The sequence below is a fragment of the Patagioenas fasciata genome, chromosome 12 (assembly GCF_037038585.1).
Source record: "Patagioenas fasciata isolate bPatFas1 chromosome 12, bPatFas1.hap1, whole genome shotgun sequence".
Taxonomy (NCBI): Eukaryota; Metazoa; Chordata; class Aves; order Columbiformes; family Columbidae; genus Patagioenas; species Patagioenas fasciata.
In genome coordinates, this window is record NC_092531.1 from 9,301,728 (window position 1) to 9,445,906 (window position 144,179).

At 37.7% G+C, this 144,179-nt stretch overlaps 1 protein-coding gene and 1 long non-coding RNA gene across 11 annotated transcripts; one reads left to right on the forward strand and one right to left on the reverse strand.

Moving 5' to 3' along the window:
* Positions 1 to 8,837: 8,837 nt before the first annotated feature.
* On the reverse strand, positions 8,838 to 15,583 carry LOC136106830 (uncharacterized). 2 transcript variants are annotated; one of them, XR_011741001.1, is made up of 4 exons: positions 15,344 to 15,583; positions 15,106 to 15,253; positions 12,321 to 12,415; positions 8,838 to 10,681 (listed from the first exon to the last, which is right to left on the reverse strand). It is a non-coding gene; the product is annotated as an uncharacterized lncRNA (long non-coding RNA). The 2 variants fall into 2 exon arrangements; XR_010652193.2 differs by lacking the exon at positions 15,106 to 15,253 and having other exon boundaries at positions 15,344 to 15,579.
* VPS13C (vacuolar protein sorting 13 homolog C) lies at positions 15,167 to 104,169 on the forward strand. Of its 9 annotated transcripts, none has more exons than XM_071813809.1 (86): positions 15,167 to 15,290; positions 16,802 to 16,845; positions 17,940 to 17,982; positions 18,727 to 18,822; positions 19,666 to 19,767; positions 22,296 to 22,358; positions 24,440 to 24,505; positions 26,337 to 26,446; positions 27,296 to 27,355; positions 27,916 to 27,975; positions 28,776 to 28,856; positions 30,970 to 31,027; positions 31,358 to 31,485; positions 32,363 to 32,469; positions 33,185 to 33,356; positions 33,783 to 33,845; positions 34,977 to 35,112; positions 35,680 to 35,774; positions 37,285 to 37,427; positions 38,159 to 38,351; positions 38,494 to 38,608; positions 38,930 to 39,066; positions 39,712 to 39,838; positions 40,479 to 40,596; positions 40,982 to 41,111; positions 41,478 to 41,556; positions 42,552 to 42,691; positions 43,287 to 43,440; positions 43,865 to 43,941; positions 44,110 to 44,169; positions 45,848 to 45,998; positions 47,350 to 47,466; positions 48,768 to 48,871; positions 49,179 to 49,346; positions 50,114 to 50,418; positions 50,729 to 50,876; positions 51,649 to 51,757; positions 52,178 to 52,311; positions 53,276 to 53,432; positions 54,171 to 54,250; positions 55,065 to 55,124; positions 56,244 to 56,409; positions 57,269 to 57,385; positions 57,924 to 58,027; positions 58,477 to 58,644; positions 59,073 to 59,377; positions 59,764 to 59,908; positions 60,988 to 61,144; positions 62,026 to 62,156; positions 62,802 to 62,971; positions 63,533 to 63,768; positions 64,979 to 65,208; positions 65,861 to 65,953; positions 66,343 to 66,708; positions 67,965 to 68,054; positions 68,480 to 68,635; positions 69,644 to 69,908; positions 70,737 to 70,897; positions 71,436 to 71,557; positions 71,803 to 72,097; positions 73,455 to 73,844; positions 74,849 to 74,953; positions 75,674 to 75,838; positions 76,222 to 76,350; positions 77,341 to 77,474; positions 77,852 to 77,978; positions 79,406 to 79,641; positions 79,965 to 80,115; positions 80,345 to 80,485; positions 81,540 to 81,621; positions 81,725 to 81,794; positions 82,551 to 82,662; positions 83,568 to 83,681; positions 85,193 to 85,329; positions 85,530 to 85,611; positions 86,048 to 86,161; positions 86,411 to 86,486; positions 87,109 to 87,272; positions 88,569 to 88,614; positions 89,589 to 89,712; positions 90,424 to 90,538; positions 95,051 to 95,142; positions 96,381 to 96,504; positions 96,764 to 96,847; positions 99,488 to 99,620; positions 103,858 to 104,169. In XM_071813809.1, the coding sequence occupies exons 1-85, from the start codon at positions 15,191 to 15,193 to the stop codon at positions 99,587 to 99,589; spliced, it is 11,283 nt and encodes a 3,760-aa protein (XP_071669910.1). In that variant the 5' UTR covers positions 15,167 to 15,190; the 3' UTR covers positions 99,590 to 99,620; positions 103,858 to 104,169. The 9 variants fall into 9 exon arrangements, with proteins under 9 accessions (XP_071669910.1, XP_065703548.1, XP_065703547.1 ...); XM_065847476.2 differs by lacking the exon at positions 103,858 to 104,169 and adding an exon at positions 101,580 to 103,053; XM_065847475.2 differs by lacking the exon at positions 103,858 to 104,169 and having other exon boundaries at positions 99,488 to 101,081.
* Positions 104,170 to 144,179: the final 40,010 nt, after the last annotated feature.

The following is a 144,179-nucleotide window of genomic DNA, read 5'->3' on the forward strand; positions in this document are numbered from 1 at the left end:
GCTCATTTGCCATTTCCTCACGCCATGAAAAGCTAAAACTAATTTACTGAGACATTACAGAGTAGGTAGTTTATGTTGGTTTAGGCAGTGATTCAGATTCTGTCTGACATTAAAGATCAATCTCTACTTCCTTTTGGCTTGTGGATAAATGTGACAAACTTTCCACAGCCACACAGGTAGGTTAAGGAGCCTTACAGACAAAGAAGGCAAATAAGAGTGCTACTCTTTAAAAAGCTGTATCACAATTCAAAAGAGCAGCTGTCAGTCTAACCTTGTGACTGCTGAGCATCTGTAGGATTCCTGGGTTGTGCTTTCATGTCCTGTGCTGCCAGCTATGAGGATGGGGTGTCTCCCTGGCAGTGCCCCTAACAAACTGCCCATAAAGCTTGATACTCAGATAAAAATAGGCGTGAATGGTGATCAGATGCTGGTGCGGGGGCAGGGAGGAGGCAAGTGTGTGTGGTTTCCTTTTTCCCCCCAGCACTTGCTACAAGTGAACAGATTTTGCTTTTCACATCGTGTGGCGATTTGTCTGCATGTAACAAAGCAACATGTTTATTTTCCTTGCTTGTATGTAGAGTATGAGCCATCATTCAGAGAAGGACATCTCATCAGGCAGCCTCTTCATGCTGGTGGTTTTGGCATATTGATTGTGCCCTCTTTCTTCTCTGTCACTTGGCTTTGGGAACTCTGAGCGCACGCAGAGAGATGTTGCAAGCAGGACGTACACACCTTCGAGGTACAAAGCAATTATTTGTTGTCTTATGAACACAGTTGATAGCTGGGAATCACAAGTTCCCAGGCTAAGGTGAGCTGTCAGGGACCTGGCAGCGAGGGGTGGACAACTGTGGGCCTCCCTTATTCCTGGGACAGGGTCACACTCAGAGTTGCTGAGTTCCCATCCTTGATTCCCTGTTTTCTATTTTTTTTTTTTCCTTAGGGCTTTATGCCTTTGGAAGAAATGACCTTCCCTGTCTCAACTATCTTGCCTCTGCCTGTGGCTTTTCTCCTTTGTATTTTGCCTGGCTCTAGCCGGCATATTGTCTCACAGCTCTTTCTCACAACTTAGCTGTTTGCTCAGAGGCCTGAGTGAGGATTTTGCTGCTGTGCTGTGCAAAACAGAGCCTGAGATTACAGAGAACTGAGCCAAAAGGAGGAGGGTAACAGTGGAGACAGCACCACGAAGTCTGCATTTCCGTGGCTGTGTCCTGAGCAGGTCAGTCTGGGAAATTTGATGCATTGTTGTACTGGCACAGAGCTGAGAAATAAGAGCCCATAGCTTGGGTTAGGTATGACTGCACAGAAAACATTTTAGAGCATCATTAGCAAAGGCCAAAATCAATTTTCTCCATTGTGTAATATTGAGACAGCCTTATTTATCAGCGTCTTAAAAAACCCTGGTACTGCACAGTTTCTCTTTGCATTAGCAAGAATTATTTATAAGTATCTTTCAGGAAAGTGCACATTTAGCATTCCTAATGGAGCAGAGAACTAAGTTTTCATGACTAAGCACTGCAACTTAGGGACCAACCTGGGCTCACAGTGAAGGAAAGGCAATCAGAGGGTGTCACAAACCTCTTAGGAATTGATGAGTATGTAAGAAGAATCTGTGTCACATACTTCAAACTCTAATTTTATGCTATACAAACTGGTAAGTCTTGTGGGCTTCTTTTTTCTTGTGTGTGTGTGGCTTGTGGTTTCTGGCTTTTTTTTTTTTTTTAACTGCTAAGTACGTCAGCATGAAATTCTACGAATTGAAATGCTGTGCTTGACATGAGGGGGGTTGAGGTAACATCATCTGCCATAAAATCTGAATGGTGAACATGAAACGATACCAGATGTGAGACTGAGAAACTCGGACTGCCTGGACATGTTAAGTTAATGCCATGCTGGGACACAGGGCAGAGTAATTGCTTCATTCTTCAACTTGCCAGAGATACACAGCATGAGAATTTAGTCCTGCCATACTCCTGACCAGTGTGCAAGATGTGTACCAGTGAATGAATAGTTGTGATTTGCAGTAGATAACATCATGTGCTCAAATATTAACCTCATAGGAGGAAAAAACAAATTCACTATAGTAATACGTGACAGCAGACAAATGCTTTCCAAAGGAGAGAAGGTGGTGTGGCCAAACAGGAAAAGGGAGCCTTGTTGAAGTGAACAGACATATTCCAGAAAAAATCACATCCAAATCATAAGAAAAGAGAAGAGCAGAGGGTTTGCATTTAGAATTGACTTCCCCAAAAAAGAGTACTCGCATAAAACCTGCCAGTGTATCTAAAGTAAAAAATCTGGCAGAGGGTCATTGAGGAGATGGTGTATACAAGATGTCTGATGAAACCTTTACAAATGGGTCGGGCTGTAGAGTGGAGGAGGAGGTCAAGGAGAGTCTTTCTTTCTAGGGACTTGGTCAGAGGATCTGTCTCAAATGGTAGTGTCTGGAGGCACTGACTTTTGAAAGGTGTCTATAAACTAACTACGTGAAATTGTCAGGATCACACAATGCTCAGTGCTCAGCTGAAGACTGGGCAGCAGATAGCATGCAATTATCATGTTCCATTCTCTGTCATGCCTCATGGCTGTTCTGTGCCTGTGCTCTTTGGCCAAAAATGATTAGACAGCACATCTGGCACTTGTGGTCCTCCTTCTGTATTGAAAACATTTAAAAATATCTTACTTTTAAGATGTGTCATACCACTTAAAAATCTTACTCACTGGTTAGTCTAAACACTGCCTCTTTTTAAACGAACTGGTTCCATTCATAGTAGTTGCACATTTCTTACCAATTTCCAGTGAAGTACAGTTCCTGCCAACCTTCAGGATGAGAGGAATGTTCATAACTTGCACTTACATTATGAATTACATCACGTTGCTATGCACTTGAACCATTCAGGAAATATTCCCTTTCTTTCATAAACAGCTTTGATTTGCTTCCTGTGAAAAGAAACAGTTTTTAATCTTTCTTGGTCACAGAGCAAGGCATTTAAGTTTTTAATTCAAGTTAATTAAAAAGCATGGCAATTCATCTGGTATTTCCAGGGGAATTTGTGGCTGTGAAAATTGCAAATCAGATTACCAGATGTACAACACAGACACGATCAATAGAGGAAAAATACATTGCTAAGGAGAAACTGTTCTTCAGAAACACCAGAAGTATAAACATTAGGAACTGGGTTGTTGAGCACTCCCATGTTTGCAGGTTTCTAGGTCTTGTCCTATTATAAAGCTTGTCCAGAGCTTCACTCTTCAGCTGAGTCTGTTCCTAATCTTCAGCCAGGGTCAATCTCTGCCAGCATTGGCCTCGCTAGTTCTTTTCCCTTCGCAATATTTGTGACAGATGCAAAAGAAATATGTATTCCTCTCATCCTTCAATTTGCCAGGTTAATAAAATCAAGCTCTTCCATTCCTCTCCTGTAAAATAAGCTCACCCGTCCTCTGATCATGCTAGTGGATGCATTTTAATTCATCTTTCTTGACAAAGGGTGACCTACTCTGATAAAGTCTTTTGCTTTTAGAAATCTTGTGTTACGAGAGACCCAGGAGGGGCTATTAAATAGGAAAGCATAATCTAGTTCTGTGTGCTTTTTCTTATTTTATTATTTTAAATGCGAAAGGTAAATATTAACATCACAGAAGCACATCGCAGAGGCTCGACTCCTGTAAACCTGAAATGAACTAAACTAAAACGACAGTTGAGATGAGATCATGTGTGACCAATTACATTGGCTTAGTTCACCAGTTTATGAAGTCATAAAGTTAGTACGGTATGTAAGCAAAGTGTGTGCCTGACAAAGACAAGAATTGCTATTTGTTAGTTTTACATCAGATGTGTTTGAAAGGGGAGTTGTTTCCTTTCAGTAAAGGCCTATCTGTGACAGAGGGCTTGAGCAACCCGGGGATTGCTGGGGTCACCGAACATGGGACGTTTCCCGGAGGACAGGATGGAACCTGTTCAGCTGCTCCTGGGGACGACAGACATCTCAGCAGCCCCTTCGCTGTTTTCTGCCTCAACACTTCCTCCTGAAAACTTTATTGCAGTTGCAGAGCTATTGTTTACCCTCCTTATTTATTACTCACCTTTACCCACATGAGTACAAAGCTTGCCAAGGGTTTTGCAACAAGGTTAATTTCTGGACCAGACTTAGGACTAGCCTTAGGTCAATATGGCCTACTTTCAGATGGCTCTTTTTTGATCTCAATTTAAACAACAGGATTATGAGCTGGGGTTTGCTTTTCAGCTAATTATGGAGTTTCCCTTCAAACCAGTGCTGCCTGGTCTTCGGCACTGGCTGACAGTCAAGTTGGCTGAGCACCTTGGATACAACCTCTTTGGTCCTGTCCTCTTCAAGCAGGAAACCTTTAAACTTCAGTCCTGCTCAGAGCTGATTTTCATCACTCTATGCTAAAGAACATCTCAGAAAGGATCCATTTGTCCTTTTTTTAGGTTAGGTACCAAGAATCATACAACCAGAAATATTTTTTCAATTTTTCTTTATTTTTAATTCATCTGAGAACATAATAGCTTATGTGCCAAATGTATTTTTCAACGTAATTCTTTTGCATCCACTGAAGTTTTCTGGTTTCTGAGTAACCTGAATATTCATTTTCTTTCATAAGAAAAAAAATTATAATATGTCGGAAGTGTCTCTTTCTAAGTGCCATCTCTTGTCTTTATAGTACATAAATGGGTTGTATTTTGGAGTTTGACTTATTTTATACCCTAGTCTAACATTGTGTGGTCATGTATCATTAGTGCTGTTTAAATATTCAGAAAAAAAAAAAGTGATTTTCAAAATATTTTGTCAGTTAAAAACATATTTTTACACAACTTAATAACATTAACTATAAAAGACAAAAACTTGAAAAAAATCATTTTTCCAATCATAGCCTGAAAAGCTGATTTCTGATTGAGCTGACTGACGCCATTATTAATTATAATATGCTTTTATCCTTTCGTGACTACACCAATTCCCAGAAACACTGTAAGTGGTGCTTCTGCACACAGTTTAACTCCCCAGTAAACATACCCATCTGCTCAGTGTTTTCCTTCCTGCATAACTTTTACCTCAGTGGTAAAAGCAGCTGACTGAGGGCATTAGGCAAGAAATACATCTGTTCCTACAGACTGTCTTGTCATAATGAAATCGGAAATCAGGTGATGTCACTTCTATCAGACAAGTGCTGACTATAGTTCAAGGATTTGGATGACAGGAAGCTTCAGTGCCTGCTACCTTAAAGAACATTTGTGTTTGCTTCTGGATAGCTCTACCCTGGAGAGTGTTTCAATTTAAAATAGCCTTTCTCAAAACTGTATATTCTCAAAGTAGGTTAAATCTGATGTGGTTATGGGCCAAACCGTTGTCATGGAAATGGTTATGACTCCTCTGATTTCAAATATTGTTCTCAAGAGAACTAACTTCATTTTCAGATTTGAGGATGTTAATAGCAGAGGTATACATAGAGTGTTCATATGAAATCTAGGATAGTGGAAGGATCTTTCTAAACCCTGTTAGAAACTGGAGGTGGGTTCCCTTTCATGCTGTTGACAAGTTTCAGAAGTAGGACGCTATCAAAATTGAGCTCATCAAAGCTGCACATACTCACAGGCTCTGTATGCAAAAATCTCAAGATCCCCGTTTTCACCTTGGGAATTATCTGATAGCAAGTATTAATTTCACAGGCCCCATAGCCTGTAGAGAGAAGAATTTTCATCGCAGATCAGACAATTTCAAGACCACAATCATGGTTTGCATGTTACTCTTGTGCTATTACACTAAAATGCTGGATATGGGAGGACCTGATCTGCTAGTTCCTGTAACAGCAAGTATTTGTTGTGCCTATATCATCTCTCTTCTCATAAAGTGAAAAAGGACGAACGACAGAGAACATGTGTTACATGGGCAATAGTGCCCAACTACCCTGTGCTCAGCTGCCGTGATCCCCACTGGACAGCACAGTCTCACCAGGGAGGTCACCAGCTCACAAGCTGGTTGTACTGGGAGGCTGCTGCTTCCATGTTGACTCCAGCTTCTCCAGGAGGGACCACAAGATATTTTTCTTCAGTTCAGAGGACCAGGAGCTATCTTCCATGTTAGTCAGTCCTCGGTTTTTACAGTGAGGACTCGCTGTTCTATTCTTACTAATCACTGCCCATTTAATGGGGAATATGCTTTTGAAAGAGATGAGTGTCTAGTTTAAACCCAGTGTAGATCTTATCTGGTGCATTTTAGAGGAGAGAAATTTGTTTTAAAAAATTCAAATGACAAGGATTGTCTGTTTCTCAGAGTTGTAGAAGAAACATTTAACAGCAGGACAAAATACTTTGGTATCTAACCAGAACAGAATTTGGTATTATATAAAGGTGAATGAGATCAATTAGGGCAACATGGGCAGGCAAGCTGTAAGATGTGCTGGAGTTTACCATTTAGAGACTTCAGCTGGAGCAAACACATTTACTTCAGTATTTCAAATGATTTTTAAACTGAGATTAAAAGAGAGAAATGTTTGAACATGAGAGGTTTTTGATCTAGCAGTGGAACTGAAAGGGATCCTGTGCCCAGGCAGTTAACCCACTGATGTGTGTCTGTAGTTCAGGATTGCTACTTTGAATTGTTCAAATGCATAAACCAAGAGACTCATCATTCAGGTATTCTGATTTGCACAGGCTCCAGCAGCACAGCATGTGAATGCTTAATTCATGTGCATGCTTAATATTTAACAGAGTGCTTCTTTGTTATAGTAACAACAGGGAAAAAAAGTACATATGGCTCACTGCTGTCAAAAACAAAGACACAGAAGCACAGTAAGCAGAGGCTCTTACTTTTTCTTATCTGTCAAGTGCAACCTTTCACCTAAAAAACCAAATCACCTGTAAAAGGTAGCTATTATGCTATTACTTTTATTAGGAATTATTAAACAGCTTTTACTTCCTTTTGATAAGGGACAGCTTACAATATGTACAACTACTCAAAATACAATTTGTATCTGTAAGCATCAGCCTTTCCAAGTCACGTATGCTGACTATTCAGAGGGTTAATGTTTCATGAGAAAGGCAAGCTTGTGAAATGAGGCTAAATCTATAAATAGCTTTATTATTGAATGCTGGTGTTTAGGGTTGTGGGATATGCTGAAAATGAAGGGTTTGTGTTTCACAATTTTTTCTACAAATAGTTAACAAATTATGTGGTCTGGGCCAGGTTGCCTTTATTGCTTCCTAAGCGGGTTGCAAGAGGCTGTAGGGGCAATTCCCTCCTTACCGAAGAGAACAGGAATACAGCTAGAACTGCCAAAAAATCCACCTGAATTGGATGTTGCCAAAGAATTTGATTCTTTGGGGTTTATTTCTCTTTTTATGAAAAGCTTTTTATTCATATCGTGACGTTGGACAAGGAGAAGGATGCGGCACTAATCTGTAGGAGAGATGTAGCAAATCAGGCGCCCCTCTGCTGCTGACGATGAAGGAAGGGAGCAGAGCAGCAGAGATGGTTTCCTGGGTTTTCTCTGGCCAGAGTGATGTAGTGTGGTGCTGAAGGCACGTAACAAAGATGGAACGTGAAGGCTGACTCTGTCCCACACCTGGGGACTGACTCCAGTAGTTAATGGAAGGAAGGCAGCTGTGTGCATGGTCTTTCTGGAATCACTGAGGCAGAGCTCAGGATGCTGCTGTCATTTGGCATGCTCTTCCTTCCCAGTACAACCACTGGGATCAATGATGAACACCCAGGTTAGCACTGGTATATTTGATAAATAGATTCTGTACAGACAGGACATAAATCAATCAATTAAATAATACCTAACTAGGGAAATAAATTATGATGGAACAAAGTGAAGTTCCAAGTGGATATAAGGAGAACTTTGACAGTGAAAGTAGTCAAGCACCGGAACAGCTCCGAGGCACTGAGCAACCTCTGACCTGACTGAACCTGACAAGGCCTGAAGAAACCATATTGCACTTGGAAGTTGGTCCTGCACTGAGCAAGAAGTAAGACTAGATGTTTCTAGAGATACTTTCCAACCCATAATCTTTCTGTGATTCTAAGTTTCCTTTGAATCAGTAAACTGAAATGGCAAGGGGCATTTGAGAGGTTTATCTTGGAACGTGAAAGAAAATCTCTAGGTTTTTCTTGTGACACCAGTCTGATTGTTGCTATCAAAACATTGTGACAGTAACTTAATGTCTCTTGATTGCCACGCAGATTTTTAAAAATACTTTTAACATGAAATAAAACATATAATTATTTTCTTTTATCAATGGACAATTCTTGTTCTTCTGGAGTCTGCTTCTGGAAGGAGAGCATTTTCCAACTTCTGTCATTTGGAAGGAACACTGAGGTAAGCATCCAGGTAGTTTTACTGTGAGAGCCTAATTTTGTGTTGCAGTGACGGACAACTCTCTAACTCTGCTGCAGCTCTCCAGAAAATAAGAAGATAACGTGTTTTCCTGACAGCTCACAGCCTCAATTGCTTCCCTGCAGAAAGCGCTGCCTGCCGCAGGAACATGCTGCAAGTCCCACCTTAGCCTTGGTTCCAATAATTCATCACGTCTGGTAGTTCTAAGCCAGGGCTTGCCACTTGCCACGGATTTTATTAATGGTTTGTTGTTATGTGTCTGGGTTGTTTTTTTTTCCCTCGGACTTTATAAAACCGTATTGATATATCTATGCAAATGTAGAGTGAAACAATTAGAGCCTTGTGGTGGGACTGCTCTTTTTTAGGCGAAGTTACTATCAAGCACTTTGACCTAGCAGCCTGTTATGTTTAACTGAATACTGCACATAGATTTTTGTGTGATAAATACAATTTGTACCATGCCACAAAGTATGAAAAAGTCAGAATTTCAGAAGCTGGACATTCTTATACATTTATTTTATGATGAGATATGTACAAAAATAAATGTCAGAAGATGGACTTGGGCGCTTCAGTGAAAGGAACAGAGACTCAAAAGGCAATAATTTCAGACTATGATACAGTTTATGAAAAATTGAGACCCTTGAACTTTTTTTAGGTACAGTGAACATTCTGTATTTCCTGTTCCTTAGATTTTTTTTGTTAACTAAAGCAACACTGTGTGGTTCAGCACTGTCTGGAGGAATGGTGACTTCTGTGAGATGAAAGGAACTCTTGTGATTCTTTTTTTTTGAGTCCATAGCAAGTGGGACATTTGAAATTTTTGTTTATCATGTTATTTGAAGGCTGACCTCCACATCTGGGAATTCACTAACTCTGTTAGCGGGCAGGAACTGTGCAACGTCCTGCAGTGCTGAACTGTTTCCAAATCAAATTTGGCTGATAATGAATAAGTGATTGTTCTACCATTCAGCATCCCATTTCTTCTTCAATATCAGTCAGTACTTTTTCAGAAAAGCTACTCAGAAAATTTATCTCGAACAATTCTGCCGTGTGTGACTTAGTGGGTTTTGCTGGAGGACTGTTCCGATCTCCAAGTGAATGTGCAAATGACTGAAATTTCTAAGAAGTGAAATGGCTTGGCTTTGGATGAATAGATATTTACATGTGCTTTCACAATGAATAAGTTCAAGTTCTTATCAAGTGAATGAAATTACACTAATAATTTAAAAGCAAATGTGTTTTGTCCAGTCTAGACTATTATTGCTTCCTTCCTCACTCAAAGGCAACATATTCATTAAGACAAGTGCATTTTTATTTCAACCAATTTTCTTACATAGCTAGCGGCTTTTTCATCTTCAGAGCACATCACTGAAGAAAAAAGCTACGATTCTCAGAAATACCATCAAATAAAGCCCTCATGAAAAATTAAGTTAGATTCCTCTTATGATAGAACTTAGCTAGCTTTTGAAGATTTCCTGGCTCAGGATAAAAGATAGCAACGTAATTTATGTTTCAAATCTCAGCTGGTATGACATGCATGTGATCAATACTGATCAGACAGACTAAGCCTCTTGGCTTAGAAATATCATGCAGAAATGCAGATTCTAATTAATACATTTCTCAGATGCAGATAAGGTTCAGTAGATAAAGGAAATGATCCTTCAAACTCCTTTGAAAACCACCTGTCATAGATTGTCTATGGAGCTATCCCCATTTGTGGATATAACATTATTTCTTACCTTGTGGTATCTACACTATGCTGTCCTTTGTTGTACTCACATGAAAGCTATGAAAAGCTTTGGGTGTAGGCTTTTAACAAGGAACAGTCAGTGGGAATGTCATTTTTTTTACTAGATTTCTCTGAAAACTCGTTCACAGTAGCCAGTGAGGATCATTTTATGCAAGGTTTGTCTTTGAGGATAATGGGTAAGGGTGCATGTTTATTTACTTAGAAACAGATGTGGTATTTTTTTATAGGGAAAAAAAAATAATTGTGTCAGAATTTAGACAACATATCTGGTTTAAAATCATCCTGAGAAACAAAAATAGGGTTTCTCCAGATGATTGAAGTTATTTTTATGAATAAAGATCAACTTTGTCCTTTTGTAATATGACTGTGCCTTGGTGTTAGTAGCTGAAGTTAAGACTGACTTCATATACTGACGCGTCTCTGTTTGTATATCACTTAGTTCTTACATATTGGTGCCTGGCAAGTCTTTTATATTTTATTATTCCATCATAGAGAGAGGGACACACACTGAAACGACATCATGTTTTTTTGCAGATGTGAGTTCTTCATGTTTCCCCACTGAGAACTGCGAGACTCCAGCTGTCACAGGGGAAAGAAGAAAGAAGATTGCTGTGTGTTGTGTATGTTCTTAGTGCTTCACACATCTTAATATATCTTAGTCTATTAGCTTTGTTTCTGGCTAATGTAACTGAGATAAGCATTGCAAAAAATTCTAAGAATGATGGTAATAATTACTACTTGCAGTTTTCTAACTGCTAAGTAATAGCAGTTATTCAAGCTACTCTGCTATTCTAGTTCTTGCAATGTAATTTAGGTGGTTATTTTACTATCTGATGTAATTGTTGAGACACCTTTTGTTTTCCCTTGTTTTCTGCAAATGCATTCAGCATTAATGAAATCTTCTGGTAACTACTTAGAAAAAACTTTAAAACAGTGAAAAATGAAGTTACTATATAAAAAAACCAAAAAGTAAAAAAAACAAATATCAAACACTATTATTTCTACAGAATACTGAACTTTTCTTTAGAAAAGGCAATATGGCAAAATCATCGATACTGATCTCTTTCATCTGTTAAGTCCAAAAATATGATTCCACTCATATTTATCAAACCAGTCCTCTCTATTCAATGTTGATATTTAGAAAAAAATGGGCAGAATGGATGGGTTTTTCCCTGAGGTGAATGAACATTACATGAGTATTCAACGAATGGTAAGTAAATACCAAAATGTGTTTGTTCTGTATCTATTCTTCTAGGTACAGAATTTGTACGTCATGCAACTGTGTATGAGGTGTTTTTTGGGGAGTTGTTTTTTTCCCCCTCCTTGCCCCTTATTTTTGTCTTTTCACCTTTTTCATTGAGAATGCAAAAGGAATGGTACCTACCAACAGACAGAGCTGCATTCATGTCATGTTTAAGTAGCATCCTATTGGCAAGGGAGGCTCAGGAAGGCTAACAAAGGATTATTTTCTAACAGAGGTGCAAAAATACGTATCTTTATTTCCAAGTAATATCTCAGTACTTAAAGTAACCACACATATTGTTGATAAAATATGTATTAAAACTGCTGCCTTCACAGATTTTCCTTTGATTCCATTCCATTTTCCTTTCATTTTTAAAACAATCTGTGTAGGTTTTACTGGAACAGGATATATGACATAGATGTGGCTTGCTGGGGTTTTTTTCATGTGAAATCACGTTACTTCAGGAGTGTTGTTTGTTTGTTTTTATCCACTAGGACATTTATTTATGTTTGTTAGGAAGGCATGCCTGCAGAGACCAGTACAAATTTAGTTTACTCAAATATATGCTATAACAAGATGATTTTAAAAATTCATGGAATTCTTCAAGTTTTTTAGGTAAACACTTGAGAAATAATTTAACCACATACAAGCTTTTTTCTTATGTTTTTCAACACCTTTTTTAGTTGTGATTAATTTTTTCTGTGCAGATATTTTTATGACCATTATGAAAAGTGAAGTAACAAAAGGCTATATAATCCTGATTATATTGTATAATTTTTGTAGAGAACATTTAATGCCATTGATTTGCATGATAGTTGTTACATTCACATATATCAAGAGCAAGAGCTGCCACTGATTAGCCAGTACTTTTGCTCAAACTTTAGTTATTCAGCTGTGGTTTGTATATACATAAGCATAATAAGCTGAAGTCTTTTACAACTTCCCAAAAAAAAATCACAAATGAAAGTTTGTTACCTAATAGAATGGCAGCAGGAGCTCCATCCACAATTTCCTGTCGTTTTCTTGCATTGCTACTTCCTTATGACAGGAATGGCATTGAACAGCCAACACTGCACAAAAGAAGCAAACAAATAAAATATAAATTGCCATTGTCCATAGTTTACCTTATTAGGTAATTCCTGTCTGAAGATACCTAGACCATAAAATGAGATTTCAGTAATTTTTGACTATTTTGAACACTAAGATATGCAGAAATCAATTATGTGGTGAAGAACTTCTAAGGCATTATGAAAGCTAAGTTGTACTAACATACTACTTAAGGTTAAAAAATTGTGAAAGAATGAATTTGACTTGGCAACACAAGAAAAAATGGCACAAAAGCACTCGTTCAATAAAATTAATATTGCTCAGGTATTGCAGGAAACACTTTATTCTAGGAATCAGTGCAACTTCTTATGGAAAGAAATTTAAGTTTGAATCTGTGACAAACATTACTGTGAAGTCACTAGCTAGAATACATATAGGATACAGGTAGATATATAGAGACCTTGGCTGTAGGGATAGACACAACTGCACTGATCTTTAGAGGCTTATCAGGAGATGAGAAATAAGAGGGTTTGGGGTTGATTTTGGTTTTTAGCTCTGCTTTTCATAATACCTGGTCCCTTCTCATTCCATTATTCCCATTTACTGGGGCAAAACTGTGCTCTGTTGGCAATAAATAAAAACTTCTGTCTTGCAGGAAACAACCTGTCATTACTCCTTAGTGTGCTGAATTCTGCAGCCACGCAGAAGTTGTGTGGGTTGGTATCTGGCACTCACAATTCCCTTCTACCCCTTTCTCTGTAATTACTTATTAGAGAGGCTTTAGTCCTCGAATTTGCCCCTGGGTTGCCACAGCTACAGTTCTCATGAAGAACAAAACCAGCACTAACAACTCCACAGAAAACTCGTTTATCCACGTTCAGCCACAGACCAGTTTTGCAGAAGGGCTAGAATGCAGCACGCTTGGATGATTCTGAGTACACTGTGACTAGTGATAACGCATCTGACAGTGCTTGCGCAAGAACTGCCACACTATGTGGGAGAGAAAAGGCTTCCAGTGGGCACTGATGTATCGTAGTAATTGCTTGTGGTGCTTATGGAAGAATGGCATCCTACGGAAGAGCATTGTGAAACTCCCCAGCATTCCAGCATTCCTGTGCTTTTCCAGCAGCCAATAATGTGATTTCCCCAATGAAACCTGCATCCCGACCATCGTGTTTAACAACCACTGCAGGCCTGAACTTTGGTCTTTGTGGTACAAGGCTCTGACTTATCCATGCAACCTGCGATAATGTAAATGTCTGCAGGAAATGTAGGCTTATATGTATCGTAATGGGGTACAGGTGTGGCATTTGTACCTTACATTGTGAAAAAAGGTGCTAAATGATCTTCTTGTGCTGCTTGCATGCTCTGGAGTGGAGTCTGTGGTTTATCACATATTTAACAAACTGAAAATGCATTTGACACATTGTTATTTGGATGAGTGTGATCTTAGGTATGTGTCCTCTCTTTAATGAAAGTCAAAAGATACCCAAGCAGAGCTCTTTGGATTTAGCTCAACTACAGCAAGAGGGAGCTTGCAAGCCTGAAAAACAGGCCCCAGGAGAACCAGAAATGTAACAGTCACTGATGGACCTTTCCTTTATCAGTTTACTTAATGTTTTTCCTTAAAGTACTTGTGGTTCTGTAACACCATCTTGCTCTAAGCTCCACAATGTATTTGTGCACTGTTTAAAGCAATATTTGTCTTATCCCTGATCACATTCATGTGGTCTTGATGTATTTTTGCGATTAAATGCAGTTGCTAATATTAATTTCCTTTCTCTGTAACATATTTTTGAACTGTATGTGTCATTTTGAGCTTCAAAATGCTGTTCTTCCATGAATAACAGAGCTTCCATGAGTTCAGAACAACTTTACATAACCGGTTCGAGATTAGTCCCTTTGATATTTGAGATGTTGCCGTTGCTACCGGCAGGTTCACCACACAAAACAGCATGAGCTTCTGCTGCAGTGCTATTAACTCTGAAAAATCTGAGTTTTACCACCGACATTCTTGTGTCCCCTTTGTCTGTGCGTTCTCCTGTCACTTGAACGGCTGGATTAACAGAAATCAGTTTTCTTAAGAACCATTAGCACAAGCCAGGTTGTTTAATTCCAGCTGAACCGGTGCAAACACCCTGGAGGCTGCGTTCAGCATGTACATACATCTTAAATGAAGAGGCGAACAGGAAAGCGGGCACACCCGCATTGCAGCCCAGCCCTTGCACACTCGAGCTCTCGGGCTGCACCTCGGGTGCAAACGCAGCTTTCGGCGGGAAAGCCCGGGGGGGGCGCGTGGGGGGCAGCAGGCCGCGCGCCGCCCGCCCGTTCGCTCTGCAGCCCGCCCGCCGTGCCCGGGCTGTGCGGCGGCACCGGGTGCTGCTGAGGGACCGGGAGGTTGTGGCGGCTGCGCTCAGCGCGCGGCGGCCGCTCCCAGCGCGAGGAGCCCCGGGATCCCCGTCCCGCGTGGGGCGCCCCCTGCCACAGCGCCCGCCTCTCCCCGCACCGCCACACGCCCGTCTGCCGCCGCGGCTCTGAGGCGCCCCCGGCCTCTCCTCCACCTGGGTCCCCGGCCTCGGGAATCGCGCCCACGGGCCCGCCTGCGCCCGGGGACGCCCACGCAGCCGCTCCGAGACGTTCCCCTCCCGCCCCCCGCGCGAGCCCGCCGCCAGGAGGCGCGCGGCTCCGTTACGCACTGCCCCCGCCCCGTCACCTGACTGGCGGGGACGCGCCCGGCGCCGGTTGATCCCCGCGCCCCGGCGCTGCTGCCCCTCCCTGGCAGCGGGGGCTTCTCCGCCATGGTGCTGGAGTCGGTGGTGGCGGATCTGCTGAACCGCTTCCTGGGCGACTATGTGGAGAACCTGAACAAGTCTCAGCTCAAGCTGGGCATATGGGGGGGTAAGGAGCCCCTTCCCTTTCTCGCCCCATCTCCGCGGCGCTGCGGGTCTCACCGGGGCCGAACGCTTCCTCGCGGCGCGGAGCGGGTCTCGTTGGTTGCGGTTCCCCCGTGCGGGGTCTCCGGGCGGTGGGGCCGCTGTCTCCTCTGAGGGGTGGGCGGGCTGTGGGGCTGCGGCCCCTGTGAGGAGAGCGCGAGCCACGGAGCCGCGCGCAGACCGGCCCTCCCTTCCCCACCGAGAGGGGCGGTCAGTCCGTCAGTGGCTGCGGACCCGCCTCCCCCGTGACTGTGCCCGTGGCCTGTGACCCCCTCACGTTCCCTGCCACCATTCCCGCCCCCCTCCCCGGGAGGGGCGGGCGGTCGGTCGGTGTGCGGAGCTGCGGCTCCCCGCGGCGGCGGGCGGAGGCTCCAGCTGTTGCCGCCGTGCGGCGGGGGCTTGTTTGTGAGGTCCCCGCGCGGTGACGGGGCCGCGGGTTGTGGGGGCAGAAGGAGCAAAGTGAGGGTCTGTTCCACGCGAGATGCGGGCACCTGTGTATTCCCAGCTGTGGCAGCTGCTCCGCGGGGCTGATGCTCTTCTTGTTGAGAGAATACGGATGGAAGCACGAGTGTGTTGTCGGGTCTGCCTGTGGGGTTGTGGCCCATGCCCCAGGAGGAGGGGAAGCCTTGGTTGTGGAGCACTTGATGGGCTGTGTCTGTCACCTGCTAGTTTATTGGTGTAAATCATATGCATTAAACAAGTGATAGCCCAACAATGTGGAGTAGCTATTCTCAGTGAATATATTAATATATACCCTGTAGGCATGTAAAAAATAGTTGAAGTACTGTCTAAAGAAGGCTAGCTTTTTTTGAAGGCTGTCTCTTTATCCCACACATAAGGGATGAAACTCTTTTCTAAATGTTGCTTTTGCCATGGTAGTAATATTTTAATACGTTATAAATACCTATATTAAAAATATAATGTTGCTGTAGCAAATCTGTTATTGAAGTATGAAGAGGTATATGTGCTTTCCTGAGGTATAATGCTGTGTACCAGCATTCCCTTTGGAAATCCTATTATGTTGTCTGTGTCATGAAAAGTTAATGTGTTTGTGCAAATACACAAGTTTTTTTATGGCTCTATGATTCACAATTTTTTTTTGTTATGTAAAGTCATTAGAAACATGATAGAATTTTCGTAGTCTACCCTACCTTGATAGAAGTATAATCATGGTTCACAACAAAATGAATAATAAGAAAGATTTCCTGTTACTGTAGGTGTATTTAATAGAGTAGAAATAGGTAGATGTCCAAGTTAGTGATATTTCTGTAATCTCTTATACCTTTAAATCTTGTCTGAATAATCAGTGTTTAATGCCTTTTAAAAATTAGACATCTCTTGTGCTATTTTGTAACTGGAGTAAGGTTTTTAGATCTCATCCATCTGTACTGGGAAGGGTTGTAGTTGTGTTCTGTGTTCCAGCTTCCATAGTAGTTGAAGTAACTTGTTCTGTACTTCTCCTTTTCTTCTAAATAGGTGATGTGGCACTTGACAATTTACAGATAAAGGAGAATGCATTAGTAAGTATTCTAATACTTTTAAAATTGTTTTTATGGGTCTAAAGCCTCAGTCATAGGATAAAATATTACTATAGTCTCGCGTTACACAGTATGCCTTCTTTACTGGTTATTGGAAGTAAGTCCTTCATTAACTACTTTCAATTTTCCTCATGTTACTGGAACAGAAAGAAAATAAGCTATGGGTGAAAAGGTAAGTGTACTCCTTCAGAAGAGAAGAATAACTTTTGAGAAGTTATCAGTAAGGTTTTAAGTAAGTGTCCTAATGTTTTATGCGTACATGGATTCTGTTACTATTTTGGTCATCCAATACAAATTAGGATTTAGTTTCTGCTGTGGCTACTGCTGTATAATCATACTTTAGTTAAGTCATAGGGTTTTTATATCACTTTTATGTCCATGGAGTAGATGTTTTCATGTTTCTGAATGATGTGCTAGCTCTAATAGATTTGCGTAGACCTACTTTTTCTTTTTTCAGCTTTGGCTGAATAAATGTTTTTTTTTTCCAAGGCCTGAGACCTGCAAATTGATTGATCTAATTGAAATCTTCTGAAAGACAGTGGTTCATTTCTCAGTTGTTGGTGTGGGGATAAATGGGGACGAAGTTCATCCTCCTGCATTGGTTGATGGGATTGAAACTTGTGTTTAGGATTTTCTGTGCATATTTAAAACTGGCAGGGAAGACTTGTTTCAGATGTGTACTCTCTGAGTGTAGATATGGTTATTCAAATGCTGGACTGAAGGAAAACCAAGAAAAAGCTTACATTAAGTACTCATATTATTATCTAGAAATTCTAAATTCTTGTATATAGATAAATGTTACTTTTTAGTAACCTTTGGAGGGAATTACCAGAAATGTGTAAATGCTTTGTTTTAAGGCTTTCTAAAAGCCTAACCGTATTTATGGATTCCTGAGTTCATGGGAGTATTGCTAAATAATTCAATCACTGTTGTGTGAAGAACTGTTTCTGTTCTGGAACTTCAGTTCTGGAAAAATAGTTTTGACAGAAGTAAAGATGATTTTGCTGTATAAACCAGCTTATCTTTGAAATACATGAATATGTTTAATACTTCTTTTTTTTCTTTTTAATTTACAGAGTGAACTGGATGTACCTTTTAGAATAAGAGTTGGTCAGATAGGTAAGTTTTTGGTTTAGTGTAAGTACTGAAATGGGAATTTTAGTACAGGCTTTAAGGTCAGTCTTGTCTCTGAATTTTTTTTTTGTCAAGCTTTCTTAAGTGATCTAATTGTATTTGCTGTTAAAACTAGCAGAGGAATCTAATGTGACTGCCCTGGATGACCATACATACAAGCTTGTATGAAAAAACATGTCTGAGAGATTCTTCCCAGACACATGGATGATCAAGGAAGCTGTTTAGTGTAGGCAGAATGTGTGTGGCTCTTTAAAGGACAGATTTGGTATAGGAAGAGTTTGAGTAGAATCCCTGAAACTTGCAAACATGCCAAGGGTTTAAGAGCTGCAAGATAGATAGATATTTTAATTCCTTTCCCTAGTGGCCAAAATTGCTTCTTCACATGAAACATTTGTTGGAGAGGAATGTGTGTTGTATTTCTTCTTCTACTTCAACTAGGAAAATTGCATTCATCCCAGTGAATTGAATTCCAGTCATGATCTCAGGTTTAGAGCTGAAATCTTTTGACTCAAATTGCGTCTTCTTGCCTAGATCTATGGCTTATATTTTCTCTGCATTTATTTTGTGACTTCAAAGGCTTTGTAAAAATGTTTAGACCCGTACAATTTTTTTCTTCATATGTGTTTAGGCCATGAAGATACTAATGCTTTTTGATGCCTAAGGCATTGTTTAAACTAAGCACAGTGCAGTTTTTTTTGTTTTGACGTAACTGTATCTGTTTTGTTTTAGATAAACTTACTCTAAAGATTCCTTGGAAGAATCTCTATGGCGAGGCAGTTGTTGCAACCCTAGAAGGCTTGTATCTTCTAATAGTTCCTGGAGCAAGTACGTAAACTCTTCAACAACACTTCATTAAATAATGAAGAGAAGAATATCTAAGGATACCATGTAACTGAGTATATGATAACAAGTAGTTAATGTAAGTTGCCATTTTTACATTGTGTACCCTGAGGGAGACTTCTAGACAAATGCTGACAAGGTAGTGGAAGAAGGGTGGGAGAAAACGCCTGTTGCTTTTATGGAAATCCTTGCTTCTATCCATTCCAAGTTCAGTTCAACAGCAAAGTTTGTTCTGAAGCGAGCCTATGCTGAATCCACTATTCTGGCATGGTTTGGATCTTTTAGCATTTGCATGATATATTTCATCTGCTTCTAACTGACAACAACTGAAAGTATTAATTCCATTAGAGCTGCTTTTAGAGAGAGAAAAGAGGATTCTATGGTTTCAGAGAAATCCAGTCGGATTCTCTGATCATTTTGATTGGGAGAGACCCTCAAGATCATTGAGTCCAACCATAACCTAACTCTGGCACTAAAATCAGAATCTCTGGTATATTGAAAAAACTTGCAAGTTTCTAGAGAATCAAATATATGTGTAGTAGAATTTACAAACCTGCATTATATTGCACAGACCACACTTAAGGGTATGGATTTTCATGGAAAGGTTCTCCTGTGAAGAAGTACTTAAATGTTGGTATGATTGTTTTGCATTTTACTGTGTAAAAATATCAAGTTCAGAACCTGGATGCAACTTTTGGCAATTAAACCTAGAACAGCCTTTATCTCAAGGTGTTTAGCAATATAATATTGAATATGGTGTGCACTACTTGGTTATGCACTTATGTAACTTGAAATTTAGGATTAAAGCTGTTCCAACTTTGCTTACAGGCATTAAATATGATGCAGAGAAGGAAGAAAAATACTTGCAGGATAATAAACAAAAGGAACTGGTGAGAATTGAAGAAGCCTTGCGGAAAGCAGCAGAAAAAGGTACCGAGTTAATAATACAAATTTCCTTTGGAATTGGAGGATTTAGACTATGCTATGAAAGAAAAGTCCTGTTTTGTGATTGACTTAATAAATGTTGTTGTTTTCAAGTGTCTGCAGTTCTTTGAAAAGCCTTTTTCCTGTAATGCTTGAAAGAAACATTCTTTGTTTTGTTTACTATTCATTTATCCAGTCAGCTTCCATTGGAAATGGGAATTTGATTATCTGGTGTGTCTTTTTTTTCCTTTTTTTTCCCTTAATGCTCTGGGGGAACAGGACCAAAGGTAGAACCTGCATTGTGTGAGACTAATGTTATCTTGATTTTAGAGCTTCGCTAGTGGGTATTTAATAATGTGTTTTAGAGGTGCATGTGACAGGTTGAAGGAAACTTTAAGGAGAGAGGTATGTTTGTAAATTTTTACTTCAGCAATAATGCTTTCATTTCAGTTTCTGCTGTCCTTTTATGGTATATACTGCATTTTGACTAGTTTGAGAAATGAGAATCTCTTGAGCAGGAAATAATTCATGTTCCAAGGAAGCAATTGAACATGAACTTGGGAAACTTAAACTTTTGATCTAGGTCATTAAAATTTTATAAGCTTTCAGTTATAGTTTAAAACAGTTGATTTCAGTGCAGTTAGCCTGATTCATGTATGGTGTGTGGTGGTGGTTTTTTTGTTTTGTTTTGTTCTGTTTTTTTATTGTAACAAACTTATGGTGTAAATTAGGCTTGTTTGGACAGAAGCCAAGCTCAGAACCAATGACAGGTGACTATGTATGGTGGAGGAAAAACTTCTTTTTGAAGGTTTTGTCTGAAGTGAGAATTGTTTACTGGGCTGTATAATGGTTCTTAAGATGCATCTCTAGGATACCTGTAGTGCTGCAGGTCATTTGCCTTGGAAAAGTTACTGAAAATTAAATGATGCTTAGAACACATGGAAAAAGAAAGTTTGATTGTCATCTCTTTGCTTATTTAGTTTTCCCGTTACAGGATTCTCTGCTGCCTTGTTCCTGTTTTGCTTGTTTGAGATGTACATTTGCAGTTTCCTTCAAATAGCTATCTGGCAATGGATTTCCAGTGAAGAAATAAGCCTTGCTTCATTTCTTGTCTTTCATGTGCCAGAAGCTGTATAAGGGCTAAGACAGCTTCAGTGAATGAATTCTGCAGCCATGACTTCATACTGGGGCAAAGGGATGTTAACCTTGGTTGTGGACTTGGTTGTGTAGTACTGTAAAGCAGCAGTGTAGTGTTTCAGCCATTATTCTTTGCACCAGTAGCAATGGGAGGAAGGGGTAATATAACAGTAAATCAACCTAATGGGCACTGCTTTTGAAATTCTCATTCTGGACCTTAATATAATTAAGAGCACCTGTGACAGTCATCTTATTTTGTTTTCAAAGAAACCACATCCAGCATTTCTAAGGCTTTTAAACAAACAAACCCCCACATATAAAAATCATAACTCAGTATAACTTCATTTTACTCTATTAAAAACACAAAGGATGACTGGGGGGGGGGGGGGGGGGGTGGGCGGAAGATTTTTTTTTAATCCCGCCTGCATTCCTTCCCCCGTTTCTTATATAAATAACTAGAATTGGATTTGGTAATGTTTTGCAGTTTTAAACTTTCAGCCTTGTGAAGGAAAAGCAACAGGAACATTCAAATTGAATTTTTTTTTTTTTTTTTTTTTACCGTAGTTGTTGTCTCAGTCTCACTGCAGCATGATCCTTATGGGTCTCTTCCAACTTGAGATATTCTAAGATTCTATGATCATATCTCAGTAGTAGCTGTTTGTGTTTCTGGTGTTTTACTAGAATGCTCAAGAGGACTTGTGTAACTCTTGCATGAGCAAGATCACTTGCTTTTGCATGGTACAGAAGTCTCAGGGCCCAAGTTGCTTGACTGCACCATAAACCTCTAAGAAATTCAGCTCTTTCTGTAGGATTTTAAGAGCACACAATAAATGGTGAAAAACTAGGAAATATATTGAATAGAAAATTATCAGGGTCTATGAATTCTCAGCTGTATTTGCTTTTCTCATTAGTACTCACCTTAATGTGTTTAGAATCTTGATTCAGCACTTGCATTTATTGAAGAGGGTCTTAGCGTAAACAGTCCTGGGGATATTTTCTTTAGACATATTATTTAAATATTGAGCAAAATGGTTATCACCATGTGGTTAGCGTAGTGTGGTGGGGAAGTGATAGCAAGTCCTGCTGACACAAGCTGGGAGACATTATGTTCTGTTTTCTGAGCTATTAAAATCTATCAGTATCAAAACTTATATATGGGAACTAAAACTTGCAGCTCTTGTCTTTTGCCGGTTATATGTAAAATGAAAATTGCATAATTTACCTATGTAGATAATCTTGGAAAACAGATATTCTGAAGTGACCCTGGCTGTGAGATACTGTAATGGCAGTAGTAATGTGTCATATGAGTTTTATAAACTTAACATAAAATGAGCAGCTGATTTCTGTGTTATAAACAAAATGCATTTTTTTGGTTATTTGCTGCCATGTGGACCAAGGCACTCATTTACAAGATTCCTTGTATGGGTTGGAGAGTCTGATTTACAAGGACATCAAGCCTGGTGGGTATGCATGGTTACATTTTGCACGTGCATGATGGATATGCAGCTTACATTTTTTAAAACAACCCTGGCAAAGCAGCCCAACATAGACATCAGAAAACAGTACTTGTTTGGTAAGCATCCACATATTGGTGGTTCTAGAAATAAGATTTTAATGACCGTGGAATCAATTGGAAACTTGCAGTGACCAGTCCTGTCTTAACTGAGTGGCTGTTCAAGAAGATTAAGAGACCATTTAGAAAGATTTCTATCAGCTATTATGAGCTCAGGAATGTTATAAGATACTGAGAAACATTCTACTGTAGTTTTAAAACGTTGTCTTTAGTTGTTTTCAGAATAGAGGGTAACTTCCCTTGCTTGAAGTGTCTGGGCTTAAGATACTGGATACTCAGGCTGTCTTGAAACTGTGGACAGGTGAAATGACCCTTAGCAGATGGAAGGCACTTAGCATGCTTTCCCCTGCTTCTGTTTATTTGGACTGCTCTCAAGTTATGAAGGGAAACAGTTTCCTTTGAAATTGGGAGGAACTGCTATTGTGTTTTACCTGCTGTATTTTTATCTTCTTGAACCAGATTTGCAGAAATTTATTCTTAGCCAAAATTACTTAGTTGGCTTTTAAGTGAGTGCAAATTTAGAATGAGCTTGAAGTCATACATTTAGTTTCTCCATAGTAATGGATGCAGGTAATCAAGAGACAAATCATGTTGTCTTAGTTATGTCATGCATGGGAGTGAACTACACATTCAGTAGTAAGTGAAAGAAGAAGCTGTCTTGTAAAAAAATATAATTTATAAAGGATTACTTGTATTGTTAAAAGGAACTATCCAAAAGAGAACATTGTATTTGGCAGTTTTTCCTCTTGTAATTTGTAGGGTGATCACCTTACCTGCAAGACAGGTTGAAATCTTGGCAGGTGCTTTTTTCCTCCTTTGTTTGAACATGTATGGAAAGTTCTTCCCCAAAGTTAAATACAATTTTGCACTTGTTTCCTTCTCATGCTACAACATCTTAAAGTTAAGCACGAGCAGTCTTATTGTTCTTTCCCCCCATATGGCCAGAGAGGGGAAAGAAACAGAGCAACTTACCAAACAGTTTTTCTTGAGAAATGTGGAAAAAATTGAGCATTATTTTAGTTCACGAAATGGTTGTGAATGTATGGGTCATAACTAGTGTGTAAATAATAGAATTTAATTTCATGTAAAGCTTTTAAAGAGTCATCATTTTTGTATGCCTTTTCTACAGTTACTGGTACAGTTCTTTCAGATCACTTCCATACCATATTGCTGATTAGCATGAGAATCATATTGAAAAGTGCTCTTTGGGTTTATGTGTACATCTTAGAACAGGAAGTTCTGCCCTCATATGGTAGAAACCTCTTCTGAATTTTAACTTCCACTTTTTTCCCCCATGTGTATGTTATTAACTGTTCACTTAAAACTGTTATGCCTTTGCCTGAAGTCATTAAAAAAGAAACAAACACTTGCATTACATAAAAACTGATTCACTGCGGTTTCTAGTAAGCTGTCATGGCTCTGTTTTGAGCTCTCCTTTGTGTGTAAGTCATCTGGAATTATGCAATGCACTCATTAAGAAGTCTGGGTGTGTATTTGCTAAGAAACCTGGTGATGTTTTGTAATTTCTTTAACTCTTAAGATGTTACAGAAGGAATATATGGAAGTTGAGTTAATTGCCTTGACTTTAAAATTGGCAGGACGATTGATCCAGTAGAAATTTGGGTACTTAATCTGAAGTGTTTAGTAGCTGCCTAGTTTACTTGGGCTTTGAACTTGAATGGCTTTTTCCCAAAAATAATAAAAAAAAGGCAAATGTTCAGTTTGTTCTGTGAAAGTGAATTTAGGTGTACATAAATTATGAAAAATAAGGCTCTGTGGTATGAGAAGTAACTGATTGCTTCCTTAACAGATCTAAACTTCTTTAAAAGCTTTTGATGAGCCCTTATTAAAGCATTCAGCTCTAAGGCAAACTAAACTTTCTTCCATCTCTTCTTATGCTTTCTTATATTTCTACTTTACTAACTTGATTTTTATCCTTTCCCCAAAAAATTGCTTGCACTGAGAAAGGACGTAAGCGTAAAAAGTATAAAAAGCATTTTAAAAGACCCTTTAAAGGTCGTGATCGCTCAAAAGGTGGGTAAAAGTTATGGCTTTTAACTAATTCTTAAAGACTTTTTTTTTTTTCTTTGTTTGGGTTAGTTTTTCTCAATCTTGGATATACATATGCTGATACCTTTCTCTCCTGTTTGAAAGAGAGGATTTAAATTGGAGAGAGGTCTGTTTCACCGCTTATCCATTCTCTGAATCCAGTAAGATGAAAGAGAGTCCTTGTTTCTCTCTCTGTGGATAGCCATGCCTGTTTCTTCAACTTGAACTCTCTGTAGTATTTCCAACCAAAATGTATGCGTTTGATAGGCTGATTAGTGGCACTTCACTATGACTGTTGGAAAAACTGATGCTATCCTGATGATATTGCAGTAAACAGTCTTTTTCAGCCCTTTTCAACTTCTGCTCTAAATAGCAAGCATGGTGTTATGACAGTTATTTTGGCAGCAGTGGAATTTATTATTTTCCTCGAGAGGATAATCATGATTGTCCTTAAGTACCAAACCATGCAGGTGGTTAGTATTAGCATGTGAGTCAGAATGGGTTGCCATATCCCATGTGTAGTTATTGTTACGTATTTGATCCTGGAGGACACTGCAGCATAGGCTTGTAATTGGAGTGAAAACTTTGTGGGGGCCCTAGATAAATGTTGTTAGTTATCAAACTGTCATTGCTGCTGGTAGTTGTGTCTGACTGGAGAAATGTTACTGGGTTGCCTGCTCGCACTTGAAGGTCATGAAGCTTTGATAAGCACTTTTGCCTTTCTTTTTTTTTTTTATCAGTATTGTGTTGGTTTCTGTTAATAGAGAGTGGGAATTGTGAAGAAATTATTAATAGGGGGAAGTGTGAGTTACATGTAATCGGTTTCTTCTGAGCTCCTGACTATTTACTTGAAATCCAATGCTCTTTTGACTAAAATAGTGTTATATCACATTCAATGATGAAATCTTTTCATATTTAGTGGGCTATTCTGAACCTCTCTTAGGGCTTAAAAAACAAAATCCTAAGTTTAATAACAAGATGTACAAAGTTATATCTCTGGTGTTCAGCATGCTTTGTATATTTAAAAAGTTACAGTTAAAGTAAGCTGAGAAGTCAAACTGGGAGTGCAACCTGTAGGCAAAACCTGTAGTCCTGTCTGCTTGGATAACCATGACTGTTCCTTCAGCTTGAGCCATGTGTAGCATTTCCAACAAAAATGTACAAGTTTAAGTAGGCTGGTCAGAGGCATTCACTGGAATAGCCACCTTGTAAGGTGGATCATGAAGAAGACAAGGTAACCTATAAAAATAGCTAGAGAACAAGCAGATTAGCTAGTCGTATTTTGTGCAAAACGTTAAGACAGCCTGAGATGATAATTTTAGTAATTGAATAGTTCACTGAATGATTGTTTTCACTTATGGTCTGCCAGCTTCTTAACTTTCTTAAGCAGTGTTCTAAAGGTTTTAATGATCTGACCTCTTGTGCAAGTATCATCTTCACCTTGTTATTCAAGGGTATTTTGTGCTAAATTACACCATCTTACCTATTTGCTTGTTTAAACCCCTAGTTAGTTGCTGAGGGGCTCTTAAGAGAGAACCTTTTACCTTAGAAGGAGTGGGGAGAAGTACATTAAACAAGAACTTGCTGTAAGCTTAACTATTGTGGTTGTGTTGTGCACACAGCTAAAATCACATCTTCAGAATATGGATGGACAGAAAAAGACAAAAATGCAAATATGTAATCCAAAGAAGTGAAAACTTAAATTATAAGTATTTGTGTTACAGTAAACGCTTATGTTAGTGTAGCTGTTGGTGTGCTTAAACTCAAGATGCAACTACTACATGGAATGCTGACTTTTTACAAAATATTGTTTCAGACAAACCAAAGGAGGAGAAGAAAGACACTTTCTTAGAAAAGCTTGCAACTCAAGTTATAAAAAATGTGCAAGTCAAAATCACAGGCATTCATGTTAAATATGAAGATGATGTAAGTATCTGAAACGTATTATCTTCATTTTAAATTGGACTCCAGTGCGGTCATGATTGTGTAGTCCATAGAGAGAAACTTATCTGCCACCTTGAAGAGATTACTGTGGTTTCTTTTGCACCTCTTCAAGTAAAGTACCCCAGATATAACTGAAAGCTGGGAATATTTTGGCTATGTGAAATAGGGATTCTTCTCTTGCCTTGTCCAGTGGTGCCTTGCTCACTAAATGTGGATGGTGGCTGTTGGTTACATGTTAGTGTGTGCAGTTGATGTACAGAATTTTTAAGCATTCTAGGTGAAGAACATAATGACAGAAGCTGTTAGGGTTACAGATGAGTTCAAAGATGAATAGTTAAAACAATCAATGAAAATGTTTATTTGAACCAAACTGGTATTATTCTAGCCTGTTTCCAGCTTCCTTTAGGAAAATGATAAAGTAGTTTGTGATGGGATAATTGGATGTAAAATAACAGCATTGAGTATAGAGGATTTCTCAACCCTATTTTGAGAATATTTTCAGGGACGTTAAATTTAAAAAGGTGGGAGGAATGGAAGTCATAAAATGATATAGCTGACTGAGATGTGGTACTCTGTTGGTCTTGGTTCTTTCCCGTATGAGGATTTTGGAAGCCAAAATGAAATTTTCAGCCTGAAGTCCTAAGTTTTTACACTAGAGCCATATTAGTTTTGGCTTAAGTTAGAGGGTTCCAAGAATGCTTGAGCTAGAATGATTAAGCAAAGGAAGATCCTCAGTACAGCTCAGGATTTCAATAAACTTGAATTAAATGACGTGTCTCTGATTGCAGCAAGATAAATAAATAGTACTTATTTCTCTCTCTTTTTTTGTAGATCACAAATCCACAGTGCCCTATTTCCTTGGGAATGACATTGGGCGAGCTTAGTTTACAGGTAATGTGTGTGTGCATGCATGTTATGGTTGTGATTTACTTGTCTTTGGAGTAACAGAAAGGAATATAGTGGCAGTATGCATATTTTTCATGCAAATAGTACTTTAAGTTTGTGCAAGTAGATGGGAAGATGCCTGAGGAACATCGCACTTTCTGAGACAAGTGATTTATTCTTATGATCCAAGTGATCTTTAAAACTGAATACGTTTCGTTTCAGAGGGCAGGTGATTTCCAGGCCTAATCAATAAATTAGGGCAAACATTACATCATGATGATAAAGAATGTGATATTTTGCCAGGCCTTTTGAGAAACAGGGGGAGAAAATTTCTGTTAGCCTGTTTTCCTTAGACGTTGAGGATTCTATGGGTAGGATAAGGAGCTGAAAAACACACTGACAGATTTTGTATTGCATTTTGACTTGTGCTTATGCAGTGCAGAAAAACTGGCTTCTGTAATTGGGTAGTACTAAACTTATCCATCCTGGACTTGAAAAATTAGGATAAAATTGCAAGTATGTTAAATAAGATGCACAGGATGACTTTTATCACTTTGAACTTCTAGACAACAAATGAGAACTGGACACCTTCTATTCTGAATGAAGCTGCAAAGATAATATACAAGGTAAAGTGTGTTTTGGTATTTTTTTATTTTTTTTTCCTGAACAAGTGAAGAGAGGAAGTGATCTTGGGGAGAAATAATCTGGGGTTCTAAATAAAAAGTGGAAAAATTGTTTTGTGAATTCTCCTGGGTTTGGTTGGGGTGTGTTTTCTTTTTCTGTAGTGGTTGGTTGGTTGGTTTGTTTGTTTGTTTTTAAATTTTACTGTGTGTTTAAACCAAAGTAGAGTCAAAATAACTGGCTTTACATAAGACATACCTTTCAGCTCCATGGCTTAAGTAATTTCCCTTAAGTGCAAGCACTGATCCCCTCATGAAATGCATTATACAGCAAGTCTACATGGTAGCTGTGATTTCGAATGGATTGTCAAATTGCCATTTCCTACCTCAGTTTATATGCCTAATGTAGTTTGCATTCAGGTAGCTAAACAGTGTCTCTCTTCTCTCTGTCCCCCTGCCCCATGCTGGAAGGCGTATGTAAAGATCTAAGAAATTATAGGAATGAAATCCGAAGGGTTTAATAGTCCTGGCTTCTTTATTAGGCCAAATGTTGGTTTTGTGCCCCTGTAATTCAGAGTCGTATTTAACAGATGTACACGAACTGGTGTGGTTTAAGAACTTGCTTTTTAGCAATTCAATTTTCACTTTAAAAGTAGTGTTGGAAGATTAAATACATCTTAATGCTAATGGTGGATTTGCTGTCTAGTCTGCTTTTGTTTTCTGCTTTCACAAATGGAAAGCCTAAGTTCATGGAATGGGTTGAATACTGAGTATAGAATCTGTTGAATGTTTTCTTTCCTGCGCAGCTTTTGTGCCTGGACAGCCTCAGTGCTTATTGGAACATACACAGCAAAATGTATTACCATGGATCCCGTGAACAAATACTGGTAACGTAGAAGAAAATGGATTGAACACTACTATATTCTACAGCTGTTGTAGTATGCAAAACTATACCATGAGAATTTCCACCTCACTTGACATACTTACAGTCAACTGTATTCTGATACCAGGGTTGTATGTTGATCTGTTGCACCATACGCGGTTAATATTTTTTTTGTGAACTTCATATGTTATCAGCCTCCATAGGTTTTAGAAACAATCAGAAACTGTATCTGAAGTCCTGTTCTATTGGCATATTCATCTGGACTTCATGCTGTTTACCCACTACTTTTTACTAACCGTTCGGGCTGTATGAGTTGTTAGGTAGCTACTGTAATGAAAAAGGCAATGTTGAGATAATAAATGAGCATAGAATTATTAAAAAAATCAGACTATTAGGTCTTTATCAGAACAGGAAGTTATATAATGTTATCCAGATTACCTAAACTGCATGGCTGAAATTAGCGAATAGAGTGAAGCCAAATAGAAGAACAGGATGTTGAAAGAAATTTTTAAAATTATTTTATTTTTTTTAACTTTTATTTTTAACAAACCAAAAGCTCAGGTAGGTAGGTATCCATTGTCAGACCTGAACAAAGAAACAAAAATTTGCAAAGGTGCTACTATAATAGTTCTTCAAGACAGCAACTCTTACTATGGGAAGTACCTTTGGCAAAACTTTGAGGAGCTTTAGTAGAATAAGCTATGTGGATGGATGAATGAGTATGATATGCTTGACAGACAGAAGAGGGTCACAGCTTTAAATGTGGAATGCACAGTAGGACTGAATCATAAAAACTTTTGAAAATAAGGTTAGGTCAAACATAAATAAGGTAGACTGTATGGAAAAGATTATGCTGGAAATGTGTTTTTTTCCAGCTTGATGAAACTGACTTGGTGTAGAGGCCAGAGAAGTAGATGACAGTGCTCCAGTGCAGATGAGAGGCAGCATGAGGGCAGTGAGGGTAAATTAAGACAGAATGAGAGGCAGATATCTTAAAATGATAATTACAGGGAAGGAATAAAATGAAGTTTGTGTGGGGGGGCTTCTGAAGGCTATGTCTAGATTTTACTAATTTGTATTTTTTTTTATTTTTGGTGTGAAAAAGTGGTCTCTGTGCAAAATTTTTTGATCCATTATGTTTATGAAGGTTTTACAGGTGTTCTGTGTGTCCTTGTGATCAGCAGACAGGAAATGGGTTGAAATACAGATATTTTTGATCAGAAAGTCTACGTTTTAGAAAATGCAAACCAGTTTTTAAATAAGGAACTGGGAAAAACATTACATTGAAGAAATTGATAGTTACAAAATAGTTTCCTTGTGAAAACGGCTCTTAATATTGGTAGTCTTTATAAAAGATAGTGCAAACACGCACTTTGTCTACCTTCATGTAATAGCTAGTATACATGTTTTCCAAACAGCAGGCCTCCTGCTTTAACTGTTTGTGCCATTGCAAGTCTGAAACTAGACAAAATGTTTGGGTGTGAATATAACATTCTCAATAAATTGCCAAACACTGATATCAGCAGACAGACCTCACTTTGAATTAAGAATCTGTTCTACTGTGGCATTTCTCAGGCCTCTCAGGCTGCGCTGTTATTTTACTGATTTCTTTCTGTCTTTAATTCCTCTCGTACCTGTGGAATACCAGAAGGCTCAAGCGGCCTCCTTATGTGCTAAAAATGAGGAAGAGTAGAATGTGAATTGGTACTCCTTGACCTTCAAGGAGGTTAAAAACAAATTCTTGATCTATTATGCTATGTGTTTGAGTGTACATATGAGCTACATGTTTCTAAATTAACATACTGTAGTTGTTATTGCAAGATATAGACAAGTTGAACCAACTTTGTAAAAACTACTAATATTCCAGTTGATATGAGCAATTTAGAATTCTTTTTAATCTAGTGTATTTAAACCATTCTCTCTAAGGTACTTGTGTTATTTTAGCTTTCCCATTTAGGGGAGGGAGGCTCTTATGTCAAGGTTTAATGTTAAGGTTATCAAAACCAGGGCACCTAGCAAAATACATGTGAACTTAATTTGGTCTACTCAAAGTTTAGAGAACTGTAAACAAGTAATGCTCTTCAGCAGTTGCTAGACAGTATTGTATTCCTTTACAGGATCAGCTGAAAAGAGGAATTTCTTGGCGTGGTAGCCAGCCTCAAGACTACCAGTACAGTAAGTGAACTAGCAATGACTGGATATAAACTGTTCTGAGCATGTTATTAGTGCTATACAACAGCCTCGCCTGATCATGCAGGCATGCCCGTACTGACTTTATTTTACAAAAACCTAAATGTAAGACATGTTAGACCTTGTGTGCTTTTTGACTGCTGCCGGGCTATCTTAATTTTACTAGGAGTTGCATCCTTGTGCTGTGGGTCTTGAGTATACGCATGGTAAGTACAAAGTGGTTGGTATATCAGGCAGTGGAAATAAGTACTTTGATTGCTTCCCATACTCTAATAGTAAAAATAAAATTAATCTCAGTTTTTTTTTCTCTCGAAGTTTTTAGACCAATATCAGCCTCTGCAAGACTGTATATCAACACATGTGCAGAAGTAGAACTAAAAACTCCCAAGCTTGATTGTAACGTAGAAGTACAGAGAATTGTCATCGAATTCACTAAGCCACAGGTAAGCTGGCTTGATATCCCATGTCACCTGTTTTAGAGTTTGCGATGAACTGTAGGATTTTTTGTTGTTGTTGTTGTTGGAGAATATTGTTCTTTGGGAATTTTCTGCTTATATGCAAGTTGACTGTCGAAATTGTTTAGCAGTAGCTGTGGGAAGAGTGTAGGATCATTTTTCCCTTTGTGCGACTGTCAGATCCTGGTGCTAGATCTGGACACTCTGACCCTGTTTTCTGTGGATCCTCTGCTCAGTATCCCACCCTTCCAATAGCATTCCTTTCATATAGACAATGAAATAATTCTTATGAGTAACCCTTATTTTATAAAGCTATAAGACAACATTATAATTACAGAGGTGGCAGGATACAAGCAAAGGTGAGAATGAGTGGAGTGTGTTGACAGAAGTATCAAGGAACTCATTTAGATAGCTCCCCAGCAATGCTGGTGTTTTCATTTATTCAGCGATAATTTACAGTTAGTTTGCTAGATAGTTTTTTAGCTCTCATTGATGTCAGAGTGTAAGCTGAGTTCAGAACAGTACCAACAAGGTTAACTAAAGCAAAGGCAGTTCTGAAACTGGGGAAACTGTATTGACAAATGAAGACAATATGGTTGGTTTGAGAAAGCCTGAGACTTAGTGCTGAGCAGGCTAACAGAAATACAAGTCGGTTTTGGTCTTCAAGGAAACCGAAAGTTCATGTGGTGATGTCTTTCGAGAGCAATGGGTATAGTCGGTCCACTTTTGCATACTAACGAAAATGCATAGGCTTAAATTTCTGTATAGTTTGTGGAACACTGAAGACTGTGGTATGCATATACTTCAAGCGCTGCATACAACAAAATCTGAACCTCTGCTAAGAAATTTGGTTTTCTGTGTTTAGTACCTCAGCATGATAGACCTTCTGGAGTCCATAGATTACATGGTTCGCAACACACCATACAGAAGATTTAGGCCAAATGTATCTGTCCATAAAAATGCCAGCCAATGGTAAGCTGTGTACTTTCATGCATTCTTTGGAAGATGCTGGAGTCCTCTCCAGTCTCTTCATTCTCTTTTGTGATTTAACATAGTCTTAAAACTAGGTCACATATATCACTATGACTTTCACAGAACTTTGCTTAGCCAGGTAGAAAAGGCTTGCAGAAGAGAATACGTGAAAGAACGAAGTGATGAAAAGCTGTCTTGCAAAGCTAACACAGGTCCCCAAAATCTCTGATCAAAATGTTGGTGTTCTCTCTAGAGATTAGAATTTAATTTTAGAAAAACTAAAGAAAAAAATAGCAAATGTATTACAAGGGAATCATGTATGTCAACTGTTTGTTTTGTTTGTGGTTTTTGTTTGTTTTATTTTGTTTTTGTTTTGTTGTTTTTTCAGGTTTGAACTTTTTGTGGATTTTTTCTAAGTACTAACTGGTGCCGATTATTGAAGTGCTTAAGCATATTTAGTGCTGTTACAGCCCAAATTTGCAAACATGCAGAAGTCAATAGAGAATTCAGATTTATAGTTCTTCAGGCATTAAATAAAAGCCCTCAGTCCATTTCTCAAAAGTGATGTTGGAAGTGTTAACATTTTTATAAATGGAGTTACTCAAATGAAAAGTGGTAAACAAAGTGTTTGCATCTTAATAAACTCCCTCTTCAGCTTCTAAATTGTAATGCACAAATGAAATGGAAATTGCTCACAAGCGCGTAATTATTGCAGGTGGAAATATGCAGGTAACAGTGTTCTTGAAGTTCACATCAAAAGATATACCCGAATGTGGTCATGGAGTAACATAAAACAACACAGGCAGCTTCTGAAGAGTTACAAAAATGTGTACAAGAACAAGCTGACACAGAGTAAACTCTCAGAAGATACACAGAGGCAAATTCAGGTATGTGTTTTCTGTCTTTGGAGGAAGTACATTTTGTTTCCTTTATTAAATAATTCTTCAAATATGCATGACAGGAATCAAGGTCGGTGGTTTTACAAGAGCACAAAAGTTCTTTGGAAATACCGTTTAAATCTGAAGTTCAGTGTAACCTGTTGTGGATAGAAAGAAAATACTAGTAAAGTGGCACTTAAATAAACCCTTTTTGGTTGCAGATTAATGAACTTCGATGCATTTAAGGAAGTGCAAGATGAATCTACTAAAAAAAAAAATAAACTGCCTAATATCAGGTTTCATATTCTAGTGAACTTCTGGCCGGGGGAGTGTAATTGCAGTGTAAATACAAAGGAGCTGGTAGAGGATCTGTAGTGGTGAGCTATTCCTAAATGTGTTTTAGAGGCAAATGATTTCATTTATTCATTTTTACAGGACCTGGAAAGGAAACTTGATGTCTTCAATATAATCTTAGCAAGACAACAAGCACAAGTTGAGGTAATAAAAAAGTTTTGTTCAATAATATTGTAACACTTCAAATAGAATGGCTTTGTCATGATAGTATCTTCGAAAAATTTGTGCTGATGAGTATGATAGGATAGGGAGGTGGGAAGAAAAATTTCCAGTCTTTCCAGGACAAGAGTAAATGAATTTCCAGACTGGAAACCAGTTCTAAAAATCTACCAGGATGTATGCACAGTGTCATTGCTACACACTCTGTGCCATTCAGGCAATTGTCTAAGGGTGATGATTTAATGATTCTTTTCTTCCTTTGACTTGTGTTATTTCAAAACTGGTTCTGCAGCTGTTCAAGATAAAACAAGTACAGCTGTTCCCATCCTCCATACATCTTTTTAGGGGACAACCAATCTAACTAAAACACAAATCTGAGAGGATTGTTGAAAGTTAGATAAAGTCTCTAGCTGCATTTTATTTTGGAAATCACATGTGACACTTAACAAGGAATTGCATGTTATAACATTATAAAAAGTGTTGTATCTGCAGTTAAGATCCAAAACACCTAGTGTGCTGAGGGCAAGCTCAGAAAAGTCGCGAGAGTCATGCTACTAGTTACTCTTTTCCTAACGTGAAAATGAACCTCTGTAGTTGCATTGTATAGTTAGTATTCATGCCAATGTAACCTCAGTGTTTGTCTACACATCTGGAATGTATGTAAAATGAAGGTGAAAAACAAGGAATGATGATTGTTTTTGAGATGGTTGTGGTCAGACCTTGATTTTTAAAATGGAAAGTGAAAACTTGAGTACAAATTAAGTTTTAAGTACATGTAATGGTACAGGATCAGTCTTGAGGTTTGTTACTACTGGATTTAAAGAATGAAGCCTTTTTGTAGTCTAAATGCTAGTGAAATGTGTAGAAAAAGGCCATGCAAAGTAAAAGTAACATATACTTGTTTCACATGCACGTGTGCACACACATGCCCCCTGCCCTGACCCTCACTGTGTTTCTGTCTGGTGAGTCAAAGTGCTCTTAATCCCTTGCTGGGGGGTGTTGCTGTCCATCAGTGAAATGTCTGTTTAACACACGTACATACATATGTGCATTATTTACAGAAAAACAAAGTATATAATGATTTTATTAATTACCTATTTTAATGTCTGTTTGTAGACAATAAGATCAGGACAAAAGCTACCGAAGAAGAAAACCACTGATGTAGAAAAAAAAAGTGGAGGATGGTTTAGTGGTTTCTGGAGTAGAAGAGAATCTGCGAAAAGGGAAGATGAAGAATCACTTGTTCCTGAAAGTAGGTGAAGACCGTAATGCACTGACTACTATGGAGAGTTTAAGTTTTTATATAAAGAAGAAGGTTATATGTTTCGCTTCTTACTATGCACAGAGAGTATGGCATAAGCTGTGCAATGTAGTATTGACCCATGTTACAGTGTTACTTACTGTCAGTTAATATTGAGCTGGCAAATAAGGTGTGCTTCATAAATGGTCATAAGCATTTCAGAACCTTGGTAAGGAGAAGAGTATTGAGCTTATTGCTGTAGTGTGATAGGCAACGCATGGAATACTATATTCTGGTGACTTGCTGCCTGGACCAGAGGTGTGCTCTAATAGTACTCCTCAAAGCTATTTTCATTATTGAGGACTATGGCTACTCTTGTAATATAACTTATATTGATCTCTGTGCTACGTCTGTAATGCCACATACAAAGGCTGCTTCTGTGTGAACTATTTTACAATGTGGAACTTAGTGCAATAGGAAGAATCAAATAAATGTGTCAGCAGAACTTAAGTACAGTAGAAAACAAATTGGAGGAAAAATGCTTATCGTTAATTATTAAAGTGGCTTTTTGGTTTTTAGCTATTGATGAACTAATGACACCAGAAGAGAAAGCTAAGCTTTTTACTGCTATTGGATATAGTGAAGGCTCCCATCACCTTTCCTTGCCGAAGCAGGTAAGCAAAATTTTTGGGAATGGTTCAAAAAAACCCCAAACAAAACCAACCAAACAAAAAAACCTTTCTGATGCATGTAAGCCTTAAGATCAACAGTAGAATGTGTGTCAGTGCAAGTCAAATCTATGTTGATTGTGCAAAGGTTAAAAAAGTTCAGAAAACACAACGGCTTGTGTTTTCTTTGGTGTTCTTCTGCCTCGTGCACAACCCTGATCTAGAGTGATTTATAAGTAGCAAACTGGGTGATAGATACTTATTTGCGACTTGGAAGACAGTAAAAAAAAAACTAACTGTAAATGACAATAGATTCCATGTTAGATTTTTCATTGCAGCTGTTCCTTGCTGCCTCTGGTGGTGAAAACTACATTAGTATATGCGGCCTTTTTTTGTTTTTAATCCAAAGTCAGTTTGATTCTGATAATTGAATAATTGTTGTTTATATAAAGGTGAACATTGGCATCTGATTATTTCCTGTTTGACCTAATGCTGGTAACTTTCAGGGATGCTTTTCTTAGAAGGATCATGTCATGCTTCTATTAAAATGTCCTAATGATAAGTATTAGGAGATGTCAATTGTAGTGCCTTTTTTCCTACTACCCAAAGGCAAGCATAAAATTAAAAAAACCACAACCAACCAACCAACCAAACAAGAAACCCCCGAATTTTTGTCACAGATAACTTTTGGCTTATAAGCTTACATCTGCCTCACACAGGGAAGTTCAGAGTTGTTTGAGTGGCAGCATGGAGACCTGTGCACTATTGTGTGAACTTGTGTTCCTGTCAAATTGTAAAGAGCAGAGCAGCAGCAAGCATCTCTTAACCAACAAAGAGGCAGAGCCCGGACAGTACCCAGTAGTGCTGCTGTTTTTCTGTTTCATGCTTTCCTTGCTTACCCATATAGAAAAACTTCTGCTTTTAATTTGGACAAATTAAGTGTAAAGGTGCTTTCATTTCTTTCAGTACCCTGAAGAAAGGTGCAGGCTTCAAATTCAGATAGGAAGTATTATTTCATTATTCTTAAATTGTTGATTAACGTAGTCATAAAATGGTACATGTGTCAGGAAACCAAACCCCTTTCTTAACAAGGTCAAGAGATGACATTCAGCAGCAAGAACAACAAAGATATATATGCAATGTCTTTTAAAATGTAGTTATTGGATGGCATTATGATCATTTGATTTGCTGATCTTGCTAGCTCTCTACTGAGTGTAGTTTAGCTACATTTGCTTTCATGGTTTAAAAAACACTTCCCAGAATCCTGAGAAGAGATACAGTCTATGTTTGCTTTGCATTTGTCAAAATGTACTGTTTTATGTTAAAGAACTGACTCATAAGGGTTGAAAGAAAGTAAAGACTCTAAACTTCGCTTCCTACATAGGCATGTTTCTTACCTTAGTTGACTAGAATAGCTTTAAACGCCATATATCTTTAGATCTGTTGACATTAGGAGTTGTGAAAAATTATCCATATTAAGATGACTAATTTCAATTTTCTCTGTCTTCCTCTCTAGTATGTTGCCCGTGTTGTGACACTGAAGCTGTTGAGCACTTCTCTTACAATTAAAGAAGACAAGAATGTGGCAGAAATTCTTAAAGTACAGATAATTGATCTGAGTACCAAAATATCACAGCGCCCAGGAGCACAAGCCATTAAGTAATTGGATTGGTATTTTCTTCTTGTATGAATGTGTTCTTGCCCTCACCCGCCCAACTTGTTACGTCTTTTCTTGGGTAGTGCATCACGTTGTATATTGACTTCTAAATTTATGGGCTTTTTGCAATTGCACTTTGAAAAGTTATGGTCATGTAACTTAGAATGGAATGAAGAAAGGAGTATTATTTGTTAGTATTCATAAACAACAATAAGATCTGTCTTGAATCCAAACGTTGGAGTGCTGAATATTACTTTTTGGAAGTAATAACTTAAGCAGTGTGAAATGGTCTGGCTAACACACTCCAGCCAAGCTACTGAATGTATTTCCAGCTTTCTACAGAAATGAAAAACTATGTCCAAAACTGATTTAGAAGTCAATATGTAGTAGTTAATGCTCATGTTAATTTTCACCTGTAGCATAAGTATTCTGCCTTTCATTTATTTTGCAACTAATTCTCTTAATAAACATGAGCTAAAAGTTATATCGAGTCTACCTTGCAGATAACTGAAGGTAAAATGAAAATACCACTCTTATGTTGCTGTGAAAAGCTAGCTTCCTCTTTGTTTTTCCAGCTTATTAATGTTATAATTCCTTAAGAACATGGTTTGTTAGTCCTGTGAAGTTAGTCGTGTCTGGCTTGATCAAAGACTCTCTCATCTTGCTTGTCTTTCCTAGATAGAACTGTGTATTCTATTCTAATTAGGTATATTTAACTATTCATCCTCTTCAGGGTTGAAGCAAAGCTTGAAAATTGGTACGTTACAGGCTTAAGACAAGAAAAAGTTGTACCATCTCTTGTGGCTTCCATTGGGGATAGAAAGTCTTCTCTGCTTAGGATAGAGTTCAATGTTAACCCAGAGGATAGTACAGCTGACCAGAGTCTCACTATTGAATCACAGCCTGTGGAGATCAAATACGATGCAGTGAGTAGTAACCAAAACTCTTTTTCTGATTCTCCTTTTTCTGCTGTTATTCTCTTTGCTCTGTCAAGATGTATTTTTGAGTTTTCACCGAGTGGCTTCAGTGTATATTGATAATTCTTGTTTCCCTTTTTTATTTGAAAAGAGAACAATAAATGCAATGGTAGAATTCTTTCAGACAAGTAAGGGAATGGATCTTGAAAGATTAACCTCAGCCACATTAACGAAGCTGGAAGAAATCAAGGAAAGAACTGCTGCAGGTAAGATAACAAATATCGCGTGAGGTGAACCCTTGAATGTCTTAATGTTTCAATATGATTTTCTTGAAACTCTGCTTATGTTTTGATTTATGTTTTTGATTACTGGCCAAATAGTATGATTGGGTTTTTTCCTTTGACTTGGAGGATTAGTGGGTGTATTGTGGGGAGGAGCATTGAGAAATCAGTAGAATGCTACAAGAGTAAGTCTTTACTCCACATGGTACCTGTGAGATGGATAGCATCTCTTCAGATGTTGACTGGCACAAATGTTTCACTCATGAATACCCTTTCAATTTTAATGTACCTTTCTTTTTATTTAAGGATTGATTCATATTATTGAAATGCGTAAAGTCCTTGACTTGAAGATTGATCTGAAAGCCTCCTACCTTGTGATTCCACAGACTGGTTTCCACCGTGAAAAATCAGATTTGCTGATTTTGGACTTTGGTACATTTAAGGTATATAAATGACCTCTCTCATAAGCTCCGAGGAAGAATATATTCTTTTTTCCTGACCTAGCTGTCATGTGAAACTGTCTTGTTTTCAGAAGGCAAAGATGAAACATTGGTCAATGTTCAGAGCTCCTTGTCTTTGACATACTTGTACTAGTTGATCTCCCCAGGGAACATTTTCGTTTTGTAATCATGATTGTAATAGCTTATAATTTAATACCTTTCACTTCTCCAGCAAAACACAACTTCTATTTCCTTTTTTGTAACTGATAGCCTTTATTAATAAAAGAGAATATTATTTTTCTCTTGGAGTTAGAAAGTTGATTCCCTTGTCTATATAAAATTTAAAGATTAGAATAATTGCACTTGATTTTAGCTGACTGTTTAAATGTTTATTTCAGTTGTACCACATCAGTGAACTTGTAAACTAAAAATTATTTTTGTATAACTTGAATACAGTGGATTGATAGAAATAACAAAAAAATCTACTTACTTTGGAGGAGTGAAATGTGAAATGATTTAAGATCTCTTCTCTATAAGACTCCTGGTGTCAATCATAAACTCCTATGAATCATTTTCATCTCTGTTAGAATTAATAACACATGTATTTAAGTTTTAGACTTAACTTTATCTTGTCCTTTATGTGTTTAGCTGAACAGCATAAATCAAGGACGTAGTGAAGCTTCTACCTTTTCATCTTTAGAAGAGCTTATGGACAAAGCTTATGACAAGTTTGATGTGGAAATAAGAAATGTGCAGCTTCTTTTTGGAAGAAAAGGTAACAAAACAACATAGTTGCTGTTTACTGAAAAGATTGAAGGCTGCTTACCTGTAAATAAATAAGTTTTTTAAATAAAGAAGGCAAACCAAAACCAGTAGTTAATGAAAGGATAGATTATAATATGCATGTATCCAGTATTAAACTGTGAAAAAAATTGTTAGTTTCTCTTCAAACAGCTGTTTGCTTTTTGTTTGGACTTGTGTGTCACCTGTTTAATTTGATGCCAGCAAACAACATAAATGCATAGAACTACTATGTTTTCCAGCATATGCAGGAAAATACAGCTCAAGTTAGCATTGGTGCTTCATTTGGACTTAAGTTTGTGCAGTCAACAGAATACTAGGTTCCTGGTTTGTGTTTATCCATGTATCTGTTTTTTTCTTTTTTAGGATTCTATGTTCAGATGCATCTTAAAGTGTAGAATTGGGCTTAAGGCTGCTAAAGCAATAAATGTTAAGAACTATTGAAAATGGATTCTGAAGCACTTAAAATACTTGACCCAAATTGTTCTAGGTTTCTCTAGTTTGTGAGTTCTTTATCCTTTCCTAGTGATGCGATTTGGTTACTTGAATGATACCTTAAGTAAAGCAATTAGCAGGCAATGTTTTGTTAATCTAAATTTACTGAACATTTGCAGGTGAAAACTGGCAGAAGGCTCGTTTTCAACATCCGTCAACTTTGCACATATTACATCCTATGGATATTAATGTACAGCTGGCAAAATCAATGGTGGAAAGAGATACCAGGATGGCAAAGTAATATATTAATTTTGAAAGGATTTCTTTTAAACTACTCTATACTTATAGAAAAGAAAACTGTTAGGTTTGTGGTTTGTGTTTTGTTTTTTTTTTTTTTTTTCCCCAAATATTCAGTTACATTTTATAATCTGAAGCTATTAACTTAAGGAATAGAAGTAGTTTACTACTCTTTACGAAGCCTTTTTTGACTAGTAGTTCTCTGATCACCTTCACTGGTTACGAACTATACTATTGAAACTGAATTTAAGACCTCTTTTTTATTTGCACAATCACTAGTTTTGGTGTGATGTGATCTTTGTGTGAGTTTAGATATTGCTAAGATTTAAATAAAGAATTGATATGTATTTTTTTTGTCTTTGAGTTAAAAATTTTTTTTTTAAAGGTTTAAAGTGTCAGGAGGACTTCCTTTGGTGCATGTCAGACTCTCTGACCAGAAAATCAAGGCAATTTTTGATCTGATTGATAGCATTCCATTGCCTCGGAAGTCATCCGTGTCAGCTCCAAGCACAAAGGTAAGGTGACTATAACTAAGAAAACTGAAACTGAAAAAAACACCCAAAACACTGAAGTGATCATTTTTAGTGAGAATTCCTGCTAATGTCCGTGGTCTTTTTCACTTGAAATAAGAGATCTGTTGCCAACCTGAGTTAGGCAAAGTGTCTGTCTTCATTGTGACTGATAAGAACTTGCTGAGCTTATGCAAACAAGGCTAGCTTAGCCTTGGTCTTTGTCATACTGGTTTCAATATGAGTGTTGGCAAAACTGACCTCTCCAAGTAATATAGAGGAGGCAAAGTTAAACACGCATCATCAGTAGAAAATACAACTGAAAATATACAAACTTGAAGGTAGTGACTTTTTTTTTTCCCCTCCTTCTAGGTGCCGGCTATTCCCACTATTTCTGTTGTTAATAAAGGGTTACTTAATACACGTCAGTTTTTACCAGAAATAGTGTCAGGTAAGAAGCTACAGATAAACCTTTGTGAAAGTAGGCGGCCATCACTTAAGGAATATCTAACGTTTTCAGGTTCCTGTTGATCTTAAAACATGTTACAAAGACAGTAGGGATGAGTATTATTGATCATCTCTAACTTCAATTACACAAGAAAATTCAATTAAGATGCTGATGTTATCTCAGAATTACAAACTTGCTTTTCTAAAGAGAAAAAACACCCAACTTTTTGGCATTGATCAATATTATGCATAAGCAACTTCTTCAAATATAAATGAGCTATTAATAACTGTATTAGTTTGTCATTAGCAAACCCGTTTAATTATTCAGATGTCATGAGACACCTTTTTAGGATGGAGTATTGAAGAACCTTTTATTTCAGAAATGACTTATATCTAAATCGGATTTAGCTAAATACACATCTGCTAGTGCTGCCACATCTGGGTGCATACTTTGGGGTGGGCACATGAGAATGGTGAGTAACATGCCTAAAGGATGGGTACGCTTGCATTTAAGCAGCCAACATGTGGCAAAAATAACCTGTTACAAACATCACTTGTACTGTCTGGAATGTTCTGCATTAGCAGAGCTCTCCTTTTTCTGAAAATGCACAACTAGAGTAACAAATGGCAAACCACTGTATTGACACTGTAGGTTTGAGCATTTGCTTCCATGGTTAATCTAGAGAAGAACTTCGCTATACTGGAACCTGGGAGACTTGTTTCTGGAGCTTACTTTGTACTTGGTTTTCCTTATATGTGTTCTTGGAAGTCTAATGATATAGCTAACCTCTACTGCTTTCCTTAATAGGGCTTTAATTTTCTTCACTTCTCATCCAGTGGATAAGAAAGCAGTATAGATCTAAAAGGTATACTTTGTCAGATTAGGTTTAAGCTGCTCATACAGTTTCAAGTCCCACTGGAATGGGAAGGAGAGAATGGGATATTTAGTCCTGTTTCTGGAAGAAGTTTGCTAAGGAAGAAGTCGATTCTCTTCTGTAGACTCTGAAGAAGACGATTTTGATTTTGAGGGAAGTTCTGAACCAGCTGATGGGTCACTAATTAAAGGAGAAGAAATGAGGAATAAGGAGCCTCTTAAAGAGGAACTGACAGATCTTCAGTTGAAGTTTGAAGTTAAAGAGGTATGTCTCTTGAGTTCTGTTTTTTGCCTTCTACATAAAGAATACTGAAAAAACTCCAATATTTTATTACCAGTGTTCTGCAGATTTAGTGGATGCAAAAGCAAAGCCACCAAACAAAAAAATAGACATGTATATGCATACATATTTCAATGTGTGAGTTATTGATATATAGTATGCATATGAGTTATTTTTATTGATGGTATGTATATAAATATAACACACATGCATACTTAATCTGTGTGTATGTATTAAAAAAAAATCAACAAAAAAACCCCTTATTGGAGTGTTTTTTGTACAGAATAATAGTACTAGGTCATAATTTGGGGGTGGGAGGTAGGAAATTTTTACTGGAAGTACAAAGTAAATACCCAGGCAGGTCACTTACCAAGAACAAATCCCAAAATATTACTGTAATACTTATGTCTCGTCACCAGACAGTCACTTTTTTTTTCTGTTTTTGCACTTTAACTCTGTAATAATGCTTCCAGTAAGGCAGGCAAGGAATTACTTTAGCTCTTTATGTCATTGTTGGTTTGAATGGTGAGAATGCTACATGTGAAAAGATGGTGTAACTTTGTGTTTCTTGCTCATCCAGGTTTTAGTCGAACTCACCAGGCAGAAGAAAACTGAGGAAATGGTACTTGTATTTGATGTAATGCATCTTGGGACAGAAGCTACTATCAGAACCTATAATTTAACAGCGGTGTCTTATTTAAAGGAAATAAGCTTGGATTACTATGGAATTGGAGGTAATAAGCAATGGAACAGAAATATACTACCATGTGTGGATATATGTCTGTAGCAATCAGTCTGAAATGTGGCTCTCTTGTCTCTTGTGCTCACTGAAATCCAAATGTTCTTCTAGTTTTCCAGTTAAAATACTTGATATGAAACTGTCCATTGACAGTGCCTGTCCCATTGATACAGTTGATAAGCTCTGGACTCCCACCATAATGTTTATGAGATAAATAGATGTCGTAGTGCTTGGATGAAGAAAGGGTACAGAAATGCAATTTTGGACTTAACGAATGGAAGCAATGATCCTTATTTGCTGGTGTAATGTATTTTATGAGTGTTGACAGTTCATCCCTATCTTCAAGGCACAAATTCTCTGGTTCTCCAAAAGAACAAAGATTACCCTAATTTTTCTGTATTTCATGTGATATGTTACAGGTAAAAAAGCACCTATTCATCTAATTAGGTCCTCGGATAAACCTGGCTTAGACCTTCTGGAGGTGGAATATATCAAGGTATCCATAAAGCTTTAAAAATTTATTTTTAAAGTACTTTTATATGTTATAAAGCATTATAAATTCTTAAACCCACTATTCAGAGCTCGTGGGTTGTTGTATATCTTCTGAAGAGCACAGTGACTGGTTGCAATTAATATTAACCTTCATGTGAATCATTTTTTTCAGGCTGACAGAAATGGGCCACACTTTCAGACAATTTTTGACAACACTGAACAGATGATTAAAGTGAGTGCTTGTGGATATTACTGCTTATTTTGGTTTGGTTTCCTGGCATAGAAGGGAGGAGTCAATAAGGGTTCTTTGGCTTTCCTGTTTCCTCCCCACCTGGCCTTGCTGCAGGGAGATTTAAAGAGTTAAAATGGACTTGAAAATCTTGATACAATATAAGCACAGTGTGTTAGTCTGTTTCTTAGCTATGATGAAATACTGTCTAGCTAGCTCATGTGGATAAAATTAAAAATAAAATTAGAATCTGTCTTCTCATGCATATGAGATCATGAAGTTCAAGTGCCCAGTATGGGACAATGTAGTTGGGGTCTAGAAGTCATTCCCTTTCCTGATTATCGGTTTGTGTTGTGAGTGCCACATAATCAGCACTCTGGCTAAATTTATTACAAAGTGTACATCCATTCATGAGTGATTTTTTGAGGCAGGGGGAGGGCAGATGGGAGCATGTTCTAATTTTTCACCCTGAAGTATGACTCGGGTGCTTCTTGTGATACTGCATTTTCCTCTTCATAGGACATAGACTCTAGAATGAGAATTCAATCACTTAAAAATTGTTGCAATACAGGGGAATGTTTTTAGACAACAAGTGCCTAACTTCTTAAATTCTGACTGTTGTACTAATGGTGTTATTTTTGAGCCAGAGACTTCAATCTGAGGAAGAGCAGAATCTTGAAGAATTCTGGAAATAAATTACAAAGGGCTGTCAGTTTTCTGTGATAGCAACTTCCCTCCTTTTTAACTTAATGGCATTATTCTGTTTGCCATTTTTTGGTGTGAAGACAAATATTTCTCTTGATGCCTAATAGGTTTTAGAATGTCTATAGATTTCATCAGGGAAGTCTAGTTCTTACTGGAGTCTTTTTGCCAAGAAAAGATTCCAGAAGCCACAGGAGAAGATGGCAGTTCTGCTCCTGTGCTACTGAGGTGGAGGTACATACTGAGTTCACTGACTTGACGCTATGGGATAGCGCTCATGTTAAGAGAACTCAGCTTTCTATACATCATCAGGTGTTGCCTTGTAATGCTTCCATGGGACTTCTGTGTCTGGAAGAATTGCATTTGAGCTCTTTTTCCAATTTCAAGCCCATTCAAGTGATTAGCTTTCACTAAACTACATGGCAGGCACTTATTCACCTTTTGAACTCCCTTAATTGATTCATTGAGAAATACCTTTATGCTAAGTACCTGCATGGCAGCCACCTGCCCCTCATCCGTTCATGTAAAACTGTGTTAGTGCAGGAGCATTCGAGGAGTCTGTTTGAAAGAGCGTGTTGCTTCAGAAGACTGAATCCTGGTTCAGGTTAGATTACTTTATTTCAGGTGTACCTTTCTCAGTCATGTAATTAAGTTTTCCACTTAATGCAGTTTTCCACAAGGAGTTTTTTACTTATTTAATACTTCTAAATTAATTTTGTATCACTTGACTTTTGTACTGAGGAGGCTATGGGTTAACATTTACAGCTGTTGGGTTTTTGTTAGATTTTCTTCTTTTCTAAGCTTGCCACTCTTCTGTTTTACAGAAAGCTTTTTTCCTTTATCATCTGTTGCTTGTAATACGTGAAGCTTTTCTGTTCCTAAGAAATTGTTGTATTCAATTGGGTACTTTTGCACCTCAGTCCAACTCTTATATCTGTGAGTTACTTTTTTGTCACATGGTACCTCATGTTTTCAACAGGTAGCTTTTTCATCATTGAACCTTCTACTGCATACAGAGGCCCTTATGTCTGCCATCAGCTTTCTAACAGCTGTTAGTCCATTAGGCAATCGAAGTGGTGGAGACACACCAACTAAAGCCGAAAAAGAAGATGACACTAGGTTGCAGAAAGGTACAGTTGTGTTGGTCAAAATGATGTTTCTGAAAGGATGTGTTGCATGCTGGCAAAAGGATCAAGTCCAGAGAAACTTGATTAGTGTGTGATGATGGTCAGAGTTTATGTGACTGGCTCACCAGGCTGGAGGACTGATAAAAAAACAAGCAAACAAAGTCAACTAACCAAACAAAAACCTCAAAAACCCCAATGGTTTTGATAAGTAATGGTGTTTTAAGGTGAGCTTTCTAGTGTTTCACAGCTATTTCACAAATAGGCTTGAATTTGAATGAGATTTCTGTGAGCTTAGAGTGCTCAAACAGCAGCATGATCTTAGTGTTCATGGTAAAACAAAGGAGACAGATAGTACTTTGATTACACTATGTTATTGATCTAGGTGATTTAAATATACTTTCAAAGCACTCGAGTCCTTTGCTAGCCTAATGAATACCTTGCTGTTCCTGTAGCGCTGAAACAAAAAATTAATTCATGTCAAAATATGCTCAGAAGGGAACAGCTCCACTGTCCTTGATATTAAGTGCAAAACTTGAGCATCAGGTGAGCAGGAAATGAGGTGTCTAGTGAATGTTCAGAATCGCTTGTAATTTTAAATGGTCTGGGTTTGAATCTGCAGGCTGAAAAAGAAGCTGCTGCTGTGTACAGTTTAACAAAGCATATAGACATTTGAGCTCTTGGATTAACACTCTGCTACTTGTGGTTAATGATGGCGCAGACCATCAGTGAGGTCTGATGGCTTCTGGTCTTTCTCCATAGACAGTGTTTGACACTTGTATGTGACTTCACCTTATTGTCACCAGTGTTAACACTTACTCTCTTAAAACCTTGGTGTTGCCTGTCTGAAATAGGCTTCCAAGGTTTGCTGTTTTTTACAAGCTTGAAGTTTAAAAGAAAACTTCCTACATTAGGATCTTGGAATAGGAAATATTAGATAACCTGAACAAACACTACTGTGAACCTATTGAGTTATTGACAATGTTAAAGGTAAATATACTGAGCAATTTATCTTCCCTTGAGCTAGCAATTACCCTTCATTTCAAAAACAGTGAAATTGTTCCAATACAGACTCATCACTAGATGGGAAGAGTATCAGACATACAATTACAAGCAAATGCTGACATGTTTTACTCGCCCAGTAGAGTTACTTTCAGAGCAAGACTTGTTGCTCTAAGATGGGATTTAAGAGACTTAATCGTGGTAATGGTGGTAAAAGAACCTATAGGAAACAAACCTGTCATCTGAATGCCAGAAAAACCCTTAGACTGAAACAATCCTCAATACTCTCAGGAGTTTAAGTGAAAATATGAGTTATATGTACCTTGAAAATCCCTGCTCTCTCATTTATTTCTAGTGGCTAGACCTTCCAAGGATAAGGATGTCTTTGACTTGAAGCTTTTTGCCAAGCTGGATGCATTCTGTTTAAATATTTGTGATGAGAAAAAGAACATTGCAGATATCAAGATACAAGGTATTAAATTCTTTCTTACTAGTAACTCATCTAGTAGTTTTGTTGCAAAGCAACTGCTAATAATTGGACTAAAAGATATTTACGGTGTAAATTTTCACTGCTTGACCATTTTTTATTGTTCTCTGTACAAACATGGCTATGGTCTTGTTTTCACAGTCAGTCTTCTGGTATGCCAAAACCATTTGGCCTCCAGCTAGAAAAGCATGATATGTTATTCTTCAGGTAATTAGGTTTATGTTTTGAAGGAGCTGGATTATGAGTGGCTTTTCATGTTGTACTAAGCTTTGGATATTTTTCTCATGTACTTTAATTATTTAGGATAAAAGAAACTTCACTTCTTTCTTTGCTTTTGAACTCCTAGGGTTCGTTTGGGTTTCTTGCTTTGGTTTTGTTTTCTTGATTCTTTTTTACCCCTCAGAAGGACTATCAATAGTTCTGTGTGAGAGGGAGAAGGTGGAAGTTTAAATTACAAGTTTGGCTATAGCTGCCATCCTATTAGATGCCAAGACACTCTGTTACAATGAATATTTAATCATGTGTAACAAGAATATGTAATACAGTTCATGAAGTCTCATGCTTGTGCCTGTCTTGAAATCCTATGATTTGTTCACACAAGGTTTTTTACACAAGTGTTGTATTTCAATACAGTATAGCAATACCTTTTTTGATAGAAAATCTCAGTAAACTGAGTAGCTTGGTTATTAAGAGATGGATTATTGATGGACTATTTTATTCTGCATAGTAGCTCATTTCTTTCCAGAGGTGCTTGATATTGAGACAGCATCTGTATTAGAAATTTTTCTATTTTATTTTGTTCAAAGTTGTAGTATAACAGACAGCATAGTGCATGGACTGGTATTTGATCTCTAGACAATATACTTATTTTTTGTGTCTGATTGATGAAGTGCAAGAAGTCTCTACTTCCAGAACTTAAAATGCTTTTTTGATTCAGGAGAAGTCATGGTAGTTGAGGAAGTACTTGCAATTATTCTGATTAGGATACAGGGAGACCAGAATGCATTAGATCAAATGGAGCTCTTTTATTTACAGTCCCTTCAGCAAGGGATGTGGTAACTGATTTATTTCATTTGGAAACAGAGGAGACGATCAAGTGTGTTTAGGTGTTTTTTGTTGGTGGTTTGAAATTTTAATTCAATCTAGCAAACTATTAAAAATTCTGTGTTGCGTTGTATAATTTATGTAACTTTTCTCACCTCCCCTACTGGTGTCATGTGTCCCCACCCTGACAATGAGTGTTACTTCTGTTATGCACTACAACTGTTTCTCTTTTTACTGTACAGGTCTTGACTCATCTCTTCTCCTTCAACCAAGTCACACTGTCTTCTTTGCCCGACTTAAAGATATAGTTGTGACAGATGTTGATTCAAGGACCCTTCATAAAAAAGTACTCAACTACAAGATTTAAATTTTTATTTGATTCTTGGTTAGTTTTGTGTGTTTAAATGTGAAATGTGATAGATATTCTTATTCCCGTCTTTTTAAAATATTTGAGTTGTCATGAATACCTCTTTTCAAATAAGATATGTGGTAAAGCATACTTTTTATATTAGAAGAATGGATGTCCATAAAGATCAAAAAAAAAAAAATCGTGTCTTAACTTGTACATCTGGTAGACTGATGATATATTTAGTTCTTTATGGACATTTTTAGAAGCTGCTGATGGCTAGTAGGTACTGTTTTTCTCTTTCTAGGCTGTGTCTATAGTAGGAGATGAAGTTTTCAGTTTCAATCTGATATTAGATCCATATGCTACTGAGGGAGAAGCGTACACTGACATGTCGAAAGTGGATGCTACTGTATCTTTGAAAGTTGGCTGTATTCAAATAGTGTACCTTCACAAATTTCTCATGTCTCTTCTGGTAAGTCTTTCTTTCTTTTGTATGTTTCTGCTGCATTCTCAAATTAGTCTTCCTTGTTTATGTCCTCAGTACAAGTGGTAAATTAAGTTTCTGAAAGAGAAAGGATACACTTAATTTTTCATGTGTAGTATTAAAATACCTTAAGTAAGCTTTAACTCGTTAGAATTTCAAAAAACTAACACAATGCAAATGGATCACTTCCTACCCTCTGCTTTGGAAGGACAGAAAAACTTGGTGCTATTAAGGTATTTTGGGGGTTTTGTGTTCCCTGCCCTCTCCACCCTGGCAAAAACCTCAGTTCTTTGCAAACACATCTGAGCTAAAATTAGAGGCAGAACTTTCTGCAAGGTTAGATGGTATGAGAACTGCAAATCAGTCATGGTAAATATTCTACCTTTGTCATGTATCCTAATGTTGGCTTTTTTAATAAAGCATTAGTGGACTTGGTGTTCTTCAGTACTGACTTTCATAGGAATTAATATTCACAGGAGGCAAAGAGAGGCTCTAAAAATGTGTCCCCAAAACTGAATGAAGAAGGAGAAGGTAGAGACAAGTTTGAAATGAGTGGTTTGTCTGGTTAGTATGTTTTTGACCCTATAATACAGGTCATGACAGAAGGGACTCAATTGTCTTTCCCTGGGGGAAACAACAGACAGGCAGTGTGATTGTTGGTTGGTGTTTGTTGTGGTTGATGATGTAAAATGAGAGTCATTTAGATTAAGGAAGAAATGTCTGTAAACAGTTTTTCCTTCATCTGCTTGTTCTAGACCTTTTTGAATAACTTCCAGACAGCTAAGGAGGCACTGAGCGCTGCTACGGTCCAAGCTGCAGAAAAGGCGGCTACCAGCGTAAAAGACCTGGCTGAAAGGAGTTTTCGACTTGCAATGGATATTGACTTGAAAGCACCAGTTATAGTCATTCCTCAGTCCTCAGTTTCCTCCAGTGCTATAATAATAGATCTTGGCTTGATTAGGATTCAGAACCAGTTTAGCTTGGTGCCTCCAGAAGGCAGTTCGCTCCCTCCGGTCATTGAGAAAATGGATGTACAACTGACAAAGCTGAAACTTTCTAGGTAAAGTACACTTTATTAAGTAATGCCTTAGCTAATTTTGTATATTAATACTCTATAGGATATTAATGTACTTGCTTAGAAACCCTGCGCGGTGACAGTGTCAAATATTTGCTGTTAACGTACAAACTTCTTAAGGGCAAGTAAATCAGTAGGAAAATAAGATACTGTTCTGCTCAGGAAGCCCTTTAAGCCTGAAGAGATATTGCATTCCGGGTTTTAAGATGTTTGAAAATGTAACATAGGACTTAACTTCTAACTTCCCCACCACGTGTGATGTGGGTTTTTTTTTTTCCCCCCTCTTTGTTTTAAGGGCCACTATTGAGACGGGCTTGTCACATCCAGACATTCAGATACTTCACCCTATTAATTTAAGCCTGTCTGTGAAACGGAATCTATCTGCAGCTTGGTTTCACAAATTACCGGTACTGGAGATCACAGGATATCTGGATGCAATGAATGTAAGTCTCCTGAAAAGAACGTGGTGAAAAGCTTGTGATAATAGTGTAAGACTAACCTTTGTTATTTCCGGACATGAAGGTGCAATGAGCTGCAAATTTTGAGCAGCTGTAGGGTGGGTTTCAGGGATGTCAACAGGGTCTAACCTACCTGTGTGCATGTGCAAGTTCAAAAGTGTCATGTAAAACACCTGAACTGCCGTGTACATTTATTAAACTGAAAGAGGAGGAGTCTTGTTTATTCCCTGCTGTAAGACAGGACCAGCTTAAATCCAGTGATTTTTGTCACCAATTTTCTGAGTCTCTTTTCAGTGCTTTTTTTTTGGAAATGATACCTTAAGAGGAATTTAAATTTATGCAAATATTTGTTTTAGTAACTCCAGTTTCATCACTTCCTTTGTCCCTTGAGTGATGTCAGGATAGTTGGAGTTTGTGGCAATTTATATAATATGAAAGAAAATACCAGGTACATCTTGGGTGAAACTGGAGTTAAAATACCATCAACTAACATATCATTTACAGGGAAGTATTAAAAGCATAGGTATGGTAATTAAAGGCTGCACTGTATATTGATCAAGTCTTAGAAGTCATAACCTTCTTTAATCTTCTAGTCCTTTAACAATAAGCTGTTAAAATTATTTCCTTGTGTTACTTGAGAGATGATCCTGCTGACAAAATACCTGTAAATAAGCACTGTTCTTGCCAGGAAACAGTGTTCTGCTTTACTACCCAGTGATAAGTTTAACAATGTGAACTGTGATCTGCCATTTTATAGGTTGTGTTAAGTCAAGAGGATTTGAATGTCTGTCTCAAATTGTTGACAGAAAACCTTGGTGAAGCAGAAGAACAACAAACTTGTGCACAACCAGTACTGCAAAATGAAGGTCAGAGATGGAATTTGTCATGAATATGAAATGTGTTAGCTTTCAGGAATAATAAAAAGCATTTGTTATCTGGAAAGCAAGCTTAGATCTGAGAATATGATGTGTAAGTGATAAATACCTCTTCTTGATTTTACAGGGACAGTGTTCATATTTCATTACTTGAACAGAGTAGAAACATTATAAGACAAAATTTGGTATTTGTGTTAGTTAAAATGTTACAAAACCAGCAAGGTATTGAGATGTAAGGGTCATCTTGTTGCCAGAACATGTTTCTGTTCCTTTGCCTACTCTGAAGTTAACAGCTCTGCTGTTGGAAATGTTTCTAGCTTGTTGTGGGTCACCGTAAAGAATTGGATATGTTTCTTGAGCTAAGCAAATGGTGATAGTTTGAAAAGTTAACCAATTTACTGAATGTTTCAGGTAAAAGCCAAGAAATGGAGAAATCAGTTTTGAGATGGGATACGAGTGTTAAAGAAGTAATCCTGTCTGAAAAGAGAAAAAGAATGTTAAATGAAGATGTAATCAATATGCTGCTTAATTTTGAAATTAAAGAGGTATGTATCCATTGGTAAAATATATCATTACGGAATCCAGTACTCATGCCTTTTTCTTAGAATTAGTGGGCTAGAAAGTCCATTTTAACTATCTAAGGAAGAGGGTACATACCAACAGAAAGAAACAAAAAAAAAACCCACAACAACCAACCAGGACCCAGATTCTTCACCTATTTCTTTAGCTGTTTTATTTTTCTTCATTATGTGAGATTTTATTTATAAAATAGTTAATGTACACGATGCATCTAACAGGGAAAACCAGACTACTTTTAGTTGTTCTGCACTCACTCAGCCTTAATCCTTCATGCTGCTTCATATGATTTTCTTGGTGACAAACCAGCTGCAATAGTTAAGCTAGAACTAGTATTTTCGCTCAGAGATATGAAGTCTGAAGGTTAGGCTGCAGTGAAGTACTGGGAAAATGCACAAACAATGAATTTACAAAGATAGCTGTGTGTAAGAATCATCCAAGCATGTATTTTCTCTGAAGATGTCTGTGATATTTAAATGTGAACAGCTCAGCCGACTGTGGGTTGGTTTTGTGGTTGTGTTTGGGTTTTTATGTAATTTTTGTTTCACTAAATCAGTGTGCATGTTTTTGTCCAATGCAAATTCTGGGTCCTATTTTTATAGACAGAAAAAAAACCCCTTAAAACCAAAAACTACTCTATTACTGAGTGTAAGTTGCATTCAAAGACTAAAACTTCCTCCTCTCCCCAGCCAGAAGGGTAACATATTCTATGAGTGTGACATGAAATCATATCAGACAACTTCATTTTAAGGGCATTAGAAAGGGATATCTTTAACAAACTGGGGATGTGGGTTCTCTCTGTAAAAAGGCTAAATGTGTAGATTAATACTACTTTGAAGCTTAGCTGAGGAGATAATGCTCAGATAACTGCATACCATAATATCTGGACAGCCTTACTGGAATAGTGAACTTATTTCTCTTTCTATATTCAAGGTTGTAATAACCTTGATGAGGCAGGTTCAGAAGGAACGGCATCCATTACATATTCTAACTGTGCTACAGCTTGGGACTGAAACCAAAATAAGGAATCATGAATTGACTGCAACAGCATATCTGAAAAAAATTATGATGAGATGCACTGAAATAAAGGGTAAGTCTTCTAGAAAAGGGGTATTCAGCCAGTACAGTGTGTGCAATTGGCTTGGGCAGCAAGAGGATAATATGGTAAAAATCATAATAATTGGTAGGGTTAGAGGGAAAAGGGCAGTTTACATGCCAAGTTCATTTAATGACACTGTCGTGTAATTTAGATTCAATTAATCTGTTGTTTTACCTCACACCAATTTTCTCCTGTTGCTAGAGTTAGCTTGGGTTAATTTGAGATAGTTGCTTACTTTGAGTAGGAACGATCCTTCCTGAGAAATATTCTGTCTGTTCAGACTGTTTTGGTGAGCTTATGAATCTGTGCTTTATGACAGCACTGGAAATCCAGTGTGCTTCCTTGATGGATCTGGTAACAATCCAAAGTGATAGTCAAGTAATAACTGAGGCATTTATTCAAAGTAGATAAGTATAGTTCTGAACATGAAAACCTAAAGATAGGAATGCAAAACTAATTATAGGAATGCAAATAACTTTCAAATGTTGTATCTTCTTTCAGGAAGATAAGTTGATTTTGACTAGTTTATTTAAAAGAAAAGTAGAATACAACATTTCACAAGGTAATGCTTAATCTGCAGTTTCTCAGTGAAAATAGATTTTTACCTCCACTATTTCAACAAGAACAGTGGATAATTAGTAAATAATTGAGAATTAGCATGGAGATATTCCACAGGTGGAGTAAAGCTTGTGAGTGGAAATATTTATAGTTTTATTTCTTTATTTGCAGACTCAAAAGGAGAAGCTCTTTGCATTATTAATTCTTCAAGTGAGACAGATGAACATCTTCTGAAAATGGAATACATTAAGGTTTCAATGCCTCTTAAATAAGATTATATGGGAAGTAAAATAAGGCTTCCAGACGTAGCCTGTGTTAGATTTCTTTTGGATATTTAAAAGGCTGTAGGATTTGTATCCAAAACTTGTCTAAGTTTTCTCCCAAATACCTGTTTTTCAACTTACCATTCCATTTCACTTCCATGACTTCCATATAGCGCTTGCTTCGTAAGTTAATAGAATTTTTGAAGTCACTGGTGAGACCAGATGTTTGAATGTTTTTGTCTCTGTAAATGATAGAGATTAGTACCTTATGAAACCTGATAGGCAAGATAGTCTTAGCCTGCATAAGTGATAGGTAACTCTCTATGGGTGGTAAAACTAGCATTTGAGGAATGATATGTTGGTAGCTAGAGTTATTGAGCTTTTATTAAAAAAATTTTTTTAAAGTGCCCTTCAAAAACTGTACAAATGCTTGGGAATCTGAGCCAGGGGGCTACTCATACTCGGATCTATAGTTACATCTTTATAGAGAAAACCAAGTTTATTTGTTCTGAGAAAGTACTAAGCATAAATTGATCCAGTTTAAATAGATCCTAGGTAAGAGCAGATTTTATAACTGGCCGATTGAACTTTCACAAAATATGTGCAATAAAAGGTCACTGAGCAGAGCATTTTGAGTACCAGTTCTGGTTGCCTTGATCATGAGAACTTGTTTCTTCAGGCTTCATCACTTTCCTTTGTTTTCATTTGCAATGGGCATAATCCTTCTGTGCAGTAAATTTGATTAGTTCAGTTAACTCAATAGAGACTGACTCTGTGCTTGGCCTGGCTTTTCTTCCTTTAGGCTGATCCTGATGGACCAGATTTTGTTACTACTTACAGAAGCACCAAGCAAAATATCAATGTAAGTACTGGGCTATATTTAGGGTTTTTTTAAGATTCTCAAAAATCAAACGGCTGACTTTCTCATCATTAAAGATTACTGCTTTATGTGTAACTATGTCAAAGAGAAATCCAGGAGGAAAAAGATATTGGATTTTTTGGTGTGTGGATTTTTTTTTTTGTATTTTTTTTTTACAGAGGTATTTAGTATTTTTTTTTTTTTCGTAACTAGAAGATGTACATTTTTAACTAGTTAAAATTTATAAGGATATATTTCTAACCAGGGCCTGTAGGATGCATAGTATTTTTGGAGTGTTACATTTAGCAGTGTGTGGAGTGAAGGCCTGGTGTTTCAGAGCTTGAAAGTTCTTAACTGTGAAGTTGAGATGTGAGGTGAAATGTCAAACAAGTGTTCTTGGAGGTGTTGTGCTCCATTGGTCCTTTCTTTACTTCTCCTGAAAGCAACTACTCCTGTAGTTTTCCATGGCTTTGGTGGCTTCTAAAGTAAGCAGGTCATTTTCCTTTTAAAATGTTGCCTTTAAAGCAGCAGTGGTAGGTGGAGCTTCCTTCTTGACAGCTGTATGTGGAATTGGAAGTGGCTGGACTACTTTGGAGTCAAGAAAGGTGACATCCCTTAATGTATCGGCAAAGTCCGCATTTTTCAAGAGTTGCTCTGAGCTAGGAAAAGTTGGCTACTTGATGCTAGGTTTTGCTAAGTAATATTGCCTGGAGTAGTTGCTATTTGCATACTTTCTGTTCTGAATGCAAGTTTTGGATCTTGTTGTTTTGTTGTATAATACCTACTAAAATATGGTTCTGAGGATGTCAACTAAAGTGCTCAATATTCCACAATGAAATGTAGCAGAACTAAGGGAACTCATTGAAAAAGCATAACCATGTGAAGCAGCAAGTTTTAGATGGACACAGTTCCTCTGCAGCTGTTTAAAGCTTCCCTTCCATAGCTCCCTATCTGTTCGGAAGATTGGGTGGTGTTAAGTTGAAGGAGACGAAAGGGTGAGATACTTGTGAAATTGAGCCAGCCACTTTTTTTTCCTCAATTCGATGACAGTAACTCTGAGTTGTTATGCTATAGACTGCTACTGAATAACAATGTTACCTTGTCTCCTTGCCCTCATTTTAGGTCATCTTTTCACGGTTGGATATAGTACTTCACACAGAGGCTTTGCTTTCCATCATGAGTTTTCTCACATTCAGTGTTCCATCGGGTAGTCTTCCCAGTACTGATAAAGCATCAGACAAGAAGCCTGAAATGAAAGAACAGGAAAAAGGAACTACTCTTAATCAAGGTACTCCTGTATTAGAAAGGCCATAGTTCTGTTGCTTAACAGCATCTACCCTTTGGTTTCAAAGGATACCGTTTCTGGTGACAGCATGGCAGTCTATTTTGTTGAAAAACAAGGCATGCACAACTGTATGCGTGGAGAAAATAATATATTTTTTCTTAAAAAGCCAGATACTTTTGTTGTTTATTTTACAAATTCTCCTTTCTCAATGTAACTTTTTCTAGGAAGTGGCTGGATTTGTATTACACGAAGTTGAATAAGTGATGTTGCAGTGAACAGTATGAAAGCCCTGCCAAAGCATCAGTGTCAAAACTTCATTGCTTTCCATCCAAAGGCTCTAAAGAGTGTTTACATTGCTGAAAATAAACATTCCTGGGTCCTGGGGAAGCCAAGAGAAGTTTTGAACTGAAGGATATTGTGCTTATTTTAATTACTGGTATCTGTAACTTTGAAAAAGTTTGAGTTTTTATATGGAAGCTCCTTATGAATGTTTAATCAGGTCCTGTGTGGTTGATTCTTGCACTTGTAGTGTTGTTTGGGAAATTCAAGGAGTTTTAATCCTAAATCTCTTGGGACTGAGTTGACAGTGGCTGGCTGTTAGATTTTTGTGTTCTGCAGGTCCCTTCAATTTTGCTGCAGAAAACCATTTTTGCCTGTGTTGGTGACTGTTCTTGTGCTAGAAGAAAACTCTGAGAGACTTAATTCATGTCTTGACTAATAATTAACAGTAACTTTTAGGGTCAATGACTGCAGGTTACTTTTTTGATTACTTCATATATGTATATAACAAATAATCTAACGTTTGTTTTAAAAAACTGATTTGTAATGAAGTTCTTACATGTCTCTTGTGTTGCCTGTCCAGTATCTGCTATTACAGCCCTTGATGACATCTGTGAATTAAAACTCACTGCAAAGCTAAATGCATTCGGTATTACAGTATGTGATCAGACCTGTAGAATTGCTGACATTAGAATACAAGGTAAGGGTTTTGATTTAAATATTAGATTAGTTGGTTGTAGCAAGAAATATCTTACTCCTCTCCATTCATTGACTTCTGAAAGACCAGTGTGTGCACTGTAGATGTCTCTAACATATCATAGAATCCAAATGTATTCAAAACATATGATTGTGGTTAAGTATTTCAGTAGCCAAGATGCCTGTGAGGGAAGAAAATGTCTGACTCAGAAAAATAAAGTGATTAATTTCTAAGTGGAGTAAAATTAAAAGAATTGAAGCCACTATGTTATATATAACACTAGCTTCCATTTTTTAATAGCTAGATTCCAGATAGCATTAGGAATTTTTACTCTATTGTTAGAGTCAATTTATGTTGGCAAACTTGTCATGTGTAGTAAGGTCATGACTCCTGCCTTGTGCTCAGCATTGGTTGTTACATAGAAGAATACTAGTTTCTAAGCTTTTCTTTATATTCGGTAGTAAATAATGCTGCTTTTTAGAAAAGTGTTTACTTAATAAATGCACTTCCACAAATGCTTCTTCCTTCTGTCTCAAATCAGGAATGGATGCATCTGTAGCTATGCGAACTAAAAAGATTGAAGTGTTCTCCAGACTTGAAGACATTATAATTACAAATGTTGATCCACAAACAATCCATAAGAAGGTGATGTGTTGTGCTGATTGTAAACAAACAAAAAGACCTAATTCTTTAAATTATTTAATGACAGCACTGTAGTTGATTTGCTGTGTTGTATAATACTAAGTACAATGTAATGTACCAAATATTAAGCAAAATTTCATTAGTTTAGTTCCTTTATCTCAGGGAAGCAAAACATCAGTATTGAATTATTTTTAATCGTGTTTGCATTGATGCATTTTATTTTGAGTAGCATGGGTTAAATATAGAATGACTAGAGAGATAACCACGTGAGAACAGACATGCCATAAGATGGCTGATTCAGTTTCCTTTTGTGCCTAGCATACATGTCCAAGTGCTACTGATAAGTTGCAGTTGATCTTTTTGTGGAAATATTTCTTGTTTGATAACTTCAGCATTTAGTGTATGACAGATTGTTGCCAGGGAGTATTAACTATATGGACTTAATCTTCTAGGCTGTCTCCATAATGGGAGATGAAGTGTTTAGATTTTACATGTTACTTTATCCAGATGCTACTGCAGGGGAAGCTTATGCAGATATGTCAAGGGTGGATGGTAAAATGTCTCTGAAAGTTGGCTGCATCCAAATAATTTACCTACATCAGTTCTTTATGTCTCTTCTGGTAAGACATTAGTTTCAGTTCTTTTCTTGACATTACAAGTTTTTTAGTAAAATAAAATGTAATTGGCTCTTTGTGACCTGTACCTCATGGTGAACTGATGTACAACCATATAGTAACATTTTGCTGAATAAGTGTCACTTAAGTTGCACTGCTTTATAGAAGAATGACAAAACAGAAGGATGATAAAATAAGTAACTGAGTTGGTAGCTTTAACAATATCAGAAAAATTAAATAGGTAAGCAATGTCTTAGCTTGTGCAAGATTTTAACCTTTATTTCTTTTGAAACTTGCACAGTTGAATTGGAAGTTTTCATCTATCTGCCTCAGCCATAGTATTTTTCTTAAATTCAGGTTTTGTCTGGGGCTTGCCATTTTGTGAAGCTTATTTGGTCTCACAGAACTTTTTTTTTTTCACTACCTGTCCATAGAACTTCCTAAACAATTTCCAGACGGCACAGGAAGCCCTGACTGCGGTCACCGTTCAGGCGGCAGAAATGGCCGCTTCCAGTATGAAGGACTTTGCTAAAAAGAGCTTCCGCCTCTTAATGGATATCAACTTGAAAGCTCCGGTTATAGTTGTTCCTGAATCTTCAACTTCGTGTAATGCTTTGGTAGCTGATCTTGGCTTAATCAGAGTTCAGAATGAATTCAAGCTGGTGTCTTCAGATGAATCTTCTCTTCCTCCAGTCATTGACAACATGGATGTGCAGCTAACTCATTTGAAATTATCGAGGTATACACAGTTTTATTCTGAATCAAAAAGTGTTCCTGATCCATATGCCCATGATCCATATGCAGCATTATTCTATTGTTTATAGATGGTAGGCAATGAAAACGTAGTAAAACCCAACAACATCCTTCCACCCCACTCCTCTTCTAAATTCAGGAGAGCTTTTAGGTAGGGACACAGATCTACAATCTCAGACTTCCTGGAAAGAAAGGAAGATAAGACAGTTACTGAGTTAATCCTAAGTACAAACTTGGGCATAAGTGCCTGTAAGCACCAATTATTATTAATTAGAAAACAAGCATACCCACAGTTCTGCTAGATTACTATATTATTTGGGATTCTGCAAATACTAAGTGTTTTTTCTCTGCTGCTTCCACTCTGTATTATAGGTGCATTATATCCACAGATTCTCAACCAGATTCTGAAATTCTTCGTTCTGTGAGTTTGACTTTACTGGTCCAGAGAAATTTAGCAGCAACTTGGTATCATAAAGCCCCAACAATTGGTATCAAAGGAGACCTAAAACCACTTCAGGTAATATCATGGCGAATCAGAGCTACATCAAAAGTTAGATATATTCTCAGGGTACTGCTTTAACGTAGTTAAGGAGCTTGTAAAGTCATTACAATTTGTGTTCTTTACGTAATGTAAGATTTCCAGCTTGACTGTCCAGTATATAGATGCGTTAAATTTTGATATTATATAATGAATAATTTTTATGTAGCTGCATACAACTATCTTTTGACTCAACAGTCAGTGAAGTCATTGAGCTTATCTATTGAGTTAGCATTTAAAATCTGGATTTAAGATGTAATCCGTAATATTCGAGTTATTTGAGTGTTTAGTAGATTTACTAGTAATTAAAAGGGTAGATGTGGATTTATAATATACAACAATTCAAAATTAAGGTTGATATCTTTGTAGTGGAAGTGCTTTACTTTCTATTGTCCTACATTAACCACATGGATTTGAGTGAAAACAGACTGGGGGTCCTTTCAGTTGTTCACGAGCCCTGCCTCATTTCTGGGTCTGTGCTGTGGCCAAATGCAGCACTGGTGAGGCACAAAGGAATAAGATATTGAAGGAGTACCAGTAAAAAAATTAGGAAACACATTCTAATACTATTATGGGCTAAATGACTACATTTTGTCACATACTACTGTTCATTTTTTTCACAGTCATTTTGTTTTACAATTAGATTCAGTTTGTGAGCTCTTTAAAGGCTTACTGAATGGCAGTTGCTTTAGTGTATACAGTGTAAAGCTTGGCTTTAATGCTATCTGTTTGTGTTTCTGGATTACTGAATTGTTAAAAAGTGCTTGTGATCATCAATGACTCATTGTTAGCAGGTGAAGAGCTGTTACAAGATTAGAAAGTGTTATCATGCTAGTTTTGTTGTAGCTCATGTTCATAACAAGTAACAAATGATATTTTAGGAAAAGTGGGTAAATTTTTCTGGGTGTTTTCACCAGTATAATTTTGACTAGACAGCTTGCTTATGATGGAAGCAGCATGTTGTTTCTCCTCAACATCTGCATGCTATTGATAGAGGTGGGGTTTTCTGGAGAGAAATATTGTCACCAAAACTGAAGTTGTGATTTCTTACTTTACAGATTGCACTAAGTGAAGATGATCTAGCTGTTGTCATGAAAATCTTACTTGAAAACCTTGGAGGGGCTTCTTCGCAGCCAAATATTGTGCAAGAGAACATCAAAGATACACAGATACTTAGGAAGGGGAAGGTTCCAAATGAATCTGATTTCTGTGAGGGTATGCTCAATTCAGAGTATGTTTAGGCAGAGGGCTATTTTCAAATTCAAACATCATATTTATATGAAGCACTTCTATGTGTGTAAATAGAATTGTTTTTCTTAGTTGCTACATATGCATTTTGTACATGAAAAGTTATAAATAATAACATGTGCACATGCCAAAATGTTAGTGTGAGCGGTTGATGGCCAAAACTTCCTGTAGTGTATTTTTTTACAATTCATCTCTTCTAGAGTGGTATTCTGCAGTCTGTATTAATATCTCTTATAAGTTGCAAGTGTTTTAAAAAATTCAAAAAAGCCAAACCAACTCCCCCAGAATATTAATGCACAATCACAGCAATCAAGGATACTATTAGTATTCAAATAGTCTGTTAATGTCAACAGTGTATGTCTCTGGATGAGATATTGTCAACACCTCGCCAAAATATTTTTTTTGCCCAAAACTTAACATTCTCAATATAAAAAAGAATTACTGTTCAACCAGTAGTTGAATTATTATGTTACAAGAAGTAGGTGGAAGGAAGATTAGTGCAAACTCCTTGAGCAGTCTTGGTAATTCCTGTAGTTCTACATTAAAACAAATGAAAAATTGCAGTAAAATAATGACGGCTTTTTTTAAGGTTCTTAAACCACTCTGTGCTAGGCAATTTTACCATGCATTGAATAGAACTTAGTGACATTGAGTAAATAAAAATGTGAATTGTTCTGAATAGTCTTCCTGATTTAGAGCTTTCATCTTCTTGGGACTTTCTGATCTTAAATTAGAAGAAAAAACAAAACAAACAAAACCCACCAAAACCAAAACCAAACCAAACCAGTAAACCACCCCCAAGCCCAGTGTTCTAAAGAAATATAAAAATATTTTCTTTTCGCTGACAGGTCCTCCTCTTGCTTCTGGGCAAAAAAATGTTTCTACAGTTCAGTCTTCTGCGGAGTGTTATACAGCGCTTAAATTTGACTTTAATTTTGAGTCGCTTTCAGTAATTCTCTACAACAGTGATAAGAATCAGGTTTGTGACAAAGCTTTTACCATACAGATGGATTGAGTACCTTAGGCTTCTCATGTGGACAGAACTTGGGGTAGTAAAACAAGAGTTGAGTTGGTTCTGTTGGCTTTGTTATACTTGCTTTATGGAGCTTATGCAATTTATCCTGTAACTTTGAGTTTTTATGGGCAGGGATTATTCTTAATTTGAAGGACACAAGTGCATTTCTAAAAATCACACTGAAAAAAAAAATTCTTGTGAAATGAGCATCACAGGGAAGAAACACACTCTGATGGGATTGTATTTTAATTTCGTCTTCATACGCTTTGCATATATTGCTGAGGTCCTGGTTGTAATTGAGTTAGTGTGAAAGAAGTGGAGGGATCCTCTGGTAGGAGCTTCAGAGTTCCCAGGGATTATCCTTCAGTCACACATTCTGAATTACTGTTAGAAATGCGGTGAAGAAACAACTTTACTAGAAGCTAACTTGTTTCTTCTGTTGTCTCAGTGAGTTTCTCAGACTAATTTGTATGATTGGAGGACTGATGACAGCAACAGGCTAATCAGATCTTTCAGTTTGTGGATCAAAGTGTGCATGGCTAGTAGCAATGGCAACATCCTAATTACTTTGTTCTGCGTTAACTAGTCCTACTATTTCTCATTATGTAGAAGTCTCTGCTCTCACCGCATAGTGACAAGTTACGCCTTGGTGAACTCCGGCTGCATCTCATGGCATCATCAGGGAACATGTTTTCAGATGGCTCAATGGATATTAATGTTAAACTCAAGGCATGTACCCTGGATGACCTCAGAGAAGGAATTCAGAATGTGACTGCAAGGTAAGTTTGAGTGTATCAGAAATGGAAAAAAACTTCATGCAACTTGTGAGGAAGACTGTTGCCTTGTTCTATACTTTGCTTCACATGGGATTGATAAAACTTAGTAGGGCTGTCCGTTGCTGCCTGTCATACTATGTACAAAAGCAATGGATGAAGTAATTTAATGATGTTGAGGAAGTTCTTCCTTTCATATCTTCATTTCCCAGGTTATCCAAAATACAAAAAAAGTACCTGAGAGGCTTGACTATTACAGTCAACTGTGTAGAACAGCTGAGTAGAGAGTAACCAGCCTCAGCTAGACAGTTGTGTGCAGTGAAACTTATGCGGCTTGTAACAATCAGACTAATGTAGTTCCGAAACTGTTGCATACAAATTTTAAATTGAAATTACTCTTCTGTTAGAGAAGCCTATACAACTTTTTTCCTAGAGGAAACACTGCATATGTTGTAATTCCTGTTTATAAATGACATGGAGAGGAAAAAAAAAGTACTAGTTCATATTTGGTTTTTAGATCTATATGTTATGATGTTTAACATATTTCTTATTGAATTTGTTTTCCAGAATGATAGACAAGAAAGATGACACAAATGACAGTTCAATGATAGATATAAACTACAAGCAGGATAAAAATGGAAGTCAAGTCACTGCCGTCCTTGACAAGCTGTACATATGTGCCAGTATGGAGTTTCTGTTGGCAGTAGCAGATTTTTTCATTAACTCAGTGCTGGCATCAACTGAAAGATCAGCACAGGTGCAATTAAAGCAAGTTGCTTCTGGGGTATCTAAGCCAGAAACAGGTCTGTAAAACTGATTTGCACCCCCACTCCCCTCCTTTACAGACTTCAAACCAAAAAGAAATAATCCAGAAGTTTTCAAGATGCTATCTTGCTATCAGACTTTAGAAAAAAGTTTCTTCACAATGTGTAAATTGGCTAGTGATACCATAGGTGGTTGCAAGTAGTAGTAATTCTGAAACTGCTGTTTAGTAGTGGAGTTGTGCTCTCCAGCAGAGCTAAATACTGAACATCACTTGTGCTAAACAGGGTTTTGTACCCCTGTAATATTGCAAAGGAGGCATGCTTAGAGTAGAAAGCACCCTGTAGATGGTAGTTAAGAGAGTAAAAAGAACAACTAAGTCTATAAAGGCAAGTGGTGAAGAATATTTTACCCATACTTCTGCAAGCTGTGTGTTTTGAAACTGTAGGCAGTTCACTTGTTCTTCTCTTCCCTTGTTGATGACCTGCACAAGTCCTGTGCTAAGTGAGGGACAGTACACACTTGAGAAAAATGGCTCTGGCAGGGGCTGCCAAGGACTACTCAAATGTGTTGCTGGCTGCAAGCCATGATCCATGGCTTTCTTTGTTTTCCTGTAGCGCACCAGGCCTCAACTTGGCACCTATTCCATTGCATAGGTGTGATATTTGGTATTCCTGGCAAGCGATAGGTGTGAGTAACTCACGTAGTGAGTCCCAGCATGCTGGAGGGTCACACACCACTGTGCTGCGTGTCACTGAGAACCAAAGTGACTTGATTTATCACTAGGTTAGAGTCTTGCTTTTAACGGAGATAAATGTAATATGATTCTCTTCTCCTGTTTGGAGACTGAGAGGATCTTCAGACAAGAAATTGTATATCTCTGATTTGGTTTTGATTAGTAGATCGTCACTCTAAAATTAGTTGCTTTAGGTATTGAGCCGGCAGATAACTGCTTCCAGCTTGGCTTTGTAGACCCAATGCTTAGGGTGACTGAAGTGTATAGGGCTAATACTGTCCTTCTACAATATTGAAACAAACAGTTTCTTCAGAATTAATCTTCTGACCAGTTTGGTGCTGATTTCTATATGCTCCGTGATATTCCATTTTAGAGAAGTAAAAAATGTGATATTATTTGTTAAATTTGTACCCCTAAAATTATGTAGCATTTTTTATGCATGGTTCAGGTATTATGTGCATAATAATGCTTTCAAACGTTTTATATTCAAGGTGATTTTTTTACTAATTTCACAGAAGTATCTCTACGACCAAATATGACAGTAAAAGCTGTCATCATGGATCCAGAAATTGTATTCGTTGCTAATTTGACCAGTGCTGATGCCCCTGCCTTAAAAGTTTCCTTCCAATGTGACTTTTCGCTGATGTCTGGAGGGGCTGCACAAAGGATGACTGCTCAAGTGAAGGAATTCAAAGTGTTGGTCTGTGCCTTTCTCAAACAAAACCAAGACAAGAATGTTACTACAGTAAGAAACTTGTATTTCATAATGAAAAAATAATGAGAACTGTTGGCAGATGTGTCCTTTTAGTTGGCATATCCATAGCACTCAGAAAATTCAGTTTTCATGTCATTAATTTTTATGAAGATATGAAGGGACTGTGAATCTGTGATATGCCATTTAAAGAGAAATCTTTTATCGGAAGGTGCATAGAGCTCTAAAACCTGTGTAGTTCATTTGTAAATGAAATTTGAAGTTTGTTGGTGAGAAAATTGCATGAGGGGGTTTGAACACTAAGAATACTTCACTGCAACTTTGCTTACTGCCTGTCAGTTGATTTGTATTTAGTTTTCTTAGGTATTTGGCATTTCTTTTTTTTTTTTACTATACCATAAGTTTATCTCTGTGTGTGGGTTTTGTTTTCAATTTTTAAAGCTTTATGTAAAAAATTTTTATTTCACTAACTTTAAACCTTCCAGTACAAAATTGCTCTTGTACAAATTTGGGTCCTGGAGTGAGGCACAGTAACACTACGGAAAGAATGGTGTTACTATGAAAGGTGCTGTTACTATATGGGTTCAATATCCCTTTAGCCTATGGGATCAAAAAAATACAAGACCATTCAGAAGGATTAGATTCGAGGAGATACCTTAATAACCAAGTTAAATTTTTTACTCAGGTGTTACGGCCATGTTCCTTGGTCATGGAAAATATGATGCACGTCTCAGGGTTACAAACTGTGGTAGTAACCGTAGAAGAACTTAGTATAAAGGTAAGATTATAAAAAATGTCTTGGGGAAGAACAGGTGCATTTCGCAAACAGCAGCGTGAGGATTTTATAATTTATGTATTAGTATTTAAAATTTCCTTTTTCCCCATCAGTTTAATTCCAATCTTAGAATTTCATTCTTGAGCCTGTGGGATTGTGAGAGAGGAATTGGGAAATTTTGTAGGAAAGGAAAATACTAGGAGCTCTATGAATGGGTTCCGTTTCTATATCTTGGAATTCAAATTGCATCCCTTATAAGGGCCTTAGATGCTGTGTACCTGTATGAAGAACCCAAGAGTTATTGCTGTTTCCATTTATCATATTTTTTGTATGTTAATCAGTTTTAAAATATTTTGAGCTATAAAGGCTTGGGTTTTTTTTCTTTGTTCAAGATCTCACCGATAATTCTGAATACTGTGATGACCATTATGGCTGCCATAAAGCCCAAAAGAACAGAGGAGGATTCTAGAGGAGCAACTGAAGTTCCTGAGAATTTGTGGCAAGTGAAACCTATAGATGAGTGCAATGCTTGGTTTCTTGGTGTTGATCTAGCCACAGAAGCAACAGAAACTTTTAAGGACCGTGAACATATTCTGAAACAAGAGAAGTTTGACATTGCAGTGACATCGGTTCAGATCACCTTGGAATGTGGTCTGGGACATCACACTGTCCCTTTGTTGTTAGTAGAATCTGAGTTTTCAGGTGTTCTTAAAAACTGGTCCTCGCTGATGGAAGTCACTGCTGATATGTCGCTGGAGGTACGTAGAATCAAACTGTTAGCAGTTAAAAACACTTCAGCACATTTCAAAATGTTCAAGCAACCTTTTAGTACACTTTCTATATGCTAAATTAATAAGTTTAAATTGTAATGCTCTTAGGAGTTCTTTAGTAGTCAGTCAAATCTGACAAAGGATTGTGTGTTCTTTATAGAAACTTTGCAATCAATAGTAGATTTTAATTGCAATTGCTACTGTGGAATAATGTAGTCCTCTCTGTTCCTGCATATTTTCTGCATATTCACTTGCAGCTGTAGGAACAATGAGCTTGGCTTAGTTGAATATTCATATTTAACTCTTGTTGTCCACCTTTTTTCTCTAGCATTGTGTTTATTGATAGAAGTTACACTCTTTTTCTCAAAATCACTGCATCTTGGATTGTAATCCCACTGTATTTGTTTTGCCCACAATTGCAACTCTTTTTTTTCCCAAGATATGGTGAATTCTGAGATGGCATAAGACTCCTACAGAGGCAGCATGTTAACATTTCATACAACCAGATGTGCAGCTGCTCTGTACAATAGCTTAAATACATCTTAGGTGTATTTTGTCAGTTCAGCAAATGTGCCTTATAATCTGTTCTGTACTGGATATACAAGAAGCCTTATTTCATCGCTAGATGTGTGTAATGCAGTAGAGTATAGAAGACACATACGCTATCCATAGACAGTGGGGGAAGGCACTGTGGTTCCAGAAGTGGGGAGGGATGAGGAAGGTCACTGACAGGGACCAATCCAGCACTTTTTGGTCCACAACTTCTATTCAGATGTGCAGTGGCTGAAGGGAAGTAAAAACTTCGTGTAGGCTACATTAATTGTTCCAGTGGACCAGATTCAGACTAAGGTTTTCTTAAACTAAACAATATTTCATAGTACAGGGACGTACTTACAGCACTGACATTTTGAAACTCAAAATCATTCTCTCAGACAGTTTCAGACAGGATAGAGATGGCATTATATTAAGTGAAGGTATTAAAATATTTGGAGTTACCAGACTGGTTGCTCTGAAAGCAAGCCAGTAGTGACTTCTTGAAAAATGAGGTCACTTACAAAAGTTTTGACATATCACACTACTGCATATTAATTTTTGAAGCCATTTGAAAGTTGATAGATCTTCAAAATGTGAAATGAAGACTATTTTCTTATTAATGTTTTTCCTACTAAATGCTATTAGAAGGAACCCAGTCCTTTTTTTTTTTTTTTTAGATGCCTTTTTTAAATTTTGATTTTTTTCTTTAGGTTCATTATTACAATGAAACCTATGCAGTGTGGGAGCCACTTATTGAACGAATTGAAGGAGGAAAGAAGCAATGGACTTTAAAACTGGAAGTATGTAATCATACTTGAAACTATGTGAAACAGTTAGAATAGACAGGTATTTCTAGAAAGCTTTATGTGACAGACATTGATCTTTTTAATGCTGTTGCTTTGAGGGAGCTATGCAATTTCAGATGAAAAAAAAAAAAAGTCAGTCTTCAGACACTTTAAGCTTTTTCTGTAGAATGTTGATTGTCCAGTGCATGGGTACCATGTAGCATGTAACCACACATACAGAGAGGGGAAAAAAATAACTTGCTTGCCTTCAATGCTGGTATAAAATTTCTGTGTTTGTGTAAGGTGTCTGAGATTTACACAGTAGAGTAGGTTTTCCTTTGCTCAGTGATATTATCAAGCATAGCTCACGTTTTTTCTCTTTTAACGTAGGAGAAAGTAATGTATGTGTTGGTAATTGCCTAATGAAATTTTTATTTTAGATGAAGACTAACCCTGTCCAAGAGAGAAGTTTGTTGCCTGGAGATGATTTCGTTGTTCTTCCTGAGCCACAAACTGCAGTTAACATCTCATCGAGTGACACAATGAATATAACAATATCCAAATGTTGCCTTGCTGTTTTCAGTAATTTAGCCAAGGTAATCCTAACAGGCAGAAGGTGCCAAATTATGTGGTTCTGTATGAAGTTCTGATTTTGTTTTTTAAAGAGCTTTCTGTGCTGCTAGTCACAAGCCAATGACTATTTTGCAGCCCTGACAGATGTTACCTAGCTGGGCTAAGGAGTTTACTCTAGTTAGTCCTTCAGGATTAGCAGAAAGGTGGTACTAGCTTTTGAAAGAAGCATTTCTGTGTTAGAAGAACAAATGTGCTTATGCAGGACTTAAGGAAGAGTCGTGGAAGCAGGCTGAATGAAAATAAACACAACCATTTCCTACAGTCCTTCTTCTGAAATATTAAAGGAAAATTTACTTCCTTTCTATCTTCTTAATAGAATACTCTACAAAGTGTTTTAGGATTGGCCTTCATACTATAGAAGTAGAATGTCCAGTTTATTGAAAACAATTTTTCCCTATTTTTCTTGTGATGGTAGGTGTGCTTATGAATGTCCCAGGCTGCTTTTCCCCATTTTTTAAGGGGAAAAGAAATTTTGGTTACTTAAACTATTTTTACAGAATGTGACTTCTGCCTATTTATTTTTTATTTCAAAATGAACAACAGTTCCCTAAGTTAATGCTTACCTATACTGTAAGTCTATATTGGCGGTCAGTTACCATGGCTTTTGTGTAGTCAAATGTTTGTAAGCATATGATTTGGTTGAATATGAAGTATGTATGTGGTAAATGTGCTTGGGACTTCTGTGTCCTGGATCTTATTTTTCTCTTATACAACTCAACAAGTATAAAAAAAAATTGCCTATGAGGAGCATGAATGCTTATTGTAGGATAAACATTTGCTGCAAATCACAGAATAATAATGACATCTTCTTGAAGTAACCTTTGCTTCATTGAAATACTACTTAGACAATGCATAGGTATTGCTATATGTGTGGTTTTGTTCTTTAAAATGGTAATGGGAACTGTCTCTTAAAGCCTATATATTTGTTATTGTGACTATCTATGACGTATTATATATGTTGTTAATTACAGGCATTTTCAGAAGGGACTGCATCCACATTTGACTCTTCCTTCAAAGAGACAGCACCTTTCATAGTGAAAAATGCCCTAGGTGTTCCTCTCAAAGTGCTTCCTAACTCAAATTTTCAGATAGTTGGTTCAGTTGAAAAAGGAAGCAACAATGATCTAGAAATTGGTCAGAACATGGAACTGGAATATTCTGTTTTTGAAACGTACCAACGAAGAAAGTTGTCTGCATTGTACCGACAAGAAAGCTCCGTCTTCTCTTTAAATTTAGGTATTATGCTCATGTGTTGTGACATGTTGAATATGGGAAGATGAGGGAGTCAACATGGTTAAATTCAATGTGATCAAAATTCAGGTGAAGTACATTGTGTTGAAACTACTTTTGAGTACTGATGGCAATTAAAAAAATTAAACCAGCTACCAAACTTCTTAAAGATGTAAAATTCCTTCTCTCAGTTTTTTCAGAGGGTGAAAAGTACAATATTTTTCCCCTTTTGGAAGAAATCGAAGACATTCTAGTGGAGTCATTGATTGACCATCTTGCAGAACCCTGGGACATAGGCCCGTGGGTTCCAACTCCTGTTAAACAGGATCTTCATTTCTCATATCCCAACCACCATTTGGCTTTCTGTAGTTACTCAGTTACTTGAGAGCAGTTAGAATTTTTCTGTGGTTTTTAGCTTTGCCAGAAAATACTCCTAGGAGAGTGGGATATAATAACAATAACTACTAATACATGATCTGGTGTGTGTTGGTGTTTGGTGTGTGTTTTTCTTATTTTTACCTTTCCATCCCATCCCAACGAAGGCACTTGGTTGTGTTGCATTTTGTGAACTCATGCAACAAATACCTTTGTTTACTGTTTGGTGTATTTATTGTGCTATGTGTAGATCATAATCTAAAGTTATGGTCTTCAAGAGTATTCTGACCTTAAAGCTTTCCTTCAGTGGGGCTCAGATACCATTTCAAGGTGCTTTTGCAAGAGTGCTTTGATCCTGGTAGTTGCTGAGTTTAGAGAACCTAAAGTATTGTTCAAATAGGAAATGGTTATGTGATTTGTTTTGCCTAATTAAGATCCTTGTATATTTTTATGGCTTAGAACTTCAAGGATATAAAGAAGCGGTAACCATTGCCATAGCCAAATCAGGTCGACGACTGTACAATGTAAGAAGCCTTCTTGTTGATCGTTCGGACTCTATCATTGTACAGATAGATGCTATAGAAGGAAATAAGGTTATTACTCTACGATCTCCTCTGCAGGTAAAAAAACCCAACCAAACAAAAATCCCCAACCAATCAACCAAAAAGAAAAACCTGAAAGCAGTGCTATTCTCTGAGTGACTTTACTTTTCTTACTTAATGCATTTATTTGAGATCATACTTTTTCATAGTTACATAAAGAGAAAATTAAGTATTTTTACTCTATTTCTTACGGTTTTTTTTTAATCTTTATTCTCTATGTGTGTGTCTTAATGATAAATGAAAAATTGGGCTTTACTTTCAACTATTTGCTTTCTAGTATCTTCAGTATTGAGGCTGGAATATGTACCTTTTATGTGACTTGGTATTTCAAGCGTGCTTTTCAGTTCATGGAACTTAAAAGTAGCATAGTTTTCGCATATGTTTGCATATTGTTCTCCTTCAGAATTGTATTTCTTACTAAGATGCCTAGAGGTCTATTTTCCAGAGGAGTTTGTTTGAATCTACTAATGTTGTTTTTCCTTGTTGCTATTCATACTTTTTCCATTAGAAATTTGTATGATAGAAATGTAATGAAAATTATGCATTTTGATCCTAGATCAAGAACCATTTTTCAATCCCATTTGTTATCTATAAACTGGGGAGAGACTCAAGGTCGCTGGAGCCCATTGGCATATCCAAGCCAGAAGAGGAATTTCATGTTCCTTTACATTCATACAGGTAACGCTTTTCTGTTCTGTAGGGCCAGTCTTTGTGAGACTGATGCACAAATAAAAGATGAGCGTGGAAGCTTCAGTTTGCACTTGGGATGCTTCCTGACTGGGCTAAAAACCCAAAATGCTACCTTGATTAGGTAATCAGTGTGCTGCAGATGCCCTTCAGAATGTTAGCAATTATTTTAAAATGGTTGAAGTTAGCTGTCAATACCAAGCTATTGTGTACCATTACCTGTCTTGTTCACATAGGTGCCATCTATATGTTCGACCGACAGGAATATTTGAAGGTCAGTTTAAAGAGTCCACAACTTACATTGCCTGGAGGGAAGAGCTACATAGAAGCAATGAAGTCAAGTGTTTGTTACAGTGCCCATCCATGGAGACAAATTTCTTGCCTCTGATAATCAGCTCAACAGCTGTACCTGATGAACTAAATTTTATTTCAACTAGTGGAGAGGATTGGGATCCTGCCTACATTATCCACCTTTACCCTACGCTCACTGTGAGGAATCTTTTACCGTACTCCTTGAGATATTTACTTGAGGTAAGTTCTTCCATAATTTTATTTGTAGATCTTTTAATTGATTTTTGTGTAAGACTATATTAACCTAGAAGTCAAGGTGGATGTAGTGTGGAAGATACTGGATGATGTTTTTCCAGTTTCCTCCTGTAAATGGATGAGTCAGCTGATGGATTGGTTCTGGGAGGTGAGTGGTTTAATTTGGATGCACCTGGTCAGTTCTGCCTTGCTTCTTAAAAATGAATCCTGTGCTGGATTGGTCCTTTCACTTTTACATTCTTCTGAGATCCTCTTTGTGTTTTGCAAGATATCTTTATTTCACAGAAGCATAAGAAAAAACCTCTGGAATTTCTGGAACTTTTCTTCTATGTAGAAAACACAACTTTCACTCTCCATTCTGACACTGATTCTTTACTGAGGACTATTGTCAAGTCTCCCTTGCATAAATTGGAAAATTTCTTTGCAGGATGCTGCTCAGACTACTTCTTCTTTTTTCAGTGTTTTCAGTATCTAGTATTTCTTCATGAAAAATGGGTGATTTTTAGTAAATACAAGAGGTGTGAGGAATTAGAACTGTCATCCTAGTTAGTTCTGTTTTGTCCTGCTCTCGTCATTGGCTGTGGCATTTATTTAGATTTTTTTTTCTCTTCTGCCCAACATCCTAATGGCACTATTTCCAGTTCTCCTTACTTTCAGCGTACTTCAGTAATCTGAGTGACAAAATGTACAACCAAATGCCATTGCCTTGACTGAGGAGCTAGAAACAAGTAATTCAAATCCATTTCTGAAGTCACTGTACCTGTAGTATGGGTATGTGGTTGCTGTCTTCACATCCCTCAGCTAAGTGAGCAAGCCTGCCCACTGTTCTCTACTGTAAAAAAACATGGTTTCTCAGGAAAAATTAGGGAAGCTGTTGTTGTGGGATGCTACTGCTTGAGGAAAGCTGTGCTACCGAACTGTATGGCCTAGCTTCTGGCTTTCTGCCGTGGGTCTTCTTTAAAGTCCTGGCTGCACATCTGCAGCACAGGCCAATTCATTGTTGCACCCAATATTTTAAGTGTATCATAAGAACTTATTGCCAAAATCCGTTGGAAGTCATGGAGGAGGGAGAGAGGGAGTGAACGGAGACAAGATACATTGCAACTAGTTTGCCTTCCTGGAATCCAGGATTACACAGTCTTTACTATCCTGCAAGAAAAGTACAATTGATCTCAATTTATTCTTAGGGTCAGGCTCAAATGAAAGTGATTGGAGACTGGGACATGTGGTGCTGAGGTATCTGAACATGTGCATCCTGTAAGAGAAGAATAAAATACCTTTTTTCCAGTACCTCAACTTTATATAGAAAAAACTAAATTTACCCCTTTTAATTTTGTTACAGGGAACAGCAGAAGCCCGTGAATTGGTGGAAGGGAGTGCTGCAGATGTTTTTCATTCAAGAATTAGTGGAGAAATAATGGAGCTTGTGTTGATAAAATATCAAGGCAAAGACTGGAACGGGCATCTTAAAATTCATGAGGGGATGCCTGAATTCTTTTCTGTGTGTTTTACGTCTCATTCTGCGACAACGATGACAGTGGACATTTATGTACATACTAGGCGAGTTGGAAGCCGTATGATCTTGTCTGTGTTCAGTCCATACTGGATAATCAACAAGACTTCCCGTATTCTCCAGTATCGAGCTGATGACACTCATTTGAAGCATCCAGCAGACTACAGAGATATTGTTTTGTTCTCCTTTAAAAAGAAAAATATTTTTAGTAAAAATAAGGTATGCTTATTTTAAGTGGTGATTGTGGTGGTGGTTTTGTAAAATCCTGCTCTGAGGTGCGGGTGGAAACAAACACGTTTTCTTGAAGGAATTTTTTGCAGTATTTAAATCTGTAGACTTCCATTTGGCTACTGCCTTCTCCTTGTTAATGATGCTTTTTGGACTAAGATGAGAAGGCAGGTAGACAAAAATATCTATTGCAGTACATCCCACTGGCTCCTGTTCATCCTGGCCAGGATCTGGCTGGTGGCATAGAGTGGTTAGGGCTTGGAAAATCAGTGGGTACCCTACCAGAACACTGTTTCCTTGGAGAGAAGAATTTCATGTAGATACATAAATTAAGACTGTGGATTCCCTTTAGAGGAAGGCTGTGTTGAATCTTCCTGTCTGGACATTTTCCACTGAATAAGGAGGAATCACAGGCTCACGTTTTATTTGACTAAGTACTTTGACATTTAAAATACACAATGCAACTATTCTGTCCTATGTTAAACAGAGTAATTTTAATTTTGTTTTGGCATGATATATACATGGTCAAATGAAGAGTGCTGTAGTAGAGAATTATTTTCTGAAGTGGCGTTTCTTTCCTTTTAAATATCTTTCTTCACCTAACAATAGCTGAAGAAATGGTTGAAGAAACAGTTTTGACAAGGTGTTCTTTTAATCATTTCTTCTTGTCTCTTCAAGTTTGTGAAGCACCACAAAATTGTAGCTTTTTTTTCCCATCTGTGTGTGTACTGTCATGAAGAGTCAGTGAGGACTCCTCCATTTTGTTGCCTTGTACTGTAACATCCTTCCAAGAACTTAGACACAGAGTAATAAATCAGAAGATGAATAGTGATATTACATGCTTAAGCTTATCTTAACTTACAGAAGGTTTTAAAAGCACCTAAGTCTTGTCTTTATGCTGCTACATGTGATATAGTTGCACTCCATAATGTATGAATGATAAAATCGAAATGAATTTATAAAGTACTTTCCATGTTGTTCTCTTTGGTCTGTAGATCCAGTTGTGTATTTCAACTAGCACTTGGTCCAGTAGCTTTTCCCTTGATACTGTCGGAAGCTATGGATGTGTCAGGTGTTCAGCTAATAACATGGACTATCTGGTAAGATGGGTTTCTGTGTTTTATGGAGCACTCTTGGAGTTCTTTTGTCTTGACTTCTTTTTCTCCCTAAGGCCTTTGTTTCACTACTTACACTGCTTTTAAATCGTGGAAATATTGAACATGTAGGGTAATAATTTTTATGCCCCAGCTGTGTCTGCACCTGTCAACAAGTGATTTCAATGTAATTCATGAATATGTAGTTTAGATAACAAATTAGTACTAGTCTGTTTGAAAATACAATGATGAGCTTGCATAGTGGAGATAAGCATTTGCATTCAAAATTCATAATTGTTTGCAAGTATTCAGATCTCAGTAGCCTTGTCTGAGATTACACTTACACAACTAAGCAGAATAAAGAATACACTTCATAATAATATGTAGATATGTGAGGAGTTGTGTTTCCATATACTCTTTAACAGATCTTTCAGGTAGGATTATTTTAGATTGTCTTGATTTACTGTAGAGGGATTACTTTTGGTTTTTTCCCTACAAATACTACAGCCACAAAATGCTACAGCTAATACTGTCTCTTTACCATCGTGTTAATTGTGTTACCTAGTTTGCTGTGTTTTCCTGCATGCTGTTTAATTCTTTTATTACAGGTGTTCAGGAGCGTTTGTGCTAGCCTTTGTAATTAGTCATGTTGGCTTCTCTTTTTCTCCATCTTGACTTTTCTCTTAAGCTGGTTGATAGTTTGCTGAAATCATCCTTATTCAACAGGTTGGAGTCAGCATCAAAATGAGCAGTTTTAACCTTACCAGGATAGTTACCTTCACTCCATTCTACACAATAGCAAACAAATCTTCTCTGGAACTAGAAGTTGGAGAAATTGGTCCTGATGGCTCTTATCCAACTAACAAATGGAATTATATCTCAGCTTCAGAGGTAATATTTTGTGGTTTTTTTGTTTGTTTCTTTTTGTTTGTTTCTTTTTGTTTCTTTTGGATGTTACTGTAGACAAACAACTGGTCTCTAGGTTTCACTTCAGGAATAAGCAGTTGCAGAAGCTCTGTCACTTCTGAGGGTGTGATGTGGATAAGTCACATCTCGGAGCAACTTGAACAGCACAGGTGGCATATGTTGGTAAATTAATCAAGTCCTTCAGTTTAGATACTTTACTGAATGTAGATAAGATGTTCATCAGTAGATATTGGTCTAAGAACTAAGGCATTTGAAATAGTTTGTCACATAAGACTTTCTTTTCAGCTGGCTTACTGTATTGAACATATTACCAACTCTTAAAGTCATGCATGTTTCTTGTTTTACAGTGTCTTCCATTTTGGCCTGAAAGCTCATCTGGTAAACTTTGCGTAAGAGTAGTTGGCTATGAAAGCTCCTCCAAACCTTTCCTATTTCAAGACCAGGATAATGGCACTCTGCTGAGGCTGGAAGAATTGGTGAGACTGACTTTGTGTGGCCTGTTCTTAATACTATTTTTTAGCCCCATGGTATTGAACTTGAGCTTGACTCACCAAGATCAAGAAGATTGAAACCTTGTGCCTATATTTTCTTCAGTGTTTTGTGATAGTAGATGGCTCAGCTTTTCAAGAGAATCCTTTTTAGTCTTGTATGTAGTGAGGTTTTACTACTACTGTGTAGAGTGCTAAACATAATTTCTCACATCCATCTGTGGGCTGGAGAATCTGTAATAGCATCTTCTTCAAAGGTGGATGTGTCCCCTCCCACCTTTCCTCCAGACCTTACAGCACAGCAAAAACATCAGTTTATCTCGCTAGACAAATGTTTAAGAGGAGACTGTCCACAAGGGGAAGTATGAGGCACCTCCTTTGTATAAGCAAATGAGAAAAATTGTGCTATACGTGTCCCAGAAATATCTTGCAAATACATTGGAAGAAAGCAGGTTCTTGAAAGCCATCACAACAAAGTTTTAGGATGATTTCTTTAGAGGTCTAATTAACAGAACTTCTTTGCTTAGTGATCAGTTTGTTAATGCACTATTGCTATAATTGTCATAGCTTTGAAAACTTGAGTAATTTGTTTAGGGTAGCTTTGCAGGTTTGTTTAAGGAATACACAGGAAATTGCAGTTTTGAAATATAACCTCAAGTTTTGTAGCAAAAAGCGAAAGGAATGTTTGCCTGTACTGCTTACTGAACTCAGCCTAATAAAGTAATTTTTAAAAGTGTTCTGATTTGAATGTAATTTTTCAAATAAGTTAAAAAAGAATTTGTGGATGCTACTGATGTCTGTATTAGGCCAGTGACCAGTGTGTTTGAGTTTACCTTACTAGGTAATGTAGAGTACATGTACTTTTTTCATTTGTAAGAGGCTGGTGAAAGACTGATCTAAAAATAACAATTTAGTCTGTTCTAACTTGAGTTTAGGCATAGAAGGAATACTGAACTATTTGTCTAACTTTCTCTCCAGAATGGGGGCTTACTGGTAGATGTGAATGTTTCTGAGCATTCTACTCTCATAAGCTTCTCAGATTACCATGAGGGAGCTGCTCCAGCTCTGATCGTTAACCATACTTCATGGGAATCTCTCAGATACAAACAGAGGTAAGTGAAAGAAACAGTTCACCACTGGTGGTTGAGCCAGGGGATATCTTTTCAGAAGGAAATAGTTCTCTTTTACTGTTGTGGTACCTTGAAAAAGAAGAAACACCTTTTTCTTTATTGTATTCTTTTAATGAAGTATTTTATGTCAAGTTTTAAACAGTCTTCATAGTTTGAGAAAGCTGAAAGAGTAAAGTGGGTGTAAAGATGTTATTAGAGCTCCCCTAGAGCATAGCAACAGCTGAACTGGGAGCAGATGGCACCTCACCCCAGGAGCTGGAGGGGAGCAGTCTGTGCCACTGGGATCTGCTTGCACCGCTTCCATCAGTGGTCTGGACCAGTGAACACTGTCATTTTACTCCTTTTCTTTTCACCTGCAGTGGATTACAAGAGGAAATGGAGTTGAAACCAAAGCAAGTGTGCCTGTTTGCGTGGACAGATCCAACTAAAACAAGAAAATTGACTTGGGGCTATTCGCAAAATTTTGGTGAACATGACCTACTTAAGGTAAATTTCAGAAGGGGAGAAGTAAATGCTGAGCCAATATAGGACTTGAAGTCTACAATTATCTGGGAGAGAGCTGTTTCAGTAACTGCATCTGTCTTGTGCTATAAGAGACTTCTGAGCCTACTCTTGAGTAACAAGGTTTTAGGTGTTTAATATAATTGGAGGATTGGACACAAACACAGCCTGTGTTTTCTCCATGGTTTGTTTGGATATTACAGAAGAAGGATAAAGTGTATGAGCTGTGGAAGCATCTAAACAGTACAGAGGATGAATAATTCATTGATTTTTTTTCCAGCAGTATAGCATTTGGCTTAAGTGCCTCCATAAAGATGGAGAAAACCCCTGACTGTTGTGACTCTCACTTCCTATGGGAAATGCTTGCACGGAGCAGAAAATTCTGAGTTGCTCACTAAGAGCTATTTTGGTGTTTGTAGCTCGTGCAATATTAAAGTAGGAAAATGTGTGAAGTGAAGGCAAAATAAGAATGATTAAGATGGACAATGAGTGAGGGAAAGAGGGAGACTAACTAGAAGCAGAGGTGAGTCTACGAGAAGATTGGGCAAGTATTTTGCTAAAGAAAGGGGAAGCAGCATTGGTGGAGGAAGATTTTTCTCACTTAACTGGAATGCAGGCTAAATAAAGTCCTATGTGTCTGTCTCAAAATAGTAGCCCTCTTGCACCTTTTACTGAAATCTGAATTCTTCAGAGCTGGCTTGGTTTTTCTGTTGGCTAGGCACAGAGTTAAGAAAACTGAAAATGTTCGTAGCTGAAAGTGGAAACCAAGTTTGTTTCAGTTATACTGGCAATGGATTTAGTTTCCTATGACCGAACTCTGACAGTTAACCAATTACACTACATTTTACTGGCTAAGTACTTCCTTGGGTCAAATTTTTTACATTTAAAACTGGTTTTAGTTTCAAACTGATTTTCTCCATGTATAGTTATGGTTACATTCGTTATTATTTTGGGCTTTTGAGAAAAGGGCTCTGACTATCTCAGTTTTGCCTCGCAAATTAACAAGTAAGGAATACCTGCACTTGAGGAGCAGAGATCTTAATCACTTTGTGGTTTTACTGTTTCATGCTATATGATTTAATGCTTTCTTCCCCTATCACCCATGATTCTAGTCTTTTCTTCTGCTATGAAGACCTTTGTTTCCTAGTGATTTCCAGTATTATTCTCATGCACAAATATTGCTGCAATGCCTGATTTTCAAAATGAAAAAAAAAAAAAAAATCTCAACCCTCACCTTCTTTCCACTGTTTGGGATACAAATCAGTATGATGCCGTAAACTGAAAAAACAAGAATATTGAGTTCTGGTTTGTATGTGTCTCAGTAAACTTGCTTGCTTGTAAACAAATACAGTGATGTCATGGATCTACTCCTGTAATTATTTGTATTATGTACATTTTTTTCCCCAATACAGGATGAGTGTGGCCAGTTCCCTTACAATGCGAATACTCAGATACACTGGGTGTCTTTCCTGGATGGACGCCAACGAGTGCTGCTTTTCACAGATGATGTTGCATTAGTTTCTAAAGCACGACAAGCAGAGGAGCTGGAGCAACCTGACCAAGAAATAAACTTGTCAATCCATAGTCTTGGACTTTCTCTTGTCAACAATGAAAATAAAAAAGAAATCTCTTATATAGGGATAACCAGGTACTGCACATGGAAGCCTTAATATTCCTTTGAATAATCAAAATTTGACACTATGTCATAATTTTAGCAATACAGTTGAGTTCAAAGGGACATCTTTCAAATGAAATTCATATAAATGAAACTCTTAGAATAAAGGCAGAACGTAATTTTAATTGTGCAAATGGAATAAATAAGATTTAACTGCCTCCTTTCTTAGCTTCTATTAAAAAAAAAAAAGGGAGATTTTGAATGCCTGAAAAGTTAGGATATCTTTTTGCATGATTTGTATGCTTAAGAAAGGTTTATGTACTTTGAAATTGTTAACCACCTTATTTTTCTTGCAGTTCTGGTGTTGTTTGGGAAATGAAACGGAGGCAAAAGTGGAAACCATTTAATCAAAGGCAAATAAACCTATTGGAACAAGCCTATAAAAAATATCTTTGTAAGAGTGCTTTCCAGGCTTCTGCTTGGCATAAAGTTGACGACAATACTGAGGTACGTTTTGAGGCTTCTTTGTTCAAATGGTTACACAACATGTGCAACAGTTAAAAACAGGCTTCAGTTTTGCTAAGTAAGGATAGATGCTGTGGTAAGAGAAACACAGACAAAAAGCAGGCTTCTGTTTGGAATACTTTGACCTTTTATACAGAAGAATATTCTGTATTAAGGTGATACTGAGATCGTAATAAGGTATTTTCCAGACTCCGCTTTCTTGTATTTCTAGGTGAATTTTAGTAAGGTTCCAATGGAAATGCGCCTCCCGTTCAGATGCAGCATCCGGCGCAACTTTCTGTCAGGAATTCAGGTTGAATTCAAACAGTCGCCTCACCAAAGAAGCTTACGGGCTCGATTGTATTGGCTGCAGGTACAGTCTTTCATGATGTTCTATCAACTAAACAGACACTCAAAGGCTTTTATTCATTTATAAGATGTATCTCAAACTCTTACATATATGGTGCTCTGTTCATGTGTCAAGAGTAGCAGAAGCACTTTTCCATTGGTGGGAAAGTACTGCAGAGCTGCCATCCCAGGATTTTGCAAGTAGTGCAAGAAAAAAATCCACAATTGTAGCTTTCTGTAAAGCAGGGTACTATGACAGAAAGTTTATTTCTAAAAAGAAGTGTTTTGATGTTTTAAATCAAACAAAAATGTCAACCTGTTTCAAACTTTGTTTACCCTAGTTTGCATATAGTCATGTAACCTCTTACTCTAGAGTGTGTGTCTATAGGTTGAGAGATGCTACCTAATGGAAAGTAGATAGTAGACATTTAAATACTCAAAAATAGTATGCAATAATATATCTGTAGGTAGGCTTAAGGGTGAATGCATGTGTAACACTTGCACCCAATTAACATACTCTAGTCAGTGCTAAGTGTTGCTAAACAATATAAAGGGCTAGAGCAGGTTAGTGGTGGGAAATGTTTAGTGCCAGAGGAGAATGATGGTGAGAAATCGTCATCATTGTCATCTTCATCTGCATTTGCTGCACTTCAGAGTTCCACAGGGGAGTGTCCTCACTGAGGACCCTGTTGATACTTTTTCTGACCAGCTGGTGCTGAAGAGTTGCTTCTTTCCATTTTTTTTTGCATTTTTTTTTATTTTTGCCTGAAGGTAATTTTCAGTAGAACAGTCAGTGTATACTATCAGATACAGTCCCTCTAAATGAATCTTTGTGAGTGCGAAACTGTGTAATCATCCCTTGTGCAAGACTTTAACCAGCTGACCTTTTATAACTAAATAGTGAACATTCCAAAAGAAGTTCAGCCTAATCCTATTTCTCTCTTCTCCTTCCCCCAAATAAAAATGACATTCTTCTTGAACACAATCTAGAAGCAAGTTTTTCTAACCTTCTAAAATGGAAATAGTTTTTGATTATTATGTTGTTAAAATATTCCAGTAATTATGCAATTTTTTTTTAGGTTGATAATCAATTGCCAGGATCAATCTTTCCTGTTGTATTTCACCCTGTAGCCCCTCCCAAGTCAATTGCTTTGGATTCAGGTAAGAGAAAGCATTTAGTAATAGCAGACTTATTCAGCCTCGAAAGCAGTAACTTGGCAATGGATTTTTTTAATGTATACTGATTTTTTTTTTTTCTGTTTAGAACCAAAACCCTTCATTGACATCAGCATCATCACTAGATTCAATGAATACAGCAAAGTACTGCAGTTCAAGTGAGTTTAACAGTGTGTTGTAATACAGTTTGAGATTTAATGCATTGTAGAAGGGAACCTTGTTTTAAAGTTCAGGGTCTCCTACCCAAACAACTCTTGGCTTTGTATTGACTTATTAAATGTCTTCAGTGAAAACACATCATTCCAAAATAAACTTACTTTTACAAAGCAAAGACTGACCACGTGAAGGGACTGTTGTGCGGATTCTTCAGTAATCAGAATCATTTAGCTCTTGCACTACAATATCGGTTGTCTGTCAACCTGTTCACTGTACAGTGCTGGTGTATTTGGTGCTGTAAGAGCAGACAGCTCATACAGTCTGTAATGCAGCCCAGTGCAGTGTGTTCTGTTGTGAAAAGTATGTTCTTTAGTTAATATATCAGTGTCTTGAGTTTTTGTACTAAAAATGTAACATTTGGGGATGGTGTATTTCAATAAAATATTCAGTAATATGACTTTTGGAGAGAGGCAGTTAGATAAGAGGAAGAAATATGTTGTTCAGGAGATGCTACCCATGAAGCGCATGGAATTATAATGTGTGAATAGAAGAAATATTTGGTGATGGTTGATATTTTTAGGTAAATTTTGAAAAGATTAGAAAGTATTAAGAATAATTCTAAATAGACAGTTGATATTGTAGAATGTAAGTTTTAATATGCAGTGTTGCATAACAAAACTTCAATTATGTATGGTAGGCATGTGATATTTAAATTCAACTTCTACAAGTATACATGGTTTGTTTTTTTCCGGTTTTAGATACTTCATGGTTCTTATCCAGGAAATGGCACTGAAAATTGACCAAGAGTTTTTAGGAGCACTTAGTGGACTTTTTACACCATCTACAGACCCAGAAGCTGAAAGACAAAGGGTAATGTATGAAATAAACTGATTTTTGCCACAACAGGACCTTTCTGGTACCAGTGTTGTGACTTGTCTAAATATTTTGGCTTAAATGAATGAATATTGCATTTGAAAATGGTGAATAAAGGGACTGTAGGATAATTTTCAGAGAAGCATTGGGATTTCTGTTAAACTTTGGCTGCGAGCATTACTAAATGACATATTTGAGTAACTGATACTTGGGTATGTGTATCTGTTTTCTGCTCTTTTAATGTTTCATTAATTGATGACACAGTTCATTCAACTGTGGCTACAAAGTGTTGAGGGTGGTGAATGAAATAAGGTTAGGGTTTCTAGAGTGGGCTTCTGATTGTCAGTCTTTAGTGTCTTTTGCCTTCAGAGAGCAGAAGGAACGTATTTTCATGGCTGGAAGTTAAGCCTTACATAGGTGCATAGTATTCAGAAAGGTCATGTTTGGTTCTAACATGTGTGGGAGAGTCATTCATACAAGTTTCTTAAGAAACTGTATTTTGAGATGTATTGTATAAAAATTCTAATTTTGTAAGGCAATACAAAAATGCAAACCCTCAGAAAGTTAGTTATTTTACTAGTATTTTAAAATTAATTTAGAAGTGATACCTGGAGGAATGTAAGGGGATATCAAGTGAAATAGCATAAATTGGAAAAGTAATCCACAAATTTTTGTGGGGTGTTTGTGAAGTAATAAGTCTATTTGCAGTTTTGGAGGTGTTGGCTACTTAGCTAGGTAGGTAACTGTTTTGTTACATTTGGCCATGATCATGATTTTTGATGTATATATGTATATTTTTACATTTCTATATAATTACATATATTACACATATGTAATTATGCTCTTTCATATGTTGATGAGATAAACTTCTGTTTTATTTTTTCTTTTTTTAATAAAACTAGTCTGAATTAATTCAGAAAGATGTAGATGCACTTAAAACTGAGCTAATGGAGTATTCCCTGACAGACCTGTCAATGCTCAGCTTCTTTGAGCATTTCCATATTTCTCCAATTAAGGTATGTAATAGAGATAATTTTGGTTAATAAATCCCTTGATATCAAAGATCTCTTCTTTACAGTAAATCCATCCTCAGATCAGCCTTCTGGGTAGTTGAGGGCTTCATGTTGTCTTCCTAATGGGGATTTTTTTAATGTTCTCTAGAACTTAATATTATCTTGGAAAAGGTTCTTAGGTGGCCATGAGTACAAACAGGCCCTTAACCATTGCTAAGTGTGAAGAGTCAGGGCTTATGGTAATGAGGAAAGCGAGATAAAATGATGGCCTTAAGGTGTCCGAGTAATGTATTGCAAACTGCAATAAAGTACATTTTCATGGGCTCATCTTCGTGTCCCTCTTGAACCAGTTAGATTTTTTTAGAGCAAGGGAAGAAAGTTTATACATTATTCTGAATCTACAGAATGCTTCCCTAAGGCTATTGGATTGAACAAGAACTTAGAGGGAAAAAACCCAACACAACACCTACTTTCTTTTTCTTTTGATCAGATGTATAAAAGGCAGACATAAACCCCAATACAGAGGATTAAATTCTGTCACTTTTTCGACTTTTTCCTTATTTCACCAGATATCTGTTAGGGTACAACTTAGATTCCCAGGTTTTGTTTTCTTGCATGATTGTGCTTATTAACTTACAAGAATACGAAGCCAGGGAAAACATTAGAGGAGTGAGACGCTATTATGATATTTTAACATTATCCTCTAGCTAGTCTGATTAAAGTTATTGAAGAAACTCTTATAAGTCTCTTTGGTATCTTTATGTGAAATGTCTAAACCTTCTGCCTGTTAAGTACAGGAAGAGGCTTATTTTTTTTCTCCAGATTTTTTCCTCTTACTTCAGTGACCTGTCCCAATATTCTAAGCCACTGGATAATAAGAAAATGGGGAATCTTGAAAAAGTCAAATCATACAGATAAACTATTATAGAGTAGAAGGGAGCAATATTGATTATGGTGATGAACAAGGGAAAAGTAAAATAATTTTCTGTTGCCTATTAAGAAAAGTTGTAAGGCAATAAAGTTAGTAAGGCACAGAAGGCAGTTTGCCTTCTGTTGCACCCTTAAGAAAAGTGTGTGGATATTCTTTAAGAAAAGCGTCTTATTGACACTAAACGATCTCATTTTACAGTGTTAGAAGTTCATGTATTTCCCCAGAAGAGTGACTAGTTGCAAAAATATACATGAGCTAGTTAAATAAATTGGTATTTAAAATTTACTGGGAATTAACCTACAAGTTATTTCTCTCATTGTTAACACAGAAGTTTACAGAAGTAAACATAACAAAAGTTGGAGTTCTAGGACACTTTGATGCTTTTCTATATGGAAATATAATTAAATACCTATGTAATCAAAGTGATACCATTTTAAGTCCAGGCATGTTTGCTGAAATTGTACATTTCTTCAGAGTAAAATACACTTACTACTGTTTCACCACTAGTTTTGTTTACATGTGCACCACACAGCCTGTCTTACTTGTCTTGATGTCTCTTGTTTTACTAATTCTTTATTGACAGTTGCATTTGAGTCTGTCTCTGGCTTCTGCTGGAGAAGCATCAGATAAGGGGGAAGAAATGGTAGCTCTCCATTCTCTGAATTTGCTGTTGAAAAGTATTGGAGCTACTCTAACAGATGTGGATGATCTTATTTTCAAGTAAGCTAATAAAGATTTCTTTTTCGTATTTTGAATAAAGCTCCTATACTTTGACTGAAATAAATGTGTACAGTCTTTAGGGAAAGGGAGGAGTGGAGGGAAAGATGGAGTTTGGTCTCCTTTATAAGAGAGCAGGGCTTTGGGATTGTCTGAAGGAAAAAGGAGGAAGAGTGTCTATAACGTGATTACTTGTCTTTCAGACTTGCTTTCTTTGAAATCAAATATCAGTTCTACAAGAGAGACCAACTGATGAAGATAGTTGTCAGACACTATAGTGAACAAGTAAGTTCATTTAGTCAAGTCTTTGTGTAAAATTCTGAGCAAATATCTTACAGAATGTAGGAAATAGGAAAGGTGAACACTTCTAAAAGCTACTAATTTGTTATTTCATCTTAGTGAAGTAGGAATCCGGTGGTACATTACAAAAATGTAAATACAAAGGTGTCCTGAAAATGTCTTTAGGAATTTTAAGTCATTGCTTCTGTTCTTTCTATTGATGTTTTTCTTGACCAAAGTACTCCAGTACTGATCAACACATACGCTGCATCTTTTGCCTAAGATTGTCTTCATTCTAGTAGGAATACTGAGTTGAGTACTCTAACACCTTACTTGAACAGCTAATAAAAAAATGTACCCACCTTGGGTTCTAACATGGAACTATGTATAACAACAGCTAGTAACACTGCTCTTGTCTTTTTTCCTCACTGCAATTATTTAGCTCCTGAAACAGATGTATGTTCTCGTATTTGGCTTAGATGTTCTTGGAAATCCATTTGGCTTAATCAGAGGCTTGTCTGAGGGAGTTGAAGCTTTTTTCTATGAGCCGTTCCAGGTATGACTTCCTGATTCTTCCATTCTGTATAAGTAGTGGCTGATTGGGTATGCTGGTAATGGATGTAGTTTTATTGTTACTGTACTCTACACCCTGAACAATTAAGAAAGTAGTGATTTTTTTTGTTATCTTAGATGAACGTATTCAAATGGCCTTACTTTCATCAGTGAAAAGGAATTGCTAGTTTTTCCTGAAATAGTTGCATAAATGTATAGTTTTCTGCTATTAAAAGTAAGCTTCATTTTTTAGGGTGCAGTTCAGGGACCTGAAGAATTTGCTGAAGGCTTTGTAATAGGTGTTAAAAGTCTTCTTGGACACACAGTGGGTATGTATCATATTGTTACTGTTTTGATCAATTAACTTAACTCATGGATTACATTTAGATTTTTTTTTTCTTATTATTTTAAGGGAAAGTTGTATTTTAAAAATAACTACATGGTAATTTTTTAATGAGTATTTAAGTTGGCCAGATACTACTGCCCATATTGGTAACACAAATCAGTCATACCTAACTCACTTGAGACCATGCAAGTGCCTGTTTTTTGGACTGAGCAAGCAAACTGAGAAACATTGGATGTATAACTGAATTTGAAAGTGACTCTAATGGTCCTAATATCTGGAGAAGCCTGAGTGTTCTTAGGACCAGCTACTGTAATAGTTTTGATTTGGCTATGTGTTGCGGTCATTAGAGAAAATATACTTCCATCCAATGTGCTCTGTAACATGTATGGAAGTGATTTAAGAGTTACCTTTTGCTGTATTTATGGATTTCAGGCCAGATTCTGAAGTCTGTTCACGGAGAACATGTGGTAGTTACTATGTGTCAACTGGCAATATCTAAACTGAATATGAAGGACAATCACAATGAACTTTGTGGCTTGTTGTGTGTTGTCTGCCATTAAATTGTGAAAGAACAGTGACTTTTACTTTCTGCCATGTTCCATCAGGTGGTGCAGCAGGAGTGGTGTCTCGGATCACTGGTTCTGTTGGCAAAGGCTTGGCTGCTATTACTATGGATAAAGAATTTCAGCAGAAACGGAGAGAGGAAATGGGGCGGCAGCCAAAAGATTTCAGTGACAGCCTGGCCAAAGGAGGAAAAGGCTTGTTACGGGTAGGAGTTTGAAGCTGAGGGTATGATGTGCCAACTCTTAATCCAGGCTTGAAAATTATATGGAAACGGGTTTGATAATGTCATCTTTATCTGTTCCATGAACTAAAGAGAAGAGACAAAGAGGCAGGCAGTTTATTGCAGACTTGGTATACTGCATCAGCTTTAGTGTTTGAGGTCATGTTTTTGGCCAGCCTGAGGAAACTAAGGTAGGATCTGAGAAAGGAAAAGCATAGGAAGTAACACTGATTTAGACTGTGAGTTATATAAATAAACAAGTAGTTACTTATGGTCAACAGCTGTGTTATGTAATTAAAGGAACTGGTTCCTTTATTTACCTTGTAATCAATTCTGTCATTTAAGTCAGCTGTGAATTTACCAGCTCTGGGCATGTGCTACACAGTAGAAATATCTTAAAGAATGTGACCATAAAGAAAGTAGAAAGTGTATGAAAGTAAGTACTACATTAGGTTGGAGAGATTTTTCTGAAATAGAAGCTGCACAACCCCTATGTTTTTTTCGCAGAATGTCAGGGATTGGAAGGGACCTCAAAAGATCATCCAGTCCAATCCCCCTGCTGGAGCAGGAACACCTAGATGAGGTTACACATTTAATCATTGAAAGCTGGGAACCTTTTCTAGTTGCTGAAAGATCATGTCTATTTCTAGGTAAAATGTTAGGTATGAGACAAGCCCTATGTAAACAATTACTGAGAAATCTGTTACTTGAATGCAAATTAAGTCTTCTAACACATTCCATTACTTTCCATTTAAAATAAAAGCAATCAACTTATTTCTAAGTAATTGTAAGTAATAAGCATTGTGTGGTTGTTTCTGCTACTGTTTACTGAAAATGGGGAGATTACCTCAGTGGATTTTTATTCTTCTGGCCTGGTGCCATTAAACTATTTGACGTTTGAAGTCTTCCAGAGAGGTATTTGATCTTGAATACTTGGTATCACAAACTCATGACTGGGAATTCTGTCAGCTCCTTGTTAGCAGTCAAATAGTAGCTTTCTTAATTATTGCTAGACTTATTAGATAGGATTTGTTAGTCTTTCTTGCCAGCATAATTGTTCAGCCATTTTAGTTTCTCTCTCTTTCACTCAGTTGCAATTTTCTTTAAAATTTAAAGTAAAAAAAACCAACCAAACCAAACAAAACACACAGCCAAAGAATGTTTCCAATATTGAATTTCATTTTGAAGTTTTAATATGAAGGATGAGAGACAGCTGGTTGCCCAGCTGGACTATTGCATTCCTGTTTCAAAATATGAACTCAATTGTCATTTTCTGTTTAGGGTGTTGTTGGAGGTGTGACAGGCATAATCACTAAACCTGTAGAAGGTAAGCCCTGAGGTTGCACTGTACTTCTTGAATGGTTTCCCAGTACTTCACAATTTATTTTGTAATTTTAAGAAATATCAATCTAGGTGACCATATATGTGACCGTGTATGATGAAACTGTTAAACATAGTTATAGCTGCTGCTCCCTTACTGCCTTCTCAGCCTTTACATGAATTAAGGAATGGTTGTCTTAGTGATGTATTTTGTTAGGCCTTCTGTAGTACCTGATGTATTGTTTAAAGCCAGAATAAAGATAGTAAAAACAAAAAATTAAAAAGCACCAATTGAAGAAGTTTTTTGGGACTCCAAGGGTCCCAAATAAGCAAATTTGGTTTTATGCCTGAGATCAGTATTTGTGTTTGTAAAGACATGTCACTTCATCAGTATGATAGATGATGGAAAAGTGCAAGATAAAATGCTTTTTATTAAAATACATGTAAAAGTGATTTAAATGTTGGAGGTTGTGTTTTATAGGTTATTGGAAGATATTTTGAGCTGCAGTCCTTATCTCATTAGTGGATGAACACACATGCTTTCTAAATGCTTTCTTGGCTCTTCCATGGTTATGTATCCCCAGAAACATGACATCTAGAGATACAAATAGTTAACTTTCATTATACTTGTGCATCTTAGTCTTCAGATTATTTTGTTATTACTATTAACCTGTAGAAACTCAGATTTTGGCCTTCAGTCCTGAGTGAAAGTGTGAGAAGGAGAATCTAGTTAAAATCTCTGTTATTCTGGCTTTGGAGGCTGGTAAGGTGCCAAGGGAACAGGAACATGTCTGACCAGACAAGGAACCCATGTGTGACTTTTCACAGAATTTTTTTATAAGTTGTCATCAGTTGCTGTGGGCTGTTTCTAATACGAAACAGTTCTAGTGCAGCCTGGAGCAGTAATGGTTTAATTCTTTGGTTAATGGCTTCAAGGAGGTCATTACAAGTGTTTCTTTTTCTGTTCACTTTCTTTTAAAGGGGCTAAAAAAGAAGGTGCAGCTGGATTCTTTAAAGGAGTTGGAAAGGGACTTGTAGGAGTGGTAGCCCGCCCAACAAGTGGCATCATAGACATGGCAAGCAGCACCTTCCAGGGAATTCAAAGGTAAAGTGTCAAGAGGACGTTTTGAAGTACTGTCCAGATGTTGGATATCAGGTGGTAAAGTGATTCAGTAGTGCCACAATTATTTGTGTTAAATATGATATGCAGTAGGATATATGGGGCTGAGAGATGTCCAGTAGCCTGTGATGAATGTGTTTTCTGATGATCTTTGGAAGCTGCTTCAGAATTCATCTTCCAGTGTTGGAGTTCAGGTAGATGATAGCTTGTCTGTTTTCTCCTTTTACACCCTCCCTGATAAGAAAACAGTTAAAAGATTATGTGTAAATTTTACTTCTGAAGTTTGTGTACTGCTGAAAGCAAATATCTAAATATAATTTAAACTGAAAGTAAAAAACAGACTGTTCAAATTTTCTGAGAAAAACTTTTCAGTTTGAAATGTGATTAGCAGTGCACATCAGGGAATTCTTACATTTTAAAAGGGACCTTTGGAAAGTGTGTTAATAAGCAGGAGAAGCCTTAGTTAATTATCCATGGTAGGGACTAAACGCCTCCAAGTTATTCTATAGCTTTCTATTTGGCTAATGTTACTCTGAATTTATTACTGGCGATATGCCTTTACTCTTTGCTTCTGTAGGGTGCGTAAGAAGTGTAACTGGGATATGTGGCAAATGAAGGGTGACTTTTTAAAGATAAATTGGTGGAACTCAGAACTGTAGTAAACTTACCAGAATACTGTTCTGCTGTCTCTGACAGGGTGGCAGAATCAACGGAAGAGGTATCTAATCTCCGTCCTCCACGTTTCATTCATGAAGATGGCATCATCCGGCCATACAATAGGGTGGAAGCTGAGGGTTATGATTTATTTGAGGTATGACTTGCTTTTTAAATACAGTTAAAATTCTCTTATCTACAGGGTTCCATAAAGGATTATGTTCCAAAAAACCTGCCACAGATCTGTGGCAGTTGTGATCTCTAGTAAAAATTTGCCCAGCCTATTTCATAAGGCAAACCTGTGTGACAGAGAAGACCCAGTGCTTGTAGTAAACTAAATGCAACAAGAAAGCTGCAGTATTGCTGTTAAATGTATCTTCTGCACATTATGTGCAGTCGTTGCTAAGTCCTAGATAATCAGAATCCAGTTAATTTGTATTTCAGCCTTCACATTCTTGAAACTTACCTTAAGATGCTTTTTTTGTTGTAAAAAACTTAGAGTAAAATAACTGTCTACATTAACATTTTAAGACCAAAACTTTAATATTTGCTACTTCCTTCATGTTGTTCTTTTAATATTTATTTCCTATTCTCTTTCTAATGTTTCTCTTATTTCTCTTTCTCTCCTGGCATACGCAGCAAGAACTGGAATAACGGAGTAAACATTTTCCATGTTTCTTTTCTATTTATGTTACGGTCTTTTATCTGCCTTAAGCATTTAGATTAAGGGCATGATTGCATTTAACTTGTCCTCTCCCCTTCATTCATGTCTCTTCTGTGTAGCAATTGAATAGAACAGTGTTTCATGAAAAGAAACAAACAAACAAACCTAAATAACCATCTTCAGTAAGATTAGGTGTGTTAGTAAGCTGAGAGAGCCAAGGAGGGTTTGTTTCCTGTATATTGTTTTTTTTTGAAGGATGCTTAGCTCCGTATGAATGGCAACAACAGAAGGCAATGGGGAAAAAAAAAAAATGATGGTAGGGTAGATGTGGAGTTCATTCTTTTATAAACGTTCTCGTAGAACTAGGGCTGCAGAAGAAAGGAGAGAGCAACGTTTTGATACTTGTGCAAAATTTAAATAGTGATACTGAATGGAATTTTCTTCAGTGAAAATGCTCATAGTTTCATGATATAGAAATATTTTTTCCATATAAATGCTCAGAAAACTTGTATTTTTGGTTGCCGTAATATGCCATAGACCTGTCATTTGTACATCTGATGAACCACTACCCCTTGAAGTTACTACTACTACTTCTTCATGACATTTTCTCAATTAAGAGTTGTAACCAGCTCAGTTGACTCTGGTTTCATTCACAGAATCTTTTAGGGCTTTGCTGTTCAGCATACTTAAATGTGAACTTTCAGCTGGTAACATGAATTTACATACATTTAAAAAATTAATTTAAAATACATTTATAAATTAAGTGATGCCACAAATTTAATTTCTAATACAAAATCTCATAAATTAAGAAGCTGTCCTCAGAGCGAATTACCTATTGCATATGAAAAAAACGTTGAGCAGTGACATCTGTCTGCTGCTAATGCCTTTCCAGAATTTAGTGGTCAATAGTCAGCTTTTTATATTTAAAATTATTTTTTAAAATAAAACTTTTGGTGAATTTTTATTTTATGAAATTAAGTGAAATTAAGTTGTCATGATATGCTAAGAGAACTAAATTTCTTCATGTAATGAGATTTTTTTTTTTTGCACTCTATTTTTGCCATGTATCAAAAAGGAAAAGGTGTACAATTAACAAGGAAAACTGGATATTATGCAGTTCCTGCATATCTGATGTTTGTATTTTTCTTGGATCTAAATGGTGTAGATTGGAATTGTATACCAACCAAGAATTAATCTTTCGTATAGTTCACTAAACACAGTTTCTTCTTTTCAGAAGTCAGTTGAATTCAGGTGTGGTTTCTTTGTTTTGTTGGTGTTGTGGGTTTTGTTTGTTTTTCCTAACTGATGTTGTTTCTTATGCTAGAGGTTAGTGTTGGGAAGGTTTTGTTTCCTAGTGTAAATTACAAGGAAGAGCGGGACAATGTATTTGCAGGAAATAGGACACTTAACAAGCAAGATGAGTCAAAGTCAGTTTTATATGCATTTATGAATTTAATCTCAAATACCTCAACTTATAGGTATTAGTGCTGTTTATTTTTTATGCAGTTTTGACCTAATATTACAAGTAGTTTAATCAGAATCCTTACCCTATTTTAACTAACTATAGTGTGTGCGTCCTTTTAAAATAAATATACGCTTACGAGGTTTAAGCCTTGTAAGGTTACCTTAAGGAATGGATGCCTCAATACTATTCAGTGGTTGTAAAAAGTTGTTTCACTTAAATACTCCTGTGTGAAATCTAGACATTGACAGGTATTGGAGCTCAGCTTAGGAGGAACATTGTGCTAGTTTTCAAAGACAAGGTAGTTTTTTCTGTGCAGAATGGGGACAGTAGCCAGATAGAGTAGATCAGGTTACGTGTGTGAACTTGTTCATGCAGTGCATTTTCCTGCAAGCACTGGTTCTAATGTATATGGGCTATGTCGGGATCTGCTCAGTCAGTTCAAAACCTCAGAAGTCAGATTTGACATCTTGCAGGCCACGTCTTTACTCATGCAGTGAGGCTTAATAGCACAGAATGCGTTTTGAGAAACATAAATACATAGTGTGTATAGCTGGAGAAATCGAAGAACAAATAGGGCAAGTTTAGGAGAACCGTTTTCCAAGGAAAATTCTCGAGAGTTTTAACCTTTGTATGAGGAGCATTTGTAGTTGATGAGATTTGCTAGAACAGGTAATGAGCCTTCAGCTTTGTTAGTCTTTGTCTTTTAATACGCAGGTACTGCCGCCTGCTCTGCTGAGGACTCCTCACCCCAGCACTTAGGGTTTGACATGATGCAGTTTGTACATTATTCAGTGTCTTGTGGTGTTACTTTGTTTCATTTCCCAGTTAAAGCATGGAGCTTTATAAAGAATGCAGAATACTTCTTGAATAATTGAGACATGGTGGTGAGACAGTGTTGCGTGGCAGAGGGAATACTACCCTCGGTTCTGAGAATCTGCAGATTCTATTTCTGGTTGAGTCGCTGTGCTGCTGTGTGAATTTGCATTGGTTCTTTAATTTCCATGCAAAGCAATAATGAGTGGAACTTCTTCAAAGTGCTCTGATGTTCCCATAAAAATAAGAGCTTTTGATAAAGATGCCTGAATTTTACAAGTGTGCAGATCATGGAGTAATTTGCATCAAGTGCAGCTCCCTCTGTACATAAAGCCACCACCATTGTGCTGACGTCTATCAGGTATATTGAGAACAGCTCTGAAAAATACTGCATCTCATAGGCACAGAGCTCAGTGGGAGCTCTTACTTTAGTAACATACTGCATGTAAGATCTAAAAATACTATTGGGATTGTTTCTGAAGTTACAAGAAACAGGCTTTCTCTCCAAAGCTTTGAGTTTTTAATAGAGGAGAATGCTTATGAATAAATCTGTTTAAAAACGTGGCAAGTCTCATTACTGCATATCCAGCAAAAGGATTCAGAAAATGGATAGCAGCCTTTGAGTTGCAGTCTTACATGGTGGTAGGTTTTGTATGTGTTTAATTTTTACTTGCTGTTAAAGTAGCTGTGGTTCAGGTATAAAATGTGAGTTCATATTTTCATTTTAGTCATATGCTGGCATCTTTCTTCTGATGTTTTAAGAGACTTTGAGATAAGCAGTCTTTTGTGGCATTTTTTTTTTCCTATCACGTCTGTTTTACAGTTCTCAGAAATTTTTAAGATGGTCAGAAAGTGATATTTTTTATAGAAGATGTGGACCCTATATTTTTGGTTGCTGGAAAATGCTGAATTAAATTGTTTTCCAAAACATCACATCACTTGGGAATCTTAATCCACTTTTGAGCTTCAAGGATTTATTGGGTTGATTGCAATGTATGATGCAGATTTAAGATATTTGTTGAACTTTTAAATATATGAAAATAAAATGCAAACATAAGTTAATGTTGAAGCCTCTTCTGATTGATTCTGATGAAAGCTGTGTTGATGAATGATCTTTCTGCTTTTGTTACTTGAACAATATGGAGTTCTTTGCCTGAGTGGTTGACCATAGACAGATCAATGTGGAGTCAAGTTTAGCTTCTGCTGTCATGTTACCAGGTTTATAGATCCAGTTATGGAAATAGAGAAGGAAATGTAACTTTACAAGGATACGTTCTTTTTTTGGATGTTGAATAGGTATTGCCCGTTCATCACTTCAGAAGCCCAACCTTGAGGTGCATTGACTGTTTGTAACTTGTTAGTTTATTTTTAGGGGTCTGGGTCATGTGCTGCTGCCTTTAGAGATAATGTTGCTGGATTTTCACTCTTGAATCTCAAGTCTGCAGCGTGGGGTGTTACAGAGTGAACGTTACTAAAGAATTGTTAGCACAGAAAGGAAATGAAATCTGAGGAAGCAGTCTGATACTGCAGTGTCAGTGTTCCACCTTTTGAGTGGAACAGATCAGACCTTTCAGTGACTCAGCTTCGGGAGTGAGAGCACTGTAAGAGCCTGCCATTAAAGAACATGTTCAATGAGGTAACTTCTTAAAAGGCTTTTTTTTAAATTGAAAACACCACCATAAGTTCGCTTTTTATAGCCCCCAAATTATGTTCTATTTTTGTTTCAGAAATTGCACATCAGAAAACTGGAAAAAGAGAGCTATCGATACCACTGTGCACTTCCAAGAGGCAGAAGAGCAAACCTTATTGTCACCAACAGGTATTAAGTTTTGGAGGCTTCCTAAGGGCTTGTCTTTGTTTCAACTTAGGGATTAGACATCTAACCTGGTGGCTGTTCTCTGCACAACTACTTTCTTTATCCATTTTCTTCTTGATTTTTGTCATAACTTCTTTTGTTTCCTTTATGGAAAATGTTATGTGGTGATGCTGTCAATACTAGATACTAATTTTAGAAAGGCAGTCTACTCCGAGGTCAGTGAGCCTTTCCTCTTACTGGAAGGAAAGAATATATTTTTCTCTTTGTTTCTTTTTTTCAAATTAGCTTGTGATAAGTGTTTGTATTCAAACCGATGTTTCGATAATGCACGTGTTTTTAATCTTGTTAATTAACAGATACTCTGAATGGAGTCTAAAGTTTTTGTAAGAGTACGAAAATTGATATTAAACTCATCAGACAATTTTTAGAATGCAAAATGTTACTAGTATTGAATATGCAGTTTGAGGACTCAAAACCTGCTAAATACATGCAGGTAATGAAAAGGAACACATGGATTATGATCTCCGTGTCCTAAATCTTGCTGATTTCCACCTTGCCTGAATGTACGAGATAGGCTCATCCATCATGAGACTCCGGGAGGCATCCCACCATGTTTGTTTTATAATGTCTAGCACATCTCAAAATTCATGCTGCAGCTGAACAAGCTTTTTCAAGATACTGAATAAGTGCTTTAACGATAGGTGTTTTAGTTGTTTGCAGGTTGAGATAAATGTGCACTTTTCTGCTATATCAATTCTTCTGCACATGCTTGAAAGTTCTAGTTTAACTCCATTCAAAACTGCCACCAGTTTTGTGTTAGTGCGCTGACCCTGGAGCTCGCTGGCAGCTGCAGCGCCTGACCACTTGTCAGTCCAGTAGTGCTGGTGTCACTGTGCAGCTCGTTTGTCGCTGTTTGAGTAGCCTCATCTGGCTCTGAGGGCCTCTGTTGAATTAACTGAAGCCCCTCTAGTATGCAGTTCTAGAACAATGTTTGGATTTGGAGTGCTGGGTGGCCTGTATATACTATGTCATATCATAGATCATCTCTCTGTCTTCAGAACAAAGGGATTATCTTGGAATATATATATATTAGGAAAACCTGGTTCCACTGTGACTGAATGGATAGTTCTAATCCATGTAGAAAATACCTGCTTGAACAAATTTATTTTCTTTATTTTTGTTTTCCTGGCAAGGTTCTAGTCCCCAGGACAAACTCAGTATTAACTTTTTCTTCTCAACAGGAGACTGATATGTGTAAAAGAAGTGGAAATCTTAGGCCATTTAACAGTGGAGTGGGATTACTTATTTGAAGATTTTACATCCTGTCCTTCCTATGAAGCAAATGTTTTAAAAATAAATGTTTTGGTAAGAGAAGCATGTAAACTTTTTTTATTTAACACTATTTAGAGGTCCAAACATGCTCCTAACTTATTTATGGTTCTAACTGCTAACTATGGGACTAAGAACAGGATTTACATGACATTTCTTAAAAGTAGGGGTTGGGTTGGACAGAGGCCACATGGAAATCTAACCTGAAGTTGACATTCAAGCCGTTTAAGTAGCAGAATCTGCGTTCTTGTTTTGTGAGTCACCTGAAGTACTTTTTTGTTCCCCTCTACAACAGGATCAAAAGATGTTCCAAAGGAGGGACAGTACAGGTCATGAAAGTGTCAAGACAGTTCAGCTTCAGGATAAAACTGCAGCAATGGTATATTCTTTTTTTTTTTTCTTTCATCTGCTTTCTTTCTGATATTGTGAACAGTTGTTTAAACTCAGTATGGAAAAACAGTGGTAATGTTCAGAGAGTCGCTATAGAATAGGCTGCTGTGCCTGAGGAGCATGTGCCGTACTTGCATGTTGAAAAGTGAGTTTGACCAGAAAAACAATTAGACAAGATAGCCTAAAATATTCAAGAGAGTATATGCAACAGTAATTTAAGGTTGAAGTTGCATAGTCTTATGTTTTATATATTAAAACTCATTAAAGAAAAACAATTCGGATAGCTAAATTACAAGGTTAAGTTTCATTATAGTCTCCAGGGTTCAACATACCTCTGCATTCTGCTGCCTCCTCATTATTTCAAGATCATTGGAATAACCCAGTAAGTCTACATTGTGTGAAAAGGTTTGCTTAGATTCCTTCTCCCTCCCTCCTGCCCCCTACCTTGCCCGCACCTGGATTTTCTACCCTCTATCTCTAAATGTTTGTATTGATGCTGGAGAGGCTGATTTATTTTGGGAACTTTTGTTCTGTGGATGGTTGGGTGTCAGAGCTGAACTTACAGCTTTGTATAAATTCCAGAGTACTTCAACAGTAGAAAAGTTTACCTAGGAAACAATGCATCTTATTGTACTTTTGTATCAGATGGTGAGAGAGGAGGAGTTGTCCCTGATACCAAAAGTGAAATCAGTTAGATCCTCAGCATCTTGGAAGCACACTTGTAATTGTAGCCTTATAAAAGAATGGGTTAGACTGGGAAAAAAAATGCTATCCTATTGAGGCACTTGGTTTAGCTACTGGAAGACTGTATTTCCTTACTATGTCTTGCATAAAGAAAAAATTCCTTCAGCTTTTTCATATAGCGTGTCTTCCAAATCACACTTTTTGTTAAATATTTTAAATCCTCTTAGTTTGTATGTATCTTAGTGTCATGTCCAAATCTAGGACATTGTACAAAACATGCAGGCCATACTAGAAGGATACTTGTTTAATTCTCTTTTTCATTAGAATTTATGCTGATATGCATACATTGAAAATAAATTTTTCTGTTCTGAATTGCAACCCATTAATCTTCCATGGATTTGTTTATTTGATTTTGTCAGTATTACTCTTCATTTTGCCTCTCCTTTCTTTGCATAAATCCCACTTGTAAAATTATACCAATTTGATAGGAAGACACAAACAAAGTACACTTCACAAGTAATTGTTACTTCTGTGAAGACTTCTGTGGTGCCTTTCTATGTGCATGAAACAAATGTCTTTAAGATCAGATTAAGGAAACTACAGACAATCTTATTCTTTCTGTCTCCCTTAAAAAACAAACCAAGGGGTTTAGGTTTGTCCTTCTTCAGTCCTCTGAATTTTTCCTCAGCCTCCATGAGTTAACAGAAATCCATAGGTGTTTTAAATACTTCAGGTACACCTGATGCGTATTATTTGTCCATCCAGCTTAACTTATTCTGTATTTTAGTATTCATTGTTGTATAAATGAGTTTTATTTTTATTGAAGTAATGGATAAAAAGCCTTTACAAGCATTTAAAACACTTTGGCTTTCACTAAATGTTGCAATTACTCAGGTGAAGTCAGAATAACCATCCAAGCTACCCCAGTATGTATTGGTGTTTTGCTGAGATTTTGGTGGTTTTTTGTTGTTTTTTCCATAGGCATTTACACATATCACATTGACATTCATTTTCTCAGGCAGAGATATATCACTGTCTTAATATTACATATACACATTTTATGCATTATGTACAATATACTTAATGTTAGTTGATTTCCCAATAATGATAACGCAGACCTCATTGGCCTGAACATAGTTCTCTTCTGAGGCTCTTCACCTCTGACTGAATCTAGTAGCTGTAAGCTCTCAGTACTTTTCTGTCCAATTTAGAAGATAAAAAAATTGGTTGATTTCAACTGATACTAAATTTTCCTCAAAACACCTTATTCTTGTGGCATTTAAACTTCTACTAAAAACAATGTGTAGCAACAGGAGCAGAGGAAGTCAAGAGTTGGTATATGCCCATTAATGGATCAGTGTGTTGCTGTACTTGACCAGTGTATTTTTTGAGAGACCTTTGACCCAATAAGATTAAAAAATTCAGCAAAACCAGAAGGAATATATCCTTATGTTTGTGTTAGTGAATATTACTTATGTGAAATGACTATTTAAATGCTAACTGGTGTTTTACAGTGTATGTGTCTTAGAAGTTCATGCTGCAGTTCCCAGTGGTATAAACTGGCTGACTGGACATGAGTTTAATACTGGAGCTTTAAATGACCTGACTTTGAAAGCCTCCAGAGCATATAGTAGTGGAAATGTCATTTGTTTATCTGTTTAAAATTAGATCACTTGTATTGGGATGCTTCCTGAGGAAGGTTTATATAGTTAAGTGTGAGTAACATCATTAATGTGAAAAATTAGAGTGGATTGACAGTATCACGGAAACTGTTTCTGGATGCATGTGAGTGAGGAGCTATGTATCCAATTTAAGGCTCATAAATGAGCCAGTGTGTATGTAGGTTTTAATGTTTGTTGCATTAGCTGTCTTTAGTAGCATTGTATGGAAGGAGACTGCAGATTGCATGCTTAAATGTTCTTTCTTTAAATATGTTGATTTACAGAGGATTTGTTACGCTATTCAGGAAGCCCAGGCGATAAGAAAACAACAGAAGCTGGTGAAGCAAGCATCTTTGCAGTTGAAGAAACCACTAACACTATCTTGATAATGACAGGATTTGTCGTGTTTGACCTTTGGTATGCAATTTTATCCCTCAAATTGTTTAGAAGCAACATAGAAGCATTGTGCAGAACGTAAAGATACCTGAGAACCTCACTTCCTTCAAAGTTAACAGCCATAAACACTTTTTTGAAGGTGACATAGGTTCTTAAAATAACTATCAAGTTCATTATTCTGAAATACGCATTTAAGTTTAAAAATTGCAACTTTTGCTAAAATGTTTACCAGTCTGAAATTTTCTTTTCTGCCCTTTTTCATATCAGGAGTTCTTTTGAATGTATTCTAAAATAAAGTGGTCATCTGATTTGCACTTTAAGTTTACAGTTTACGGACAGGTGGTAGTAATTGTTGTTCTAGTGTTTGGCATTAGAAAATACTGCACTAGAGCAACGTAAGAATGACTATGTGTGAAAGAAATAGGCTGTCATTGTCTGGAAATGTTTACTTTGGAGTGTTGTCAATTATATGTAAATGAAAATTTGCACTTTAAAATGGAAAATATTATTCACCTGTCATGTGTATGTAGATGGTTTTGGTTGTATTGTAGCTTAAAGACTTCTCTAGGAGAGGACACCACACTGGTTTTACACAGCATTGTGTGGCAAAAGCTTAAATCAAAGTAATTAGCTTTCCATATTTCAGTGTACAGTTACTCCACTGGAAGAGTGCCGTCTCATTAAGCTAAAAGTAATTTCTGATAGAATATTTTTTGCAGTGTCTCTTCCCGAAGACTGTTATTAGCCTTCAGTTGAGCAAGGTATTTAAATACATTTAGAGTGAATGCCTAGCTCTTAATGGTATGAATAATCCCATGAACTTCACTGAGACAGGTTGAATTCTTTACACGGGGCACATCAATTAGTATCTGTCTGGGTCAAGGACTAAATGACCAAACAGGTTTTAGTTCAGTGATCAGTAAAGTGAGGGCTCTTGCTGTCAGTCTTAGGCTCTCAAATAAGATATAAAGTGGAAATACTTATGAAAATTCACTCTCTCCAACTCACTTCCCCTGGAAAGAATGATTTCTGGGATTTTTAATTTTGTACTAGATAATAGCTATAGATATGACCTTAACGAGTAAAAACGCAATATTCTTGCACAGATCTATTCAGTAAATAGAGCAATTGTGAGAACTATACCTGGATTTTTAAACTCTCCTTATACTTAAAGGCTGGGGGATTCTATACATGTACTCTTAATCTGTACCTATAATCACAACAAAATTTGAAAGCTTAAGATATTTGAAAGTAAGATGCCAAACACAGAACTTCTATAGAGCATCTGCAGACATGATTTTATTGCCATTGTGTGCATATGGCTGGCTTGCTACAATAGAAAAATGTGGTACGGCCTTTCATTCTGTGGTATCACCTATTTTCTAGAAAGCTCTGCTCAAACATTAAATTAGCTGTCTAGGTTGTATGTATTTCAAGCCCTTGATTAAAAAAAAAGTCAATAAATTTTTATATGCAATTATATTTCCGCTATGGTTTTAAGTGTTGTTGCTTCCACAATACCTAATATGCTTTTGGTTTGCCACATGACGGGCACTATATGGAAAAAATTATTGGAGTACTAGCATGCTGCAGAAGAACTGTCTGCAGCCCAGCGTTTCCTCCAGCTTGGTGTCTGGCATGTAAGGAATAGTTGTATATGTGCTCCTGCTTAAGTCATAGCTGGAAATAGATTTCTCTTTAGTCCACTCTGTGTGCATGTTTGGACAGTACCATGTGCCTTTTCTGAGATGGAGAATTGGAGCTTAAGCCAGTTCTGATGCCACATTCCTGACTTCAGTCTGCTGCTTGATTCACTTCTGTACTTCCTCATTCTTATTTGTAAACTGTCTGGCTTGAATTGTAAACAGTAGATACTCTGTTTTCTCACTCTATATGTGATTAGGTACAACTTAAAATAGTCTGAAGAAGCAGTAGGCTTCTTTAGAACAATTTTTTATTTTGAAATGCATGTCTTTGCAGTTTGAGTTGCTAACTGAATTTGAACTGGCGTTGAAGAAGTAATGAACAACCTTCTTTACCACTTGGATCAAGCACTCAAGAGGACATGAAAGAGCATTTGCTAAGAAAGGCCTTTTTTGCTTAAGTGAAGACAGAAGTTTGAGACCAATAGATTTCCGATGCTTGTCCTGTGCTTTCTATAGGTGTTCCATTCCATTTTACTAAGAGTTCTTCCATCTTTGCTCTTGTTTTTTATCCAGCCTTTTGCATTGCTGCATTCTCTCCGGCTGCAGACGCTGTTGGCTGTACCTCAGCTTTGGCCTCTGACTTTGGCAACTCTTTCTCTGTTCTCTTTCTGCCCATCTCCTTAAGCTGGTGCATCCTCTTGAAGTGCCGGCTGAAGGAGTTAAGGCACAAGCAGAGTCACTTGTCTAGGCCCTAGTCCTATATCCAGCATAAAAACAATTACAGAATGAAATGGTGTTTACATGATCTGTAAGTATGAGGCATTGTGGGGGTTTTCAGACAGTCTTCAGTGATGAATTCCAACCAGATACTGCAATGCAAAGTGAAAGAGCTTTTTCAAAGTAGTTGTTTGTGGTTTTGGTGGTAGTTTTTTGTTTGGTTTTTTTTGTCGTTTAACCAAGAGATTTCCCATACCTTTAAGATTTTATGTTTCTATGAAGCTCTAGAGTTTCATTATTACTGAGCACACAAGTTGTCCAAACTGCTGAGATCTTACTAGAACTTTCCTTACAATGAATTCTCAGAAGTTTTTACTTTTTCACTTGTTAATTACAACTCCAAGCATTTAGCTTGGGCTTGGGTCCTTGCTTTGCATCAGTTACTCCTTTGATTTCTGGCTTGTCATAGGTTTCTCTGATGCTTTTTTCTAGTAAGGCCTGATGGGTGTTTAGTCCTTGTGATTGTTTTCTCAGTCTCTTACTTGAGCTGTAGGCTTCTTTCTGAAACTTTCTCAGTCCCTTTCTGTCATGCCCTTCCCCATCCCGTAGCATGCTCAGTTGCTTCCTATGCAGAGAGCAGTGGGTCCTTAATGTAGGTCCGTCTCAACCTAGTAACCGTTTTAAAGGACAGTAGCAGAAAATTATAATAAAATGAAACTGTTTCATGTAAAAAAAAAAAGTGCTTTTGCTTATGATTTTAGAACCTTTTAATGTTAATAAAAGAGGAAGACATGAGAAATTTTGCAAGAGATAGTGGATATATGTGTTTTTTTTCATAGGCAGGTACTATCAATTCCACTTAACTGTGGGCCTTTGGGGAGAGGTTTTCTAACTTTAATTTTCATTGAATTTGTGTCTGATCTGGAGACTAGTAAGTTTTCACACACAGAAATGTTGTATTTTGAAAACACAATCAGCGCTTTTCCTAATTTAATACGTGAGCTTGGTCCATTTTGCTGTTAACTCTTCAGAGGGAATTTTACCATCTCTTTCAATGGGAGTTTTAACTGGATTTTATTCAGGTTAAATTGATTAATTTCTCTTAGAAGGATCCTATATGCATTAAGTTTAGTACTATCAGTCATTCTCTATAAACAACTTGAAACTACTTCGGTGACCTTTTAAAAGAAGCAAATGCCACCCAACCACTCCCAATACTCCTAAAAACACTCAGATTGTGGCATCTCCAACGTTGTAGGTATTAACATCCTGAGTCAACGTGGTCCTGGACAACCCACTGTGCCCAGTTCAGCCACAGTCAGCTAATCTCAAGAGATTATATCTTCCAACCCTGGCTGTTCTGTGATTCCTTCACAATAAATCTAAAATGCCTCCCTCTCCCCCACAAAAGAAAGGTTTTTTGTTTCCTGGGTTAATTTAAATTATACCTGTCAAACTTCACACGTTTCACCATCATATTTAACCCTTTTCTCAATAATTGCAAAGCCTGGAAGAATACTTGGTTTATTACAGACACTGAATAGGGAGTGTTTTAGTAGTAAGAGATCAAATAGTTTTAGAGGGGGTTAATTGTGAAGTCAAATGAGAGGAAAAATTAAGTAATTCAGCTTAACAGTCAAGGTACCAATATTTTGATTTCCTGGCTGCCAATAAGTATGCTTTTGTTGTACTAGAGTAACATAGTGATTACACTATATATATATCATAATCTCAGTGGTTGGTTGACATCAAGGGTTATTTATATAAGGGGATCCTGAGTCACTCAGAGTATTTAAAAATAAAATATAAAGGATTTCATTTTACAAATGAAAACTGACTTGTGAGACCTTTTGCAACTAGCTAATATCTGTTTGACAAAATAATTCTTTCAACAGCTTATAAAGTCGCACTTATTCAAACCTGAGTGTGAAGACTTGATTTGGTATAGATGCCAGTGGACTGACCATTTCAAGAGAAATCTTAATAGAACCAAGTGGAGGGATTTGAGAATCAACGTATCCAACTTCAAGTTCCATCAGAAAAATCAAAGCTTTAGTTTCTTTATTAAAATTTCCTGGACAAAGGTGTGCTTTTGAGGGAGAGGGCAGTTATCAGTTAAACATATGTTGCCACACAGCACATGAAAGGCAGATTGAAGAAATAAAGATAATTAGATGTCTAGATGTAAAATAAAATTTGTTCCAAGATATGAATATTGTTCAGTTTACTAATGTTCCTAATGCAATTCCCTTCCCTGGATTATGGCTCTCATGTGCGTGATCACTAAGTAACGATCTGTGCAGATACACAGATATCCAGACTTCAGCATCTATTTTCTCTGTGCTGCAATTTGCTCCTGTTTTGGAGTTTTCTAGAAGTTTATCGGCAGCTAAGATAGTAGCTTAATCTAGTCACCTGACTTGCCTGAAGGGAGAAGCCTAAGTATGAAAGGAGAAAACTCTAAAAAGGAAAGAGGTGACCTATCAAAAGGGATGTGTGATTTTAAAACCTTCGGTTTTTACAATTCATTGTATCCTCACCCTTCCTACAGGTCATCAAGTAAAGTTCTACTTTGAAATTATTTTATATTGTTTGTTACTTGGCCTAATCTAGTTTTCAGATTGCATTGGGATTGGGGGGTGAGGCAGGAGAAACCCCAATAATACTGTCATGGTAGTTTGGGAGTGAAGGAAAGTGACAGCAGGATGGTGATAAATCTGTAAAATGGCAAACTTTAGAGGTAAAAAATTGGTAAAAAGCTAATTTGATATGTTGAAATCCTGCTACAAATTCCTTTTACATCATTACCTGGGAAGATACCTCATCTACTTAGGAAGAGAAACTATGCTACTTGCAAACGGTAACTGTGTTGAACTTCAACAAGGAGAAGGAATTTTTGTTTGGATTTCAGTCAGGGAGGCAGAGAGCTATTCCCAGACACTGTACTGGGGTCAGCAGATGGAACACAAAATCCTCTATATTGGTAGTATGACAACACTCAAATTCCAGTGTTCATCTTGTGTGTGTGTCCACGTTGTTTCTAGAGTCTCCTGTTTATCAAAGGTAAGCACAGTAAGGATGTGTCATTCTGAAAAAATGCTTATCCAAAAGAAAATCTTAAAAAAAAAAAAAAAAAGAAAAAAAAGAAAAAAAGAAAACTGCTTATGCAATGTATAATGGAGTACAATTCTAGGGGTTTGAAATGTTTGCCTATCAGGTATGACATTAATTTCTCTCATATTGTCAAAGCTGTATAGGTCCCTGATTTGTGCAGGTCTTTGTCTCTGCTCTGGTAAGTGTGGCCCTGAACCTGCCCTTGACTTAGTTGTTGTGTGAGGACTGTCAGACTTACAAAGCTTCCTCTTGTGTTTGTTGTCTTCACCTCTGGCTGTGCTTTCCATTTCCCTGCTCAAAAGAAATTTGCTATTGACTTTTAAAGAGCTACGACATTGGGCTAGGATGCTCTTAAGGAGCCCCAAAAGACTTCTGCAACTGATCCCATAGGATAGTTGCAGGTTAATTATCACTAAAAGCAACACAGGAAATATCTTCAAGTCAGTACCTTAAGCAACACAGCTTTAGACCTCATCCAGTCCTGAAAGGTGTATAATCAAGTAACAAGATAAAATGAAAGTTCAGTATCATGGCGTTCTGACAGGCATATTGGGGAGGAACTGTATGATTGTTTTTAAAGCAGGTTTGTCGTGGTGACAGTCCTGGAGAAACTTTTAAATTTAAAGCCCTGTTAGCTGACTTTTTTTCTGTATGCTGTCAAGACATTCTTCATATTTTAACAGAGCATCACAACCTTAAGTAGTTGGGTACTGATGTTAATAAGCATCCAAAGAACGTATGTTCGCTTAAGTTTCTATAGAATTTGAAAAATAAATCATCATGTTATTTCAAGCAACTTCGGGTTAATTGCAGGGATTATTTAAGTTTGACTCACTGGGGTATAGCAGAAATCTGTGTGTGAAATGGATAAATGAATGTGTCTGGGTTGCAAATGATGAAATGCTACTGTGAATAGTTGTTTCAGTAGTTATCCACAAGGTGGGGGAATGAATCTTTATATGTTACTGCTGTTGCCTTACAGCTTTCCTGACCACCCTCCTCCTGCCTGGATCCCACACTGTTGAAATCATGTAGTTGATATGCTCAATGCCGAGCATAGGGCTATAAATCAGAGGCTGTCAGAAGCTGTACAAACTGTAGATCCAAGCCTGGAGTTTTAGAAGTGCTGAAAAAAATATACTACAACAATTATGCACATGTTATTTCTTACTTGTATGTTGTGTTATAGAAATAGGTATTTCCATGTGTACAGATTTCTGTAGTGGGTCATGGTTTAGAGTAAAAGCTTTTCCATGTGGTTTTCACTCAAGTACTCATTCTGCTAATGCTACTGTTGGATTGCAGAAATTGATCTGAAGATGGCTGTGTAACAGACAGTGGCATATAAGGTATGTCCTGGTTTTCTTCTGTGTATCTAATCAATTCAGAGAGATCTAAGGCAACCCAAGAAGCCATGTCAGAACTGTTTAACAGGGTTGCATACTTTCTTAGCACTGTTTAGCTAAAGTTAATTTAAAAAATCCTCTTTTTCTAAAGAGGAGAGATTGCTTTATGGTATATATTAAACCTGTTTCAAATAATACTTAAAAACTACCTAATACTAATACTTACAAAGAAAGTAAAAATTAAAAAATAAGCAATGCTATTCTGTATTTGGGTCATGACTGTCTCTCTTGCTTTAGAGGCTCCCATGATGAGCTGCTGCTAAAGAGAACTAGTCTTCCCTCAACTTCTATGGTTCTGTTGTAGGAACCATTCTTATACTTCAGGGCTTCCAGGAACATGCAGAATATCATGGGTGTTCCTTTACAGCATGCAAGAATTGAAGATGTATTAGTTCATTGGCTTTTTTTAAATCTGTATTCTTGGTTGCAAGTGTCCTTTTCTTTATCTGCTTTTAGGATCCTTTCCAATTCCTACTTTATAAAGATCCTGTTGCCAATTCTATGGAAAGAAATACCTAAAACCGGAAGTAGGTAGGGCTGTCTATATGTTTAAAAATATTAATTTGACCATATCTTTTTACTGGCCAAAAATATTTAATGAAAGAAAACCTTACTGAGAGGACATATGGGAAGAAAATACAATCTTCTTTGTGGGAGAATTAAACATTTTAAACCAGGTTATTTCTAGTATTATGAGTCATAGAGTGCTCTGAGGGCTGCTCAGTTCCTCCTGCCACCCCTCACAATCTCCTAACCCTATAGCATCTCTAGGGCTCGCAGGAAGGGACTGAGAGCTGAGGAGAGGGAAAGAGAGGAGGCACCTGCTTACTGCAGCACTTGCAACAATATTTCTGCTGTGTTCCTTTTCTAATCTTTGCTTAGCTGCTATCATCCTGTCCAGGAGAAGAAAAGACCTTGGGGCTTCCTGTGTCTCATCTAGTATATCCTGGATAGCTAGCAATTAACGCATAGGTTGTTCCTTAATTCCCAATTTGGTCTTTTTATTCTTGGAATTCTGCTAGGCTTTGCATCCCGAGTTAGTATATAGCCCAGTGGAAGGTTCATGGTCTGTGTTGGCACAAAGGACAAACTGAGCTGGTTGTGGTGGCACTGGCACACTTCAGATATACCGAGAAACAAATTCTGGATGATCTCTCATTTCTTCCTAGTCATTTCTGTGGCACCTCTCTGACTAATTAGAGAGATTTGAAGAATTTAGGAGCTTAGAACAAAGGAAGAACAGGTAATAAAAACTGGAATGGAGAAACCTGAACAGGCCAGGAAATTTGAGAATCATGTTCTGACACTAGTGCTTGTGCTCTGTGATCTATAGTCACAAGATTTAAAACCCTAATGTAACTTGACCATCATAAAATTTATGTTTGACTCGTAAGAACTTCTTTATAAGTTTTCATAGTCTGAGATAACACTATAGATAAGAATATGTGGAGGATTTCTTCAGACTTCCTCTGTAGATGTCTCATAACATGTTCTGCCTCTAATAGTTGTTTCTTTTCCATTTGTATATCTGCAATTTTAAATGTAAATTGTACCCGTATATAGGGTATGCATTCTTGATGTTGCATGTTATCTGTTTCAAGTCTTCAGAATTCTATGCACATCTTTGGAAAAAATATATATTGTATAATAATGCATGGAAGTACTCACAGGGCTACTAACATGATTAGTTTGGGGATTTTGGTGAGTACAAAACTTTTTCCAGAGCTAAACATGTATTCTCTTATATGCCCTTCTATATGGAGGCGTATGTAGGAGCCCTGTAATCTGAGGACACAGGAAGCTTGTAGACCTGGCAAATACATTTAGCTGAAAGCACATTTAGATCCATGATTGCACATAATAAGCATTAAACAATATGACTAAAGTAGTATTAAATCCAGTTAGGCAGGCAGTCTTACCAGTGCTGCAGTTCTGGCAAGGAAGCACTGAGTTTCATCAGTGGTCTGCCTCATTCTTTGTTTCAGTCCTTCTGTGGGCTGTGATACATGGAGCAGGCCATTGTGTGACAATATGAAGCATTTAGAGACAATATTGCTTGGTGGAGTTCAAAGGCAGTCCAACCTATTCATTCCTGTTTCTGTGCCATGCTCTTGGTTGACTAGATCTGACTGTTGATTGAACTATCAGATCAGGAAACTCATGGCTTAACACCAGTGAAACCTGTCAGAGTTGGGACTGAGCAGTCAGAAGAAGCTGTGAGATTGTCACCAAATTATTTGTAGCAGTAAATCAGAGCTAAGGAACTCTTGTTTTGTGCTTACACTTCTGACATGCCTTGTTTATGTATATCAGAATGAGAACTTGGAGTTTTTAGAGGTTGTTTCTGTCCTTAAGCATAAGGTATCCACAAGTTTTCTATCCTGCTATGTCTTTTGGGGAAACTACTCGATTATCCATATACTTGAGGATATTGGTTACTGCAATATGATAGTTAAGTCAACAACACATCGACAACCTTCCTCCTCTGTTTTCACCATTCACACCATCAAAGCATCCATGCACCAAATGATGGTTTTTCTCAGTTTTGCTTCACCAAAATAGAAGGCAGCCTTATGTTTCTCACCTTAGCAAAAGTGGCACTGAAATTCACTACCTGTGTATGGTGTATACCTCTGTGATTACAATCCAGTAGACATTAGTACGCTTGACACAGCCTATATTTGGTTCCTCAGAAGCCTTCTGTGCTTTAGCCGTTCTTCAGCTTCTTGTTACCTGCAGGGAACAGAGGTGTTATTTGTCTGAATACAGACTCATAGTAAATTCAGATGGGTGGAGTGGTTTAATGTTGGGAAGAAACTGAAATGGTACCAATTGTCTTAAAAACTTTGATATCAAACAAACAATGGAAGGGTGGACAATATACATGCTAAATGTTACTGTCTGCATATATACTAAGTACAGTGATACCAACAACCCAACACAATCAACAAAATCATGTAGAATGAATTAGTTTAGGAAGGGCTTATTTCACTTTTCCTATGCTGGATTAATTTTCTGCCAGGTTAACGTCAACTGAGTACCTAGAGAGCGGAAGGAAAGGGAAAGAAGGGGAGTATATGTTCCCTTTGGATGATGGCAAGCTGTTAGGTTGGCTCAGCTTCATCCTCCAACTTAGCAGTGCTGAAGAATTCGTTGAAATTTTTCAATTGAAGCTGCACTCTGAAGATCTGGATTTTCATTTGAACTAAGCTTTTCATTGAAAGCTGACAGCTTTCCACAGTGTTTCCATTCTTGTTGTCATTGAAGAATTGAGTACTAGAAATGAAATTTAAAAAAAAAGATCAGTTGGAAGCTGAAATACTCCAATTTTGAGATGTTACAGTGTTGTCTGATATGAGGTGTTACTGTTTGGGTGGCTTCTGTGTCCCTGTTCTTTTTTTGTGTGCCGAGGTCTCTGACTTGTTTCTGGGTAAGGTGAATGATGTTCGTATTTGTGGAGTGGAATCAAGAAAATGCCCCCAAACCAGAGGCAAGAAGCAAAGAAGGGAGTGTTGTGAAAGCTGAGCAGAGAGGCTGTTGGCAGGCAGGCAACTGGTTAGTCCACCAACAGACACATAAAGTGTGATGTTTACAAAGGCCTATGCCAGATGAGCAACAAGTGGGCAGTTAAACCTCCAAATCCTTCCAATGGTATCAGACCGATGCCAGTGTGCATTAAATAGTGCATGATTGAGGATCCAATCACCCATGTACCTGGTGAAGATACATTGAAATAAAAGCTTTGCAGGATGAAGTCCATCAAAGGTGTGAGCATACCTACACATTTGGGATCAGGGCAGCTATCCACTCGCCATGAGATAATAGTGCTTTCCAAGGAGTTTAGGGAAGAAAGACCTCTTAACATTTCAAGTTTATAAATATACGAGGAAAATTGTGTGAGAGCACAGCATGTGTCTGAACTGGGGCCACCTGAACTTCTAGCCATCCAGTCAAGAGACCTATTGTGCATTTTCAGTGACACCTGAAATAGATTCAGTTCACAAGATACAAAGCAATACAGGGCAGAATAATAGCGTTGCTCTCTCAAAGCAGTTGAATGTTTCTGCTATTAGTTTTTCTTAAGAAAACACGCTGCTTTCTAAGCATCCAGGTGGAGATCACAGTCTAAGTGAATGCCTGCATGATATATTCTTCAACTGTTGCACCAGGCCTATTCTATGACAGGTAATAAGGGTTTGAAAATGAAGTCTTCAGGGGGCATGCATTTCCGTTTGGGAAAAACCTTTATAATTAAGACTATTGCAAACCCTGCTTTTGGCATTTGCTTTGGACTAAAACTGGGGATGGGGGAGGCAGAGTGAGGAGGATGGAGGGGACAAACCAAAAAGCCCAGTTATAGTCCTACATTTGTTTAATAAAGTTACAATAAGTGTTGTGAGGGTGGGTCACAGGGGAAGTTATTTTTATGTTGAAACTTTTAAATGTTAAAAGAATTTGTGTGAATGACAAGGATATTGTACACTAGTGAGTACTACTTTGTGTGGTCTGTATGAGAATATAGTGATAGTGTTATAATATGAAATTAAGAGAGTTTTATGTCTTTTACAATCCTACTGGCTTGCACAAGCTAAGTGACATACAAGTTAGCTGACATCTCCAAAGAAGTGCTCACAAGAATAGTCTTAATATGGAGCACAAAAACCATTTCCTGCGTGGAACATGGGACCGCTGTGAGGGTAGCAGACTTCTGGAACAAAACGTGTGGAAGCGGTGGTTGTTTAAAGGTATCTTAGTAATTTCATAAGCAATACTGTAGCCACTGATCAAAATAGTTTCAAGTTTCCTTTCACAGCAGATTGACTGATGCATTTGCTTTGCACAGAGAAAGGATCAGCTGGAGATTGCAATGCTGGTTTGGGAACAATATTTTAATCACAATATATGGATTCGCTGGAATCTTAAAAATTGCTGGATTATGTCCAACTTTTAAATTTTTTTTTTCCCAAGAAATGGGTTTAAATACAGACTGATCCTTTACTATCCGTACCTCCCCCTCATTGCTTGACGAGATCTAGTTCCCTCTTACAGCAGCACATGAATCTTGAAAATGTTGCTTTTTGCAATATGTTTTCAATCTTAGTGGAAACAGATGTTTAAAACTTAAGAATTTCTTGCAAAATTAAATGAATGCATTGAGCCAAAACTCTCCGAGAGAGCACACAAATTAAACACACTGGCTTCTTAGCCTTCTGAATAATGTTCTGTGAAAAAGTTTGGAAAAGATCTATTGTTGAATTTTCAAAAATGGAGCATTTTGTTAATGGAAGGCAAAGCAGATCAATTAAAAGCATAAATATATTGACACATACTTGCTTGGAGGAGAGTTGCTCAGATTCAGATAAAACCTGATATAAAAATAAGAGAGATCTCTCTCCCTCTTCATCCCTCAGCTAGGAACAGTAGCGTGCTGGTTAGAGCACCAGTCTCCCACATTCCAGGTAACCATATACTGATGAAACTTTTGTGTTTCTTTGATTGTATCATGAAACCTTCAAACATAGTGGATTTGTCCTAATGGGTGATGAAGGAAAAGGTTAAAAAGGTATTAGTGGAACAGGAAATCAGATTTTCTCATATGTGTGAATCTAAAATGGATTTGAAATTCATCTTGGTCATGTTATGTTGTCCTGCTAAGCCCAAGTACATCAGTCTTATGATACTGTGGAATGGAGAACACGAGGCAATGCTGACTTCTCCTCAAGGTATCAGTATTCTAGAGAGGCTGGAGCTATATGTATATCTCCTGTGTGGGTGTTTGAGCATTTGAATTGGCCATCTGTAGGGACAGCGAACTGCTTAAGCTTTGTTTTTTTTCTTTGTGAGATATTTCTGTAACAGTCTGAGAATTAAAGCAGAGTCCTAATTGACAGAGGAAGTTCGCAAGGCTAGCCATGCCTTTCTACAAAAGATATAATGCTTATCTGGAGGGTTTTCCTAAGAACTTCAGAAGGATTGTAAATAAAAGCAGTGAACATTTTTAGATTATGTTTCAATTCAGAAGTATTTATGTTGTGTGTTTCGAAGTCTGCATTGAGTTACTTGAAATTGTAGCTCTATGAGAATAAGTACATTCCTCCAAGATTTTCCTGAAGTTTTTCCACAGAGTTTAGAAAAGCATTCAGCTTTGAAAAACAGAAATTCTTAATAGCTGCTCTGTGTGTTTTAGTTGTTTCTATCTTCACTATTGTCAGTGCTGACCAGTGAGCACTGTAATACTTATAATCTGATTCCACTTGCTGAAATTCACTTTCTAAGGCATTTACTTTGTATATGCTGTAAGAAAATTGACTTTTGCTTTGATTAGGCTTAGATTTCCCAAGGGTTTTATTTCTAGTTCATGGTGAAGCTTATAGCATTTGTCTCATGCAGGATTTCTGCAGATATGCGCTCATTAGTGAGTAGTCAGGATGTTTAAAATCTCAATAGCTGCATAGCTGCTGGTTGACTTAAGTTCAAAAGTTTCCATGAAAGACCCCCAATTACCAAGCTTTCCGCTTTTGACAGTTCAGTATCTATCTCAATTTTCTCTTTCATTCCAGAGAGACAATGATTTAAGATTCGCTGTAACTATAACGTACATGATCAATGGTAGCTGAGGGTTGCCATTGTTTGTTTGTTCAAATAGGTCGTATGTGCAGCATAGTCTGTACAATTAGTCTTGGGTTTATTTCTCCTCTGAGCTGAACCTGAATTTGTATGCAGTGTTTACTTTTCTTGTTGACCACATCAGTGTTTTTCAGTGATTTAGATTCTACAAAATATCAGCACTGGCAGCTCTAAGAAGTTGTGATATGAAGTTGTAACTGCCTTGCAAGAAATTAAACCTTTCTCACCTAAGATGAGCTGATAAAGGGGCTGATACTGCTAATGATACCTGATGATAAAATTACTATACAAACAGGCTTTCCTTGGTTTGGTGTTGAATTCCAACAGACAAGATCCTTGTAGTTTATTTGTATTCTCCTCTGGACCACAATATCTTGGCAGTGGCTCATTTAAGGAAATCCAGAAACGTCGAGAAAGCACACAGTTGTCTTTCCTTCTGGTCTATGTTTATTTAAAATATAAGTACCGTAGAGAAACAACTGCTGAGTAGTTATTTTTGCCATAGTGATTCTGATGAGAAAATATGTTCCTTAGAATGTAAATTCTATGTATTTGAAGAAAGCAACTGAGCAGAGGAACAAACACATAGGTAGTTTTACATCAATGTTTGAGATCAGGTGTTCTCTAAGATTTCTAAAAACCAGGTTTCCAAGTCTATAGAACAAAATAAGAGGTCTGTGCCACTACTTGGAAACTTGTATTTCTCATCTGAAAAGCATGTTCACTGCTTGTTTCTTAAACCCCTAATTTATGTGTCTTTTTTAATTATATGTGGTTCTGGCCTTATAATTTTGAGTTTCATCTCACATTTTTCCTTTTCCTGCCTAATAATTAGATCAAGATCATTGGTACCAATATAGTATGGCAGTTTTGTGGGTTTGGGTGAAAGAAAAAAACCCAAAAGACACGCACATGCACGAAAAAAAGCAAACTGAAACAAACAGCCCCACCAACTGCCCTGCCTGTAGTTCACGAATCAGTGAGGCTGGACTGACCCCGGGGTAAGGCTGCCGCCCGCACCTGGCTTTGTGCTGGTTCTATGATGCGTCTTGCAGGGTGGAATGGAGGGTCTTTACGTGATGCTTGTGAAATTCCAAGTGCGTGGGTGAGCACACTTTGGTTAAATCAGTCAGTGGTCCTGGAACACCTGAAAAAGGCCAAAGAGAAGGTTTTTGTGTGCATATGTCTGGGATGTTTCTACATTTGTACATATCTATTAAAAAAGCAAATTCAATTTGGTCACTGAGTCCCTGTAGTATGTGACCTTGTCTGAAGTATCCACTTCAAAATGAACAAGTTTCTTGTCAGAACGTCTTTGTTCGCGAGAATTTTCTTTTCTAGAGAATTTTGCTATAGCTTCATAAATAAGTATTTTAAATCGGATGTTCTGGAGCTTGTCTGCACAAGATGGTTAATAGAGCCTCTCGTTGTAGTTTTTTGTGAAGTCACAGGGAATACAGTGCTATTTGTAAAGGTCTGCATTTGGGTTGACTATAAGCAGCAACAGTTTACGCTGTCTTAGGGACACAATGTTCTACACAGAAGAAACTTTTTTCTAGAAACAAATCTATCTTCCAGGCTAGATCCTGCGTTAGTCTCTGGAGATGAGTTAGCAATAAGATGTCTTTTACAGGAGTTAAAGAATTAAGTTCTGGTTCGTTGTTTCTTTTGTTGTTTTTTTTGAATGTTTTGAATGTTCATGTTTGAGATCATATTGCTTCATGAAATAGTGAAATAAATTTTATAGTAAATCTGTGAAAGCAAGACTACATACTGACTGGGCTTGTCGGAATATGAAAAGCTATAAGGAATTTCCCTGTTCTGAGAGAATGGCTTATAAACCATTCTTTTTTACAGTGGTGGCAGCTGGATTTTTTATAACAGGATCACTGCATTGTTTTGGAGATTTCCTTACTTAAAATGGAGCTAAATTTTAAGAACAGTTTTATTTGTGACTGATTGCTCTGCTTCTGGTGATCAAGATATCCTGATGTTTTGTTTTGTTTTGAAAAAAAGAGACATCTTTCTAGAAGGACAGCAAGTCCTGTATGTACACCAAGCATATCAGAGCAGTGACACCGCACCAGGTTAGGTACGAGTGTGCATTCATCACTGTACAAATCATTCCAAGTCACCTCAGAGACATAAAGCAAACACACTACTAAAATTTCATAAAAGGTTTTGGTATTTCCTGACACTGAATATGTTTCAGAAAGAACTTCTGGATTTTCTGCTATATTGTGGCTGAAAAAAAAAAGCATGGTCGGAATTTTCACTGATTTTGAATACCTCCAGACTACTTGAATGGGAGTCATTAAAATGCCAGGTTCCACATTTGTGCCATGTTGGGCTTCCATTCAATGTGTTTACAGCTTGACGTGAAAAATAGTCTGGAGTTTGGATAGAACTAAAAAAAGGTGCTGTAGCTTCAATGCATTTTTCAGAATGATCTCATTAATTATGAAAGGATGTGTAGCCGTATGCTTGATGGCTGACTAAGCTTGAACATTTCCTAGTGCTGCTGAAGCCCTTGAAGTTTGTTGAACTAAAGGCAAACTCCTTTTTTTCACCATACTGTCCCCCTGGTATTTCAGCTACCATAAGCTGATCCAAATCTGAGATCTGAAACTACGCTCACTGTGTTGTTTTCACAGCAGAGTGAGGATGTAAGTCAGGCATAATGTTTAAACTGCAATCTGATGCACTGTTGCAGTGAGGCCTTCCAGAACCTGCATTTCAAAATGTGTAACAGTTTTAGTGTCAGTAGTAGGTCAGTACTAGTTGGGTCAGCATGTGCTTTGTACTTTATGTAATTATAAAGAATCATCGTTCTGTGGTCCTTACAGGCTGCTTTTCCTGCACAATTCTGCTTTCTATTCATAGGTTTTGCCACTTCCCTACTCCTGCTGTCCTTCTTGGACATTGCTGCATTCTCAGCTTTGCTGGTGTCCACTAGCGATTTTGGTAGTTGTCAGAGGCAGTGTTACACTAAAAAAAAGCAGGGACATTGCAGTAAAGTTTGAATTGATAGAAAATACCTGGCGATTGCCAGCTGTGCCAGTCACTGCTGTGTGAAGGGCCCTGTGAGTAAATACTGTGATTGCTTCAGTGAGGAACCATTCTGCTGCTGATGCTAGCTGAACATTTTCCCACAGCTTTTGGTTGTGTCAGCACCACTGTTTATGCAGCTATGCTTGCAAACAAAGCAAGGAGGTGTTAAAAAGGAGAAAGTACTTTTTAACCTGGGTCAGTTTTCTTGCCTGATGTCCAGCCTGGCCTAACAGACACTTGTATCAGCACAACCAAATGGGCAGCCTGAGGGCAGGAGCAAGCAGCCAGCTGGAACCCTTGAAGTCTCTCTGATTATGAAAGTGGTATCTGGAAGCATATCCCAAGCGAGACAAGTTAAAATGTTTTGGTTTGTGAACAAAGGTACTCTGTGGTATGTGATGAGCTGTTTTCCTAGTCAGCCATGATTAGGAACACAGGAACTGTATATCTTCTCTCTAAGTGATGTCAAATATCAGAGAAATACCAGATGTGCTCATGTTCTCTCCTAATGGGAGCAGATTGGAGGACCCCCAAAATTGATTAAAGCAAGTAACCGGAGAAAAGAGCCAAAATGTATGTCTAGAAATTCATGGATCTAACCCATGAACTGGAAGTATTTTAGCAGATACGGACAAACCAGGCAAGTCAAACCATGGTGATTCTACCCACAGAAAATATTGCATTTTGCAGTGTGAAAACTTGAGATGTAATATACCTTTTGTCACAAAGAAATAGGAATTTTGCCTCTGCAAATGGATGCATTCCTGTACAAGTTGAGATGAATATGCATTAGTGTAAATAATAAGATAGGCAGAACTGGCCATGAATTTTTATTTTGGCATAAGCTTGAAGTATGCCATAAATACCATGTTCAGTATTTGATATTGACAATTCCTCTAAGTTCAAACCCACTGTAAACCAAAGCTGAAGAGCACTAATGCTAACTGTCTCCTAACGCATCTGTAAGGTAAGACAAAGATAACATAACCTCTGACAGGATGGAGGGATGTAAGATGACAGTTGGATGGAGAAGAATCAGCTGTGGCTGTAGCGCACCCAGCTGCCCATTCAGCCTTGTAGCAAACTTGCCACAGATGATTTTTAGGAGTGGTTTGCATGTTCTGACATGGCAACTGGCAAGAGACAGATCTGATTTCTGATTGAAACGAAACACATACTTGAAATATATATTTAAATTAGACTGTTAAGATGACAAAGATTAATAACTTGGAATAGAATAGTTCGTACCTTTAGTAATCTATTACTTAACTCATATTCCAGCTTTCTGAAAAGCTATTTGTGTGTACACAGAACTGACGTGTGTAGTGAAGGTGTTATACAACAGTAGGATCCCAATGACATTTGGCCTTGCTGACTGGCAGTGTGGTCATATCTGTGCCTTAATTCATATTTAACTATCATCTACTCAAAAAGCAAGACTGAAGATTTTGTGTTCAGCAGCAAGGCAAACTCGGCTGGCTGTAGCAGTTACTGTCATCGGTTGCCTTCTCTGCTGCTTTTCTGCTTGTCACCATGTGCACCAAAAAAGGATGCTGAGGATGCGGCATAAAAAATCTTCTGTCTTCTCTGTTTAAAAGCTATTTTGGTGTTTTGTAGTAATATGTTAGATGTTAAGTATCCATTGAGCTGACAAGAGCTGTTTTCAGCCGTCCTGGTTTTGCCTGTGGTTTAGATGCTACTGGGAAAGCAAGCAAACTGACACAATTGGTTTTCAGAATCTAATGGGGAGATGTTGGTAAGTGCTCTTTTACCAAATGAGAATTGATTTTTGTTACTGTTGCTGAGACAAGAACCCATAGTCGAACTGCTCTTTCAGTCACCCCACCTTAAACCACCCCCAGTGGAAGTAGTTACCCCATAGGGACACTGAATGGTATGGATTTGTCATGATGGCTAGAGACAAACAAGAACGAACAACTGTCCCCTACGGAAAGGTATTGAAGGGATTGACTTATTTCACAACTAATACCTTGTAAATTAGGTGATGCAAAGCTCCTTGGAGAGGCCATTTAAGAGAATAACCTTACTAAGATGGATATTAAAAATGTGAGACCAAATATGTTAGTGTGGCACAGAGCTGGTAATTTATGGTGTTGCTGGGAATAAATGATACCATCTAATGTACCAGGCAAGGCCAAGATTAAACCTTAACGAGCCACACAGTGCTTTAGTATCTTGTCCATGTACATGAATGCGCTCTCATTTATTGCTAATAGGAGGTGCATGAAAAATCAAGAAAGGCTGGAAAAAAATAGCTGTCCTGGTGTCTTACTGCTCACACACAAGCTAATCCTTGTTTGGAGCCTGAACTCAATTCTGTTTCTCTGCATATATATGAATGAAGCAGATACAGAGAGGTCAGTTTGAGGAATAGCCGTGTCCTTGCATTCACGCTCCATGTAGCTTTACAAAATGTTCCCTTTTCTGAAAAGAAACAGGGCCAAAGAACACAGGGGAAGGCTGCTTTGTGCAGATCTGAGGTGTATGTCATGGGGCTTTACTGTCTTTCCCTAGATGGGGACTTAAGCAAAATGCAGAGTCCCTGTTTGTGTTTCCAAGGAGCAAGATGAATTAGCAATGCTGTCAGGCATTTCTTTGATACGGTCTTACTTGTTTATAAATCATGTCTACAATCCTACTTCCTTGAACTAAAGAATCCACTTCAGTAAGGACTACATGCACTGTCTATAGGTATAAATAGTGGTGCTATGGCCCTTTATAGTATTTTTACATTCACTGAATGATTGCGACCAGCCAGATGATGTTTGAAGACAATAAGATGTTGTAGATGAAGTATTTAGTAATGACTGTTAATACAGTGTTCTTCCAAACACAAATTGAAAGGAATCTCTTACTTTGATTAGACAGCTGGAGGGAGAAAAATGGTTTCTGGAAGTGGATGAGGGAAGAGAGCACTGTGTCCTAAAGCCCAAATTCTCTCATATTAATAGCTGTACCAGTCTTAAAAGCAAAGAACCAGGGTTCCTCAGGAACTGTGCTGGCTTGATAAGGATATTGAAGTGGGCTTGGCTGTCTGTAAGGGATGTTACAGTTCATACACAGATGAACCAGTGATTGAATTAAACTAAAAGCCAAAGTATGAGGTGATACTACTTGCTGCGTTCTCATGCACATTAGAATTAACGCGCACTCCAAAACCACATGCCAGATGTAGGGAGTGTCATATGAAGTTCTTATCCTTTGCTGGTTTGAATTTGGAGACATACTTTTCTCTAAATTGTCAGAGTTGCTCCTCACTATTTGCTGTCACACAGCAGGGAGCGGTAAGGACACGTTGGCTGCAGCAGTACAACTGATCCAGGTGTTGCTGGAGCCCTGGGGAAGGGTCTCTTCCTACTGACAGAGACACTGTCCCAAGTAGAAGGCACTGTACCTGTACCATGCAAGTGTGCTGAGGGGGTGTATTTGTCTGGTACACTGAAATAACAAGAAACAGGAGATGGCCTGAGCCCGTGAGCTAAGAAGTATTTGTGAGGTACAGCAAATGTTGTCATCATTGTAGCTGTAAAAGCTGTGAATGAGAATTAATCAAGACAGTAATTTTTAAGAAGTCCTCAAACATCACAGCTTCCAGGGAAGGTCACTAGTCCAGAATAGTAATCCAGAGCCGAGATGAATCACTCCTTACTGTTGTTACTTCTTTCCTTTATGATTAATTTAAATAAAAATTTTTGCTTGATACATTTAATTAAAAATTAATCCAGGGAAGCAGTGGCACAAAGAATTTCTGCTTTAACAGTTTCACAGGAACTTAGAATGCATCTTTCCATTGTAGTTAGAAGGTGCAAGGAATGGCATATTGGCCACACACTTTAAGCTTCAAGGTGCTGGAACTACTACGATTATTGCAGGAATCTCTTCGTGGGCAATCTGCTTGTAGGAGATTTTATTATGAAAAGATCTCAGACTGAGATCTAAAAATCAGTCTAATATATGAATATCGTTACTATCTAGAAATGTAGTATTTGGAGTTCTGGGGTGTTTGTTAAACCAACAATTCTCTGTATAAATCTGTATTAATATTTTTTAAATGCTTGAAAATATGATGGGATATCAAAATTGAAGAAGTTTTAGTCCTCACTCAACCAAATATTTCTATAATTCTGATAACTGCAATTCTTAAGAGAAAAGCATTAATTTGGCTCAGATTCAAAGTGGATTCATATCTTAAATGTCATTCTTTAATGCCAGGAACAAGTGGTGTAAAAATGGAGTAAAATGGCAAAAAATGTAACTGACTGTATGGCTTTGAATTTTTAATGTGCAAGTAGCCTAACTTTCTGAGCAAGACTTATCATCGGTTTGTCTCCAGAAATATTTTTAACAAGTGAAAATATACAGAATATATGAGGAGCTTTAAAACTTTTAATTTCTTATCTCATCTGTTTTCATGTAGAATACCCAGAAGCCTTTTCTCCATTGTATGATGGCAGTACATTAAATTGCAGGGAGAATGGAAACAGCTTACCCAAGCTTTATGCTTCATGATGAAGACTTCAGTCACTATTTTGTAGTCATAAATGTACAGATTTCTTCCAGATATATTCTGAATTTTCAGTTGCAATGAATTAAACATCTACTATACTCTGTTTTTAAGGAAAGGTGTTAATCTGCATTAAATAATGCCCACAGCAGATTTATTTGCCTTTGGCTTAGCCTCCAGCATGAAGACTGTCCAAAAGTTTGGTGTTACTCGAGGAGCATGGTTTCCAAGGGTTTTGCCGTGTTAATGCTAAGACATTTATATACAATGTGTTTCGGCTTATTATAGATTTGAGTTGTTTGTGACTATCCCAAACAGTGAATTTTCCTCGTAATGCTGAAGTGGATTTCCCGCTCAATGAGACTGCACGCTTAGTGATGCACAGCCTGACTGGTGTGTCATTTGTATAGTTATTTCTGACTTGTGATCTTTTATCTGTCTCTGTGTCAGCTGACTGGCATAGATACGCTGAGTGAGAGTATCCTATCTGGAAAGCTCAATGAGCAAGTATTGTCCAGCGGCCTTGATCAAAAAAACCCAAAAGGAAACGCATCTCCCCTTCCCCAAAAAACTCAGAACCAACACTGATTGCCTAACCTGGTCTGTTGTGTTGGATTCTGCGATGTTGAGTCATTCTGCCAGCTGCCTTTTGATCACAGTACCTGAGGAATTTTTCCTCTGAGCTGTTTCACACTATTTTGCCAGTGGTTGCTAAGTGAGATAGTAAAATGTCATTTTGTCTTAACTTTGGCATATTATGATTACATCATAAATCTCTCTGTCCCAAATTCTTTCATTTGTTTGTCACAAATTTGGCTTATTTTCACAAGTGGGCATAATGACAGTCATTAGTATTGGTGAGACTCAGCAGCTGCAGGTTTCCTTAGAGCAAAACCCCTACTAATGCTGGCTATTTTTTCAGTAGAATGTGATCTTCATTAATGCAAGGTCATTGCCATTTTCTTCTTTCATTTCTCCCCATTACACTGCATCCCTCAGCAGGTCAACTTAAATAAATAAACTAAAATAAATGATCTTTCCTTTTCAGCTGCACTTAACATGCTGTGATGTTACATCATTTTAAAAGTGCCTTTTCTAAGAACGGCTGCAAACAGAAGTGAATCCTAATGCAAGATCGTCTCTGCCTACATTTCTTTTAAAAGCCCATCCTGCAGTCTGTTCTCCTAAAGCATACCAGTCACCAGCCAGAGGCTTCTTCTAGTGCAGCTGGAGAATGGGTACATGTGTCACAGTGTGTTCTATAGGCTCATGGATATGTTTTCCATTGAGCCAATGCAAAGATATGATGGTATTAACTAATGCTGTTTAGCCTTGAGAAGCTGTCGTCTTGGGTTTCTTTTATAGCTAATGAAAGAGATCCAGCTGATAGTGATGCAAAGAAGGAAATCAGCTTTTCCTCAATGATGTGTTGTCCTTCAGGACCGTCCAACTTGAACAGGACCTGTGGCATCATGGCAGGAAAATGTTGGGTCACTGTGGATCGGTGCTGTCCAAGCAAGTGGGCAGTCAACAGGGTAGCAGTGGCACACAAAACTTCTGCTTTAGAAGTTCAACAATAGCTTAGAATGTATCTTTGCATTGTAGTTAAAAGGCATGAGACATGGCATATTGGTCACATCCATTAACTTGCAAGGTGCCTGAACTACTATGGTCACTTGTGTACCATGTTAAAATACTCTTCTAGTGAGTTTTGAGGATTAACATGTGGAAGCAGGCTGATTTTAATGGTGGTAGTAATAACATCCAAAAGCCCACTCCTTTCCAAGGGAGAACAGGCAAAAAACCAAGTTTGTCTTCAATGGCTGCTCTCCCGGAGCAGCCGAAAATAGCACCATATTCAGATTTTAAAATAGTGGTATGCAAGAGGGGAATTTCTCTGCCAATGCATTCGGTCATTGTCTCTCTTCTACTTAATGCCAATTGTTTCTCACCCTTTTTCTTCTGTTTGCCATTTCAGTCTGCAGGATGTGCTTTTCACCTCTCCAGTTGGTTAGAGTATGAGAAAGAGGTAGAAGTGGGATTTGCAGACACTTGGGCTGTCAGTTGTCCTTCAGCCTGCTGCTGCTTTGGTACACCGCTTAGGCAAGAGAGGCAACCAAAACAGGCTTCCCTGGCATCCAGCCTAGGAAAGGCTTTATTGCAGAAGAACACTTGGCCAGGTTGTGACCTGTACAAGACATCAGGACAGGTCTGGAGTTGCTCCTGTGGTGTTCCTGCAGTTGACTACAGGCTTATCAGTGAAGTGGGCATGAACAGTGGTCTCAAAGGCAGCTTACAGAGCTACCCAAATTTACAGAGATGGAAAGATGCATTCTGCTTTTTCTCAAGACACTAGCAAGTATTGCATTATTTGGATGGAAGCAATAACTCATCCAGAAAATGTTTTTATCTCGTAGCATAGCTTCTGTACTGCATTCTGAAGCCTGAAACAAACTGATGGAGGTCAAGGAAATACCTGCACTATGAATTCCAGCTATTTCAAACTTTTCTGTTGAAATTATTCAATAAGAGTCCTGGTAAAAATGTAAAATTAGAATTAGTATGGGAACTGATCTTTTTCAGGAAATGGCAAAATACATGGCTGTTAATTCTTCTGTGTAAGCTGGAAATAGTAGTGGCACTTCATATCATGTGTTTCTTCTGTGTTCACAGAGCATTTGGGTAAGGTAGAAAAACTGTTTGAAAGAACACTCTTTTCTTTAGACTCACTATTGTGAGTTAAACTAGTTTAACAACTTTTGCATGAAACTCATGTAACTTTAATGCCCTGTTCAGACATTGTTTACTTGACAGGCTTGTAACAGCTACACTGCTTGAGCTCCTAGAAGACAAAATTTGTTTCATACCTTGAGGGTGCAAAGTCCCAGGGCAGCAGATGGCCCTATGATTATTATTTCCAACCTGTCTTACCTGACCATTCCTTCCCTGTATGAACAGCTGTTTCATTCACTTCAGTGCAGCCCAGCCCGAACGGCTATTTTTCTTCTGCCCTTTTCTTTGCACGTAACATAAATCTCTTCCTTCCTTTGACCTGGCCTGCAGTTCCATCCACCTGTGCATGCCTTAAGCAATGTCAGACTCGTGCCAGATCCACTTCCCTTTCTCTACATAAATTCTTTTGAAACTAAACTTTTTTTTTTTTTTTCCTCAGCAGTGCTGAATAGATAGAAACCGTCCATTTGCTTCTTAGATACTCCTTGAGTGCTTGAAGGGTGTGAATTTAGTCAGCTTGCTCTGTTTTGGTGGACTCAGCCCATCGATTCGGTGGTACCAGGCTGTTGGTGTTAACCAGTGAGTGGGCCTACGTTCTGCAACTTGGAGGTTTTCAGCTATGCAAAGCACTTTGTATAAACCAGTGGAGTTATTTTAATCTCTACTAGTGAAAAGGCAAATGCTCAAATTGGAAAATGTCAAAAATAAGATGTTCCCATGCAACCTCAGTTTGGCCTCCCTGCGTGCAAATGCACTTAGGAGGTCATTCCTAATTCTGCCATTACGTACCTGTTCTGTGGGACCTTGTTTCATTGACTGTACAGGATACTCAGTACTCAGTGAATGATCAGTTTCTCAGTGTTCAGTTTTATTCTTATTGCACAGGCTATGGCTCATGTCCTATTTACTGTGCAGTACTCACACTATGTTGAATATGGAAATACTGGTTTCCATAATGAGATTCATCATTCACATTTAAGATTTTATTTTTGGAATGCCGCTTGTAGACAAGGTAGAAGCGTTCCTTCCAGTTTATGAACGAACAGCTGGGGAAGTCTCACATATATTCTATTGAATTTCTAAAACCTTAGTTACCAATGTTACATTTTTTTTAACCCTAAGGACAACTCTTGTAGTGATTGAGAGTGTTCAGATTCTGCAAATCAAATTGCTCAAGCTGGACCCCCAGAACATGAAGAATAAACAGAAACCACTGACCTTCTGCCTTCTGTAATTTGCACAGCATCATGGATTCCTGGGGACAGCCAGCAGCAGAATCCAGAGCAGAAAGCATGATAGCAAGTCTGTTCTTTTGGTTATGATATCTTTCTCCTCAAGCTTTCCAGATTCTCTCAGAAAGAAGACAGGGCAAGGGGACACCACAAGCACCAGCTTGATTTTTCCTGCTATTCAGTGTTTCCTGGGAGCTCTCCTTTCACTCCCCTAAGTGAGTTGGGGTCCTGTGATAAAATGTAGAGACTGCCAGATGATGCACACTTGCAAAGTGAGCCTGCTGAGAAGTCGCACGGTCATTCTCATTTTTAGCATTTCTTGATTTTGAGCACTTAATTTTGTGGCTCTGATGCTCTTTCAATCTCATTTTTTTAGGTTTCAGTCCCAGAGTTCTCTGTTATCTCCTTCAGTAGGGAAGAAAGATCATGCCATGGTATAACAGAGTAACTTGTAGCACAGCAAATTTCTGTTGTTGTTGTGGCTCCATGCCTTTCTTTCATTACATGGATATTTTTTCCCCCTCAATCAATGCCTTGATTCGGAACCAAGTATCTGGCTTTATCTACTTTGAAACGCTGATAGCAGTTTCTTTTAGGTAACTTGAAATGCAAATAAGGATATATTTGATACAAACTAATCCCTAGAAGAACTTGATGAAGTGCTGTAAGCTTTTTTTTCTGAAAGCTGAGTCAAGTCCCACTTAAACATCAAACTGTCTTCCAGCACATTTTCTACACAAAATAATGAGTAAATGATGCTCTAAAAAAAATCACTAGACACATTTCTGATTTTGTTCTGTGATTTTTTTAATAGAAATAATGTTTAACTAGATCTAAATCTCTGTCACAAGTAAAAATATGTATTCCCCCCCAAAAAAAAAAAAAAAGGAATATTGTATGGCAATTTGAAGATCTAAAAGACAGGAGTTTAAAAAAAAAAAAGTTGTTCCTGAAATGGTCTTTCTGGATCAGCCACTGGAAGCTCATTGGTAGCCAGCTGTAGGTGTGCTCTAACTGCACATCTACTGCTCTTTGAAGGCAGAAATGTTTACCAAGATTGTGAAACAGTTGTAAAACTGAGGGGGTTCATGTAAATTTCTTTGTGATATAACTGCAGTTGGTTTATTTATTTGGAGAAAAACAAAACAAACAAATCCCCACCTTTTGCAGATTAAAATGGGGAAGAATAAATGAATTTGCCTTTAGGTTGCAGACAAAAGATCTGGAAATCATTCAGTATCTGTGGATCTCTGGAAAACATATAGTGAAGAAGGTTCTTCCAGTCTTGTCTGTAAATATTGATAAAAGGAGAAAATATTCTTCATAAGTTTCCCTTAGATTTTTTTTTAATGGAGAGCTGCAACTTAGTAATGTTTGAAAGAAAGAGGGAATGGTCATGCCTGTTCTGTGTTTTAGCTGGCAGAAATACAGAGTGCAGACAACATGGACAGTGGATTTGCTGAGCATTTTACAGGCTACTGGTCTTGCAGTGGTTGGGACTTTTCCAAGCTCAAAGAAATGTCCCATCTCAGGGAACAAAGCAGATAATATAAGCTCTTTGCTATAGCTGTGAGTGCCCAGATAAGGAAGAGTTCGATGATGACTCAGAAAGCAAAGAATTATTTTTATTTAGTAAATCAGTTCTGCAAAAAGAATGTTTTGAGACACTCAGCAGTTCTTCAGTGGAGTGTCATCTGCCTTGAAAGGGTTTCTTGTAACTAACTGAAACATGATTTGTTGTAGCTAGTTTTGAAAGCCGAGGGTTGCTTTAAGTCTCTGTGGCACTGGTGGTCACTTCCTAAGCTGCTAGAAGTGGTGGAAGTTGCAACAAAACATGCAAGCAGGGTTTGGAAAGGCTGTTTGTTGGGCAGGGTTGGAGGTTATTTAGGTTTGGTGCTGGAAATCCAACCAGGAGTAGCACTTCTCTTTTCTTCTCCACACTGCTCTGTCTTACCTGTAGATCGGCGGATCCGTGTGTATAAGATGAAAGTTGTTGTGTGTTTTCTTTCTCTTGTTCAGCAGACACATGCTTTCTCTTTTTGCTCTTTTAAATTCATTATTTTAAGGGGGGAACTTAAGGATATACAGTTAAGTTGCAGTCTTATTTGTAAAAGAAGTGATCAGCATAGAGAGGATTTTTTAGCAAGAAATTCCTAGTGTTGAGAAGATAACTAGAAGTTTAGGCATGTTAGAACCTGTGTGTGTATATGCTGTCAGAGGTGGCGTTCCTTTTCAAAACCCCATGTGCTGTGGATTGACCCTTCCTTTTTGAGATCATCAGTTCCATGCGAAAGTACATTGGGAGATCTCACTTGTAACCCTTAATAAAGAGGGTGGATGGATACATGTAACTTGTAAAAAGCGTTAACACGTAATCATACCAATATATATTACAGATCCGCAGTGACAAATTCTGAGCCAACTTTGTCTTTTGAAGGTGAAGCTAAAAGCCAGAAAATAGATGACTGAGTTAATAGCAGGATGCTGAGCTGATGTTTGAATCAAAACGGATTTGTTAAGTGGTTTGATTTTACAGTGCGAATTTAAACCTCTTCTGTGTTGCATCTTTACTCTACAAATACACTGGCATAAGGTTGTGTGGAAAGAATTAAGAAGGAAAACTTCAACATTAGAAGTCACATAAGATGTAAAATGCTAATTCATATAGATGGGAATTAGAAGAAGGCTAATAAAACCAGGACACCAAACTTGTAAAATCAGGGTTGTGAATTATTAGAAGTAATTGATGTTGATGGAATAATGCAGGTTCTGAGTTTTTTGAGAGAAGGAATTTCTTTCTGAATTGGAAGTCAGAGTGTTTGCCATTTTGAATGCCAGCTCTGGCACTGTTACACTATTTCAAGCTTTAATTAAGGAGTGAAAATGTATGTTAGGATGACTTCAGTTTCACTAATATGGTTATTTAACAGGAACGAAAGTTAAAGGGGAAAGGTACTAGCAAAGCTACTTTTTAAACTTAGACCTGGAGTCTGTGTTGCCTTGAACAAATATGTTTGAGAGATAATTAGTTCTCCTGTCTATACATGTTATTATTATTGAGTGGAGGTTATGGAAAAGGACAGCGGGTGAAATAAACTTCTGCTTAAAAACTGTCATATTGATAATGTCAAACCAGTATTTAGTCTTGAGTATTGCTATTAAAACCAGAAATAAACTTTCCTGCCATAGAAGCCTCTAGTGAGAGACCATGTCATCTGCCTTTAGGTTTCTGTTGGGTTTTTTTGGTGGTTTTTTGTTTGTTTGTTTGTTTGTTTTCAGAGAGCACCTCAAACAGCAAAATGGAAATTTAATCCTCCCCTAAACTTTCTTCTTAAGCTTGTTTTTTCACTCAAAAATATTATACAGAATTTTCCTGCACCTGAATTCAACCAAAATTCGACCTTGCCATCTCATACTTGCAATAAAGCATGTTCATAGCTCTGTCTTGACAGCATCTGTAGAATGAGTTAATATTTTGCTGAGAAGCTGAGCTGTCTGGCTAGATAGCCCAGTCACCCTGTTGGCCCGATGTACATGAAACGCTACTGTTGACAACGGAGAAGTGTGTGTTACAAAACACACAAAACGCTTCCTATCGTAGATCATTCTTCTAGATCCAGTTCTCTCTAATTAGCCCGGCTGCCTTCTTTCCTTGTCTGAACACACAAAGGCACACAGAACATCAGAGGCTGATAAAGTGCGATAACAGTTGCATAATGATTTTCGTCAAATAACTTTTGCCTTAAAAATAGCTGTTCATTATTGCTTTTGGGATATTTGAGTTTCTGATTCTTCTTGGATCATTCTAATTTATTTGAGGTAGTTTTTGGAGAGCTTTTTTGTTTGCCTTTGGGCATGATACACGGTTTGATACTCAAATGTGCAGATAAAATACAATTGGTTACACAGTATTTTTGTTGTTCAGCTGGATGCCTATCGCTCTTGTGGCTGCAGGACAAGACAGCTTTGAATCTCTCAAGAACTTAAAGAACAAACTTAATATTTTTTTATATTAAAAAAAATACCTAGTTCTGAAGAAATCAGTGTAGCTGTAATACCCATGAGCTATGTGGGTTTAAATGTCATCCTGTTCTGGCCATGTAATGGAAGTATGTTGTGAGCCATTCCTGACTGCAGGGTAACTGGCACCGGGCAGGTTTAACTGCATGTACGCCTTGACTCTGGGAAGGGTTTGCAGAACCTTTTTTCTTACATTAAGCCCAGTCCCATCAAGCAAAAAAAATACCAACTTGCATTGTGATTTTCTGTTATCAACTGTTGAAATGCTGATATAGATTAGAACATGTTTAGCCCATACTGCTAAAGCTTTAATCATAGAATACCAGGTTGGAAGGGACCACAAAGAACATCTGGTCCAGCCTTTTTTGGTGAAAGCACAGTCTAGACAAGATGGCCCAGCACCCTGTCCAGGTGAATCTTAAAAGTGTCTGATGTTGGGGGAAACCACCATTTCCCTGGATTAAGTTTCCTTTATGTCTGTCAATTGAGGCAGTGCATTCCCTTTCACTGTATTTCTTCCCATCTGAAACTTACTGCTTCCCTTTATAAAGTCTTGGTTTGTAATCCTGGCTTGACTTTTTGTGATTTTCTTGAATACCGCACCTGTATGCAGAAGGGAGGTGCAGAAGGAAGCTTGAGGAAATCTTTTTCTTGGTGTTTGCACTAAGCATTGTGCTCTGGTTTTTTGTTTGTTTGTTTTGTGGGTGTTTTTGGGGTTTTTGTTTTTTGTTTTGATGGGGGAGAGGTTGATTGTTTTTGTCTTTGTTTGGTGGGCTTTTTTTTGTTTGATTGTTTTTTTAGTATCTCATTAAAGGGAGTACATTTGATTTGTATGGTGTTTTGGCTGGAGTTTGCACATACTCTTTTGATCTCAGTTCTTACTTGCTTTAAATACATAGGAAGTCATCTTATCTACCGGTAGCCATATAGCATCTTGTATTTTGGAGATAGTAACTGTTTCTGTGGGCTGTACAGTAACGTTTCTGTCAGCTTCTGGAAGTCTTCCCCGATGAACAATGTTGTTCATATTGCTTCCTTTTAGAGTCCTGTTTCTGCAAATCAGCTTGATACCACAGAAACTTCCATGTTCCCAGCCATCATGAAGATTATTGCACTGCCCAGATCCCTAATCCAAGACATATGTTTTCTTCACGGTATACTTAAAAATTACCCTTTCTTTCCAATGCTTCTGATAGTCATCCAAGGCCCAAGTTCTGAAAGTATGAATACCTTCTCTTCATTTGTCTCCTTAATGTACTGTATAGCATCTACACCAGAAAGTGATTTCTAGTTAATGAATTATTAGGCTAACATTTGATGAGCTAGTGGAGTAAGCAAATAAACAGGGTGTTGACCTGTAGTTTGCACTGGCAGCAGTTCTGGGAGCAATAGAACAATGTATTTTGTGCTGATAGTTGGAAAAAGGAGCAGCAAAGACTGGCTGACACTGCCAGGCTTCTTAGAAGTTTAAATAAAACTATTAAGCTTGTTTGCGAAGGTGATTTCGCTTCCTTGACAGGAAGAAAGTATCAAGCATATTTACAGAAATGTGTCAACTTTTGAAATTGTATCTAAAGTACCAGTGTAATTGCCATCTGCTCTTATTCTCCTTGCCTTTTCCATCTGTATACCAACATATCTCTGTATAAACATAACCCACCTACCAACTCATCAGTTCTCTAGCTTGCCTCATAAATTGTAGCACTTACATGATGATGTAACCCGTCACCAGCTTGATCAAGAGTGGATTGTGACCTTGCTAAATTAATGACTCCAGCCAGAAGGACACGCTGAGTAGGCATTGAGTGGGAGTCAAACAGAACTGTGTCCATTTAGAAAGGGGGCAATTAATGGTGTGGGGAAAGGGGTTTGCATATCCAGAGCTGTCCCGGGCCTGCATTGGCCCATTGTGATAATCCTGACTAGCATCTGCTATGGGGAACATAAATACCTGGAGGAGGTTGGTATCTTTATCACGTTGTGTTTCTAATGCTGGCGAGTAAGATTTCTGAGAAACTATTAAAAATTAATTCTGTTTTGAGCTGTGCAAGTTTCTGTTGGCTTTTCCTCTTATTGAAAGGAAGTTAGAGCTATTCGATTTCAAATTTTGATTTTAAATGTTAAACTTATTTGCTTTGTTCTTTATCACAGTTCTGGATAACTGGAAAGAAGGGTTCATTTTGGAATGCAGAATGCACCTGGGGTACAAGTTCCTCATCTGTGACAGAGGGATTACAGACCGGTGCGAATATGTGGGTGGAGAGCAAGCCAGTTTGTGTGACCTAGGAACCTGCCTGCTCGTCTCTTACTCCTTCCAGCATTGGTGTTTTACCTCTTCCTGGTCTTGCCACACTATAAAATAATGGAACATAGCTTGTATGGTACATGTCAGTGTTTTTATAAGGAAAAGATTTAGGAAATTTAGGAAGGGTTCTGCAGGTGTGTGCTATACTCAGAATGTTCTTACATTTGACCTGGTGGTGCTTTTAGAAATTGATTTCATGGTACTGTTGGTATCACTGGATATGAGGCTGGAAAGTCTGCCTTTAGCCATATCACACCAGGACAGCAATTATAGGGTGGTTCTTTGAAATCCGTATTGAACGAAAGCCTTAGCAGAGCACCCAGGGAACCTCTAAAATAGATGCTTGTACCTGTGAAGTACATGATTCTCATTGTTCCAGCTCACTAGGGCTACATCTCTCTGCTTAAGAGACTGAGGTTTTGTGGCTATCAGACATACTGTGCTCCTAATAAAAAATATTGCAGGGGCCATGTAAATGGCAGCTAAAATCACCTGTGTCTACTAGATGAATACCTACTTGAGTAAATCACATTCTGACTAAAGAAATTTCATCTGTATCTTTTTCCTTCTAGTGTGAATTGGGGTGCTGTTCTTTTGCATGCTACTAAATGCCTGCCACCTACCAGTTTAATGTGAGGGCAAGGGAATGGATTCCTCTCAATGCAAATTAATCACACTGGGTTACTTTTATACATAAAATACTAGAAAAATAACTGGTGTGATGATGCACCCCACCTCTACCACTTATCTTCCATTGACTCCCTTAGTTTCCTGCTATTTTTCTGTCAGGTAAGGGTCCCAGTCTCTTCCTTCAGTTCAATCCGGTCAGATTTGTCCTGTGGTTGAATAAGGGACAGGGTAGCCCAAAGACTGGGCTAGTGCATCCAGAATCATTAATTCAGTTAGTCAAACAAATGGGAGGCAAGAGAAGAAGGAACAGTGACCAATTGGTCACATGGCAGGGGATCAGCCCTGGAGCATGAAACACACTGAGCTCAGCCCCTGAGCTGGATGGCCACAAATGCCATAATGATTTCTTAGCACGGCCCTGGCTGGGGAGCTCATGCCAGCCTGCTGAGCAAGCTTGGCCAGGCTTCTTGAGATTCACAGAGAAGATTTATTCCTGAAGCCTGACCTACATGAGTCTGTATCTAAATGTGCGAAAGCTGTGATTTGATGGCAAGCAATGAAAGGTCATAGAAAAAGCAGGCAATGCATTTAAATCAAAATGATGAAGCTGGGTAATTTCATTAGCAACAGTTGTATTTACTGGAAGTCACAGATGGTGCAGTTTAGCTTATGGCCAATTTGTTAAGACAAAATAAGTATAAAGAAAGAAATATTCCAAGTGAGAGGTGGTTAAAAATTAAATAGGCACCAGATGGCTCAAGATTGTCCTTCATACAAATTTGGTGAAAGAAGACATAAACAATCCAAAAGCATTTCTGAATGGGACACTTACAGGCTGGCTAGGCCTTTTTCAGAGCTAGGTTTAAAAACAGAGCAATTCAACTTCCCTCACGTTGTAACATCTGACATCTCAGCAAAATGTTCTACGTGAACTTCTGAATTATTTTTTATATGATATGTTGTTTAAACTGAGAAGCAAGGTAAAAGGAATAATCCATAAAGGTGCCCACCTTCAGCTATCATTAAACTAACTTCAGCTTTTATTTAAAACAAGGAGGAAAACTTTTACTGCACAATGTATATTTATGCATCTAGATGCATGCATGTCCAATACATGAGCCTTTATGCTCAGAGAAATAGCATTATTTTAGATCTTGCTTGCTTTTGAGAGATGTTAGCGATTATTACAGATCATTGATGATAAACTGACATTACAGCCCCAGACTGTGTTCCTGGGGACACAAGTTCCTTTGCTGGGCTCCATCACAGATATTTTCCTCACTCTGGAAAAACTCACTTTCTGCACTTACGCACGTGATCTATACACTAGCACCTATGATGAGTTTGGGGGGTCACAAGCTATTAATATTTTTTGCATAGTGTTTGTAACTGCTGGAGCTGATCATTGGCACTGATTGAACTCTCTCATAAAACAATTAACAATACTGATTCACCATGTTTCTAGCTGAATAATGTGATTTTATTATATATAGAGCCTGGATTCTCTTTTCTTCTCATGTGCATAACATACTCGTTCTTACACAGGCAGCTGTTAGGGGATTTTTAGTGTTTTGCCGATATTAAGGTACATCCCTGTGCAATACCAGTAAATTTAACAGTAAATATATATAGAGAGAACAAGAGTTCCAAGGAAAAGAAGTCAGCACAATGTTACTAAAATGTGCTCACTGGTTATATATGGAGTGCTTAATATAGGTGGTATCAGACACACAGTAGAAGTAACTTTAAAGGAAGCTGCATGTATGGAGCTGGGGGAGGAGGAGAAAAGAGAAAAGCAAAGGAAAACAGCCTTGAATGAGAGAGGCAGCTGGAGACTCTGACTAATTAATGAGCAACATACACTTAAGAGCTTTTACTCATCCTGCACTAGCTTTGCACATTTTCTACTGCGTGTTACATTTTCTGGGTATGAAAGCTCTGCAAGTGGTGTCTGCTTCCAGGGAAAAGGCTACACTTGAAAAGATGGCTGTACTCACTGAGGGGAAATGAAAACATTTACAAATGTCCTGGGAAAGCCTGGAAGAGCCCAGATGGGGAACGTGATTTGAAGAATTTTACAACTAAATCAAATTAAAAAAAAAATCAGGATGATCCAGGAATAATTTTCCCATGTGCCAAGGTAACAGTAATGCACAGACACCAACCGCAGCCTTGCCAGAGAAACATACTCTTCCATAAGGAAGATTTTATGTCTCAGATGCCAGAACTGCACCTATGAACAGGAAAGTGATTCACAGTCATGGCTTTGTGTTGGAAAAGACCATCCAAGTTAGGGTAATGCTGATCTTTAATTTTTTGCTTTAAAGACAAAAATACGAAAACGATTTTACTGACCTTGGCTAGAAATAGCAGACTCTGTATGTGACTACAGTGCTTTCTGTGTGGAAAGAGAAAGGGGGAAGGGTAGAAAGGCAGGTTAGGAGGAAATCAGTATCTTTAAAGCGTGTACTCTGGAAACTTTATACTCAGCTACTGCCTTTTACTTATTGCTGCCCCTTGCAAGATGGTGTCCAGGTAGTGAGGCTTTTGCTGTGTTTCTGAGAACCTGTCACCTTTTCCCTGAAGCTAGACTGGCTCTGATGGTGCTCAAGCAGAAGCAGCAATGGAAAACCCCAGTGGTATCTGCCTGTGCTGGTGAGCTCTGACCTTCTGTTCCACACGCCCCGCCCTGCACACCTCCCACCCCTCACACCTACCACAAGGTTTTTACCTTTTCTCAGCAGACTAGTCCTGATTCTATCCTCTATGGTCTTCAAGTATTAGCTTTGATGAATGTCTCTATAGGGTTTGTGTGCTTGGAGTCTGCTCAGTTTCACTGACCTGTAACTTAACGGCTTTGCTGTCACTGGGCTCTACCTGTGTGAACATCAGCAGAGTAACCTGTCAAATCGAACAGTTATCCTAAATGTCTATTGTGTTCTAAGTTTTGGTTAATTTTCACTAGTGCTGTGCCCAGCCTGTATTATATGTATATATATATAACAGGTGTCAGGTTTAGGGTACAAATTAGCATACAGGACTTCTGAAAACTTCACCATGAAGTTTCAAATTCTCTTCTCTCTACAGCTGCCTCAAGACTCAGTTATAGCCCCCCATTCGTTGATGAACACCTTAGAATTAGTAACCAGTTCAGAACTGGGGAAAATATGTAGGAATATAAATGCTTGGGACTGAAAATTTTGATAAAAGAAAGTTCACAATACACTTAATAAATATAGAAGTATATTAACAACATAAGAAATTGCCCATAGCCCATGGAATACAGTCTTTGAGGAATTGCAGCAGCTCTTGGATGGGGTTAGTTTGATCCAGGAAAATAAAATTTTTATCAACTGAAAGCAGTGGGAAGTTATGAACTGCCTATATTAGTGGGTTGTACTGGCACACTCCTGCTGAGGTGTGCTCCTGTGGACCCTGCCTGTGTCTCAGGAATGTAGATGGGTTAAAGGAGAAGGGCTTATGAAGAAACATTTGGATCCAAATTCTGGAGACACCTTGTTTGCTCCAAGGTCACATGGGGGTTTGTGAAACCACCCAACATAGAGCTCAGCGTGACTTCCCAGGTGTACATCACCCTTTCTGCAGAGCAGGACATTTCCTCTTTCTCTCTGGAGGCGTGTGCATTTCAATAGTGCACCACAATTGAATTTTTTTTATTGTTGTCTTTTTCTGGTTAATTCTTTTGCAAGATGAGAAGGTGAAATTCATAATGACAAACTATACAGAAGGAATTGTGTGGAGATGTATAAGCTGGTACATACAACAGCAAGTACAGTTATATATACAGCAACTAAGAACTGTCAAACTGCCATAGACATTGACGTATAATACTGAGTACTTTAAAAGCAATTTACATCTTCTAAGGAGCAGACTATATAAACACTAATTAATCCCTAATTAACTTATCTATATGTATTAGCCAATTAATCTCTAATTAGTTTATTTGTAGATTCTTTCACATTGAGAACTAATTTAGGTGAGGCTTAAACCTCTTGGGACCAGCTCTGCTCTCTCAAAGAGGTGTAGGTCAGGAGGATGTACAAGTCCATTATAGTGTGGTCACAGGGATACACCAGTGAAAACCAGCTCTGAGGAATGTGTCCATAGGGCTCTTGGTGAGTTCAGAGAGATGCACTGTGCTCTGATGAGAAGCAACATCAAAATACTTGGAATTAATTAGCCAGTGTTGATGGGGTTTTATTATAGAGTTTTGTTATTTTTAAAATTTATTTCTTTGCAGGGCCACATATTACTTGAAGAGTATTAGCAGGAGTGTACAGAAGTGGCTACCAAGCCTGAGCTGGCAAACTCCCTGCTGATGCATTTGTTGTGGGCAGAGCTCTCACAGTGTTGGAAGGAGAGTGAGGAAGAGCGAAACTTAGTGTTTTTACGATGAAAGCTCTATTCAATCTCCATTCATGCCACTCATTGTGTCTGAAAATGCCCTTCAGAATGATCCTTCTGACATGTTTGGCCTTGTGATCCCAGATCTAAGGCTCACTTGTATTTTAAAAGGATTGAGATAAAAACATGAGTGTTTTTCAGGGGTGGCAAAGGTGCTGTGTGTTTTACACAGTTGTCCTGTCTCTATGCTGCTGCCTGGTGAAATGTGAAGGAAGCACCTCCCTGGGGCAATGGAGCGGGTGCTGCCTTGGGAGCAGGAAGGAGCCCAAGTGTGGAAGCAGAAGGGGTGGAGGGCAGTTGAACTTTAACTCCTCAGGATTTCCAGGACCATATTGCTTCGTGTCTTGCCCATGTAGATCACTAAATATGAATGGAAATATGAAGTCAGAGCCTGGGCGAAACTGTAATGTTTTCAAATTATCAGGCAGTTTTATTTACTATGCCATTATTGGTGAAAAATCTGTTCATTCTTAGAAAGTCATATAGCTCCTTATATTACTTTAACTGACTCAGTTAAATCAGCTGAAGCAGCTGGACTACCACTTAGTAGGGCTGCAGGAAGCAGACTGCCAAGTGCTGATGCTGGTCATGAAGCTGATATTTTATTTAGATGTCTTCGCAGCATAGAGCTATCTGACATCATATTTATAGCCTGCATGCAATAGAAATATAAGAAACCATATACATTTTGGTAGATAGTGTTCAGATTCAGTTGCAATAATTCACAGTGTTGCTTCAGGGCTTCCATATTGCTTTGGGCGTAAAGCTGTATTATAAATTACAGCACACAAAGCTGAGTTTGACCTACCAGTTGATGCATAATAAACTGACTTAATTCTGAATATTAACTACATATTGTGGCCTAGAGGTTTTTTCCTCTCTAAGTGTAGCACTGAATTATACAACAATCTTTTTCTCTTGGGTGAAACCTAAATATAAATACATTCCCAGTCTTAATACCACACAGAAAGGTACCAATGGGACAATAATTTCATCCTAAGTATTTCTTGTGGCAGCAGAAAATAATTTCTAAATATTGCCAAGCACAGTAAATAATTATCAAGAGTTTTCAAAAAGTAAGCATCAGGAGCTGATGAGTATCTGAAGGATTTTAGCAGTCATCAATGTGAGTAGAGAAATACTCTGGCCATGGTGCCATATTGTTCCTTGTGTCCAGACCTGCCTTACAAATGTGTCTTTTAATGGATCCTAGCTCAGGTCTAAAATTTGCTGTAGGCTGAAGTTTACAATAAACAATTTTAGCCCTGGTGAAGGTGTCCAAAATAAAAAATATATGGTCAGACAATATTGGAATTTAAATTCCGCTCACAAAGTTTTTGCTATGGATCAATAATGTATGTTACTATAACCTGCAAGATACTTGCACACCAATACAACTAGAGGTGTGTCTTTAGAGACTGAATCAAAATGTGCTCATTTTAGGTGAAAATATTCCTGCAGAAAGCTGCAGCCTAGTTTTCTGTAGGTTGCTTCGTAACTGTTTAATAAAACACAAAGGATCCTGTGTTTGTGTGGGGTTTTGTTTTGTTCTGGTGGGTTTGTTTGTTGGAATGTTTCAGCCCGGTGTTGCGTTGAGCAGCAGACCCTCTCCGTGCGCCTTTCTGCGGGCAGGGGGCACGAGCTGAGCTCGGAGCTGCACTGACCACGTGGGCCTGTGTTGCTGCGCAGTGCTGTCCCCAGGGAAGTTGGGACCTCTCTCTGCCAGGTGACAGGATCTTCTCAGGAGATCTTTAAACCATCAGTTGTCCTAAAAAATGTTGTGGCAGTATAAAATTATCCAAAATACTGGGTGGAAGTTTAGAGGATTTCAGTGCATGTTTTCCTTATGGCAACTCAAAAGAAGAGAAAATAAGGAGACAATTTTTACCTTTGCTCCTTTCCTCCCTTGGGGAAAAGGCAATAGAGAGGAAGAAGGTCTGCTGGTCTGCTTGGGATCTTCTCCTCCCTGTCCTCCTTGCTCAGGAAGGAAGACCTAACATCCCAGATGTCCCAAGCCCTGCCATCTAGCAAGGTCCACAGCTATGGTGTTAGTCTGGATAGGCAATGACCAGCTTTAACAACTTAGTTGGAGGAAATCTGGCCCCAATTTCTTTGCAGATACTGTAGCAGTTATTAACGTCACCCAGGTTTTGTTTACCCTTCCCTGAAACACTTCAGGTGGAACACAGGTGATGTAAATTCCTACTGAATGCTAAAATGCATTTGCAAAGTTGTGATTAAAGAGTACTTGAAATACCAAGTCATCAGAAAATCATTTTTAAGGAAAAAAAAAAATCCACAACAAACTAATTTCAAAATATTCTGAAAATAGTCTTGAATCAGTGTTTAACTATGTAGATTTGGGGTTTTTTTTGTGTGTTTGTGTTTGTGGGTTTTTTTGTGTGTGTGTGGTGGTTTTTTTTTGTTTCTTTCCCCCCACCCCGTCTTTCTGTCTCTACAATTCCTTACAATATGTTATCCTGCAATTAAAACCTGTTGTGATACTATGTCATTTTCAGTAGAGCCCTGGTGAGAAGCATATGACAAACAGCAGTACCCCAAATCATTTCCAGATACAAACTTCATCCATCATAAATATTTAAAATTCAATCATTAATCAAAACAGCTGCATACTTCCTTCAAGTGATCAGCCACTAATAGCTTAAGAACTCTGATGTTCTTTTGAAAAACAACAATCACCAAACAACTGGTTTTCATAGACTTCCCCCGACACAGCCCTTGATTTCTGTTTTGCAGAAAGGAGAATCACAGGATAGCTCTGTTTTCTAATAATTCTCCAACTAGCAGCCAAGTTAACTTGACAGCTGGAGCTTCTTTCTAGGGATTGCTCCTATTTGCAGCTTCCTTTTGGAGACTGGATCTGGGTTTTCAACTAGATACATGCCTGTAAGGAATGATAATTTTTTTGTTGTGTACATGTAACTAACAAGAGCAGAAAAGCTGAAAAAGAGATTTTAGTCGAAATTAAAAATAAAACAACATCTCCAACAACAACAACCCCCTCCCCTAATCCTTCCTCTTTTATTTCTAGACTGAAAATTGAAAATCTCCTTAAAAGAACCCCAAAACTATGCCTTATGTGAGTACTTTAAACTTGGTGCAGTTAGTTTGCAAGAATGAATAGTTCTTGGCTTTGCTTTAAATTCTAGTTTGCAGTCGCTGTTATTTTAAACCTGAAGCTTATGCCTGGAAGATTTTGAGTGAAGCTCGTCAGTGACAGCAGGATAAAACCATAGTGACGAGTTCTTGTCTTGGTTGTTTCTTGCCTGGCAGGCTAGAGTGTTGGTTTGTTCTTTTATTTATTACATGTTGGCAATTGCATTTATAAGAAAATAACAGCTGATATTTATGTGATATCTGAATACATGTAGCTTGTTACAGTCAGATTTCATCTGTTTGTTCATTTATTTAAAAAATTTATGTGTGGCGCGTCAGATGGCGTGACTCTATCTGCTCTAAGAGTGCACTGGAATAGGGCTGGGATGAACTGATAATCTGGATGCTGAAGAGATGCAGAGGCCATCCTAGTGGTATGTGATGTTTTGCCTTTTAGCTATGATATTGTGAGTCCTTATTTTGGCGCTGTTCAAATCCACAGCCTACATTCAGTCTCAAGATAATGCAGTATTCTCTAGTTTCCAGCCATGTGATGGAGTTAGTGAGGTATAAAGTGAGCTCACGTCTAAAGTGACTCCTTATCTTCTGCCTCCTCTCCTTCCAGAGAAGAACTCGATAAATTACTGACACTGTGCAAGTCTGGACAAATGAAGATGAGTGGACATTTGCAGAGCAGTAAGGCTCTTTCCCTGCAGTTGTTTTTCGCTGTGTCATGACCGTTGTGTCATAACCCCCTGTTTCCCTCCCCACAGCTCCATGTACAACCCTCTCTGCTCCCCATGTGCTGCTCACAGGCACAGTATATTACTGGGGTTATTGAACTGCCAAGTCCTGTGCAAGACAAATGCAATAGGACTCCTGTTTAGTGTCATTAGCTGGTACTGTAACTTTCAGATGTTTTTATGTAATGCCTTAATAAACAGATAATAGAGATAAATGGCTGCCAAAAAGGACTAGAACATTTTTTTGAAACTCTGGACTTGACTGAATATAGTTGGTTCTACAAATACTACCTGGTTGCTAAATAAAGCTATGTGGCCGATAGGAAAGAAATTTGATACTAGCATCCTTCACAAAGGTAATGAAGTGCCAGAACATCTTCAGTTGGGAACAGTCCATATTTGGAGACTGTAGCATTCTGCTCCCCTTTCTTTCTATGGGTGGTATAAGGCGGAGACTGAAAGCAATACCAGACACTAGGTAGGAGTTTCTTGGTTTAATGTATTGAGACAGTCATGGTGATGCATTGAGTTTCCTGTTTCAATAATTCCAATTCTTTTTTTGGGTTCTTCTTAACATGTTATGCTGTTTGAATTGTATTTGAGTCTGTGTATATACTGCACAGGTCAATGCCATTCTTGGGCAGTACAAGATGACAGCCTTGTTTTGAGTCACTTGGCTTGGCCTGGTTAACTGAGTTTATTCAAGGAAGAAATGCTGTGGTAGGTGGTTGGGGGTGAGAAGCCTAGCTTGTCACTTCATTTTGGCTTTCTGGTGTTGTATGCTCCATCTGGTTTGTGGACTTTTTCCTCCAGTGTGATATCCTCACTCCCTTTTCCCCATAATCTATCTGCTTGGTAATTAGCTTCTAGCCTCTTCTGCTTTTGGTATAAGAGGCCCATAACTGGATCATGATCCCAGAGATAACCTGCAAGCACAGTATCCCTGGTTTTTCCACCTGATTTGGCCGTATGTGATAGTAGCTTCTCCAGCCACCCTAGAGTGGTCTACATCTTACGTGAGGAGAGCCACTTTGTACACAAGGTACCCCTTGATCAAACTGAAGCTTTCATTGCTTCCTGGCAGTCCTGGCAAGTTTGATTGTGGGTTGTTGGTTGTTTTCGGTTGTGTGTTTATTGTTGTGGGGTTTTTTTCCCTTCTGCTTTGCCTTCAGGTACCATGTCTGTTCCATTGCTGGTGCTCTGTTACATCAAGCTCTACTTTCATGTCCAAATGTTACACAGATACAAAAAGAGTTGTCCCAAATTCTGCTCTGATTCACAAAGGCTGCTGTCTCAAGGAGAGTGTATCTTTGTTCACAAAACTAGTTGACAGTGTTCCTCCTCCTGCTCTTTCTATATTGCCTTCTCAGTGGTTCCACTTTTCTTTTGACCAGATTTTATTTTTATTTAAGCCAGATCAGTTCCTTGGCTCAGGAGGCTGAGTGCTGTGCTGGCACAAGGGAAGGAGGAAGGCTTGTTGTAACAGAATCAGGGTCTAGATTATGGATATGTGGTTTGAAGTACTCAGGTGTTCTCCTGTGAGGCACTCCATACTCTGTCAGGTATATCTTCTGCTTTCCATAAGACAGGACAAGCATAACTGTTGTTCAGATGTCTAGGTAAGCCATTGAGATAGTTCTTTAGCTTCAAATATGCATATTGAGTTGAATTTGCTTTCTAAGTACCATATATAAGCAGCTCAGTGAATGAGTTTTCACTGTGATTAGGCAGTGTTTGAAGGTGAAAAGATGCCGAAAACAGCATATATACTGTTGAATCTGATCTACTAGTGGTATAAGACTGTGTTATAGATTCATCGAAACATTAAATGTAGGTGAAAAAGTCTTTCACTCTAAAGACACTGAAATCAGAACTTGCCCTATTTATTTTCAATGTTATCTGTTTATTTGTAAGATTCTCACATGGAATGTTTGTGATTGTGAATGTTAGCTTTAAAAGACACTTCATGATTTGGGAAGCTATCCTGTCTACACAGAGACCGATTTATCTCATGAATAGTCTCCCCAGCTATTTAAATGGACAACTGGTGTTTCTGAATGTTAAGAATACAGATTAAGTAAGGAATTCAAGGCTATGAAGGATATTGAATACATTATGTGTATAATTAAAAAATAATAGTGGGAAATTCTGAAAGGAAAGCTTGATCACAACAATGCGACATTCCTCGTAGGAGGGAAATAAATTACCTTTTCTTTTTAGATGCACAGCATGGTTTCCAACCTGTGAGCCAGACTGCTGAAATACAAATTTGGGTACACAGACATTGACAGAGATGACAGATTTTTGCATCTGGAAAACTGGATAACAACAACAATTCAGTTCTTGTAGAATGATGAAAATTATGCTTTCATTTCTGAAGCATGGCATGAACTCTAGATGAGCAGATACAAGTTTCAGTTTGTATGAGACAACTAATAATAACAAAAGCAAAAAGAAACAGTGGCTTGGAGAAGCTGCCTTTTAGTGAGTTCTAAAAGAATTCTTATGACATGTCTAGATTTTTTTCCCATGCTGCTTGCAACGTACATCATCTATAGTGGAATAAGTGATGAAGCACCATCTGACTGAATGCTAATGTTTTTGAGATATCAAGCAGTAGATTATCCAATTTGTTGTATACACTGCACATGTGCACCTGCTAATTTGAAATGCTGATGCACCAGGGAGAATCTAGGCTGCCCAAGGAGTCAGCTCTGACCCATTTCTCTGATGTATGGCTTGTTCTCGCTTTGATATTAGCAAAGAAGTTTTCTATCCATTTGTAGTTTGAGCAATAATAACTTAAGGTCTGAACACCACCTATGACTTCCACTCTATTGTGAGAATTCGTATACTACTTAAACCCCAAATACAGGGAATATATAGACTTCAAAGGAAAAAGAAGTAAGGTAGGAGAAGCATCTTTTCCCCACTTGTCCAAGGTTAGAACAAAAAGCGATCTACTAAAAATGAGCTCACAAAAAATGTCAGACTTTGTATATTTAAAATAGAAAAATGTGACATTTTTCCCAGATTAAAACATGTTAATGGGGAAAAATTGCAGCCATAATAAATATTGTATGAAAAGCTGCCAAGTAACAAAGCCTTGACAAACTCAAGAGAACAAGGAACTCCAGTTGATGCTGCCACTTTATTTTTGTATTATATTCTCTCTACTCTTTCTGTGTATGCAGAGCTCTTCAATGTCAGTAGGAGTTTGGCATAAAGGGCAGATTAACTTAGACATCACATTGATACATGTCTTCTAGAACAGTGTGGGGCCCCTTGGTGCTGTTACTGTAAGATACTACAGTCTTTGTGATCTCATGTGAGAACCTATATAGCCAAGGGTGATCCCTGCACACACCTTTATAATTTACTAATTTTATGGCCGACAGAACAAAAAGACTGGAGAAAATGCCCTGGAATTTGCTACCAGTAATGATTAATCTTTTGAGAATTAACTTAAAAGTATGTGTCAATTTTGAAACAACAAGGTGTTAACACATATGAAATGAAGTAATATTACTGAGAATCATTAAAAGACATCTTACTTTACAGAAATATGTAAAAACCAAACCCTCTGAATTATATCAGCTAAACTCCAACTGTGTCTCAGAAAGGCAGAAAATCAGGACATGCTTTGGACATTTGAATGTGAACAGGGATAATTGCCATTCTGTATGTGGGCTGCTAAAACCCCTTTGTCTTACTGGAGTTTCAAGCTGGTTCCCTTTCCATGGGTGGAAGCATGCTGTCACTGGTGGAGCTCAGCAGGCTAAGAACAGGGGACGAAGAGGGAATTTCTGGTCTGCTCATGATCTGGGCATGTGCAGATCAGTGATATAGTCCGGGACACGTGCAAAAAGCTGGCTTGTTAAAGGTTTGGGCACGGATGTTTTGCAGGCATTCACAATGGCACAGCTGGGGAAGCTGCAGGCTCGCTTGCTGGTGTGTCCGCTCTTGCTTGAATGTCCTTTCTCCCAGGTGAACCTCTGCCAGGGTGTGACTTCATGCAACAGGATCCTTGTTTGGGTCTGAAAATCTCAGGCTTGTTTGGATTTGTGAGGCTGTTCTCCCTGGCAGCTTCAACTGTCTTTCCTGGTACATCTTCCATATCAGATCAAGGTGCTAGTGGTGAGCCCTCGCACAGCTTAGCTGCTCAAGAGTCAGTGTTGATCACCCGGATGTTTCAGCAGGACAAGCACCTTTTTCCCCTCAAGTCCCTTGTTGAGGCTGTAGCTTTCCCATTTACTCTTACAGCCATGCCTCTCCTCTTTCCATGGATT

What these genes read in the sequence shown, in the direction of transcription:
- VPS13C (XM_071813809.1), top strand. Translation starts at nt 15,191, where the DNA reads ATGGTGCTGGAGTCGGTGGTGGCGGATCTGCTGAACCGCTTCCTGGGC. An exon ending in TTTTCAGTAATTTAGCCAAG is followed by an intron (nt 68,636 to 69,643) that starts GTAATCCTAACA and finishes TGTTAATTACAG; the next exon opens with GCATTTTCAGAAGGGACTGC. An exon ending in GTGAACATGACCTACTTAAG is followed by an intron (nt 77,979 to 79,405) that starts GTAAATTTCAGA and finishes TCCCCAATACAG; the next exon opens with GATGAGTGTGGCCAGTTCCC.